The sequence below is a fragment of the Eschscholzia californica genome, unplaced genomic scaffold, assembly GCF_041429995.1.
Source record: "Eschscholzia californica isolate CP2 unplaced genomic scaffold, dmEscCali1.0.p SCAF_4, whole genome shotgun sequence".
NCBI lineage: Eukaryota > Viridiplantae > Streptophyta > Magnoliopsida > Ranunculales > Papaveraceae > Eschscholzia > Eschscholzia californica.
In genome coordinates this window covers 32,856,119-33,000,297 of record NW_028238461.1, presented here as the reverse complement: position 1 = coordinate 33,000,297, position 144,179 = coordinate 32,856,119, and the positions used below count along the sequence as shown (strand labels likewise).

The 144,179-nt window shown below is 38.5% G+C and overlaps 4 protein-coding genes, 2 long non-coding RNA genes and 2 pseudogenes across 8 annotated transcripts; 6 read left to right on the top strand and 2 right to left on the bottom strand.

Moving 5' to 3' along the window:
* Positions 1 to 5,204: 5,204 nt before the first annotated feature.
* On the top strand, positions 5,205 to 10,133 carry LOC147544191 (alpha/beta-Hydrolases superfamily protein). The gene is made up of 8 exons (XM_086633694.1): positions 5,205 to 6,185; positions 7,164 to 7,598; positions 7,699 to 7,874; positions 8,139 to 8,194; positions 8,378 to 8,498; positions 8,634 to 8,756; positions 8,917 to 9,094; positions 9,525 to 10,133. The coding sequence occupies exons 2-8, from the start codon at positions 7,425 to 7,427 to the stop codon at positions 9,708 to 9,710; spliced, it is 1,014 nt and encodes a 337-aa protein (XP_086489820.1). The 5' UTR covers positions 5,205 to 6,185; positions 7,164 to 7,424; the 3' UTR covers positions 9,711 to 10,133.
* Positions 10,134 to 12,436: 2,303 nt separating this feature from the next.
* On the top strand, positions 12,437 to 36,021 carry LOC147544190 (L-arabinokinase-like). The gene is made up of 29 exons (XM_086633693.1): positions 12,437 to 13,035; positions 14,324 to 14,431; positions 14,982 to 15,050; positions 15,166 to 15,249; positions 15,710 to 15,786; positions 15,993 to 16,059; positions 21,710 to 21,767; positions 21,898 to 21,965; positions 22,051 to 22,113; positions 22,740 to 22,793; positions 22,901 to 23,003; positions 23,076 to 23,185; positions 23,270 to 23,389; positions 24,285 to 24,341; positions 25,282 to 25,451; positions 25,593 to 25,740; positions 26,361 to 26,444; positions 27,770 to 27,895; positions 28,406 to 28,536; positions 31,388 to 31,469; positions 32,291 to 32,378; positions 32,762 to 32,805; positions 32,904 to 32,999; positions 33,080 to 33,156; positions 34,064 to 34,276; positions 34,629 to 34,794; positions 34,877 to 34,948; positions 35,029 to 35,232; positions 35,780 to 36,021. Exons 1-29 carry the CDS (start codon positions 12,931 to 12,933, stop codon positions 35,900 to 35,902), a joined length of 2,967 nt encoding a protein of 988 aa, XP_086489819.1. The 5' UTR covers positions 12,437 to 12,930; the 3' UTR covers positions 35,903 to 36,021.
* A 624-nt stretch (positions 36,022 to 36,645) lies between these two features.
* On the top strand, positions 36,646 to 37,717 carry LOC147544189 (uncharacterized). The gene is made up of 2 exons (XR_015223265.1): positions 36,646 to 36,726; positions 37,450 to 37,717. It is a non-coding gene; the product is annotated as an uncharacterized LOC147544189 (long non-coding RNA).
* Positions 37,718 to 40,882: 3,165 nt separating this feature from the next.
* LOC147544188 (protein FAR-RED IMPAIRED RESPONSE 1-like) lies at positions 40,883 to 44,084 on the top strand (annotated as a pseudogene).
* Positions 44,085 to 65,439: 21,355 nt separating this feature from the next.
* On the top strand, positions 65,440 to 94,841 carry LOC147544187 (2-succinylbenzoate--CoA ligase, chloroplastic/peroxisomal-like; annotated as a pseudogene).
* A 52-nt stretch (positions 94,842 to 94,893) lies between these two features.
* On the bottom strand, positions 94,894 to 102,479 carry LOC147544186 (benzoyl-CoA reductase subunit C, putative (DUF630 and DUF632)). 3 transcript variants are annotated; one of them, XM_086672935.1, is made up of 6 exons: positions 101,944 to 102,479; positions 100,762 to 101,851; positions 99,505 to 99,689; positions 97,377 to 97,600; positions 96,148 to 96,478; positions 94,894 to 95,665 (listed from the first exon to the last, which is right to left on the bottom strand). In XM_086672935.1, exons 2-6 carry the CDS (start codon positions 101,789 to 101,791, stop codon positions 95,225 to 95,227), a joined length of 2,211 nt encoding a protein of 736 aa, XP_086529061.1. In that variant the 5' UTR covers positions 101,792 to 101,851; positions 101,944 to 102,479; the 3' UTR covers positions 94,894 to 95,224. The 3 variants fall into 3 exon arrangements, with proteins under 3 accessions (XP_086529061.1, XP_086529062.1, XP_086529063.1); XM_086672936.1 differs by having other exon boundaries at positions 100,762 to 101,863; positions 101,944 to 102,446; XM_086672937.1 differs by having other exon boundaries at positions 100,762 to 101,574; positions 101,944 to 102,369.
* A 5,000-nt stretch (positions 102,480 to 107,479) lies between these two features.
* LOC147544185 (uncharacterized) lies at positions 107,480 to 112,085 on the bottom strand. The gene is made up of 2 exons (XR_015224005.1): positions 108,813 to 112,085; positions 107,480 to 107,924 (listed from the first exon to the last, which is right to left on the bottom strand). It is a non-coding gene; the product is annotated as an uncharacterized LOC147544185 (long non-coding RNA).
* Positions 112,086 to 136,699: 24,614 nt separating this feature from the next.
* Positions 136,700 to 138,103, top strand: LOC147544184 (uncharacterized). The gene has a single exon (XM_086635647.1). It carries the CDS (start codon positions 136,700 to 136,702, stop codon positions 138,101 to 138,103), a length of 1,404 nt encoding a protein of 467 aa, XP_086491773.1.
* Positions 138,104 to 144,179: the final 6,076 nt, after the last annotated feature.

Below are 144,179 nucleotides of genomic sequence, written 5' to 3'. Positions count from 1 at the left end.
CAGTGTCTTGAATGAAGAAATTAGGAGGCAGTCAAATCATATTTCTTCTAGTTCAGATGTGCTGGTTACTGAGTCGCGGGGGAGAAGTTTACATAGAGAATCAAAGAAGAACAGAAGCAGAAGCAAATCTAATAAATTTGCTAATGTGGAGTGCCATTATTGTCATAAGAGAGGGCACTTAAAGAAGAATTGTTGGTTGTTTCAGAAAGAGAGTAAGCAAGGAAAGAAGCAAGGAGATAGTGAAGAGAGAGTAACCGTTACTGAAGATGAGTTTCTTATACTCTGTGAGAGTGATGTTATTAACGTTGCATGCCATGAATCCAGTTGGGTTAGTGATAGTGGAGCGACTACTCATGCTACATCACAGCGGGATTTGTTCTATTCCTATACTTCGGGTAGTTATGGTTCCGTGAAGATGGGTAATGATGGTTTGGCTCAGGTTGTTGGCATTGGCGATATTTGCTTGGAGAATAGTATTGGTACTAGGTTGTTGCTTAAAGGAGTTAAGCATGTCCCAGAAATTCGATTGAATTTGATTTCTACAGGGAGACTTGATGATGAAGGTTTCTATAGCTTATTCGGAGGAGGTAAGCGGAAACTTTCACGGGGTTCTATGGTGGTGGCTCGAGGTGATAAGTTTTCATCGTTTGACTGGATGAAAGCTAAGGTCTCCATGGATGCTGTTAATGCAGTGGAGAATGATGATGTTATGGAGTTATGGCATAAGAGACTCGGTCACATCAGTGAGAAGGGATTGTCTGTGTTATCCAAGAGGGGTGCCATTATAGGTATTTCTGGTTTGCAATTACAAAAGTGTAAACATTGGTTTGCAGGGAAACAACACAGGGTCTCGTTCAAGTCTTCTGGATCTTCTAGAAAACCCGAGATACTTGATCTGGTGCATTCAGATGTATGTGGTCCAATGAAGACAAAATCTCTTGGTGGTTCTCATATTTTGTCACTTTCATTGACGATCACTCCAGAAAGTTGTGGGTTTATCTTATGAAGTCCAAAGATCAGGTTTTGGGATATTTGAAGCAGTTTGGGGCATCGGTTTAGAGACAGACCGGTAAGAAACTGAAGTGCATTCGCAGTGATAATGGTGGAGAGTATTCTGGACCATTTGATGCTTACTGTAGGGAACAAGGTATCCAGCATCAGAAGACGCCACCCAAGACTCCACAGTTGAATGGGTTGGCTGAGAGGATGAACAGGACGATTGTCGAGAAAGTTAGGTGTTTGACTTCACAGTCAGGCTTGGCGCAGACTTTTTGGGGAGAAGCTTTGAGCTCGGTTGTTCATGTGCTGAACCTGTCACCCAGTGCTCCGTTAGAGCGTGATAGTCCAGAAAGGGTATGGACTGGTAAGGATATTTCTTATGGTCATCTGAAGGTCTTTGGGTGTAAGGCGTTTGTCCACATTCCCAAAGATGAAAGGTCGAAGTTGGAGATGAAATCGCGACAGTGTGTGTTCGTTGGTTATGGTCAGGATGATTTTGGGTATAGATTCTATGACCCAGTGGAGAAGAAGCTCATCAGGAGCAGAGATGTTGTGTTCATGGAAGATCAAACGATTAAGGACATTGACAAGTCTGGAAATCCAGCTCAGGGTTCTGAAGGTTTGATTGATTTGGAGGTTGTTCCTTCTACATCTGTCGATGGTCATGTCGAGGTTGAGGTTCAAGTTGATACACCCGGTGCTGATGTTCCCGCACAAGAAGATGGTACTGGTGGTCATGGTGACGATCATGATGGAACACCAACTACCGAGAACTCCCTACTGTCAGGAGATCTGAGAGAGGTCTGAGACGTTCGACAAGGTATGATCCAAGTGAGTATGTGTTACTTACTGATGGAGGAGAACCTGAAAGCTTTAGCAAAGCTTTGAAAGATGAACATAAACATGAATGGTGGAAGGCCATGAAAGACGAGATGGATCCTCTGGAGGAGAACCATACGTTTGAGCTGGTAAAGTTTCCCTCAAGGTAAGAGGGCATTGCTTAACAGGTGGGTGTATAAAGTTACGTATGAGGAGACCATGTTGCTCCCTCGATACAAGGCTAGGTTGGTTGTGAAAGGATTCAGCCAAAGGAAGGGAAATTTCGATGAAATATTTTCTCCTGTTGTGAAGATGTTATCCATTCGGGTTGCAATTGGATTGGCAGCGAGCCTTCATCTAGAGGTGGAGCTAATGGATGTAAAGACTGTTTTTCTCCATGGTGATTTGGAGGAAGAGATTTACATGATGCAACCGGAAGGCTTTGTGAAGAAGGGCAAAGAGGACTACGTTTTCCGCTTGAAGAAAAGCCTTTAAGGATTGAAACAGGCCCCGAGACAGTGGTATCAGAAGTTTGAGTCAGTCATGGGGGAGCATGGTTATAACAAGACTACTTCAGATCATTGTGTGTTTGTTAAGAGATTTGGTAAGGATGATTTTATCATCTTACGGTTGGACGTAGACGCTATGTTGATTGTGGGGAGGACTTCGAGGAGAATTTTGGAGTTGAAGAAGCAGCTCAGCAAGTTTTTTCGTCATGAAAGATTTGGGTCCAGTGAAGCAGATTCTTGGTATAAGAATTGTTAGAGATAAAGAGAACAAGTTGATTCACTTATCTCAGGAGAAGTACATTGAGAAGGTACTTCAAAGGTTTTGCATGGACAAAATCTAAAGTTGTCCGCACTCCTCTTGCTGGACAGTTTAGGTTGAGCAGTCAACATAGTCCGAGTACAGATTCAGAGCTGGAAGCTATGGAGAGGGTACCATATGCTTCTGTAGTTGGTAGTTTGAGGTATGCTATGGTGTGTACTAGACTTGACATAGCTCATGCGATTGGTACTGTTAGTAGGTTTCTTTCTAATCCAGGGAAGGAACATTGGGCTGCAGTGAAGTGGATTTTGAGATATCTTCGAGGGACTTCTGGTTTGAAGCTCACTTTCAGAGGTGATGGGTCACTACAGGTCAGTTACACTGACGCTGATATGGTTGGGGATGATATCTATAATAGAAATTAAGTCACACGGCTATATGTGGGGGTTGATATCTAGAGTAGAAATTAAGTCTCACGGCTAGAAAATTTACGTGCCAATTAGTTAGTATAAAGAGAAACTAGCATGTTAAATTACCATCAATTATATAATCTTGAAAAAATCAAAAATTACTGCTACTATTTATATACTATTACTAAGATATCTTAAATATCTTATATGGTAAGGATCTTGGAAAATTCAAAAATTACTGCTACCAGAGACGGATCCAGGATTTTCACTTAAGGGGGGGGGGGGGGGGGGGGGGGGGGCGGATTTATATACCTAATTTTTTTTTTTTTTTTGCAGACACAGTTATTAATAAAATACTTATATTCATTAAGTATATTAATACATCGACGATTGCAAACGCAATTGATCTCTACGAGAGTTCATATTTTGAAATGTTCGCATAATCGAGTCATTGTCAATTTCACTAAAAACTTCATATTTAGAATGTCTATCTAATGTTGTTGTAATATGTTGTTGTTGATTCATCAAATTTATACAACTAATCCAAGCATCATAATGTTGATTTTTCATTTTGCCAACATGTTTCATTAACCGGTCAAGTTTTCTCCAACTATTCTAACCTCCATTAAAAAGGGTATCTCGACCAACTTTACCGTTTTCAAAAACATAACAAAACAAACAAAATGCAGCATCTTTTTCAACACTATATTCTAAACACTCTTGATGATCACTAAACCAAGACGGAATGAAACGCCTTTCATTATTGTCTTTAGGAAATTATGGTCTTTTGGTTGAAATGGATCACTTGTAAATAGGGTCTACGAATTTCATCCCTATATTTAGATTCATAACTTGAAATTGGTAGTCTAAGCCCCAAATCAATTGGTAAAGATGATAAATTAAATTCGAGAGGACTTACCAATGTCGTAGTTGGTTCCGGTGTGGGAGTCTGTCCAGGTGTTGGAATGGAAAATAATGTAGGAGTCGAGTTTGGAACTTCTAGTGTTGAATCTAAAGAATTTTTTGTTAAAATATTCCCCTAGTTGCTAGTTGAGCTTGAATACTTGATTAGATGAAGAAGAACTGATGAGAATTGAATTGATTTATGGTAGATGAGTTGAAGTTTATAGGGTTTAGAGTGGATGCATTGAATTTTATAGGATTTATGGTATATGAATTGAAGTTTGAAGGGGTTTACGGCAGATGAATTGTAATTTATAGGGTTTAGAGTTGTTGAATTGAATTTTATAGGAATTTAGGATAGTTGAAATTTTAAAAAATTTATAAATCAAATTGCTTATGACGAGACTTTAACTTAGTACCTCATGCTCCAACTCACACAGAACTTAATGCCTCAACCATTGAGCTAAGTTTTACCTGATGTCATATACGTGACACACTGAAAATGCTTGTATGGAATTTCGAACTCATGACCCTACGATCAAATTGAAATATTAAAAATTTATAAATCAAATTGCTTAAGACGAGACTTACATTCAGTACCTCATGCTCCCACTCACACAGAACTTAACGCCTCAACCATTGAGCTAAGTTTTACTTTATGTCATATACACACACACGATATGGTATATATATAGGTCTAAATACATAAATGTAAAAAAAAACACTGAAAATGCTTGTATGCAATTTCGCACTCAGACCTTATGATCTCAGCACCACTCTAACACACACTCTAACCGTTAAGCCAAAGACTTGTTTGTGACCCTTACATCAGAAAATATATATTTAGATATACCTCTATATGTATTAAAAAAATACTACTATTATATCATTTTTTTCGGGAGGATCCAGGGGGTGCGGCACCCCCATGGATCCGCCCCTGACTGCTACTGTTTATATTTTTTTTTTTTTTGACGAGATTACTCTTTATATACTATTACTAAGATATCTTAAATATCTATCGTTTTCTTTTGAGTTCATTCCTATTTGGCCCCCTACTTTGTGACTAGTTTCCTTCTTGGCCCCCTATTTTTCATAAATTCAAATTTGACTCCCTATTTTCTAGTAAATGTCATAACTACCCTTCCTAAATTCAAAATAAAAATATTAAAAAGAGAGATATTTCCACGTCACCCCCCTCTCTCCACCTCATATCTCTTCTCCGACAAAGGTCGCCGGCCAGAAAATTTTTCCGGCCGGCGACCTTCAAACATTTAAAAAAAAAAAGAAAAACCAACCCAAGTTGAAGTCCTCGTCGGACCAACGATCCAAGTGAAAAGTGGCTCATCAAGGCTCAAGCAACTTCTTTTTCAATCTTTAATGGCAATTTCAAGAGCAATTCTTCTCTCTACTTCAACACGACCACGAATTTCTCTCTTCTTCTTCTTCTTCTTCTTACTTAACTCAATCCTCCAAATTATCAAGTTCTGATTAAAACCCTCAAGACGAAACCCTAATCTCTTCAGTTGTTTCGATTCTTAAAGAACAGCGTTCGAAGAGCCGATGGAATTACATCAAAACTGTCTACCCAAATGGATTCTCTTCAAAACAAGTTTCCGATATCATCATCCAACTCAGAAACAACCCACGTCTTGCTCTCCGTTTCTTCACCTGGTCAGAGAAGAAATCTTTGATTCGATTGGTTGCAAAATTAAGAGGCGCAAATGAAGGATTTGCTATATATGAAGAAATTTTCAGTAGTGATGAAGGTGAAGGTAGGAAGCTAGGGCTAGGGTTTCTCCTAATGTGCAAACATTTAATACATTGATGCTGTGTTTTGATCAAGATGGAAAAACACGGTAGAGGAAATTTGGGCTGAGATGGAAAAATTAGAGATTTCCCCAAATTTGTGCAGTTAATGGCGGCATTTTGTGATGAAGGAAATACATGTAAAGCAGTGAACTTGTGGGAAGAAATGAAAATGGAAGTTCTTTAAAGATGTAATCAAAAGGAAGGATTTTTTTTCCCAAGTGTGAAAAGCTACAAATTTTTGACAAATGGTTTATGTGAAGAGGGGAAGATGGATGAAGCTTTGATTCTTCAAGCTGAGATGATTGGTAAATGGTATGAAACTAGTTCAAAGATTTACAGTGATTTTGTTAATGGGTATAGTCAACTTGGGGATGAGGAAAAAGCAAGAAAATTGAGGAAGGAGATGGTTGAAATGGGTTTGCAGCTAGAGGAAGATTAGATGAACTCTTAATTCTACCTGGGAGCCATATCATTAAGGTATACTCTTTTGGACTCTGATCTTCCCCTTCTGGTATTTAAGGTCCCTCAATTTGAAGAAAGTCATCTTATAACTGCAGTTGTAGAATACCCTGCTGCTAATACCAGTGGTGAAAAAATCTGTATTTATAAGAACTCAGATTGAGTAATAATGGAATTGTAGGATTATAAGGTGTATCTTTATCGATGAAGACTAAAGTGTTGTTTCTTTTTTGTGGTTCAACAGACCTCCGGCGAAGGGAAACCCCTTCGCCGGAGTTTTTAGAGAGAGAGAGAGTGGAGAGATTTTTAAAAAAAAAAAAAATTAGAGAGAGAGAATTTTTTTAGTTTTTTTTAGGTTTGAAGGTCGCCGGCCGTTAAATTTTCCGGCCGGCAACCTTGCCGGAGAAGGGAGAGGTGAGTTGGAGAGAGAGAGGTGAATTGGAGAGAGAGAGAGGGGTGAGTTGTAGAGAGAGAGGGGTGAGGTGGAAATAACTTTTTTTTAAATGTTTTAAATTTAGGATTAAGAAGGGTAGTTGGTAGTAATGATATTTACTTGAAAATAGGGGGTCATATTTGAATTTACGAAAAAAAAAGGGGGCCATAAAGGAAGCTGGTCACAAAGTAGGGGGCCATATAGGAATTAACTCTTTTCTTCTTGTAGTTTTAAACTGGACCAAAATTTCGGCCAAAGGTGAGAGATCTAAAGGTTAATCAATATGATCCAACAGTGACGATTAAATCTGGTCCAAAATAAACATTCTTTATGATTTGGATCGTCCAAATAGAAAGGACTCCATTATAAATAATGAAGAGTCTCTAGCCAATATCTTTTACTAAAAAATGATGTTTGTCTTAGTCAGCATTTTTCTCTTCTGTTTTATTATATAAATTTTGACCTAAACAATAATTATAGTGTAAAACATTTTGTGGTTTTGAATATCATTTTGGGTCAAATATCTAAAACATGGCATTGGAGATTTTTTTTTTTTGATGAAGGAATGGCATTGGAGATTGGTCAGGAAGTATGTAGAGGAAGATATGTGGCTAAGAAAAATAACAAGAATTTAGTTATTTATATAGCAATATCACATTGATAGGTGCATGAGTGGCCTTAGGTACCTTTCTTTTCTAGTTACTATTAGCTCCTTGCTCAAATCTACATTTGTTTCCTCACTTTCATACAAATTAATACTCAATTTCATCTTCTTCTTTGACTAAGTCGAATTTATATACACATAGAGAGAGAGATCTAGAGAGATGGCAGTTCCAAATTACATACAAAGTAGAGTTTCAGTACCACAATTTTCCATTAAACACCAGTACCGAATACATTCATGTGCTTTTCCTGCTGCTGGATCTTCATCGTCGTCAATTCTGGACAGTACTCAACCAGCAGACGTTCTCAACTATCGTCCCGCTATTATCTTACCAGTTGGGTTATCTTTCTGTTATATAATTAACTATATTAATGTTGTTTTCTTTTCCATTTCCCTAACCACATTTTTAACTTAGTAAGGATGTCTTGGTACAGGGTCTAGGTAACAATACAAGTGATTATGACAAGTTAAAAGTAACAATGGAAGAAACATATAGGGTTCCAACAGTGGTAGCCAAGGTGTCTAGGCTAGATTGGTTCCGTAATGCAGCTGGTCTCGTCGACCCTAATTACTGGCGTGGTACTCTCCGGCCTCGCCCTGTTCTTGATTGGTAATTCATTTGTCTTAATTGTACAACTACTGTTCTTCATTACTGGCTAGTTCTGTACACAAATGGGGTGTTCGTTTCTTCTTCTTTTTTCAAATTCGTATTTAAAATCAAACTCGAGATCTAAACGAAGTCATTGACTCGAGTCAGAGTAAGAATATTTGCTTTTTACCGGACTCAGACAACTAAGGTTCCAACAAGTCAGATTCGAAGAAAAAAACATACATAACCTCTTTCCACCTACCTAACTCTTCAATACGTAATCAGGTATTTGATGAGGATTGATGAGGCCGTTCGGGAGGCAATGTTACTTACAACCGAAGGTATTAATTTTCGAATTCTTATCGCTTGTAATGACCATTGTTTATAACTAAGTACACTCTTGACTTATCCGTAAATAATAGGTCGTGCAATGTAGTTTCCTTAATGAGTTTTCACCATTTTCTAGTCATTTCCAATTTGCCATTCTGTCGACAAAAGGAGTCACTAAAGAATTTTAATCGTAGGAGGTGGAGAAAGAGTGTCCTTAATTGGACATTCTGCGGGCGGATGGCTAGGTCGGCTCTACCTGCAAGAATTTGGGACTTCCGATGTTTCTTTACTATTGACTCTTGGATCCCCTCTTTTGTATGACCTTTCTATCCCACTTTTTCTACATACCATACCTTGAGCTTGTTATTGACCCTTATACATACTGACATAGTACATTTTGTTCTTGATCTGATTTGGAGAGAACAAACAATTAATTTTGCTGTATTTCAGGCCTCCTCCAAAGGGTTTGGCTGGAGTTGTTGATCAAACCAGGGGGCTCTTAGACTATGTCCAAGCAAATTGTGCACCAGCAGTATATACCCCGGACTTGAAATATGTATGTATTGCGGGGAGGTAAAGTTATAAAATCTCATCTATATCTTCCTTCGCACGAAACATATATTATCTTCTTTGTGTTCAATAATTGTTTAAGTTTTTCGGGTAATTTGTTTCTACATTTCTAGAATGCCATCTTTCTAGTTGGTTCTTATCTAATCACAATACAACCCTACAGGTATATTGAAGGGCTTCGTTTCTTTGCAAACTCAAATGTCGATTCAACTTTAAGAGTTCCTCTTGATGGTAGTCAACAACCTGTATCTGAAGTAGTTGTTACCGACAATATGAAAAAGTCAACAACCTCGACCGCTGGCACTTTACGTTCCCGCATTATTGGTCAAGGATACAAGCAGGTAGTGGTGACTCAAACACGTTCTTTCTCTTCTTGTACCTAATTTTATACTTTGGTGGTGTTTGTTATGTTATTTTGTGAGTTTGATCCGATCGCGTTAGTTTGACTTGTGTTAATCTGAGTAGTTAGACTTGTTACGTTGAGGTGCACAACAGTCGTTTCAAGTTACTGCAGCCAATGAGTTGTTAATCCGGACATGCACGTCAAGTTAAAAACACCCATTCTAAATTGGCTCGCGAGTCAATTCTGATCTTAACTTAGAACTCAAATCTGAAATTGAGGAATAAAAAAAAACACCACCTTACTCTTACTATGAACTTCTTCAATCTAATATTGTTTTATATTCTTTATAATCTTCTAGAATTATGTGAAATCAGAGGAGTTGAGGATAAAAGCTGAGGTTAAAAAATGTTCAATAACTCTGGTTGCAGGTATGTGGGCAGGCAGATGTTTGGGGTGATGGGGTGGTGCCTCAAGTATCGGCGCATTTGGAGGGTGCACTCAATATTACACTTGATGGAGTCTATCACTCACCAGTTGGCTCAGACGACTCGGTCAATCCCTGGTATGGTTCACCCGCTGTCTTAGAGAAATGGATACATCATCTGCTCAGCTAACAATAGCTACTTTCGTACACTCGAAAACACAAGTATGATCAACTATACCGTAGAAGCTCAGGCGTCAAGTGTATTGTGTAGAAGCACAGATGCATTTCCTAGTACCAGATGAGTCGGAACATGCTGAAAATCCCCTGTGGTTGTCTAGAGAAGTTAAAGAAAAATGTTAAAATGCCCGCAACTCAGAACAAAAATTATTTGATTAACTTTTCCTTTCTCCAAAATAGAACACAAAATATAGTGTTAGAGAGTGTCTCAAGTGATATGCAGGGTGTAATTTTTGTCATTTATCATTTGTAGAATGACAAGCGGATATATCCAGCGGTGCCAGTGTAATACATAGAAGAGAGCATTCACTTATCAGAATGTGATCGCTTGATTCGTGTAGTATGTTCTTTAATTGAGAATGAGTGGTATCCCAAATGAGTATTGTATGGCCATATAGATTGATGGCCATTAATTGATGATATCTATCATGTGAGCCAAATGGGAGAATGTTAGACATGTCTCTTTGTTTAAGACTAAGGGTGGCCTACATTCATTTATTCCCTCCTGGAGGCAGATTGATCAACTACCAATTTGAATGTGGTAGATTGCTTATTTTGGTGATGGTTACCTTATATTAAGGGAATGAAACTTGAGGGATATGTTGGTTACAATAACCAACTCACTACATGCTTCTTCGATGAAAAAAAAGTGGGAGTAGTTATATTAATTGAAGGTCCCTAACCCCTCCTGTTTTTTAATGCTTGTGTCTCTCCATCATTAAGAGTTAAGACAACAATTTACGGAGAGGGTTGGGGCTGGAAAATTTTCATTATCCGGTATCTTTTACTGTTCAAGTTTATCGCTTAATCAACAATGGTTGAAGTTAGGTAATTTAGCATATTTGGTTGTATTTTTTAACAAATGAATCTTGCTTGAAAGATAATAAAAAGTTAATACCTACAGAATCTCCAATGCAAAACTCAAAAAAATATTTATTCATCCTATGTGTCAAGTTCGACTTGAACTCTCACCTCTAAGTATCGAAAATAGAGATCTTCAATTTTTTGTATCTCCAATGTAAAACTCTAAATTTATCTTATTTACTTACCTGGCATAGTTATCTTTGTAAATAAATCATTAGTATTTAGAAAATAGAGAAGACTCGATTTCTATTGGTAGAAAATCAAATATGGATGAGTTGACAATTAGAGATATCTCAAGAGGACACTCTAGAAATAGAGTGCTCTCTTGAGATATCTCTATTCCACCCCTGACACGTCATCTTAGAGATCTAAATAGAATGTTGCATTGGAGAGAGTTTTTAAGAAAAAAATACTAAAAATCATATGTGGCAGTCAGAGTTTCCAAGATTGAGTATTGCATTGGAGATGCTCTTAATATACAAAATTTTGTCAAACTTAGTAACAAAATAATATAATGTGGTAAATCAGGGGGAATATAAAACCAGTTAATCATTTTGTCTTTCTAGAAAGATTCCAATCGGGGAATCTAGTAATTGAAAATGACGGATTGAGGCATTCTATAAAGTCTTTACGACGTCCAAAATTGAGTGAAAAATTCGTGGGTGCCCCCACCATTTTCTTTTTCATGGCGATACACTTCCATTGTCGGGACCCTTCAAAATTTCTTTTTAATATTCTTCTTGAACTCCAACTAGTGGTGCTCAAAAGGCCGGGCCGGGCCGGCCCGACCTTTTCTAGAACGGTCCAGGCCGGGTTGCGGGCCGGGCCCAAGCAACCCGGGCTGGAATAGCCCCGGGCCGGGCCGGTCCCGGGTTGGCTAAACCTATGGCCCAGCCCGTGCCTTGAACAGGCTAGGCCTATCCGGGCCGGACCGGGCCAAACCCGGGTTTGACCAGGCTAATCTGTTTTTTTTTTTTTTTTTCTTGTTTTTTAATATGAAACTCAATTAAAACTTAACTAATCCTAAAATTAAATTAAAAAGTAATATTACAAATATAAAACTATTTGTAATAGAACTTACTTAAAAGAAAATAAAACTTATCACGTAGTATTAAAGTAATGACCTATTTAACTAAACAAATCGAACTTACCTAAAGTAAATGAAAACAAAATGGAACTTACTTAAAAAATTTATAGTATTTACTAAAAATTTCTTCTCTTACTCGAAAAGAAAAGATTTTCTAAAACTTACACAAAAATGGTTTAATGAAACTTACTTATATTCTTTTTATATTCTCTAACTTAAAAAGGAAAAGATTTTCTAAACTTACATAAGGATATGAATCCTTAACATAAATATAAATATTTCTTTCTAACTCAACAACTTACCTAAATTTATTTTTAGATAAGATTTTTTAAAGCTTACCCAAAATTTCTTCTCCAACTTAAGTTTGCTATATTTTCTAAATAGGATATAAATGATTAGGAGGAATAGAAATATTTAAAGAAAGAAAGAAAAAGGAAAAAAAAAAAAAAAAGTTGCCGGGCTCAATCCAGGCTTTTCCGGGCCGGGCCGGGCCTAGCCCGTCGGGCCCAAAATAGAGGCCCAGCCCGGGCCCGGGACAGAACCCGGGTTGACCTGGCCCGTTTTCCGTACGGGCCAGGCCGGTCCGGGCCTGTACGGAACGGGCCGGTCCCGGGCCCAACCCGGGCCGGCCCGGCCTTTTGAGCACCTCTAACTCCAACCACCACCTCTGACTACCACTCTGTCTCCGACCACTACCGCGCATTTTCTCTCTGTCTCTTCCTCACACTGTTTCCGCTAAGGGAAGGGGGAAAGAACAAAAAGTCAAAGAGAAAGGGAAAGAAAGAGAAGAAAAACTAAAAAAAAGAGAAACGAAAGAGTAAGAGGTGATAGCCGTAAGAAATAATTTTTTTTTTTTTTTTCAAATGATCGCTAACAATGACAATCCACGTACGACTCTTGCTGGCATGAACGAAGAGGGAGTAGCGAAGTAGAATAAAAAAAGTTTCCACCCATAATTTTTGGATGCCCCAAAAGCCACTGCCTAAAAAACGGATCACTCGTGACGTTGTAGAGATTTAAGTGGTAGGTTGATACTGTCTAGGTGGAAAAGAAAGAAGAATCCATGTTTTAACTCACCTAAATTTTCGCGGCATTGCCCGATACCCCTTTTTCTCATTTGTTACATGAGAAAATGTTCATAACAACAAAATTCATTCTCCAATAATTAATCTGTGACAAACATCGATCTCATATTTTCTTCTTCTTCTTCTTCCTCGCTGCAATGGCGATCGATGATGAAGATCCGATTCCTTCCATCACAAAACCTCTAGTTTTTGCTTATTATATTACCGGCCATGGATTCGGCCATGCAACTCGTGTCGTTGAGGTACTCATTTCTTCCTTGTTCGATATTACTGATCGATTTATTTCAATTTTGGCATAATGTGTGAGATTTAAAGTTCTTTTTCTTCTGTCTCTCGGCATTAGCGATCTTGTAATCATTTTAGGAGCTTATCGACAATTAGGTCGAGTTTAACTGTTAATTTTGAATGTTGGTAGTGTCGATTTGTTTCTAATTTGCAATAGCTCGTGTTTCAAGTTACTGTATCTGGATCTTCAATTTTTGAATCTTTAAGCTGTTTCTGTTGGATTTAGAAGAGGAATTTTGTCCGGACTCATCTTTCTTGCTTTTGGGAATTTATTGATAAACTTCCAGAGTTCCAATTCTTCTAATTTCACTGTTTAAATTTTATTATCAATATTATTGCTACATGATTTTGTTGTTATTTGTTTATTCGAGAAATGCTCACAATCATGATGATATGATAAAATCAAAGAGTACTATCAATTTCGTTTCCGATGAGTTTATTGCTCAAGTCATTTTCCTAAATATGTGATACAAATAGGACGAATAGAGATTTTTTTGAGTTTTGCTCAAATAGGAGAGATTTTAATTTCTTTTTTTAACCCTTAAAATTTATTGGGAGATTTTATAGGGCCCCCTCATTTTTGTTAAAAGCCTCCCCTCAGTGATAATTTAGCAAGTAAAATGGTTCATGGGGAGGCCTTTTAACAAAATTGGAGAGGCCTTATAAAACTTCCCAAATTTATTTTGTTTCTTTTTTCGTAAATTAGTTATTTTATTTCTAAGAAGGAAATGATTATTGTTTTTTAAATAGGTAACTTTATTTCTATGAACGACTGTATTATAAATTTTGAGAAGGGCTTCTAGACAATATCCTATATTAAAAAATGATGTTTGTCCCAGTTATCGTTTTCCCTTCTGTTTTATTATATATATTTTATTGAGAGGAGAGATTTTTATTAGTTATTATTTTTTTGTATTACATTTTTGTTTATTTTCTCTTAAATTAGTTATTATTTTATTGAGAGAGAGATTATAATTTCTTTTTTTAACCCTTGAAATTTATTTTGTTTCTTTTTTCTTAAATTAAAATTTTTATTTCTAAGAAGGAAACGATTATTATTTTTTAAATAGGTAACTTTATTTCTACGAAGGACTATATTTTAAATTTTGAGAAGGGCTTCTAGACAATATTTTTTATTAAAAAAGGATGTTTGTCCCAGTTATAGTTTTCCCTTCTGTTTTATATAATAGATGTTCAAGATACTCTTGCTACTATATACTAATGTTTTCTGGCTGCATTCTGTAGGTCACTCGACATCTTATTTCAGCTGGACATGATGTGCATGTTGTTACTGCTGCACCAGAATTTGTTTTTACGTCCGAGATACAATCTTCGAGACTCTTCATTCGCAAGGTAGTTTCATGGGTGGTTATCTGTCTATCTCGTAGTTTGCAGTGATTGTGTTGACATAAATGATGATTCATGATTGATGAAAATTGTCTATGTTTTCTGCTCCTCTACCTGAATAGGGGCATTTTCTCTGTTATTCTAGATATCATTTTTCACTTCAGCTCCGTAGGCAAATATATGCAAACCATGCAAATTGATCAAACGTGTAAAACTATGTGAGAGCTTGTGCAAACCTTACACTGTGCAAATTGCAAACCTTACTTAGGGAGGTAAAGCCTAAAGAAGAATTTGTGGATCCTTTTTCCAGAAAGAACGTTCTGCCCCCGGAATTTTGACCATTTTCCCCTCAGAATTATGTGCTTTCTTTTTTATCCTTTTCTCTTTTTTCTTTTCTTCTGGAGTAGGAGGCAAGAAGATTAGTATTTCCCTCAATTGAGAAGTGAACTCAATAATAGACTAGCAATAACTCTCTAGACCTTATAATGGAAAGCTGCATCTATGACAATATGCAGCTTGATACCACATCTGTCATTTTGGCTATTGTGTTTAATAGGTTGTGTTGGACTGCGGGGTGGTTCAGTCAGATGCTTTGACGGTGGATCCCCTAGCCTCACTACAAAAGGTAAGTCCAAAATGGAATGAAGGATAAAGGTTTAGATAGAGAATCTGTTGGTTAATGTGAATTTTACTTGGAGTACCTTGTTAACTAGTTTTCTTCTCATTTTTTTGGTTCATAGTATTCAGAGATCGCTGTCATACCTCGAGCTTCAATTTTGGCTACAGAAATAGAGTGGTTGACATCAATCAAGGCTGATCTAGTGGTAACTGGTTGCTTCTTCATTTGTTTTAGAATTCTTATTTGCCAGCAATGGTTCACTAGATCTTTTAATGCAATCAATGAATATCATGTCCTAAAAAACTGCCATGTTGGACAGTGTGTGATAGGAAGCAGCTTCTTAATGAATCCATAACTTGTTAAGTGTGTTCCTCTATTTTACTTACTATGGTTTGTAAAGTTCTTGTGTTCAATTATATATATATATACACATTTTCACAAATTACAAACTATAGTATCATAAAAGTTAATAAAGATGGAAGCATTCTGGCAGGTTTCTGTAGGTAAAGTGGTAAATTGTTTTGAAACCTTGAAAAACACTGAGTCACTAAAAACACTTCCCACTGTCCTTTTCAATAAACCCACAGTGATATGAATCATTCTATGATGCAAAGCATTTATGGGCTATCTATGCCGGTGTTATACTTTTGCTCTTTTGGAAGCAGGTGTCAGATGCTGTTCCCATTGCATGTCGAGCAGCAGCAGATGCGGGGATTCGTTCTGTTTGTGTTACCAATTTCAGGTTACTTATTACAGTGGTGTTTAGTTGACCTATCTTCAGATAAATTCCAGCGAATTATGAACTTCTCGTTCTACCTATTTAGACCTTATTTTACTTTTTTGTCGCTGCATTTGTCTAGGCAATTACTCAACCGTTAGTCTTCTGATAGTAACTTAATTCTTAGAAATTATTTCATTTTTAACTATCTTTTTGTCCTCCTTTTGCAGTTGGGACTTCATATATGCTGAATATGTGATGGCCGCTGGATATCACCATCGCTCGATAGTTTGGCAGGTGCTTCAATATTATTTTAGTGTTATTGTGTTAGTTATCTCGACTCTCTCTGGTTTTCATGTAGACAACTCTTATACTCACTAGCTCTCAGAATTACCAACTTACTATTATTGTAAACTCAACGCTGATATGGGAATCATGAATATACATTGATTAAATGCACACAAAGAAGAAATGTCATCAGGAGCGGAGTCACCACTGGATCTTTCACTAGCCTTTCATATATTATGCAACCTAAAATGGAAACTGTTTTAATTCTCAAAAAGAGAAGAAGATGAGCATGGATTAAGAAATAGAATAAACTGAGCCCTATGATCTGGTGTTTAGTTAGATGAGTATCAAGATGACATCCATTTCATTTTAATTTCATGAGAGCTGAAGTAATCACTCTATCTCTTCATCATATGCCTTCTGTGTTAAAACTTAAAAGCAATATTAGAATTCTATCACAATGACACTATGTTTTGGGTTTTTAGTGGACTTCTAATCTCAGTCCAATTATTATGAATTATTTCCAGGTATAGAAAATAGGAATCTGCATTCACGAACACTATCCAGTCAATTTGTTCTCACTTTATATATTTAGTAGTCATAAGACAAATTTTCATTGCTTAGATGTGAGCTAGATTTTCATATTCAGTTAGAATTTGATTTACGTTTAAAAGCTCTTTCATTAATCTTTATACGAATAACCTATGTCCTCTCTTTGATCTCCATTTATTTGGAAAAATACTACTTCTAAGGGTGTGGGTACCTAGGGCTGACGAACCCCTTCATCCCTGGTGTTTGTAACTCAAAATTTTGTTATTCTGAAGTTGTTGTTCTCACTATACTTCTTCCATTGCCAAGCACTGGTTATTTCATCGAACCTGGTCAACTACATAAAATTTGTACAATAAAGTTGCATCTGCTTCGTGTTTGCACTATTTGAAAATTAAGTAGCCGATTTGGTCAATGTTCTTGAGTGTTACTTCTCCTAGGTATCACTATTAACCCATTTTATACATATTATTGTGACTACTTGTGAAACGATAAATACCTTTGTGTGTATAACTCGAATTAAGTCGAGTTATGGAGGAGATGATCGGGTGAAAACCGAGAGGGATGAGGTAACTTAGATAGCTCTCGGTTGAACCCGAGGAAGATGATGATAAGTGACTCTCGGCTATAACCGAGGTTGGCAGCTTGAGACTCTCGGGTATGACCGAGAGTTGATGATAGCACTTCTCGGTTATAACCGAGTGTAGTGGTGGAGATACTCGGGTAAACCGAGAGAACAAGATGATGGTGAAGGGTTGATCGTGAGAGAGAGAGAGATAGGTAAATACCTTGTTTATTCACACTTACAACTTGTATATTACATTGTGTATGGATCTCTTTATATAGGTTTACATGATAGAGTTTGAAAATAACAAAACTAATCTAAACTAATCCTAATATCTAAGGAATCCTAGTTGTAGTAGGATTCCTATTTGGACCAAGTCCACTCGGTTTGGCCGAGTGGAGTGGACCTTCCAACACTCCCCCTCAAGTTAGAGCGGGAATGGAAGTAAAGCCTAACTTGCCAATTATGTTCTTGAACGGTTCTGCCCCAAGTGGCTTTGTGAAGATATCCGCTAACTGATTTTCTGTACTGGTGAAGCGTGTGGCAATGACGTTGTCTTTAATCTTTTCACGAACGATGTGGCAATCTATCTCAATGTGTTTTGTACGTTCGTGGAAGACGGGATTATCAGCAATGTGAAGAGCGGCCCGATTGTCACAGTAAACTGTCATCGGGTCAGAGTGGTCGATTCCAAAATCAAGTAGTAAATACTTGAGCCATTGTAATTCGCATGTGAGGATGGCTAAAGCTCGATATTCTGCTTCTGCCGAAGATTTGACAACTGTGGGTTGCTTTTTTGATTTCCAGGAGAGAGGGCTGGATCCCAACATTGTGAAGTATCCAGTAGTGGATCTACGGGTGGAAGGGCAGCCAGCCCAATCTGAATCACAGTATCCTGTAATATGGAGAGAGCTGTCTGCGGATAAGAAAACTCCTTTATCAAGAGTACCCTTCAAGTATCGTAGAACGCGGTGAGCTGCGTCTAAGTGTACTTGGCTAGGTGTTTGCATGAATTGACTGAGGTTGTTTACAGCGAAGGTGATGTCCGGCCGTGTAACCGTTAGGTAAAGTAATCTTCCTATGAGACGACGGTAAACTGACGGATCTGGTAAAGGTGTACCGTCGGTGGGACTGAGACGGAGTTTTTGTTCCATGGGAAACTCAGAAGGACGTGCAGCGGTGAGTCCAGAATCTTTCAAAATATCAAGAGCATATTTCCTTTGACATAGAAAAATGCCTTGTGATGAGCGAGATACTTCGATACCAAGGAAGTACTGTAGACGGCCCAGATCTTTTAGTGAAAAAGCTTTATTTAGAAATATTTTTAACTGGGAGATAGCATGATCATTATTTCCCGTGATAATTATATCGTCGACATAGACAAGGACATAAATTTGAGTGGAGTGAGATCTAAAGGTGAAAAGAGAATAGTCACTTTTAGACTGAGAAAAGCCACGTTCGATGAGAACGGAGGAAAATTTTGAAAACCATTGTCGGGAGGCCTGTTTGAGACCATAAAGAGATTTATGGAGACGACATACTTTAGACTCCCCCTGAGATGAAAAACCGGGGGGTAATTTCATGTAAACTTCTTCATCAAGATCGCCTTGGAGAAAGGCGTTATGTCCAACCTTTAATGGCGGCAAGTGAAAGAAGAACACGAACGGTTACTAATTTAGCAACTGGAGCAAAAGTGTCATTATAATCTAACCCTTCGATTTGGGTGTAGCCTTTTGCTACCAAGCGGGCTTTATACCGTTCTATGGATCCATCGGATTTGAATTTAATTTTATACACCCATTTGCAACCGATGGGCTTTTTGCCGGGTGGTAAACCAGTGATTGTCCAGGTTTTATTTTCTTCCAAGGCTGAGATTTCCTTGGCCATGGCTTCTTTCCAATGAGGGGACTTCATTGCTTGAGTGAAAGAGGTTGGTTCGGTTGTTGTCAAAACCGAAGAGAGGAATTGTTGATGGGAAGTGGAAAACGAGTTAATAGAGAAATAATTTTCAAGTGGATACTTGATTATACTCGTATTGGAACATATATAGTCCGCAAGGTGGGCTGGTGGCCGGCGAGCCCTCTTGGGTCGGCCGGAGTTCTCGTCGTCGGAATCCGAAGTGGGAGCGACGGTTGGTGATGGGGACGACGAGGAGGCGTCGGTGGGTAAGGAAGCGACTGATGTTGAGGGCGCTCCTGGAGCGGGGAGCTCATCAGTGGAATCTGCAGGCACCCCCGAAGGGGAGGTGGTCTGTAGAGAACCCGAAGCAGGTCCAGCAGGGGTGTCTGTAGGCACCCCTGTTTCGGTAACCTGTCCAGAACCGACAGGGACAGCAGCTTCGTCCGAGCTGCTGTTCGTCGTCTGGACAGTGTGCTTAGGGACGTTTGCCGGAAAGTCAAACGTACCATTGTCATCAATGGACAGATGTGGCGTCGGACAAGGAGAGGACGTTGCTGCCGGAGGAGAAGATGACATTGGAAACCGAGTCTCGACAAACGTTACATCTCTTGAAATAAAAATTCGTTTTGTCGAGATGTCGTAAATACGGTATCCTTTCTGTCCACTAGGATAACCAAGAAATATTCCGGCGGAAGAGCGGGCATCCATCTTTGTTTTGACCAAAGGAATTCGGGCAAAACAAAGGCAACCAAACACACGGCCAAAATACCTTGATATTGCTCATTAGTAAAAGATGTTGCTGCAGGCACCCCCAAACCGTTAGGGTTCATGGCCGAACCATTGTTGTCTAAAACCCAGGCAGCCACGGTATCTTGTCGTGTTCGGTTCCTACTACGTTGACCATAATTGGGTGGATACCCATGTAATTTGTAGCATGAGGAAACATCGTGTCCATGAATTTTGCAACTTTCGCAAAAGGGTCGAGGACGTTTAGTACGTTGTCTATCGGAACCATTGAATCGGTTATGTGAGTAATCGTTGGAACCAACGGCAAGAGCAGCAGTATTGGAGTCAACATTCATGGGAGTAACGAGATTTTGTTGAACCTCTTCTTGCTTGATAAGCGAATGGATTCGAAGAATCGAAGGGAAGGGTTCAATTAACAAGATTTGACTCCGAATTGAGGAGAACCGGTCATTAAGACCTTGAAGAAATTCCATGGCTCTATCTTGGTTGGTTCTTTCAATCAAAGAGCGACCATGTCCACAAATACAAGGCTCGGTGATTAGCAAGTAATTGAGTTCATCTTGAAGAGCCTTGAGATGTGTAAAATACGTTGAAACGTCTAAATTCTCTTGTTTGAGACAAGAAATAGCTCTCTTTAATTGAAAAATTTTAGGAGCATTGGTTTGATGGAATCGATCAAAGAGATTCTTCCATATATCGGAGGCCGTCTCATCATATAAGATAGATGATCGAAGAGGAGGGTCTACCGAATTAATAAGCCAACTAGAAACGAGATCGTTGCATCGTCCCCATTGTTCTAATTCATTAGGATCGGTGGGTTTATCGATGCTCCCATCTACGAATCCTAGTTTGCCTTTGGCTCTTAAAGCCTTTGACATTCCTCGAGACCATGAGGAGTAATTATCACCGGTGAGAAGTGGTGTGATGAGAATAGTAGTAGGAGAATCCGAATGGTGAACATCAAACGGCCCACTATTGACATTAGTGTGAACTTGAGAAGTTTCCGAAGTTTCCGGAGTAGTCATGATTCAAGAAGAAAAAAAATATAGGCTCTGATACCATGTGAAACGATAAATACCTTTGTGTGTATAACTCGAATTAAGTCGAGTTATGGAGGAGATGATCGGGTGAAAACCGAGAGGGATGAAGTAACTTAGATAGCTCTCGGTTGAACCCGAGGAAGATGATGATAAGTGACTCTCGGCTATAACCGAGGTTGGCAGCTTGAGACTCTCGGGTATGACCGAGAGTTGATGATAGCACTTCTCGGTTATAACCGAGTGTAGTGGTGGAGATACTCGGGTAAACCGAGAGAACAAGATGATGGTGAAGGGTTGATCGTGAGAGAGAGAGATAGGTAAATACCTTGTTTATTCACACTTACAACTTGTATATTACATTGTGTATGGATCTCTTTATATAGGTTTACATGATAGAGTTTGAAAATAACAAAACTAATCTAAACTAATCCTAATATCTAAGGAATCCTAGTTGTAGTAGGATTCCTATTTGGACCAAGTCCACTCGGTTTGGCCGAGTGGAGTGGACCTTCCAACACTACTTTAACTGTTCGAACTTTCAGAACAAATGCTGTTAGTTGTTAAAATAGTTTCAGAGATAAAACTCTCCAGAGGGGCATGGATTCATATTCAGGGTAGCTCTAGGGCAAGTTGTTATGTGGGTCTTTATTCCCGCCGTAACCTTCGTATCCATGTTTTACCTATAGTACTTATAAACTATAATTTCCTATTAACAGCTTAAACCTTTAAAGTAAATGTTCGCTACCCATTAATACACATTCGCCATCCTCTCACGGTTATGAAATTATCCTTTGATCTGACTAAAGTAACAAGTAAACAAACTAACATCAGTTCATTTCACTTGACCATCATCATACAGGTAGCAGAAGATTATTCTCATTGTGAGTTTGTAATCCGCCTTCCAGGGTACTGCCCAAGTATGTTCATTCATCTACATCCCATGTCAATGATTTTCGTGGAATATTTCTTTCCATATCTCAATATCTGAATGCTGATGCAAGCAAAACTTACTCTTTTTTTTTTTCTAAAACCGTGTTGATTTTGCAGTGCCTGCTTTTCGTGATGTGATTGATGCGCCTCTTGTCGTTAGGCGGTTGCACAGATCCAGAAGTGAGGTGTGAACCATGCAAATGCATATTGTCTTCCATTTCATGAATGCACCCGCATGTGGTGCCTCACGATAATACTACTTAATTGCAGGTTAGGAGGGATCTGGGAGTTGAGGAGGATGTCAAGTTAGTTATTTTAAATTTTGGTGGACAGGTGAGGAAATTATATGCAGTTTTACATGTAATTATCCGGTTTCTTCATAATAGATTTTAGTCTCCAAACGTTACTGATGTCATCTTTACTACATTACTTCTACGGTTCTACCGCGTTTCTTAGGTTCTTAGGTTGCATCATGTGGCTGCAAAACCTCTAGCTGCCGGCTTGTAGGGTTTGACCCTTAAATCTGTCACCCCCCTTAGATGGAAATATCGAAACCTAACCCATAGCTATGGTTTCTCTTATACCTTTGATGCCCCTTCCATGCTTCTTCAGGCGTTGGAGACCCCTAGGCTTTCTGCAGTATATGTAATCAATTTAAACTCGTTGGTGAAAGTTATTGTGGAGGTTTTCTCTTGACTATTTTACAACACTTATTATAGTAACATATTTTGAGGAAAAATCATTATAACGTACGTGTCCGTTATAACCTTAGTATCCGTGTACAGTTACAAATTCGTTTTGCCATTATTTGAACATTGATTATGGTTACTATCTAATTTTTCATTTGCGCTAGCATTTTTAAGCTACTAAATTTAGTTCCTAAATCACTAAAACTCAGCCAATTATTGCCTTTTGAGTCCTAGTGACACCTTTTCGTCTCTGATTTTCGTCATTTTCAGCTGGCACACTGGAAGTTAAAAGAAGACTATCTACCTTCTGGTTGGTTGTGCTTGGTACGTTACGTACTCTGATTCAACCTAACTCTTCTTGATTTTCGTCAGATTAGTAATCCTTTCGTCCTGAATGTTAGTAATACTTGTATAACGATTTTTTGATGTAGGTCTGTGGTGCACCGGACGACCAAGAACTTCCTTCGAATTTTATAAGGCTTGAAAAAGATGTTTACTCGCCAGATGTGATGGGAGCATCTGACTGCATGATTGGTATTGTATCTCTAATCTCTCTAAGTTTTGCTTCATTCAGATAACTGGCATACTCAGATATATCTATTTCAGGAAAGCTTGGGTACGGAACAGTCAGTGAAGCTCTAGCGTACAAGTTGCCTTTCATATTTGTTCGCAAAGACTATTTTAATGAAGAACCATTTCTCCGACATATGATTGAGGTACAGCTGTTTGCTATTTCTTTGGTTCCTTCGTCGTCTCTTTAATTGTTAGCACCAAACAACAAACAAGTATTTATTTAACAGTATTATCAAAGTGGCGTTGAGATGATAAGGAGGGATTTTCTCACTGGACAATGGGCACCTTACCTCCTACGTGCAATTAGCCTCAAACCGAGTTATGACGGAGACACTGATGGTGGGAAGGTATCCTTTTTTTTTTGCTTTTTTTGTTCAACATTTTTGAGCTTGAAAGCATAACTTCACAGAGAGGAAAAACTTCTTTATGATTAGAATCAAGGAATGAAATTTCGGTTTCGGTGGAAATTTTGGTGGGTCCAAAAGTGGAAACGTTTCTTAGAAACGTGACGATCAGTGTGGAAATCTTAAAAATCTACAGAAATGATAGGAATATGATGCAATTATGTATAACAAGATTATTAAACCATAATGAAGCATACAAATGATGTGTCTAACAGATTGATATTATCTATTAGTTTGTGGGAGTATTAACAATTACGCAGTTATGTCCGAGGGTAAATTTGATAACTTTTTGGCTATAACATGCAAAAGGGAACATTCTTATTGATAATAATTAATAGTTAACAAACTATGTTAGTTTCAGAAGGTATTGTCAATTACATAGTTATATCAAGGGTGTTACTAAGACAAAATCAATTTAGGCAGTTAAGTCAGGGCGTAAACCATTCAAATAGATTTAGAAAACACTAAAAACATAACATAAAAATAAAGAGATATCTTTGAGAAATGAAGATGAAGGAAGAGATATGTTTCTAGACTTCTAGTATTAGTTTCTTTGGGTTTTTTGCTAGAATTTTATTATGTCGGTCGAAATTTCCATCCTGTCGTTGGAAATTTTGAAATTTCCAACAATTTCGATGGAAATTTCGATCATGTCGGTGGAAATTATGCAGGAAATAGTTGTAAGTGTTATTTCGTGTCGCTAATTGATTAGAATACAACGAATATAACAGTCCTTAATATATCGTGAATTTCTTGCCGCACGCCATTCAATGTGGCGATATAAGTTATCTTCATCTTTTCAATTGTTATATTTTATTGGTTGATTGATGATTTTCAGGTGGCTGCTTGCATACTTCAAGATACAGCTATTGGAAAAAGTAATGCTTCACGTAAGGTAAATTCAATGCCAATGTCTTATTTTATCAGTCTTGCAGAAATATGTATTATTGTTTTGTTTTGCATCAAAAGTTTTGACCATTAAACCTTATAGAGTTATTTTAGAAAAATATTAAACATTCAGTTTCCAGTGAGGGGATCTCTGAATACAGACTTGAGTGGTTGGGTAAAACTTTATATAGTAAGCCTTCCTGCAATTAGAAACAATACTCTTTCTGACTAGAAAAAAATGGAATATGGAGTGCAACGAAAAACCTTCCGCACCCAGAAATGGAAAACATGCTTTTTCTCTGGTTGGAAATGATTAGTTACTTGGACTATTACTCACACTCTAAACCCTTCAGTAATAGAAGTCACATCTCAATCTCTGATAACATAGCTTAAGTACATACTTGCACTTTGTGGTCCCAAATGGGACAATTGGCCGTGGCTTGGCGGGTCAGCCTACCCCACCCTTTAGCTGGTATCTGTTGGGCTATAAATGTTGACCCAGCCTTTAGCTGACATAAGGTTTGGGTTTTGGGGCCATTTATAGCCCCAAACCAGAAACCTAGACTGCAAAAGGTGCAGTATGGGAGTCTGGGACTAAAGTTACAAAAGAGAAGAGAAACTCTTCAATTCTGTTCCTTTTGAGTGGGCGCTGTGGCGTGCAGGCCCCTTTCCGACACGGGCTGAGCCCAATGGGGTGGAGGGGCTAGAAGTCCGGTGCATCATGGCCAATTTGGCTCTGCCGGTCCGTTCTGGGCAATAAGCCATTTACATCTAAGATAAGTGAAAATCTCTATATAAGTTACAAATTAAGTCTAATGAGGCTCTCTTTTTCACATACTACTGAGGTTTATCTTCCTACGTTTTATATGTCTATGATGAAAATGCAGATCGATTCCCATTCATTGTAACAGCTGTGACTTATTCCTATTTCTGTTTGGAAAATGTAGTTTAGTGGAGCAAACAGATTGCGTGACGCCATCGTCCTTGGTTATCAATTGCAAAGAGCCTCTGGTCGAGATGATATTCCAGAGTGGTATTCTATTGCTGAAACTGAACTCGGTCTTCACACTACATTTCCAAATGTTGAAATGAATGGGAAGAGCTGTCCTGCAAAGTTGTGAGTGGATCTCTATCTTCTATACCTATTAGATCTGTCTCGTTTCAATCTTTATGCCCATGGAGCTGTTTTTCGCTGATAATAGTTTTGCTTTTTTGTTTTTTTGATTGGTAAACTTAATACTGTTTATTATTGTACTAGTACTGAAGATTTTGAGATCCTTCACGGAGATCTGCGAGGTCTTCCAGATACCATGAGTTTCTTAAGAAGCTTGGCTGAACTAGATGATGAAACTGAGAAGCTGAGAACTCGGGAAATCATTGCTGCTGCAGGAATCTTTAACTGGGAGGTATTGATCACTTATGTTATTTCGTTTTCTCTTGTTAATGGTTTGTTATCCTTGTCGTCAATTCCATTTGGGGCTTTATCTTAGCTTCAACACCCCCAGTCCCCTCCCCCACCCACACTTTAATCAGTATACTTCACGGTCTTCTAGATACAATGACTTTGTTGTGGAACTTGGCACGCGTATATATGAAAAGTCGCTTAAAAATAGTACTGAGAAATGCCGTAGTGTATCGTTACTGCTGCAACCATATTATTGCTTTGTGATTACCTCTTTGGCCCTTTGGATTAGTTCATCCATGTGACTGGGAGGTCTAACTCATTATTTGTATATTTACGTGTTTTTCTATTCTAAATTAGGTTAGTTACTAGGATTCTCCCATATTTTTTTTCGCAATTATCCCGTTGGCACTTCAAATCTCTGGTAATGCATAGTTCGTTGTAATGAAGAAGGATGAAAAAAATTTGAGTGTATGTTGTTTTCATTGTTGGAGTCTTGAGCATGAGAAAGCTACGAGTTGTTCTCAAAATGAAGTTTTTTGTCTAGAGGTAACCTAATTAGTGAGATTATATTACAACTTTAAAAGCTTATCACTATGGACCTATACCTTGTCCTGCGTGCAGGATGAGATCTTTGTAGCAAGAGCGCCTGGTAGGTTGGATGTCATGGGAGGGATTGCAGACTATTCAGGGAGTCTTGTTTTGCAGGTCAGATACTCCATTCTTGCTTCATATTTTTGTTGCAGATCTTCTTAATAGTGATAAGATTTTTGATTAAATCTTTGAAATGGTGAAATGTTATTGTAGGTTTGCATATGGAAAAACTTTTCACTATTTCACTACTTAAGCATGATTTCACTTATTCCTTTTCTTATTTCAGTGCTTAAGCATGATTTCACTTACATTAAAGACTAAATTCAAAATAGAGAAAGGGACAAGACAAAAAACCATTTTCACAAAAGCAGTGTACTTTTTTTTTTTTGAGAAATATGGGTATTAATGACTGTCACTTTAGATAAATAATTTTCTTGAAATCAATTTGCGCTTCAGGCAGGCTACGGATGTCTTATCTATTTTATGGTTACTGGAGTAATTTTACTTAGCCAAAATGTAGCTTGTCAGCAGTGGCGGATTCAGAAATTACTTGCTTGCAAGGGAGGCTAAAATTAAAGAGATTCTTTTCGACGAAATTTAGTTTTGTGTAAAGTAAAATTTTACAAAAATAATCAAAACTAAAATCACATATAAATAGTAAACTAACATCTTACTTTTTCTTTTTGTTGAAAACTAACATCTTACCCGACTCAAAAGAGTTGAATTACCAAAAATTATAGGTGAAGTATTTTAAAAAAGTTATAAATAAATCACATGTAATTTAAGTCTAATTTATTTTAAATTGTATAAATTCGAACTAAATAAATTACTTAACACTGTAGGTACATTAGACATAACAATATACAGTAATAAAGACTCACAATTTCACCCTAAATAAGAAGTCCGAAATGCGGCAACAATTAGAACAAAGATGTTATTTTTGGGAAGAAGCGAATAAATATTGAAATGAACTTATTTTCGTTAAGTACCATTAGTTTTATGCAAGAAAATAAAAGTAAGTTCAAAAATATTAATCTAATAAACAATTTTAGATTTATATTGTCATTAATTTAAGTTAAAAGATATTAATTTTTGTTGAAAAAAGATTGATTTTTAACAATAAGACAAACATTAAAAAAAAGGATGTGGGCATTTGGAGCTGCCGGATTCAAACCTGTGCCAACAGTATGGCGACCATAGCATCCAACCGTTGGGCCAAACTCCCCTTCAACTGTAAATCTTGGTTGTATCGGATATTATACAGTAGAAACTGTTTAGTTGTCTTGAATTTCTTATTATTTAGGGTCTTGCATGGAGGTGAGGGGAGGCTATAGCCTACCCTCGCCCCTATGTGGATTTACCACTGCTTGTCAGTTGTCAGTTTCTTTCTGAATAACTACTTATAGAAACGTAATGGCTAAGACATGTATTCTTTGCAGATGCCCATTAGAGAAGCCTGTCATGTTGCTGTCCAAAGAACTCATCCAAGCAAGCAGAAACTGTGGAAACATGCCCAAGCTCGCAAACTTGCAAAAGCACAACAATTCTCCCCGGTGCTCGAAATTGTATGTCACTAGATTGGCCGAATCAACTCTGCCTGTGTTATATCTGTTATGTGATTCTGCTAAAGAATTCTCATTTATTTTTTCTTGAGAATGCTTTTCAATCAAGCTTTCCTTTTAACCATTTACTTTATGTAAATATTTCTTAGTCTAGAAGCATCTTTTCACCCTTAAGCGACAAATATGAATTCCAGAAATATGGTAGAAAGTGTAGTAGAAGGATGAAGAATTGTCGAAGGTGGTGGATAATAAAATTCACGTCAGTTGCAAACTTGCAATGGTTCTTTTGGTGAAACTGCTAGTATATTTGTTAACAGTTCTATATAAGGAGTGAGGACAGTGATGGAGACAAGTGAGGATTATGAAACCTAATGCAGAAAATTAAAGTAAAGCAGAAACTATCAGCCTTTAATAGGATATTCTGGAAGTTCCAGATTTTTTTTGCATTTACCAAATTGGTTGTGTATCTGTGAAACACTATAAGTTCGTTAATTCAAAATTGAACAAATTCAGGTATCCTACGGCTCAGAATTGAGTAACCGTGGACCAACATTTGATATGGATTTGGCTGATTTCATGGATGGCGAGCAGCTTATGTCATATGAGGAAGCCAACCGGTTCTTCGCAAAAGATCCATCCCAGAAGTAGGTGATTTTCTCTCTTTTGTGTTTCTTCAGTTTTCATAACATATGATTCTTCTACTTCAAACACTTAATTTATAGCGCCCCAAATCCTGAATCTCAAGTTAGTTGCGTTGAAATCAAAGATTTGAGGCCTTCAAACTGGATCCACGAGCAACGCCTACCGTTGCTACATGACCAACACCTGAAAAACAAAATAAGTCGGGTGAAAACCCAGCTGTAGTAGATTCGACAACCCTACGACAGCGGTAGGTAAACCAAAACCTCCATCAAATGAGATATAATATGAAAAACGGTACCAGGCTTGTATGTAAATCATCTTAAATATGGACAAAAAAGACCTTCATAATTGTGTTACTGAACAATTAAATATGTTATAGGCAATGTCTGCCAATAATGATCAGTATGGGCACTGACAACTTACAAAATAAGGTTTCTCACATTATTGGCATGAAATGAGTAAGATTCAGAAGGTTAAATTAAAATCTAGGTACTCTCAAGTACCAATAGTGTCTAATCAGAATAACGCACCTTTGCTCATACAACATTTAAGGTGTATCAAAAACTTTGGGTTGATTAACCCATATGAAACTAAGGGACTTGCATTAGGAAAGTACCGTAGAACACTACTTCAACAACTAAGTCAAGCTACATCAACAAGGAATTAAATACCCACATAAACTCAATTTTAACTTATTACGTCACATGAGGTAGACCAACGCTATTACACTGAAAATACATCAATTACCGTATGGCAACAGATGTAGTTAATAATAAGGGTTAATTCCATTTTGGCCCCCATAAGTGTCCGGTAGTTCGATTTGGCCCTGAAGGGCCAAAATAATTTCAAGTTTTTCCGGAACAACCTTGGGGGCCAAAATGGAATTAATTCCAAAAAAATTAACGCGACCTCATCTCACCATCTCTCTTCCATTTCATCACCTCTCCTCCACTTCATCTTTCTCGCCACCTCATCGTCTTCACGGGTAAAGGTCGTCGGCCGGCCATTTTTCCAGCGACCTTCAAACTTCATAAAAAAAAAAAAAATTATTTTTTCTTCTCCCCACTTCCTCTCTATTTTTTCCCTTTTTCTTCTTTCTCTCAAGAAAAAGAAAAAAAAAAGAGGAAGAAGAAGAAATAAATAATAATTTGTGAAGTTTGAAGCTCGCCAGAAAAATGGCCGGTCGGCGACCTTCACCGATGAAGACGATCAGGTGGTGAGAAAGATGAAGTGGAGAGAGGTGATGAAATGGAAGAGAGATGAGGTGGCGTATATGTTTTTGGAATTGATTCCATTTTGACCCCCAAGTGTAGTTGTGGAAAAAACTTGAAAGTTTTTTGGCCCTTGGGGGCCAAATCGAACTGTCGGACACTTATGTGGGCCAAAATGATGAGTTGGTCACAAATTGGGGGCCCGAACGGAATTAACCCTCATATTAACTACCATTGAAAGATACAAAATTGGTTAGTGAGTTCAGAGTCTAAACTCAATGCACACATTGTAAGACACAAGCCAATTACTACATGAAGGAAAAGGTTCAACCTCGGACTCGAGGATCTATAACTTCTACCCAGTTAGAGTGGATAGACATCCAGTTACCAACCAATAAATAATTCATGGACAGGTTTGGAGTATAATTTATACCTTGTTAAGCCACCATCGCCGTACCCAGATCATCTCTACCTAAATTATATACAAATGTTCAGTCCACCAATTAGATACTAAAATACCCAAATAATAATATGTACAAGTGGTTTATTGAATAAACTGTTGATCGACCTAACCGTTCATTCGAACCCTTATTTTGGTCTCAGTAGTTTAGCACAGTGAAGTATTGGATCAAGTCTTATAATCATCAGAATTTGATGCACGGTTGAACTATAAACAAACTTTTAGCTCAACCATAAACACGCCAATCACCTCTACTACAATTACATACTCAAGAGACTTAATTTTAGAACTACAAAAGTGATTAGGAAAGAGGAACCTGCATAAGATAAGTAGAGAAGTCTCTGCAAACCCTTGATGCTATTCGACGAAGACCTAGCTTCCTTTAATCTCTTCTCTATATTTTCTCTTAATCTAACTTCTTCACTAACAAGAATCAATCTTTAGCTTTGTTTCTCTAAAATTGTTGCTCAACCCCATTTCCTTCTTTTTGCTTTTATCTCTAAAACCAGCAATTATATCATTTTCCTTGCTCCACCCTCATCTATAGTCCCCTTTTCTTCTCTCATTATAAGTCCCGACTAGGTTTATATGAGAGAGTTTTAGTATATAAAGGGGTTGACCAAGGAATTAAATTTCGAAATATTTCGGTGGAAATGACCGAAATATTTGAATTTCCATGGCTACCAAAATTTCCATCGAAACCAAAATTTAACTAAGTTTAACTCGGAGGACGAGGTTAAAGGGATGTTATATCATTGGAGCAGGAAACTTAAATCAATGGTGTTAGTGTTGTTTATGATTTTGTGTTTAACTGGGAGAACAGTTGTAACATAAACTTTAGGATACTATTATCAGCCGTGGTTTAACCATTCTCATATTAATATTAATTCAAATGATTAAAAAAAACTAATTTTCTCTTAACAATGCGTTGTCAAGGAAATAATTTTCGAAATGTTTCAGTTGAAATGACCGAAATATTTCCAATTCTATGTCTACCGAAACCGAAATTTTGTTCCTTGGGATTGACCCAGATCTAACTTTGTGTAGGGGCTAACTAAGGTTCTTTATGAATACACCCCACAAAAGATAGGAAATCACTAAATGAGTCCTTGTTCTTTACACCCAAGTATTAGTTTCAAAATAAGGGGTATTACATAATTCAATTTACGAGTTGTGTTGTAGGTGGGCAGCATATGTTGCAGGGACCATTCTCGTTTTGATGACTGAGTTGGGTGTGCGCTTTGAGGATGGTATAAGTATACTGGTAAATCACACTCCATACATACTTATTCCCTTTTTTGTCACTAATATAATTATTCAGCTTACACATGAGCTACATACGACCATAATTAGAACTCTTTCATGTAGATGTTTGTCCATTTATGGACGGTTTCCATACCTAAAGTTTATCTACATTCTACATGTTACTTGTGTTCTTGGTCCTTACTTATATTTCCTTTTAAATCTTATCCCGAGAGGCCAGTCAAAATGTAGAAGAGACGAGAAATGTATCTAATACACGGATGCTAGCCAAATCAAACTAGTTACTGTCCTGAAGTCAGTTAATAGTTGGTTATAATTATTATTTTGTGTGATAATAATTCTCTGCAAAATTATGTGAATCTGGCCCACCAAAATTTGATGGATACACCAACCATTTATAGTACATTATGCCACCTGCCTCAGGTATCAGCAAATTGGTTACTTAAGTTCTTTTCATTTTGTACTACAAGTTCTATTTCAGTTTGGCAAATCACTTTGCAAAATAATTGGTTTCATGTTCCTTTAAGTTAAAGTTTTTCTGGAAACGAATATGTTTAATACGGTTTTATCTTTAAAATTTGAAACCTATTCTTAACTGTGCAATCGAATGTAACTTTTGAGAATTCCGTGCTTCAAACTCTAGAATAGAGAATAATGATGCATTGCACCACAAACATCCATTTATATCTTGTTTCTTTCTATTTTTGCTTTGAACTCAGATCCACTACGATAGATTTTAACTAATACCAATTTATGCTTGAATTCGATAATATATTTGCTTTAATTATTTGAACTTTTAAGTTTACAAGAGTGACATTGCAGGTTTCTTCTGCAGTTCCAGAAGGCAAAGGAGTATCTTCTTCTGCTGCAGTGGAGGTTGCTACAATGTCGGCGGTAGCTGCTGCTCACGGTCACTGTTTTCGACTTTTCTTCTTTAGACAATAACTTTGATATTTGTTTTTTTTTCTGGTATACCAAGATCTTTCTAGAATAGTTTCTTTCAGAAAGTTTTAACTTCACAATTTTTATATAACCAATATAATTCCATTAAAAAGCTATATCTCTCATGGACTTGGAGTCAATCCTCACCATTAACCTTTGGAAATGTAAAGAAATTGACTTAAATATAAATAGTAGGAAGATTGTGCACCTAGACGAAGTTCAGTTTAGAGAAAACACAACCCAAAATCTTGGAAATATTAGTTTTTGTCAGAAAATTATAATTTTTGGTTAAGAAAGACATAAAATGTATTTCAGAAATATTCAACTCAATGGCTAACTTGTTCTCTGCAGGGATACACATCATGCCAAGAGACCTTGCTTTGCTTTGTCAAAAGGCATGATCCATTTGCACAACATTTGTTCAGGATTTTTATTTTCTCATATTATTTAGTTTTAAAGCATATTAAGCTAACTATCAGCAAATATGTGACAGGTGGAGAATTGCATAGTCGGAGCGCCTTGTGGAATAATGGATCAAATGGCATCAGCATGTGGTGAAGCTAATAAACTTCTTGCGATGGTGTGCCAGGTACTAGTTTGACTTTAAACTGAAGTTGGTTCTAATAGTTTTGCTGTTTAAACATTTCGATAATATTTCTATTCATGTAGCCAGCTGAAGTGATCGGGCTTGTGAATATTCCTACTCATATACGGTTCTGGGGTATCGATTCAGGAATTAGACATAGGTATGTCTGTTTCTGTTTTGCATTTCCGTAGTTCCGTTCAATACTAATTTCTTGTCACATGATTGAGTTGAAATTACCCAGAAGTACCTATTCGTCCATAGACATTAAATGAACTTACCCGTCATAAAAGTCCCTTTCATCACTTCAGGGTACTTGATTGGAGTAGATCTTTGGAGATATACTCTATATAAGAACTCCATTTTATATGTAGTTTACCTTTAATCACCTTTAACTGTGTTTGCTCTATTCTACTTACATTTTTTGATACATCTATTTCCATTTGATTCTTCCTAACAAATCAAGCGAGCACTTAGATGTGGTCACTGTAGGCCACTATTAGGCTTAAGTCCTTAAATGAAACCAGTTTTTTGGTGCATGCAGACGTACTATACAAGGAATTTTTCCTCTTTATGTTCATACTGCATTATGAACAACTATCCTGCACCAAATACTCAGATACTGGTGTGTGACGGTTGGATACTCTTGTCAGGCAAAGACAACCACTTCATTGGGTATACACATAAGATTGTGTCCGTGCATCTTGTGTGCACTAGGTATTACACACAATCGTGCAAAGACTAAAGACCGTAAAACACCATTCTAGGGAAAAAGATATCGTGATTAAAGTCTGTAAAGTGTAAAGCACTTAATAGGTAATAACTGAGACAAAAATGTTCGCATAAAGATGTTACCTTCGTCTCCTTTGTTTATTCATCACCGATGGGACCTTAGTGTTTCAGATACTGATACCTGTATATGTCAATAGGAACTTTTATTGTCTAGAATAGTAGATTCCGTATACCATCGTTATTTTACTAATTCTGGTATATTTCGGTTTAAGAACTTAATCATGGTGGATCCATAGTTGCACTCTCTTATTCCAGCGTTTAATTGGCATTAATTTCAGCATTGGTGGGGCTGACTACGGATCAGTGAGAATAGGTGCCTATATGGGTAGGAAGATCATAAAGTGTACTGCATCTAAATTATCGTCTTCTTCATTGTCTGTTGCCAATCCACAGCAAATGGACGAGAAAATATCTGATGAATCTGAAGGTGAAATCGAAATACTCAAAGCTGAAGCTTCCCTCGATTACTTGTGTAATATCTTGCCTCATAGGTAAGGTCCTTCGCTCTCTTCTTTAATAAGTTCTTCTGAGTATTAAAATGAGGTCATTTAAAGAGAACAGACAGTAATTTGTTAAAATGATTCCTCAAAGTTCAATAATATTTCATCGAATGTGTAGAGTTATTACTATAGGTATTTTTAGTTTAGATGATTACTCCTTATGGTAAATTCAGCTTTTTGTAACTCCTGATACGAAAATATAATAGCTAAATGAATGGTGGACTAGAATAAATCTCTAAAGAGGTTTGAGTGTTAAACAAACGCTTCAAATATTCTAACTGATCATCTTTATCCTTAAGAAGTTCGTAAAGTTTTTTCTGCTCTCTTATCTTTTACTGGACAGATATGAAGCTGAGTATGCAAAGAGACTTCCCGACTCGATCTTTGGGGAGACATTTCTGAAGATCTACCATGATCACGACGACCCGGTGACAACTATTGACAAAAATCGCACATATGTAATCAAGGCACCAGCTAGTCATCCAATTTACGAAAACTACCGTGTCAAGGTTATTCGCTAAATAAATTTGCATCTAGGTTTCTTACCTGGAGTTAGGTAATCACATTAATACTTCATTATTTGATTCACAGGCTTTTAAATCACTACTATCAGCAGAGTCCTCGCATGAACAACTTACTTCTCTTGGAGAACTCATGTATCAGGTACCCACTTTTGGAAAGTTTATCAATCTTAACATATAAAATGAACATTATAAATATTTACAGAGTTCGATATATTTCAGTGCCATCATAGTTATGGTGCTTGTGGACTTGGGTCTGACGGAACAGACAGGCTAGTAAAGCTGGTGCAGGAAATGCAGCACATTAAATTCTCTAAATCTGAAAATGGAACACTATTTGGAGCTAAAATTACTGGTGGAGGCTCTGGTGGTTCAGTTTGTGTTATGGGAAGAAATTGTCTTCGAAGCAGCGAGCAAATTCTAGAGGTAAACTTTCAACATATAAATTTGAACCTAAGACGAAAATTTGTCGATCCGTTTTATATGATTCCAACTAACTGGAAGCATGTTTGGCAAGGCTTGTGTATGTTCTTGATCCTTTGGTAAATAGCCTCGTTTTTGTATTCAAAACATCTTCATTTTTACTCATCCAACTAAACTTTGGGCCACTTTCAACAACAAAAAAAGTAGACTAAAGTTTAGGTGGCTATGTCCTCTTAAATTTTAATCCTGAAATGTATGACATAATATAAATTATAGTGGATTAGGTGTGGTTTAGATTCTTTTTAAGGAGGGTTGCTTTCAGCTAATATGTCAATGACATAATGATTTGGCACTCAGCTAAACGATTAAACCACATATTCAATGCTCACTTAACTTCTCCATATTGGATCTCCATTATTTGAACCTGTGGTTTTCAGAGGGCCTCTTCATTAAGTAACTATTACTCTGTGAGAGAGCAGCGTTTTCGCTTTTTTTTTTTTTTTATATTTTGTTAAATGATGTATCTTTCTCGGTAATTTGTAACCTGCAGATTCAGCAGAAATACAAAGCTGCAACAGGATATTTACCATTTCTTTTCGAGGGATCGTCTCCAGGTGCTGCAGAATTTGGTTATCTGAAAATTCGGCGTCGATGTCCAAGCACCCTAAGCTAATCTTCCCTTCTCTCTTGTGATAACGAAGCTATTAGAGTAGTTGTATTCCGAGTGAGCTAAACAAAATTATTGTTATTTACCATTCACAATTTACATTTTATTTATATCATCATTACCTGTGACTCTTGTGAAGCATCAGCTCCATATAGGGTGCGTCTATAGGCGCCCCTCCCTTTTTTACTCTTGCTCTACCCCTCTTAGCACCCCTATTGGGCCTTGGACTGAGTAGTCTGAGGCCCAGGGATACGCAGTCTGAGGGCTCTCGGACTGTCCTGTGTCTGTGCTGTTCAAGCTCAGTCTGAGTGCCCTGGGACTGCCAAGTCCATGGGTCGCTAAGAGGTAGGGGGGCCAGAGTTAAAAAGGAGAGGCGCCTATACACACACCCCTCTGTATATTATTTTGCAGGCCTTTCAAAAAGATAAATACAAATTGTTCCAGAAATCAGTACAACAGCAGAAAAGGAATTATTTGTCTTTCATGTAGAATGTAGTTATTATAGCCTTTGCATTTCCTCTCGAGAAGCAAACATGGATTATTATTTAGTTGGGAAATTTGGTCAAAACTCTCTAAAAAATTATGACTTTGGTTAAAAAAGATTCATCGAACTTTTTTAGGCTTCACCTCCCTGGTGGCAATTAGGTAATTTTCTATGATACTGAAAAGACCAATCTAACCTTATAAAATTAGAAACTCCCTCTTTCCCTATCCCATCTTTCTCTCTCTAATTAGAAAAATTGGAAACTCAAAATCTGTCTTTCTCTTTCGTTTCTTCAGCTCGTTAGGGTTTTCTGAGGCATTCTCTCTTCTCAATCTTCAAGAACAATGTACGACTTAATCACTCTCAATCTTCTTTATTTCCATTGTAGTTTGTTTCCGATTCATTTATTTCTCTAAACCTAGATATTCACTTTATTTCTGACTTGTTATTACATAATTCCAAATTGTTAAACTTCTTTGCTAGGTATTAAGATCAGTATTGAGTTCTTAGTTTCTTACCCAATTGTAATCGGTGTAGAGCCATGGCAGATTAGAGCATTGATTGGTTTAGGGTTTTGGAATTTTTGTTCGTGTGTGCATATATGGGTTGATTCCTTATGCAGTTCTAGGGGTTTGGGTAAAGTACACACAGCTTGACTTGGACGGTTAGATTCTTTCTAGTTCAAAGTATTGGGCAATATTAACTAGGAGATTGAATAAATCTTGTTTGGGGCTCTCTAATGATGCATCCCTAGGTTGTTTAAAAGATGCATAAGAGTTGCTCGACGAAATGCTTCAATGACCTTGCAAACACTTTGCACTACCTTCCAACACTTTGCGCTGCTTTGCAAACACATTGCACTTCCTTGCAAACACATTGCACTGCCTTGCAAAGCCTTGCAGACACCTTGCACTGCCTTCCAAACACCTTGCACTGCCTTGCAAACACCTTGCAGAGCCTTGCAAGAACCTTGTTAAGTTTAATTTATGTTCTATAATTAGACAATCCTATAACATCTTTGTAAGGTTTATAATTTCTTGACTAACCATAAAATTCTTTTGATGGACAGTATTGCTAAAGCAGGAACAAACAAAAAACGAAAGAGATCAAATCCTTAAGCGATCGTAGAAAGAAAATTATCAATTCGGTCGAGCTTAAATGGATTATGCAACTTGGAGAAAAGTTAGGTGTTGATATAATTTCTTATGAGAAATATTGTTGGTAAAAAAAATCAGAATTATCCCTTGGATATGAATATTTTGATGAATGAATGAGTACATTTGTTAATAGTTTGTTGATTAGTTGTGATATTAAATGTATTTTCATGTTTGTTAAAACTCCTTACAGTGCCTTGCAAAGTGACTGCAGTGCCTTGCAATGGCTTGCAAAGTACTTCAGCGTCTTACAAAATTACATATTCTAAAGTTACATATTTTTGTATTAATTTCTCCAAAAACTAGGGGGTCCGCCCCGAACTCCCGTAAAACGAAGGTTACCAACATTTACAATATATTTATACTATTAATTTCTTGGAAAATTTCTTCAAAAAAATAGGGCTCTGCCCCGTAACCCCCGTAGAAAGAAGACGAACATGATGTGCATAGAGTTCATGGTTATTTCAAGTGATTTTGATCAATCCTAAAAAATGTTAACAAAGCTTTGCTAAAGCTTGATAGGCTTTTGTAAACACTTTGCAGAGCCTTGCAAACACATTGCAAACACTTTGCAGAGTATTGCAAACACTTTGCAGAGTATTGCAAACACCTTGCATAGTCTTGCAAACACCTTGTAAACACCTTGAATGCCTTGTAAAGTATATATTTTAAAGTTACATATTTTTTGTATCAATTTCTTGCAAATTTTCTTAAAAAAACGGGGCCTCCGCCCCGAACCCCAGTAAGAAGAAGGTCAACGACAAATATAAAGTTACATATTTTATTCTATTAATTTCTTGAAAATTTTCTTCAAATAAACGGGGGCTCCGCCCTCGAACCCTCGTAAAAAGAAGACGACCATGATGCGCATAGAGTTCATGGTTATTTCAAGTGATTTTGAGCAATCCTGAAAAAGGTTCCAAATCTTTGTTAGAGTTTGGAAGGCTTCTGCAAACACCTTGCAGAGCTTTGCAAACACTTTGCATAACTTTGCAAGCACCTTGCAGAGCCTTGCAAACACCTTTCATAGCCTTGCAAACGCTTACTGTGGTGCATTGCAAACACCTTGCAGTGCCTTGCAAATATCTTGTAGTGCCTTGTAAACACCTTTCAGTGCCTTGCAAACACCTTGCAGAGCATTGCAATGAGCTTGCAGTGCCTTGCAAGCAAGTTGTTGAACCTTGCAAACACCTTGCAAATGGTTTGCAAATTAGTTTTTGAATTGATTTAACATGAAATTTGTTACAAATTACTATATTAATAGAATCTTTTACCAAAAAACTAGCTAAATACCTAAAAATTCATAATTGTCATTTTATCAACTCTAGCACCATCCTTTTACATTTCTTCGAAAAACTTCCATGAAATTCTTAATTTGAACATAAGCACCTATCATGATTATCTAAGAGGAAGCATTTCTCAAAGGCATTTCATCAAACAACTTTAGAGCTATTTCAACCAACCGAAATCTTGTATAGCCAACTAACATTGCATTCCCAACAACAACATTTTTTTCAAGCATTTTATCAAACACATTTCTTGCATTAACTATACTTCCATAAATTTCATATAAATTCAACAAATAGGTTTGAACATAAACATCAAAACTAACATAGCAAAAAATTTACTTAAACCCTAAAGATTCGAAACTTGGAAATTGTAACTTTCTCTCTCTAGAATTTTTCACCAAAACTAACTCAAACCCTCAAAATCATCTTCTAACAACAAGTAAAGAGATTCATTCACAAAAACCTAAATAGATTGATGATCAAAACACAAGGAGATCGACTCTATAGATTCAGCTTGGCGAAATTCACCAATTTTCCACTTTCGATTTTTTTATCGGTAGAAAAAACTTCCTAGTTTATTAAAAAATTGATTTTTTTGGTATTTTTCATCACACAAAGGGTATTTTTTACCCTGAAAATGTGAGTGCTTACAAAATTGTCCCCCAATAATATTTTGAAAAGTTATTTGGGGCTTAGCTCTTTAAAAAGATGAGATGTCTTTTTAACAAAAAAAATAGGCCCAATTTCCTGTATTTAGTTTAAAGCGGAAAAGGAATTATTAGTGTGAAGTAGAATAGTTTGTTGTTGACTTCAATTTCAGCCTGACTTTGTCTTTGCTGTCGGTTGGGACTCTTTGTTCGGCCAGTTACAAAGTGGGGTTCATTGTGCATGGTCGCATGGGACAGTGTCCTTTAATTGAAAGTACTGTCCCTGCAGACCAATGGTGGAGCAAAATTTCGTTTCGGACTCAACAGCCTCACGGAAGAACTAAACTGAAAGAAGTAAAAGGGGCCAATTTGTTTATTTCTATAGAAAAATTATGAACACTGATAAGTAGTCTACTTCAACTTTCAACAAATAAAAAAAGTAGTGCAGTTTAGATCACTTGATGGAAAGCATGTTAGAGAGACCGAATGACTCAAATTCATTCCCAATCTACATTGTTTTCTTGAATAGTACTTTCTTATCTTACTCCGATTGGCATTACTTATGTAACATCTCGTGTTTTGAAGGTTACTAGAAGGACTATTTTACATTTGGGGCAAGTCAAGATAAGGGCTAATCTGCAGCTGGTTCTGATTTCAGGGGCTATTTTGCAGTCCGGCCAAATCGATGGACTTGCATATGAACTGTATGTAAATGAAGGACTTAAAAAAGAAACCAACCTACTTTCTTCCTTGGACCGTGCATGTAGGTCGGACGTGTTGGATTGGGGAAATAGTTTTATATACAAAAAGCCTAGACAGACCGTTTTTAGGGACTGCCCCTTGGATCGTCCCATCCAGTTAGACAAGAAACCAAGGGACTTCCCCCATGGGTTGTCAGCTAAATCAAAAAGTCTCCAACGTGGACAACCAAATTATATGGAAGTTTTTCCATCTCCTTCTCTCTAACGGTGACTCCGTTAAAAAATTTACTTTCAATCTCGGCCTTTAATTTTTAAGGGCCGAGATTGAAACCCTAAAAATAAATTAAATCCTTTCGTCTTTGATCAGTCATTCTTCTCAACTCTAAAGAACACAAACCCTAACTTAGTAGTTCATCATTTCTCATCACCATCTTCCTTCAAATCGATCTCGTTTTTGAAGTCGTTGTTGGTTCTATACTCATCTCCTTCTTCAAAAGTAAGGTAATTTTAGGGATTTATTTTCATCACCATTTTAGCTTAGTGTGCATTGATAACATAGTTTAAAGTGATTTCACATTTCTCTCCAACTTTCACTAGACTTTAGATCACAACTTATTATTTTTTCAGTACATTTATATTTACTTTTAATGTCCCACTATTGTTCTTGATACATAGATTTTTTTATTTCTCATTGTTTTATTCAAGGCATATATGGAAGGAGGAATACCTATGGAATATAATGTAGATTTTGAGGAAGATATAGATAATGAGAATATTGGGACAAAAGATGGTTGTGGATCCGAGGATGATTGTAAACCCGCGGATGATTGTGTCGATAGTGAAAAGAAAGTTGATTGTTCGAAATATAGTAAATTAGAACTATTGGATTTACTAAAGATTGAAACGATACAAGATAATCCTGAGTTTGTGTTTGAACTTTTTAAGAAATATACGTTTTTGTCAGGATTTCCTTCAAAGAAAAGAACTAGTAAAAAAGATTGTAGTGGTTTACTTCGATTGGTTACTTTTTCGTGTCGTAGAGAAGGGAAACCTAAAAGTACTTCAAATTGCTTAAACCCGAAACCTTCTTCCAAGATAGGTTGTTTAGTTAAGATTAGAATACCCTTGAAGGAGACGAGAGATGGAAAATCACGTCTTCCTATCTCGATCACAACCATCCATTAAGTCCTAGCAAGTCTCGATTTTATAAATGCAACAGAAATTTCAAGCCATCGGTAAAAAGGGCTTTAGAATTGCATGATAGAGCAGGAATTCGAGTATGTAAGAATTTTGGGACGATTGTTGAAGATGCACATGGTTTTGAAAACTTGACTGTAAACAAAAAAGATTGTCAGAATTACGTAGCAAAAGTTAGGCGATTGCGTCTTGGTGAAGGTGATGTGGTTGCAGTTCAACGTTATTTCTTGAAGATGCAATCGCAAAATAAAGATTTTTTCTATTGTATGGACCACGATGAAGAAGGTAGACTGAAAAATATATTTTGGACCGATGGAAAGAGTAGAAAATCTTATAAAGAATTTGGCGATGTGGTTGCATTTGATACAACTTACTTGACTAACAAATACGAATTGCCATTTGCCCCGTTTGTCGGAGTAAATCATCATGCTCATACAATTTTACTCGGGTGTGGTCTCATTTCAAATGAAGACACATGTACATTTATTTGGTTGTTTCAAGCATGGCTCGCTTGCATGGATAATTGTCATCCTTAAGGAATAATTACAGACCAATGTAAGGCAATGCAGAATGCCATTGAGATAGTCTTTCCTAACACTAGACATAGATGGTGTTTATGGCATATTCTAAAGAAGTTTCCTGTAAAGTTTGGTAGCAATAAACAAAAAGATCAGATCAGTTCGACATTGAACCATTTAATATATGATTCACAAGACCCAGAGAGTTTGAAGAAGGTTGGTTAAACATGCTTAACAAATATGGTTTACATCAACATAAATGGTTAACTAAACTATACGTGGATAGGTATCGTTGGATTCCAATTTACCTTAACAATAATTTTTGGGCTGGCATGTCAAGTACACAGCGAAGTGAAAGTGTGAATGCTTTTTTTGATGGTTATGATCATTCTAAAACAACTCTAAAACAATTTGTTGAACAATATGGTGGCGCATTGAGAGATAAGCCCAAAAGGAGGCGGAGGCGGACTTTAGGTCATATACACACAAGATACTATGTGTAACGAGATTTGCAATGGAGAAACAAACTCAACAAGTGTACACTATAGAGAAATTTAAAGAATTTCAAACTGAGTTGATTGAATTGTTATATTGCAAAGAAACAAATAGGTACCGAGATGACATGTTAACTGTACATGACATACGGGCAGATATTTTGATTGGAGATGGAATGAAGAAAAGAATGGTATATAAAATTTATTGCAATCATACGAGTAGTAGTATACATTGTAGTTGTCTGATGTTTGAGTCTAAGGGCTTATTGTGTAGGCATTCTATATTGGTGTTGCTTGATTTTGGTATTGACTTTATTCCGGAGAAATACATTCTTCGTAGGTGGAGAAATGATGTTACGAGAGCACACACAAAGTTGTCAATTGGATATGATGATTGGACATCAAGTGAAAATCTTCGTACCTATGATCGATTATGCCGTGCATTTACTGAACTCGCAGACTTGTCGTGCGATGATGATCGCCATTGTGAACGATATATTGAGTCGGTTGAGAATGAGAAAAAAACTATACCTTTGTTTAAACAAAGTGTTAATCCAGCTCCAATCTCAAGAACTAATGTAGGTATTAGTTCCAGCGGTAATGATAATGAAGAAATCTTGCTTGATCCATGTTGTGTGAGGCGTAAGGGGCGACCTCGTACAAAAAAGTTAGAGTCTACACTTTTCACCAAATCGAAGAAAAAAGATGTGTCAAGTAACAAGAGAAACAAGGTTAGTTATTATGCATATAGTTTTTTTTTGCTTAAATATTTTTTAAGAAATACAAGTATAATGAAGTATTTTAGTTTTGGCCAGCGCTTTGGGGAAAGCTAAATAGTTTCCGGGGTGTGAAATTTTAAAGGGAATATGTAGAATTTTAGAAATTTTCCGGGGAAATAAATTTTAAGGAGAAATAAAAAAAAACACTCCACCTCACCTCACACTCTCTCCACCTCACCTCTCTCTCTTCTCCGACAAGGTCGCCGGCCGAAAAATTTTCCGGCCGGCGACCACTAAAAAAAAAAAATTTCACTCTCTTTCCCTTCTCTCTCTCTCTAAAACAAATCTAGAGAGAGGATCTGTTGAAGGTCCCGAACAGGACCTTCAACAGATCTGTTGAAGATCCCGAACGGACCTTCAACGGATCTGTTGAAGGTCCTGTTTGGGACCTTCAACAAATCTGATGAAGGTCCCAAACAAGACCTTCAACGGATCTGTTGAAGGTCCTGTTCGGGACCTTCAACAGATCCTCTCTCTAGATTTGTTCTAGAGAGAGAGAGAAGAAAAAAAACGTTTTTTAGAGAGAGAGAGAGGAGGGAGAGAGAGTGAAATATATTTTTTTTTTTTAATGGTCGCCGGCCGGAAAATTTTCCGGTCGGAGAAGAGAGAGAGTGGTGGGGATAGAGAAGATGAGGTGGAGAGAGAGAGAGCTGAGGTGGAGAAGCTATTTTGCTTTCCCCCTAAATAAAATTAACCAATTTTTGACCAAGTATTCACACCTCGGAAACTATTTTGCTTTCCCCAAAACGCTGGCCTTATTTTTTAAGAAGATGATGATCTACAAGATATGGGATTCAATGCTACTCAAGAAAGTCATTATTGTGATCCACAATATGCAACATTCAATGCCACTCAAGGGATGAGTCTCCTACATCTATGATTATCTTTACATGAATGTGTGTATTTTATTCATTTTTAGTTTTAATCTTGTGAGTAATTTGTCATGGTATTAATACATGGAGTTTTTTGTTTGAGACACATGGAGTTTTTTTTGTTGCAAGAGATACATGGAGATATTAAACTAAAAACACCGTGATAGGAAATACTCATTTTTCTATCTAATTTTTTTGTTGAAGTTTAATATATCTGTCTCAAAATAAATTGCTTTTGTTTTTTACTTCCTTATACCTGTGTATCTCTTGCATGATAGTTCATCAATACATAATGAAGAATCTTGATGCAAAGAACTAACTCCAACACTATTGCAGGAAAGTTTGGAATGACTTTTAAGCGGTAAAGAACTAGTTGTCTCTTTTAGGTTCCAAAGAGTACAAAACTTACTTCATAATCGTGAACATAACATCAATTAGCTTCTTAAAAATAACCACGTATAGACACAATGAGTTTCCAATAGAAATTAACGGATTCATGACAAAAATAAAAGACGCAATACGTAAAAGGTCCTAGTACATTCGAATATCTTCCGTATACACACTAAGCTAAAATGGTGATGAAAACAAATCCCTAATTTACCTTACTTTCGAATAAAGAACCAACAACAATTTCAAAAACGAGATCAATTTGAAGGAAGATGGTGATGAGAAATGATGAACTTCTAAGTTAGGGTGTGTGTTCTTTAGAGTTGAGAAGAATGACTGATCCAAGAAGAAAGGAATTAATTTACTTTTAGAGTTTCAATCTCGGCCTGTAAAAAATTAAAGGCCGAGATTGAAAGTAAATTTTTTAACGGAGCCACTGTTAGAGAGAGAAGGAGATGGAAAGACTTCCATTTAATTTATAAGTCTCCATTTAATTTAGTGGCCAAAACTATTTACGGAGCTACTTTGGCTATTTACAAAGGTCAAAAGTTGGAATCTTTTCACTTTCTCTGTAAATAAGACTTTGCTATTTACAGAGCACATAAGGACTAAATCAAATTTTAATAAGAATCAGACAAAAAAAAAATATTAATTATTGGAAGATATTTTATTTCCTTCATTCGTAAATCCCACCACCAACACCTTCCACCACCCAACAATCACCACCACAACTATGAACAATCAACTTACAATCACCTACTAGAAACATTAGTAATGGAAGAACCTAACAATGAGGAAGGTACATTAATGAAGGAGCTTGGTGGTCAAGAGACTTCATTAATGGAAGAGTTTGATATTGAAGAACTCAATTACAACTCTTCATTGGACTCATATAACAACATTCTAAGTGAAGACATAACTTTAGAGATAAGATAAACAAATTTGTGGTGGTTATTCTAAAAAAGAACTCAACATTCTAAGTGAACAACCCAAATTTTCGGTGAAATAATGCTTAGAACGATGAACGTTTTCGGTCAATTTGATTTTTAATTTTTCAACATTTTCGGTCAATTTGATGTTTAATTTCCCAACATTTTCGATCAGTTTTCATGTTTAATTTTTCAGCATTTTCGGTGGGGGGACCTATCTCTAAAATAGGGGTTTTATTCTAAATAACTAATAAGTTGTGATAAAGTCAAAAGATTTGTAAATAGTAAAAAGTAGATCTGTAAATAGCCGGACCTGTAAATAGCACTTAATAGCTCTGTAACTAGCACCCGCCAATTTAGTTGTCCACGTTGGAGAGAGAAACAATTTTTTCTCTCTCCAACTTTTTGATTTAGCTGACAACCCATGTGGGAAGTCCCTTGGCTTCTTGTCCAATTGGACGGGACGGTCCAAGGGGCAGTCCCTAAAAACGCTCTGTCTAGGGTTTTAGTTTTATATATGTGTGGACCCCGCTTATGTTTAAATTGAAAACCCAAGGGGAATCATGTGCCATACATGCAAAGGAGCTTTTTAATTCTTCCACGTCCCCACCCTCTTACCCCACTTAAACTCATTTTCTTTATTCCACTTTCAAACCCATTAAACTAGAGAAGAAAAAGGATAAAGAGAGATTTTAGTCGTGGGAAGTGAATGAATTCAAGGTTTAACGATCATGAAATTCTTTCGTCGATTTCGTCGCGGTGGTTCGTCAGAATTTAGTGAAACTTCTTCCAAGTAATCCCATTCAACTTGTTCTACATATTTAGCGGTTCAGAATTTTCAATTTCGTCCGAATTTGGTGGTTTTATGATAGCTATTTCGTATGCGATACAGTTGGGTAAGATTTTCATTTGGGTTCAAAATTTGGAGCTATTTAGATGATTATTATTCAATGTCTTCAAATGATCTGTGTTCAGAAACACATTTAGGAGATTGTAGACTATTTCGTGGTGTCCAAATATAGACGGGGTGCTGCCGAATTATTTTAGTGCTCGAAAATCATAATTTGACTAGTTTTGGGAATGAATTGGAATGGAGATGGTTACCCGAATTATGACATATTTCATATGAATGGACAATTTTAGTTATAGATTATACTGTGGGGTTTATGATATGACTTGTCAGCTTATGAAGACTCTGAAATGTAAAATAGAGTTTATGGGAAGTTGGTTAGTTAGTTTGTATGTTCGGGTATTCAGTGGACATGGCTATGAAAGTTAGAGAGCAAATCGATTATTCGAAGTCTTCCAGCGGCATTGATTGTTTTTATGTTTTAAGTTTTCATTGTTTTCTCTTTAATATTGTCTTTATTGTATGAAGGTTCTTAGTATAAGAACCTAATGTTTCTATTCGGTTATGGTTATTCTTCCTTATCCTATAGTATGCGAGTGAGGAGGGATTAGGTCGTCTGGTAGGCGGGAGGTCTTTGGTGATACAAGGACTGAGGTAGGGATTCTGAATCCTTTATCTAATATGGTTTTATAGATAATGAATATGCTAGATTCTACAGTTATATATGCGTCATTATAACTAGAGTTTAGGTAGCATGAAACTCGATTTATGTGATGAACTAAAATATGGTTGAATGGTTTTACTGCAATATGAGAAATGCTTTCGAATTGCTTTTACTGTGATTGCGAACTACTTGGGATTTTCTTGTATGTACCCGACTGCAGATTATGTCAACCTACGGGCACGTAGACATTGAGGTTAGGATGACATGTGAACACGGGTGTGACCCGCGTGAGACCGGTGAGGTGGGCGACACTAGCCATGAGAGCTCTGGGAGTAGAGTGCTTCACTTGCTGGCCATTGGTGCTCGTGTCTCCAGTTTGAGGCTCAGGGACGTACACCTGACTGCTCGCCTGGGAGGTGACACTGATTGGGAATCCCTCTGCTTTGTGGCGATATGACTCTTGGTTGTTTCACTTCCGTATTTGATAAGATAATGAATCGAATGAGAATATTGGTTTTGATATACGAATGAAACTGATTTGAATCGAATATGAGAGTATGGTTTTGATATATGAATGAAACTGATTTTGAAAGATTGCATTAGATGCATGACATGGTACCGAAGAGAATGAGGTTCAGGTCCTTCCATGGTAATTGGGGGACGGCTCTCTTATTCGAACTTGGTGATCAAAAATGTATTTAGATACTTAAGGTATATATGTATCATGAGGTAAACTCTTCAATGATTGCGGACTCCCTTAGTGGGAGAGAGGCTTACCGGCTAGAGGTAAGTCTCTTTCTCGAGGAGACGTTAGTGCATTAGCTAGTACCTAAGTAGGCTAGTACTATATAACGCACTCTAGGCTCTCCTGAGTAACTCTCCTCTTAATTGGGAGCGCACCATGGCTGGGCAGCTAATCACTGCTATTGCTTGCTAGATTAAAGAAAAAAATTATTTTGTATATAGTATACATAGTAACTGGTTTGATAACTCGTTTTGTCATGATGTTTACAACTTATTGAATGAACTTTTGAAAACGTGATGGGTTTTGGATTGGTCTTCTACCAGAATAACTCGTGTCGGTGAGTATTCTGACCCCCTACTAGTTGTCAGTGTGCAGGTGCTTGTAGTAGCCTCGAGGCGGAGTGTGTATTCCAGCTGGTGATCTTGTCTGACGAGGCTCGCAGAGTTACGTCGTTTTCTTTTGTTTTCGTTTATTGGATTTTTGCTATTTCCAAGTTATGTAGCTATTGTAGAAACCAAACTCTAATATGTATATACGTAACACTTAGAGTTGTTTATAAGTTGTATCAATGTTTATGAGGTTTTTATACTTTTTTTGTGGTTCGGATTTCGACCCGAAACTGAGTTGAGTTTGTTTAGCTTCCGCTCCATAGTTTATTTTTGGTGTATGCAAATGTATGGTTTGCATGACAGGTTTACAGGTGCGACCGGTTCGATTTACAGAGGAGACTCTGTCGGATTTTTGGTCTCGTCTGTGAGTTGTCGGGGCGTGGTCACGTCCATTTTGGGACACGGGGCGTCACAACTTAGGTGTTGTTTGACAACGAAAAATAACTAATTCCAAATATGATACTTTAACAAAAAAAAAAACTGAAAAGGAAAAACTCCAAATATTCTAGTGTGGCGACGCAAATACTTTTTTGCTTCATTTAAGTTTTGCTGATGTCTAAAATTGGCTCCCCGTTAAATCAGCATGAAAAAGGGAGTTGATGCATGACAGCCTCCGTTATGATAGAATATTCGGTTTGGAGAGATTCGTCTGTTCAGCTCTGCTTCTCTTCTCCCTGCTTCTTGCTCCAGCTCCTGACTCCTAGCTCCAGCTCTTGATTCCTTGCTCCTGTTCGTCTGCTCCCAAAGGGGGGAAAACCTGCAAAGGGTTCAAAAACCGCTCCGACGCTCAAGACAGTCAGGTTGCTCTTTGCAGTAAGAGAATGAATATTGATTGATCCTTTTGGGGGGCGAGTTATGAGAACTCTGAGTTTTGGATGATCTTTTTGGGTGAAGAGATCATGTCCTGTGAAGGACGAAGTGGGGGGGACTTTTATAGGCGATGTTAGGCCGACTATGATTAGTGGCGGTGGTGAGGCGGTTGCCGTCAAACCAATATAGAACTTACCTCTTCTGCATATCTAGGGTTTCTCTTCGAGTTTATCCCGGATCTTTGATAAGTGAAAGTTCCTAAGTTCAAGGATACTTCGTTGATATCTTGCCAGAGTGATAGATGATGAGTTCGATAGAACTCAATTTTATGTCGACAATTTACTTTTGTTAGTCGTTATATTTGATAAAATTAATAAAGTTAATTTAGTTTTACAGGAATAGCAAAAAAAAGGTGAAACAACCAATATTTTACGAAAGTCATGTGCAAGGGGTATCCAAGAAGCTTAATTTTGTTCAACTCAACTTAGTTCAGGGATGATTTGCAACAAGGTATCTTTTCAGGGGCATTATATAATTGGCTGTAAACCTAGGATTGGAAAGGTAATTCATTTGTTACCCAAATTCCTTAAAGTTACAGGAAGGAATTAAATCACCACATGGAGGCTTTCAAATTGGATTTCATTTAGGGTCCCACCAGTGATTTCAAATTAGATTTCATTGACATGCTTCCAAGTTCCAACTTCTCCACTTAATTTGGAATTTCCAATTAACTTTCCAATCTGATACCAATTTGGAATTCAAATTGGAAAGTCTATTATACCCTACCCATGAAGCCGTGAGTTATATTTTACAGAGATCACATAGAAGGAAAGAAATCGCTAAAGAAGGAGATTAATTTTGAGTTGTATATTGGCTAAATGAATGATGAGAGGGAGACGGTCCACTGAATATTTTAGTGAGAGAGAGTTTGGCTGAAAATGGTAGGAAAGATATGTGATTGAAGAGGGATAGCAGGAGATCTTGGTCAACATGAGAGAGAGATATTCTCTCGGAAAAATGACTGGTTGCAGCTTATAAAAAAGACAGAGAAGGAGACGTGAAGGGATACTTTTGAGACGGCAACAGTGAGGGGGGTTGAGCTCCATTTTTGAACTGAACTTGTCTCTCTGTTCTTCTTCTTCTCTGAGCCATAACGAAATATTAGAGAGAGAAGGAGAAGAACAAGAGCATCTCGGATTGAAACAAAAGAATTTAGGAGACATCCTTGAAGAAAAACAGAGAATAACTTATCTCCATTATTTTCTTATCTTTGTGAGAGAGAGAAGAGGATATTTGTAGAGTGAGAGAAAGAGATTAAACAGTGTAATATCAAGGAGTCAATATTATTTTCTTCACATTCTTTATCAAAGGTTCTTTATTTTTCTAATAGTTTTGAGGGAGAGAGAGAGAGAGAGATAGAGAGATTGAAGAAGAACAAATCAGTAGAGAGAGAGGAATTTTCTGTTGGAGAAGAAGACCTTGTTTGGTTTGGGTTCACAGAAGGAAAATAATTTTCTCCAGGGGAGTGTTTGGTTCACAGAAGGAAAATAATTTTCCCGCGAGAAAAAGTTTTGTTGTTCTTCCCTTTTCCTCTCTTATTTGTCATATTTGTTTTAATCTCGTATTATGATTAGCTAATCTCTCTAGTTTAGGGTTTTGCTGAAGTTTTGATCATGTTTAATGTATATCCCTTTTTCATCATAATATCGTTGATTAAACTCTTATCGTAGTTTTAGTGATCTTCTTTCATTGTTTATACTTCTAACTTGATCCATCATGATTAGATTAGGTTCTTTTATGATTGATGCTTGATGAGTTGATATGCAATAGTTAGAAATCCGTGATTTGATAAATGAGTTCACTTTTGTCGATGATATAATTTTCATTAGTTATGCCTCCTATTTGATCTATCATTATTAGGTTAAATTCTTTTATGGTTGATACTTATCAGGTGTAACTCAATAGTTGATTTATCCTCATTCGAGAAAATCGGTTACATAAAGCCATTGATGATTAGGTTGGTATTTGACCATGATTAGGCGGATTCGAAACTCTAGGTCTTTCCCCCATTGACCCGTTTACTGTTATTATTTGTCTTTATTATTTTAAAATCTATCACCAAAAACAATTTTGAAAAGAAAACATTTTAGTTCTAGGTTTAGAATAGGTTTCACTTAGTCCCTGCGGATCGACCCGGTCTTACCGGAATTATCACTTGACGCCCGTATACTTGCGGGTGGTGATCTTTTAGGGTAACCTTCTAGGCCCATCAATAGACTCTAAAGGAGAAGTTTCCTCTTTTAGATACGTGGAGTCCAACCGGGCTTAAACACTTCCAGATGTGTAACCTGTTGGGTTTTACACCCTTCTACTAGTGTTTATAGCGGAATTAAGACATCTAATGTCTACACTAGTATTCCCAGGATCACATGCATAAACCTATGATAATCATTAATTAAAACTAGAAAGATAAATACCTTGTTCGCTAGTTTTCCCTCGAACCTTTCCAATTGCTTATGAGAAGACCAAGAGCTTCAAGTGTAGCTCCTCTACTTGGGACACGAGCAAAAAATTTGATCTCCCACCTTGTTGTATAGCTAGCACACCAATGGTGGTTGGAAGAAGAACTCCTTTCTTCTTGACTAGATAGATAGTTAATGGGAATTAGCTCACTTTCTCCTCTCTACTTGATGTGGTAGAGTAAGAAAGCTTAGAGAGAAATTCCACACCTTATTCTCTGCCCTAAGAGTGTTTATATAGAACCCTAATAAGAATCCACCTCCTTTTAGGTTTCCTAAAACACCCTTTAGAATAAGATTTAGGGAAATAGTCGAAAATAGCAACTATTGGTATTTTCTCAATTCCCTAAGGTGGAGGTGCCCAAACACCACGAAAATTGGCAGATATAATGTTTATTATATCAGCAACTAACCCTCCAAAATTCAGCCCAATCCGAGTCCTAGAAGTACCCGAACCGGTCTAGGCCCAAAAACCCTGTTTTTGGCCCTTTTGTACTATCTTTGCCTAATTCCTTTTTAGGCCTATGAGATATGTTTATGGGACACTCCCATGATTATATCTCACTCCCACTAGTCATATCCTAGATCAATTTGTCACTCTTATGTGTAACCCGTTGTAGGATCCGATCGAAGTTAGCCGCGAATTACTCCGTAATTCGACGATCGTAGTTGGTCTCTAGCTACAACTCTACGATCCCTAAATCAATCGGACTTGATGATCTTCCACATCAATTGTCCTATCCGACAAATTGTTCGCATTGTCACCTTGGTCGAAGGACATCTCCTTCAACTCCTTCAGACTCCCACTTGGACTTAGAACAAGTACAATGCTCGATTCCCATGTCACTTAGTATCCCATCTGATACGTCACGTCATTCAGACTTTCTTGATCTCGAGTACAACTGTCAAAACAAATGATTAACTTTTAATCCATTTGAGCACAGCCATGCATTTTCAGTTGTTGCTCGTCAAGTGGCCCGAGGACACTGTACCCTAACATGGTTAGGAGGACATAATCCATTCTTGCGCTCCCACTCAACTTCATGTCTATCCTGTCCTTCCCAGTATCCGCCTTTATAACCTCCTTTTACGGCGCGGCGTTTAACGGAACCAAAGTCAGACATTCCTTACATAAGATGAGCTGAGCACTCATGTTTTGAGGAATCTCTTCAATCTTGTCTTTGTGAGAAGTTTGACGATTTCATCATTCTTTGGATGAACTTCTCACGTTGAGGGTTATTCCAGCGTATAATCCCTATTATGCACTCACGTAGTCGAATCGAATACACTATTCCTGTAGCCCATGAAACTGCGCTATCCCATCGACTCCCGTACTAGTCTTCGTGAGTCATTGTTGTCCATGCAATGACCTGGACTAGGGAATTGATAATGAATCACTCCAAGTTCACTTAGTAGGGTTTCATTCATCAGATCACGTATCTGACAAGCCTACTCGGAGCGTTTTCTTTATCGTGTGGACTGTCTCTTAAAATACCAAACCAAATTTTAAGGACAAAATAAAATTTCTTTTATTTTATTTATCGAATGTAAGTAATTAGGCACATAAACTCTATTATGAATCCAAATTACATTTGTTAACATTCCCCAATGCGCTTTATGCCAATGTCCCTCATGTGTGAATCATGTTTGGGCTGAGGTAACGGTTTGGTTAACGGATCTGCAACGTTATCATCCGTATGAACCTTGCAAATTACCACATCTTTTCTTTCTATGATTTCTCTAATCAAGTGGTACTTCCTTTGGATATGTTTGGATTTTTGGTGCGCTCTTGGTTCCTTGGCTTGGGCTATAGCTCCGTTGTTGTCACAAAAGAGAGTCACGCCCTCTTCCATGCCAGGTACGACACCAAGTTCTATCAGGAACTTCTTGATCCAAACTCCTTCCTTTGCAGCTTCCGAGGCCGCTAGGTATTCTGCTTCAGTGGTAGAGTCTGCAACTGTGCTCTGCTTGGAACTTTTCCAACATACCGCTCCTCCATTCAGACAGTAGACGAACCCAGATTGTGATTTGAAGTCGTCTCTATCCGTTTGAAAGCTTGCATCCACATGGCCTACAACTTTTAGTGTATCTTCCCCGCCATATACCAGGAAATGATCCTTAGTCCTTTTCAGGTACTTTAGGATATTCTTGGCGGCGTGCCAGTGCGCTTGGCCTGGATTTGATTGGTAACGGCTACACATGCTCAAAGCATATGAGACGTCTGGGCGAGTGCAGATCATGGCGTACATGATTGATCCTATTGCCGAAGCATAGGGTACTTTCATCATGTGTGCTAGCTCATCAGGACTCTTAGGACACTGATCTTTGCTAAGCACCATACCATGTGACATGGGAAGGAATCCTCTTTTGGAGTTTGTCATCTCGAACCGTTGAAGAATCTTATCTATATAAGTTTCTTGACTAAGTCCGATCATCCTCCTTGATCTATCTCTATAGATCTTGATTCCCAATATGTATTCTGCTTCCCCTAAGTCCTTCATAGAGAAGCATTTCCGAAGCCAGTCTTTAACTGATTCCAACATCAGAATATTGTTTCCTATGATTAATATGTCATCGACATAAAGGACTAAGAAAACTAGGTCACTCCCACTAACCTTCTTGTAAACACAAGATTCTTCTGCATTCTTGAGAAATCCAAATTCTTTGATTTTCTCTTCGAATCGAAGATTCCAACTCCGGCTTGCTTGCTTGAGTCCATAAATGGATTTCTTAAGCTTGCAAACTTTTCCAGCATTTTTGGAATCTACAAAACCTTCGGGTTGTGTCATGTACACATCCTCTTCCAAGTGTCCGTTCAGGAAGGCGGTTTTGACATCCATTTTCCAAATCTCATAATCATAATGAGCTGCAATTGCTAGAATGATCCGAATGGATTTAAGCATTGCGACAGGTGAAAAGCTTCATCATAGTCTATGCCATGAATCTGTTTGTATCCTTTTGCCACGAGTCTAGCTTTAAAAACGCTAACGTTTCCATCCTTGTCAGTTTTTACTTTGAAAACCCATTTGCATCTGATTGGTTTTGCTCCATCGGGCAAATCGATCAAGTTCCATACTTGATTTTCTGACATGGAATCCATTTCCGATCTCATGGCTTTTAGCCATTTTTCGGAGTCGGGGCTCGTCATAGCTTGGTTGTAGGTACTCGGCTCATTATCTTCTAACAGTAGGATATCTGTTTTCTAAGATAATTCCTGGAGCCTTTGAGATCTACGAGGGGCCTGAGCAACTTTTGGAGTGTTCTCAACTAGTTGAGATGTCTCCTGCGAATTTGATTCGACTTGAGCGGGAGGTACTCTCTCGACCTCATTCTCCTCTTCCATACTTTGTGTATAGATAGGAGCCGCTAAACCTCTTGATATTTCTATATCTGTGTTTATTTGTTGCTCATATCGAATTTCATCGATATCTACATTTCTCCCACTTGTCTGTTTGGAAAGGAATTCCTTTTCAAGGAAGACACCATCTCGAGCAACAAACACTTTGTTCTCAGATTCGTGGTAGAAGTAGTAACCCCTTGTCTCTTTTGGATAGCCCACAAAGAGACATTTGTCTGATTTAGGTGCGAGTTTGTCTCCTTGTAAGCGTTTTACATAAACTTCGCATCCCCAGACTTTGAGAAAAGACAGCTTTGGAATCTTTCCAAACCATAACTCATATGGCGTCTTTTTTACAGCTTTTGACGGAGCTCGGTTAAGTGTGAAAGCAGCCGTTTCTAGAGCATACCCCCAGAACGTGTTTGGAAGATTTGCTAAACTCATCATAGATCGAACCATGTCTAACAAGGTGCGGTTTCTCCTTTCAGAAACACCATTCATCTGGGGTGTTCCTGGCGGAGTGAGTTGAGATATTATACCACAACTCCTAAGATGATCGTCAAATTCTTGACTCAAATATTCACCACCTCGATCGGATCGAATGGCTTTTATTTTCTTGCCAAGTTGATTCTCTACTTCGTTCTGAAATTGTTTGAACATGTCAAACGATTCGGACTTATGCCTCATCAAGTATATGTAACCATAACGAGTGAAGTCATCCGTGAACGTGATGAAGTAGCCATATTTACCTCTCGCCGGAGTACTCATTGGTCCGCATACATCCGTATGTATGAGTTCCAAGGGTTCTTTGGCTCGGTCTCCTTTTCCTTTAAAAGAAGACCTCGTCATTTTACCCATTAAACATGATTCGCATGTGTCATATGATTCTAAATTATACGAACCTAGAAGTCCATGTTCATGGAGCTTCTTCATGCGTGTCATGTTAATGTGACCCAAACGACAATGCCAAAGGTAACTTGGATTTGAATCATCTGACCGTAGCCTATTGGTTTCTATGTTGAAGACTTCGTTCTCAACATTCGTAATATAGAGACCGTTGTATAGCTTAGCACTGGTATAAAACATTTCACCTTTGTATAAAGAACAACGCTGGTTTTTTATTAATAGGTGATATCCCTCTTTGTCTAATTCTGAGACAGAGATAATGTTTCTAGAAATAGAGGGTACATAATAGCAATTATGAAGTTCTAAAACTAGACCAGTTTCTAGAGGTAGACTGAAAGTTCCTACAGCTTTCGCAGCAACCGTTGCTCTATTTGCTACTCGTAGGACAAGCTCCCTTCCAGATAAATACTTGATTCCCTTAAGGCCCTGCACATCATAAATGATATGAGCACCACATCCGGTATCGAATACCCAGGATTGAGAATCAAATGTATTTGCTAAGTTAACTTCGATAACATAGATACCTTGGTCGGAATTGTGAGTTCCTTCCTTTTTCCTTTTGTTCTTCTGAATCAGTTGAAGTTCTTTCTTTGATTCAGACATTCCAATGCCTCTCCGGATTGCCTTAGAAGTTCCGTACTTCCTCAACCGTGATTTGTTTCGGGACATGTCCCTTAATCGACGGATGATTGTATGCGCATCCATTTTCCTGAATCTCTTTTGAAGATTAGGCTCCATGGTTGCCAACATAAGGCAAGTTACTGAAATTGATTTCATCCGGATACTTTTGGCCTGCTTTTGTTCCTCAATCTTTGAGTTCGCAGTTATTTTTGGAATAGGTGTATCCAGTACGCTTTCTTTGTTTGTAGATTTGAGAACACTTCTCAATCTCTTTTCCCAATCAAGGAAGTTATCCATGTTCAATTTGTCCTCATCAAGGATTGAACATAGGTTGAAAAGATTGATTTTTGCCATAGTAAAACTACATGAAACAGAAAAAGGATTTTGCTAAGTATTACATTCGATAATTTTTGCAAAAAGTCCTAAGTTTTTGCCACATTATTCAAGATAAAACGTGTCCCTAGATGAATAATGCGATTCCAAGATCCCATCTCTCAAGGATTAAGCGGACTAGGGCCCTGCCCTTAATTCCCATTGATTTAGGTGAGTGAATACTTTCACTGATCATACTATATGATTCTCGGTTGATGGATTACATGTTTAGTGTAAAATCCATCCTTTTGCCTCGAGTATCCAAGACTCTCTTGCTGATCTCGTTGAGTAGAACCATTAGCCTAACTAACATCCACGACATAAAGCGTAAATAAGTAAGTAAATAAGTAAGTAAATAAGTAAGTAAATGCGCGCGAGATGGAGTGTCTTAATTTGGATAGGCACTGTACTCAAAATTACTTTTAGGGACTTTTACGCTAGTCTGGCGTTCGTTTTAGTGAACTAATTAGCCTAACTAACATCCACGACATAAAGCGTAAATAAGTAAGTAAATGCGCGCGAGAAAGTAAATCAAGCACATATGGATCCTAGTATGGCCCCTAACCTAGAAGATCTAATCTCCTTTGGTTTGCTTCTTGTTTCGCCTTTTAGTTCGTCTAGATCTCCGTCTTTGAACCTCCATTGATTTCTCCCACTCGCCTTTGGATTTCTTCCTTGAGTTTCATCAATGGACTCATAAACCCTAAACTCTAATTACAAGACTCAAACGATTCGCAGATCGTGTAAACTTGAAATTAAAATTATTACAAAATATGCACCCATCCGTGCTCAAAACAAGAACAAGAAATAAATTCTATGGCCATACTAGTTTCCGCATTCACATCACATGCAATCATATAATATATTTCAAGGCTATCAATTATATATGCATGTATATCCGGGAGATACTTTTGTCGACATCCGTATGTCATGTACGCACCTTAAGTCTACATCAAAAGATTAGACTAATGGTGTGTCTTGGTTTGATTTTAAAATTTGATTTTAAAGAGAAATTCCGTTTGGGCCTTGAATGGCCCGGGTTAATTTCGGAAATATTTGGATTGGAATTTTGGGAGAAAATTTGGATAAAACTCCCACTCGAATAGTGGTCCCTTTTCGTGGTCCGAAAAGCCTTGAAAAGACCCGGGACAAGTCCTAGACAAGTCCCGGCCCAAGCCCACAAAAGGGCTTGGACAAGGTCCGGATATGGCACGGCCCATAGGGCCGGCATGTCCGAGCCGAGGCCAATAGGCCTGATCTCGTCCTGGCCGGAGCCAGGACGCTAGTCCAAGCACCAGACGCGTCCCAGACGCATCTGGTGCTGGACCGGACCAGCACTAGGTGTCTCGGACTTAGTCCGAGACACCCAGGACCCCAGACGCGTCTCCAAGACGCGTCTGGTAGTAGCTACTGGACGCGTCTGGAAGACGCGTCTGGAAGACGCGTCCTGGTTAAGCTACTGGTCGCGTCTGGAAGACGCGTCCTGGTTAAGCTACTGGTCGCGTCTGGAAGACGCGACCTGGAGCAGCTGGACGCGTCCTCAGACGCGTCCATCAGTAATCTGGGACGCGTCTACCAAACGCGTCCTCCAGGCTACTGGTCCGGCCAGGAAGCTTCCTGGCCGGACCTATTGAGTTTCTAAAAAACTCAATAGTCTCCCCTTTTTTTTTTTTTTTTTTTTTGTGTTGCAATTTTAAATTGCTTTTTCCAAAATTTGAAACACTTCTAAATATTTCAAATTCTTTTTAGAACAATTCTAAGTTTCCAAATTTTGTTTTTCACAAGTTTCCAAAAACTTAAAACAACTCTTTTAATCAAACCAATTTGGATCAAAATTTAGGTTTTGAAACTCTTTTCAAGAACAAATTTTGAAATCTTTTGACACAATAATCTATCTAGGAAAGCATGGAATTGGTCCAAAACTTAGATAAGATAGGCTAATTGCAAGAGGCTCTGACGCCACTGTTGGGTTTTACACCCTTCTACTAGTGTTTATAGTGGAATTAAGACATCTAATGTCTACACTAGTATTCCCAGGATCACATGCACCTATGATAATCATTAATTAAAACTAGAAAGATAAATACCTTGTTCGCTAGTTTTCCCTCGAACCTTTCCAATTGCTTATGAGAAGACCAAGAGCTTCAAGTGTAGCTCCTCTACTTGGGACACGAGCAAACAATTTGATCTCCCACCTTGTTGTATAGCTAGCACACCAATGGTGGTTGGAAGAAGAACTCCTTTCTTCTTGACTAGATAGATAGTTAATGGGAATTAGCTCACTTTCTCCTCTCTACTTGATGTGGTAGAGTAAGAAAGCTTAGAGAGAAATTCCACACCTTATTCTCTGCCCTAAGAGTGTTTATATAGAACCCTAATAAGAATCCACCTCCTTTTAGGTTTCCTAAAACACCCTTTAGAATAAGATTTAGGGAAATAGTCGAAAATAGCAACTATTGGTATTTTCTCAATTCCCTAAGTAGGAGGTGCCCAAACACCACGAAAATTGGCAGATATAATGTTTATTATATCAGCAACTAACCCTCCAAAATTCAGCCCAATCCGAGTCCTAGAAGTACCCGAACCGGTCTAGGCCCAAAAACCCTGTTTTTGGCCCTTTTGTACTATCTTTGCCTAATTCCTTTTTAGGCCTATGAGATATGTTTATGGGACACTCCCATGATTATATCTCACTCCCACTAGTCATATCCTAGATCAATTTGTCACTCTTATGTGTAACCCGTTGTAGGATCCGATCGAAGTTAGCCGCGAATTACTCCGTAATTCGACGATCGTAGTTGGTCTCTAGCTACAACTCTACGATCCCTAAATCAATCGGACTTGATGATCTTCCACATCAATTGTCCTATCCGACAAATTGTTCGCATTGTCACCTTGGTCGAAGGACATCTCCTTCAACTCCTTCATAACCGACTGAGATCTTTCTGGAAAGTCCGGGATTAAGTCATTAGGTCGCGCAACGCTGATATCTCCCAGTTCTGGGCGTAAGATATGGGCCGAACCTGTGGAGACCTCCCTTATTCCTTTAGAGACCCCAGGGCTGATCTGTCCATGCCGAGGGCATTGCAGAGCTGGTTTCTTCTGGCCGACCTCCCTGTTGTGGGAATGTGTGGTAGACCATCAGGGGTTTTAGCTATCCTGTTGCCTTAAGCCGAGTTGTTCCGAGAGACTTCTGGTCTGATCTTTGACTCTTCAGACGTTAGTCAACGTCTGGACATTTTATGTATCATCAAGTTCAAATTTTGATTTTCTTTTAACGTTGGGTTATTTCCCAAATGGCCCCCAACTTTGTGACCAGCTTTCTGCCTGGCCCCCTATTTTAGCAATAATTCCCGTATGACCCCCTTTTTTCGTTATCTTTAACTTTCCGTTACTCTCTCTCCTCCATCTCATTTTCTCTCTCTGCCAAGTCACTTATCACGCCACATCATCATCTTCTCCGGCCGGCGACCTTCAATTTTTTTTTATTCTCTCTCTCTCTAAAAAAAATATAAAATTTTATTTCCTCTCACCTCTCTCTCTCTCTCTCAGGTAATCCAGAACTGAGTAATAAAGCATTCATCATCTCTTTCAGAGTTCGATTCTTTCGTTCTGCTACACAATTTTGTTGAGGTGTATAAGGAGCAGTAGTCTGATGAATGATGCCACTTTCGGCACAAATTTCAGCGAAAGGGGATTCATACTCTCCGCCTCTATCGCTTCTCAAAATCTTAATTTTTCTATTTAGTTGATTCTCAACTTCATTCTTATAGATTTTGAATTTCTCTACTGCTTCATCTTTACTTCTTAGCAAGTAAACGTGACAGTATCTTGTACTATCGTCTATGAAGGTGATAAAATACATTTTACCTCCTCTAGTCTGAACCATTTTTAAATCACATATGTCACTGTGAATTAACTCTAATGGTTCTGTATTTCTTTCCACAGAATGAAAAGGAGTCTTAGCCAGTTTAGACTCTACACACGTTTTGACATTTTTCCGAAGAATTAATATCAAACTTTGGGATTAAGTCCATGTGCATTAACTTTCTCAAAGAGTTATAATGAACGGGACCTAATAATATTTGGAGTTACAGTTGTAACATTCAATTTAAAGAGCCCCCCACATAAGTACCCTTTTCCCACATACATTCAATTTTTGGATAAAACAAAATTATCGGAAACAAATACAAGTTTGAATCCGTTCTTGCTAAGGAGTGATCCAGACACAAGATTCTTTCGAATGGCTGGTGCATGCAGGACGTCATTTAAGGTTACTTCTTTTCTTGAAGTGAACTTCAGGATCACTTTCCCTTTTCCCTGAACTTGAGTTGTAGCGGCGTTTCCCATAAACAGTGTCTCGCCTTCTTCAAGTTTCGTATAACTGGAGAACATGGCTCTATCTGCACAAACGTGCCTCGTGGCCCCAGTGTCGATCCACCATTCTTTCGGATTTCCAACTAGGTTGACTTCAGAAATAACCGCACAGAGGTTCATATTCTGAAACTTTTCAGCCACGTCTTCGATTCCAGTAACCATTGCATACAGGTTCTGGATATCTTCATCTTCAACAAGAGAAGCCTGATGCTTAGCTTTCTTTCTCTTGTTGATCTTGTCATTTTTAGAACTACAATCTTTGGCAAGATGCCCCTTCTTGCCACAGTTAATGCAGTTGTCGTTGAAATTCTTCTTCGTCGGCTTTCCTGAGCCCACTTCACGGCTTGAGCGTTTCCGCTTTAGTTTTGGTCCCCCTTCGATGATGTTTACTTTTGGAGCATTTGAAGACTTCTCTGTCTTCTTCTCTGCAGTACGACTATCCTCTTCTATTCGAAGTTTGAGGATAAGTTCTTCTAGGCTCATGTCTTTATTTTTATGACGAAGGTAATTCTTGAAGTCTTTCCAACCCGGAGGCAATTTTTCAATCATTGCTCGGACTTGAAAGGCTTCATTTGTTACCAATGATTCGACCTTTAATTCCTGAAGAATTATTTGGAATTCTTGAACTTAGGTTATGACTGGTTTAGAGTCAACCATTTTAAAGTCCAGAAACCTTCCAACGATAAATTTCTTCACTCCTGCAGTTTCGGCTTTATATTTATCGTGTAGTGTGTTCCACAATTCTTTTGCACTATCAATCACACAATACACATTATAAAGGCCATCATCCAACGAATTCAAAATATAATTTTTACATAAAAAATTACTATGCTTCCAGGCTTCTACGGCCGAAGTATGTTGGATATCTCCATCTTCTCGAGGGACCGGTTGGTTTTCAGTGAGATATTTTTCTAACCCTAGAGTGGTTAGATAAAACATCATCTTCTGCGCCCATCGCTTAAAATCGTTGCCCTTAAACTTTTCTGGTTTTTCGGCAAAGGCAGGACCAACACTTTTCATTGTGGCTTCAGCAGTTGTTGCCATCTCTATTTCTGTCTCACACAGAAACTTAATTCAGTACACCGAAGTAAAATCAATTTTCTTAAGATTGTTGGTTTCGGTGTACCGATTCAACGATTTGACTCAACGAGTCTCTAACCGAATTACTGGAGAAACTGGTTACTACTTTGATTTTATTTGTAAATCCATCAAAAACACATTCCTTCCAAATTAATGGAGAAAAACTAAGGAAGAGAACAACTCAGTATCTTTCGTATTTCTAACCGATAATGTCTGTTATCCAGAACAGATGATTCGTAGTCGAATCTCACTATCGATTTAAGATTGGACAGAGGAATTGTATTCCTTCTCTGATTGCTGATTTATTACTTTAAAATCAACACACTTCTAATTTGTAAAAATCAGAATGTCTTTGATTAAGAAATCAGCTAGACTAAAAAGAAAAAGAAAAATCGGAGGATAAGAAGAAGATTTTAATCGAGGCGAGGTGATGGGCCTAAAAGGTTACCCTAAATAGGTCTACACCCGCAAGTGCACGGGTGTCAAGTTATAATAAATTCCGGTAAGATTGATTCGTTCCTCAGAGACTAGTTAAGCTTATTCTAAAACTAGGAAGTAATAAGATTTTTCGAATGTTTTGATTTTGGTTTTAAAATAAAATATTAAAACGAATAAAAAGATGAACTCAAATGGGGAGATGATCTAAGGCTTCAAAATCTATCCACGGAACAACTCTAAAGGTGAACTTATGAGTCAACAAGTTATTTTTATTACTCGGGCTTTAAACACATGAATGGTCTAAAGTCCGGAAGATGTCTTCATTAAAACCAATAAAAACTTAAAATATATAATTATTCGATCTAGGAATTTGTTGACTCACATACAAAACATACCGATATCATAGTTATCATGGAATTCAAGATTGAATCAATGAAAATAAAGTAATAGATAAAGAGGGAAGAAAACATAACTATTTTCTCTTCCTGGAAATGGTTTCCTTCTGATTTTTCCATCTGGCAGCCAAACGCGCCTTAAGGGAACGCGATTTTCTCGGAAATAATTGCTCTGTGGGAAAATTATTTTCCCACAGATTTTCTCATCTTCTCCATTGTTTTCTCTCTCTCTCTCTCTACTGTTTCTCTCTTTTCTTTTCTCTCCTATTCTGACTCTCTGCTTCTTCACTCCCTCTCACAAACAGTAAAGAAACAAACAGAAGAAGAAGAAGAAAAATAGATGATAAAGATAATGAGTTATATTCTATGTTTGTATCTCTCTCTCTACAAATTATGAAACACAAAACTCAAGAAGAAAGAAGAAGAAACACAACTATTCTCTTTCTCTGATTTTTTATGTTTGGGTTGAGCTAAAGAGAAGTTGTCTCCCCCAAAACCGAGATGTCCATACCTGTCTGTTCTTGGCTGCTTTATAAGAGAACAAAGGAGAAGAAAATATTAGTTGCAGCTCTCATCTCCTCATTCTTTCCTTCTTTGTCATGTAGCAGAAGAAGAAATAAAATCAGTCCCTTAACCGAATTCTTTATCTCTCAGTGATTCTCATCAATCCAATCCTCTCTCTTCTCTGCCTCCTTTCGGTTGTTTTAGATTTCCTTCCTTTTATGGTTTCTCATGTATCCCTGTTTAGAAAGCTCGATCAATATCCTCTCTCTCTCTCTTTGTTCTTCACGGTTTATTAAATCTCCTCAATCTCTCTCTCGGTTTCTCTCTCTAGAATCCCTCTCAATCTTCCGATTAAACTCTTTGAAAACCTTTCTATATGAATCACTTGAACTTCCCAAAACTGAGAGTTATCTATATTCTCTGTTTCCATGTTGAGAAAATAAAAATCTCTTTTCTATCTTCTATTGTTATCGAAAGAAGATCAGTTAGAGATGGGATAAAGGAAAGAAAACAGGAGAATCGGCCAACCAAAAGTTGTTTTGTTGGCCAAAGGAAGATGATAAGCTGCATCGCGGGACAAAGAACAAAAGTGGGACGCGCAATCACAAGTGGAGTCATGTGCTCGGAAATTATAATGACCGTTCGATCTGACTAGATAAACTCCTGGACACTGTCACGTCTTGCGCTCGGATGTACCAGATCTCGTGATCTTAGAGAGTCCCGTGATCCACATTACTGACGGAATGTATCCCACAACTGATCTGGACCATCTGATTTACTTCCCTCCTGCTTGCCATGTGTCACTTACCCACTTGGTCAACTAATTGTGACTCAAGCTTTGATCTAACGTATCTTGCTCGTCTGGACTCCAATCGGATTTTCGTTTTCGCCAGTTGGTTCGTCTTGGACTCTACCGCTCAATCGAGCACCACTGTTGACCAAAATTACCATAATCAAGAAATGACCAAAATACCCCTAGCACGTCTTTCTCTCGATTTTTATCCGTTTTCACACTAAACTCCGTAAAAGACACCTGGACAAAAGAAACAAGTAATTCGTGAGAGTAACTGCTCGAAATGGACTAACTAGTCCGAGTTAAGAGATTCAGATGGGACATTTTCATGTCTCATCAAACACCCAAAACTTAGATTTTGCTAGTCCTCGAGCAAAACAGAAAGCAGTCAAACTTGAAAATATACTAACCTCTGACTTAATGCAAATGGATCAAACTTCTTGCTTATGAAACTCCTTGAAAACTCTCCTAAATCTTTATCTTAGACACTCTAATATGATCTTCTAACAATGCTTGATACTCTGGAAAAAACGGATGAAATTTGGAGTTCATTTGGGTCCTATAAATATGTTTCGAATAGACACATTCATTAGAGACACTTCTGTTGGGTTTAGGGACGCATCTGTTGAGTAAGTAAAGTGACGGGTCACTTATTTAGCAACAGACATGTCGGCTGGGATTAGAGCCGTCAGATCGCGCTCAAAATCTCGGGAGGAACGCCCTCCGTTAGATCTAGGGACTTCACTACAAAAATGGGGACTTTTGGCGACGGTTTTTTGAAAAGCGTCGGTACAAGTTGCTAATTACTAGGGGTACATTTATTAAGGGGCTAGGTGTTTCAAAATCTAAAAACATGGGTTGTCTTTTTCGTTTGCTCTAGTTTCTCGTCTGCGTAGTTCGAGAGGAGAGAGAGAAATCTAGAGATAAGAAAGAGAGAAATACGCAGAGGGAGAGAGAGATGAAGCTACTGAAGTGTAAACCCTAGAAAAGTTTAAAAGAAGCTGTTGATGTCGAGGTTTGTTCTCACTCTAGATTCTTCGTTCTTCCTCTGTTAATTCTAGGGTTTTCTTTCAGTTCTTGATTACCATTTTTTGTATTCTAATGTTCTGAAATACATCTCACTAAAACCAAACTAATCGCTAAATTTGTTTTTATTGTCGAGTTGTTCCTTCTTGAGAATTTCGATGGAGCTGATTTCATGATTGATTTCTCAATTTTTTTTCTTTCCCATAGGAGCTTATGAAAACGAACCAAATCACGTTAGAGAAATCCGATTTCAGTGGAACCCTAATATGGAAAGTGGTATTCATAATTTAGTTGATAAATTATCAGGAATAGGAGTTCACGATTCTTCTGAAGAAGATTATAATCTTATTCAGGTTAGTAAAGCAGTTGAAGATGCTGAGAGGACAATCTTGCTACAGGTTAGGTTTAAACTTTCTAAAAGATTATCTTTTTATGTAGTGTTTAAAATTTGAACAAGTCTAATCATAAGTTTATCTTACTTAATGGTACTTATTTGACTAGATAATTAAGTCCGAACCTTGTCCTAATAATCATGCTTAATGTTTATTGAGTTAGGTTTCTTTTTTATGCAATTTATCAATGATTTGGCTTTAAAATTTGTAATTTTATTTCTTACACTTAAGTTGGGTATCTCTCTGTGGTGGTTTTTTATACAAAATCTAGTTGGGATACTTCTAAGTATGGATACATGATAAATCTAGTTAGGATACCTTGTGATCTGATAATGACCTCTAGTTGAACTATAAATGCTCGATGTCGGCGGTGTCATTAGTGTGTGTGCAAGGAAAAGAAATGAGTTACTTTTTGAAAGCAATCGATAAGAAAACAACCAAAGAACTGCGAGGCTCGATATTTGTTATTAATAGGCAGTTGTTGCAATTAGCTCCCGGGTTAATGTAACCTTCAATTTTTTGGTGGAGTTTATATCAACCCATCTTAGTCTCACCATTTTTTTGGAGAGTTTCCGCAAAATTACATGCCTTTCCTAGCTACGTATTAGTTTCCTGAACTTCAATACGTTGTAAATCTTCATTTTTACGTGGAAGTAGTTTAAATTTGATTAATTAAGAGATGAACCTTATTTAAGCACCGATGTGCTGATGGCACAGGCTTTCAGGAGTGATCTTTAGGAAGCTGGATGGAAAGTTGGAAGATCGCCTTTGCACCAAGTTGTCACGGCAGCTGATGGCACTATTAAGGTGTGTTGACTATTTTACTTTCAGTTCATTTTTGCTTATTTAGGTCATTAATAGAATATAATTTAGTTGGGTAAGTAGGATTCAAGTTCTCAGAATTTATGCAATGATGAGGTTTTTGTGGTAAACTGTTTGGTTTCAATGCTTGCAAACTGAGAAAGTGATGAACTTTCTCGAGTTAGACTTTCGTTTGAATAAGATAAGTTAAAAGTTTTATCTCTTAACTAGTTTTTATGGCCAAGGCTAGGGGTGGCTTTAATAGCTTGTATGTAATGACTTTTGCAAATTAAATTCTTTAAACTTGTATTTTCATTTTGCCGTTCTTTAAACTTGTATTTTCATTTTACCAGTTCAAGATGATAAAGGTTCTTGTCGTCTTACTGCCTGTGTCTGATCACAGGTAGGACTTTCTCTCAAATTCTAGTCCCCTCAATTTAAACACTATCTATATAGAGAATCTGCAAATACTTCTCCAACCTTGTACCTTGAAAGATGTTAAATGGCTTCACTGATACAGTTTCTTATTGTAATACATTTGACCCCATATCCATTTTGTTACTGTGACCAGGTGGGTTGTCCATTGTGCTGCTCATTTTGTGCTACTGGGAAAGGAGGGTACTTGAGGAACCTTCAGCGACATGAAATTGTTGAGCAGGCATGAACTTCCATCCTGTTTTATAACCATAACTTCATGACAATTGCTGTCGCTTTAAGTAAAACATGTTGATTTTCATTTTCTTATGCAGGTATTAGCTATAGAGGATCTCTTCAAGCAAAGGGTTTCAAATGTTGTCTTTATGGGGATGGGTGAGCCGATGTTGAACCTAAAGGCAGTTTTGGAAGCACACCGGTGCTTAAATAAGGTTCATCTCTTAATCAATCAAAAACTTAAACTACTGTACGTGAACTTCAATATGTAGACTCCACTACGTCTAGGTACATCGATAAGTGATCAACCTTGTTTCCCTTCAGAAAAATCAGGATCCGCCTAGCCTAACCGATAAAAGTGAAAATTACGTACCATAAGTTGATCATTTTTATCAAGTGTTAAAAGTAGTCTAAATAAATCATGAGCAAATGAGAGAGAAAGTGACATACCATTTGTAAGAACCAACCATGAAAACATCAGCATAATGTTTCTTAGCGGTTAACAACCTAGAAAACTTTTCAATAGTCCAGCTGAATCTTGAAGATGGAGGATCCTCAGCTGGCTGGTTTCCCACTGTACTAACAGCTTCTGCTTGTTCAACTGCAACAAAAATCGAAAGAAACTAAGACTGCCTTCTGCTTTGACCAATGGTCTTCTTTTTCATTTTGGCAGCAATCGTGCAGCTGCATTTATGCAGCTGGTTAAGCTGAACAAAGCTCTTGCTGATGCAGAGATGACGATCACCATTTCTATTATTTAAAAGGTACCAGAAGCTCCTTATCGGATCAAATCGACGAAGAAGCTCAACGGATGTTGAGGAAAGCAAGGAGGAGAAAGAGAAAACACTGCAATACTATAATTTTAATTAAACTGAAGGTACTAAATCTACATCTCATCTGATAAATGCAGTAGCTCTTTTCGGGTTTATTTTTCAGTAAATGCATCCAAGGAAAACACAAAATAAATGTTTAAAAGCTACCGATATTAGTCAATAACTGTTGTATATAACTTCAATATGCCAATTGCCAGGATCCATGTAAACCTAAATAACATACATGAATTGTTAAACTCGCTTAGAAGGCTCATATGAAGATTCATATGTTTACATGTAGCGAATCTGGAACTATTAGTCATTACGATCCTAAATTTATATTCGTTATGTCAACCTGATCATGAGATACACTAAACCAATAATCTTGACGTTTTTGTTTTCTTTTATTGGTTTACTGCAGGAACAAGAGGTTTAATGCAAGCTGTCAACACTGTCTAGTTCAGTTGGTTCCTTCCACTTTAGAATTGACGACAACTATTGCAATTGACGATTTTAGGAGGGAGGTTGAAGAGCTATGACAGGGCGTAGGAACCTAGTATAATACGAAGACAGATTTTCTATTAGAATTGTTTCTCCTAGGGATGATATATGAAATACTTCACATGTCAGACTTCATAATTTTGATTAAAATCGATATATGAATGATATTATAGTATTTTGACAGATTCGTAAATGTTTTGAATAGGTATTCCAAATAGGAGGGCCAATTTAGTGTTTTGAAATACAATTTTTTTTTTTTAGAAAATCAAAACATATCACCGACGGTTTTCTGTCGTCGCCTACAACGCAGTCGCGACGGTTTTTATTTAAAAAACCGTAACTAGTAATTACTATTAGCGGCGGATTTAAAAATCGTCGCTACAACTGTCGCAAAAAGTATCCCCAATGGTGGTTTCCACGACGGATGGTCATCCGTCGCTAAATAGTTTCTGCGACGGATTTTTTACATTACCGACGATTTTAAACGGTTTTATACCGAAACTAGCCAACAATCTAAAGGAGATGAGCCGTTCGATTGAGGTTCGGGAGATGTCCCACTCCGTGCCCGATAAGGGTTTAACCAGATCCGTTGGATCTTGCGCAATTGCGCGGAGCGAACGCCCGCCATCAGATCTGTCCGTGTTCGCTTTGCGTAAATGGTCCCCAAACCAACTTTTTCTTATTGCGACTTAGTTCCTAAATCAACCAAACATCGATCAAACTTCAGACTTGAATATCTCATTCATCCGGAATCGGATTTGAGTGATTCTTGGCTCTAAACTTAAGATCTCGACGAGACGAACGCAATAGTGTGCTTCGTTTCTGAGTTTGACGACTTGAACTGATCCGAAATTGGCTTCGATTCCAACATCTTTTACACAAATACGAACGGCAGTTTGTTTTTACCATACTCTAGTTTATCTCAAAGGGTTATTTAGACATTGACCCCACCCAGCTAATTACCGATATTAAGACTACACCCCTAAGATGAAAATATGTATGGCGTTGACCTCATTCTTGATTTTTCTATTAAATATCAGCTTAGTGGTTCATGTGCCAACCACATGCGTGACTTATGACCAAAATAACCTTCACTGGATATTTAGATTTACTTAGAAATTGAACCAAATCTTATTAAATGTTTAACTAAAACGAAAATGAACCAAATCAGAACTGAACGAAATCAATGAAGACCCAACACCAACATTAGGTAAAAAGCACGAACGGACAAAAACAAAAATAAACATATCATAAAAATAGATGACAAAACTCAATAAACAAGAGAAATCGAAAAAAATCAATATCAAACTACGGCTGAAACTTCGTTAAATTTGTGCAACAAAAATATTTGGCTAATCCACACCATTGATGTTGCAATGAACTAATCGATGATTCACACTATATGAAATCGATTTGTTGCAAATAGGATTTTGCTCCCTCGGTCGGTCGACGGAAAAGTGCCATCCTTCACAAAGAAAACGGCTTCAGCGATGGGAATTCCCCTTTTAGAGAGAAAAAATGGGGAGGAGAGAGAGAGCGAAAGATGGAGAAAATATAGAGGGTTGTGGTCAGTTGTGTTTGTGATGGTTGGAAGCGGTGAGGGTGAAGATGAAAATTAAAGAGTAAAAAATGAACAAGTTAATTTGGACTCAAACAAGGTTGTCTTTGAAGTCAATTAGAGTCAAATATGATTGACTAAAGTCTTTTTGCTCTTGCAACCATTTTGGATGCGCCAAAGAAGCAATTAATGAAAATTTAAGTTAATAATTTCGGTCTTTTATATAGTGGAGAAGTATATATGCAATTATGAGAAAAATACTTTGTTCGCCCAGGTGGGGACAAAATTTTTGGGTCAAACTATCATTAAGTCAAATTACTTTGGACGAAACTACCATTTGATCGTGATCAGAATGACCATATTAATATTCTAGTATTGCATTAAATTAATTTAGAAAAAAATAGACCAAACTTAACTGGTTGAAGTCCTGACAATTTGGACTGTGATTGAGAAGAAATACTACTAGACAAGAGACTCATGCTCAGCCCTAGTGATAATTTAACATTTTGATTATTGATTTTTGTACTCAGTGATTTATACTTGGAATGGATGCTAGCTATTTCATTTGTTGGAGGTGTCATCGCTCCCCTTAACTATCGATGGGTAAGTAGTTGTTTTTGTCCAATCACTTGTAGAAGCGAGTGTACATTACTACCAATTTAATTTTCCCTAATATTTGGTCTAATAGTTCGAGTGACGTTCAAATTCTAATTACGACCTAGAATTTTTGAAGTTTTCAAGAAAAATGTATGATGCAAAAGTTAAATTAAGTCATAAAATTATGCGGCATCATTTAATTTAGGGAGAAATGTTAGAAGGGTTGTAAATCAATTCTACATCAGTAGCGAGACAGAGAGCGGTGCTTCGCTAAAGAGGTTAAACACCCTTTCCTAGTGAGCTTAAAACCGTGAGGTCCAGGTCTGCCAAAGCGGATAGTATCACTAGCAGTCCAATACGTTGATTCACACCATCCTATAACATGTTATCAACACGATTCGCTCTACTGTGATGTGGTCTTGGGAGGGTGTGTTGTAAAGCAATCCCACATCGGTGGTGAGACGGAATGTCGTGCTCCTCTTAAGAGGTTAAACAATAAACACTCTTCTCTAATGAGACTTTTTAAAATCGTGAGACCCAGATGTGCTAACACGGACAATATTACTAGCAGTCTAGAAGGTTGGGCTGCACCATCCTCCAGTCTAAAGCTTCTTTTTTGGTGTGAAGTTAGAATGAAATAGAAAAAGTAGCAGGGGTTAAGAACATAATGGATTTTTGTAAACTTGGTTTTCCAGAATTATGAAGAGGCAAGATTAGCATTGGAGAGTGTTTGACCGGTGATGCTGGTGGTTGACGAGAGTTGTCAAACGTGGTGCTTCCAGCTGCAACTTAATAAGTTGACTTCTATTAAGTGGAGTGTTTTGGTTGGCCATCATCCTTCAACCCCACTCAGCACCAGCACTAGTGGTACGTTATCTAACTAGAGTACAACATTATATTTATAGCGTAACCAATGGGACCAGCACTAGTGGTCAGGGCCGTGCCTGAGAATTCAGAGGCCCTGTGCGAAATTTGAATGTGGGCCCTTCGTGCCATAAAGATTATGAAAAAAGAACAAAATGTAAGCTAATTTATCATCGGTATATGAAACCATAAATGAACCCAATAATATTTTGCAAAAAGTAGTCATAGGAATAAAAATCATTATTTTTATTGAAAATCTAGTGTAAGAATTCACAATCACCAGTAAGCAAAAAGATTTATTTATTCTATCTTAAGAATTTGAATATAAGTTTATAACTATAAATGACATTGAAATTTTAAACTCCAATAGAACGTGTGGATCTTAATGTTATATCATATTAAATATGTAGTTTGTCATTTATCAAACAGACGAGGGGCGGAACAAAGACTTTAAACAACAAAATATTTATACTAATAAGCTCATAGAGGAGACTAAAAACTCTCACCCAAAATTTAAACGGATTATCATGAAAACTCTTAAAGTCAAATATGCGTCTACTTCGGAGAAGTACTTAGGTGTGCAGTTATTTATAGGTCCGAAGAAAACTCAGGTGTTTAATTCTATCTTAGAACAAATAGATAATAAATTATCCAAATGGAATCACACTTTTCTCTCTCAGGCAGGGCGCACGGTAGTTGTTTCGGCCGTGGCTGCAGCCGTTCCCCGATATCAGATGCAATGCTTTGCTCTTCCAAAGAGTATAAGCAAACGCATAGCGACTTCTCAGAAGTCCTTCTGGTGGGGAAAATCAAAAGGTATATGTACCAAAGCTTGGTCATATATTTGTCAACCAAAAAAGTTAGGAGGTTTAGGCATTCATCATCCGTACCTGGACAATCAAGCCCTCCTAAGCAAGCTGGCTTGGCGTCTCAAAACTGACTCAGATGCGATGTGGGTCAAATTCCTCAAAGCCAAATATTTCCATCAATCTAATGAACCAGGTCCGGCAAAAGCTAATCACTCCTGGATATGGAAAAATCTGAGGAAACAGTATGATCTCATAAATAATCACATTATATGGGAAGTCCACACTGGAGAACACATAGACATCTGGAAAGATAAATGGATTCCCGGAGAAGTCCACAATCTTCAAAACTTGAATAATGTTGGAGTTAACAAAGTATCTGATCTTATTACCAACAACAGATGGGATGATGGAATCCTGAGACAATCTTTCCCGGAGAACATATGCAACCTCATCAAAGCCATTCCAATCCAGCAAGAAGGAACAGATAAAAGGATATGGAATCTTACAAAATCTGGCAATTTCACTGTTAAATCTATGTATAGACATCTAAGCTCCTTAGATCAAGCTCACCCGCCCGAGAACATGAACTGGAACTTTATTTGGTCTCTACCCACGATTCCTAGAATTAAACTATTCATATGGAAAATCTGTGCCAATGCTTTACCGGTTAGGCAACGCATTGGCAAATACATCGGAAATATAATTAACTGTCACATTTGTACAGAAATAGAGACGATAGAACACGCGCTTCTTTACTGCCCCTTAGCTAAGAGAATATGGTTTCACTTTAATATCATTTCTGAGAACATTCCGTCAGTTGCAGAATGGATCATGTCTTGGCAGAATCAGGAATATACGGACGGTATAATTAGCAACTCTTACTTAGCTACTATCTTATGGTTCATTTGGAAAATGAGATGTGATAACTGCTTCCAACAAACGTCATACGATGTAAACAAGGTAATAGAATCGATAAAATCATTTCCAAAAATCATTGAAAATAAAGTAAATTCTGGAAACATAATAAGTTTGAAATGGCAACCCCCAAAGCAACCCTATGTGAAAATCAACGTTGATGCATCTTTTACTAATGTGGCTCAAAATATAGGCACGAGCTTGATTGTTCATGATTTCAGGTCCAAATTTATTGGTGCAAGCACAAACTCAGAAAGGGCGAGAAACAGTGAAGAAGGAGAAGCTTTAGCAATTCTAAATGGCATGTACTGGGCTAAAGAAAACAACTACAGGCAGATCATTATTGAAAGCGATAACATAAACTTAATCAAGCATTTAAATAATCCTAAACATCAGGTTCAGTGGCAATCTCTAGTGCACTTGAGACAGATCAAAAATATAAAGAAGGAAATGCAGCAGGTTAAATTCCAATACATCAAGAGGGAGTTGAATATCCAAGCAGATAAGCTAGCCAAGTGGGCTCGGAGAAGGAATAGATATAAAAAATGGAACTGTATTCCGTACTTTCTTATTAATATGTATTGTAATGGATCTCTGACTTAGTTATCAATATATTATCCTTTAACAAAAAAAAATAAGCTCATAGAGGAGACAAAACCATCAGAAATTCCAAAATCGGAGAATAATGTCAACACTTAGTTGCCTAAGTAGTTGAAAGTGTTAGGATAAACTCCAAAACCTTAGAGATCACATCGCAAAAGAGATAAAATTCATAGTTGTTGAATTTGAGTCATTAAAGGTGTAAATACAAATAATTTTTTCCTACTTAGGCTACTTTAGGTTCTATGTTGTTGTGGTTTTAGTGTTTATCACATGACGATAATTTTTTGGCCTTTTAGGCGCCCAATAACACACCCAAAAAGCGCCAAACACAATATCTAGGGGTGTCTATAGATCCCGCCCAAAAAATAAATTTATCATGCAGGCCGGAGGAGTCGAACCCGCGTCACCCGCAGGGCATTCCTGGCTGCTTACCAACTAAGCTACTGGCTTGGTTTGTAATAATAACTGGGTATCTGCTTTATATAATAGTTTAGGGCATTATGAAAAGTAGGCCCCTTGTGTTTTGGGGGCCCAGTGCGGGCGCTGTAACACCCCAAATCCAGATTTCCACGTCGGCCGCCATGAAAACCTAAACTTAAAGCATTTCTCCGCAGAACAGTAAACATATACGATATACTCATCAAGGAGACAAATAGTATCGAACATGAAGCTCAAAAAGTAACAATAAATCATCTAATAAAATTTTACCAAGTTTCACAAAACTCACAGGATGTCTCTAAATCATCGACACAAATGTCGGACAAGATAAAACATAAATAACACCAAATGTTTAGGAGATACAACTCCAAATAACTACCTAAAGAAAGACCGAAAACCACTAAAGAAACTCCTCCAAGGCTAACTACGACTCAAGCAGGTGGCACTTCCCGATTTCCTTGTCCTGAAAAATAAAAAGTTGGGTCAGACCCCAACAAGTAGATTTCGAAACCTCTAAAGCCTCAATAGACAGTTTCAAGAGCTACCAAAACAAATAGACAACCACTTATCATGAGAAGATGTCCAAGTATAGTATCCGAGTTGTGACCATTAGAAATAAAATGTACCACATATGTAACAAACAACAAAAAGCGACATGACGAGTTGGTGTCCACCTTATGTAAGAGTGTGGCCCACAAGGTCATCCATTGTGTTAGCGCCGATCCCATACGCTCCATACCTATATCACATCCGGTAGAGAGGGTCGAACCAACCACAATACTCTTACAACCCTTCACCAACTCCATCACGCCACACATACATAATATCACACCATTTGTAATAAACAACCAAAAGCAATATGACAAGTTGGTATCCACGTTGTATGAGAGTGTGGTCCACAAGGTCATCCATTGTGTTAGCGCCGACCCCATACGCTCCATACCTATATCACATCCGGTAGAGAGGGTCGAACTAACCACAAAACTCTCACAACTCTCCACCAACTCCATCACATCATACACATATAATAGCATCACACCACAACATACATAAATCAAAATCATATTCGATAGCATATTACGACATACGAGTTCCATATTTGTAATTTTGCAAGTAATGAATCAATGATGATAATAGCCTAAAATTCACATATCATGTTGAGTTCTAGGGCATGTTCATGTATCTATATAAAGAGTATTGTCCAATAGTGAGAGACATATAATTATAAGAGCTATATACTAAAATCATGGCAAATAGAGAGGTTTAGCCCTAAATATCATTGTAATACATGAATCTAGCATGGAAATGTAAATGAAGGTTGTATGGTTCATCAAGTATGTCATTATAGCAAATATCCTCAAAATCTAACACATAGATGAGATTCAAAGTGACCAAAAAAATGAGTTTGTACAAATATAGATCTACTACTTCTAGCATATATATTTATGTCAAGAACCCTAATCTATGTTCAAGTAATACTAAAATCTAGGGTTATAGTGGTATCTAATTTGTCTAGGTTTTCTATAAAAATGGCTATTCAAGCCCTAGAGAGATAGAAATCTACCTTAGATCCCAAGCTAATCAAGCCCCAAGTGAAGAACAACAAAGAAAAAAATCACCAAGCTCTAAACTCCAAGCCCTACTTCTTCTCCTTCCTTCTTAGCCTTTCTCTCTCTAGAACCCTTAAACTCTCATTCCCTCTCTATACTCATGGTTGCTGCTTGAGAAGAAAGAAAAAGATAAGTGGCAAAGTGGGGCGTAGGGTTTAGGGAATTAAAGAGGGTCCTATAAAGACCAATGCTATTCACACCCACTATTTAGGTGGGGGCACTACAATCTCCCCTCCTAAAAGAAATTTCGTCCTCGAAATTGAACGTACCTGATGAGAGGAAAAGATGGGGATAACGAAGTTGCATATCATCCTCGCGCTCCCAAGTAACTTCTTTATCATTGTGATGATTCCACTGAACTTTGACCATGGGAATAGTCTTTCGGCGAAGCACATGCTCTCTACGGTCAACGATGTGAGCGGGTCCCTCCTCATATGCTGCATCTGGTTGGAATTCTAAGTCATCGTAGCCAATAACTGAATGTTGCTCTTCATCTCTCACATGCTTCCGAAGCATCAATATATGGAATACGTTGTGCACTCCTGCCAAGCTTGCAGGCAAGTCAAGACGATAAGCTACTTTGCCTACCTTCTCCACTATTCTGAATGGTCCAATGTATCTGGGAGCCAATTTTCCCTTCTTACCAAACCGCAAAACACCCTTCATAGGTGACACCTTCAATAGCACCTCTTCTCCAACGATAAACTCCAAATCCCTACGTCGTTTGTCAGCATAACTCTTCTGACGACTTTGAGCTGCTTTGAGCCTACTCCGAATTAATGCAATCTTTTCAGAAGTATCCCGAATCACCTCTGGTCCTTCTAGTTTAGCATCTCCTGCCTCTGTCCAACATAATGGTGATCGACAAGGCCTCCCATATAATGCCTCGAAAGGAGCCATGCCAATGCTAGATTGGTAACTATTATTATATGCGAACTCTACCAAGGGTAAGTGATCTTGCCAACTACCACCAAGATCTAGTATCGAGCACCGTAACATATCCTCGAGTACTTTGTTGACTCTCTCTGTCTGCCCATCGGTCTGAGGGTGAAAGGTTGTACTGAAGTGTAATGATGTTTCCATAGAAGCTTGGAAGCTCTTCCAGAACCGAGAAGTAAAGGATGAATCTCTATCTGACACAATAGACACTGGAACTCCATGCAACCTGACAATCTCCTTAATGTAAAATTGTGTCAGTCGATCTCCACTATCTGTCGTCTTCACTGGTCAGAAGTGAGCCGACTTAGTCAGCCTATCAACTATCACCCAAATGGCATCAAAGCCTCGACTCGAACGCGGTAAACCTGTGATGAAGTCCATCGATATGTTCTCCCATTTCCACTCTGGAATAGGCAGCGGTTCTAGAAGTCCCAACGGATGTCAATTTTCTGCTTTCACCATCTGACACACCTCACACTTCCTTACATGTTCAACAACATCTTTCTTCATTCCGGACCACCAATATTGCCTCTTCAAGTCTTTGTACATCTTGTTACCACCAGGATGAACAGTGTACTTACTCCGATGTGCCTCGTCTAATATATCCCGTCTCAAGACCGGATCTGCCGGTACAAATAACCTCCCTCGGAACCTCAATCCTCCGTCCTGTCCTGTACTGAACTCTGTTTCAGTTTCTTGCATTAACGAAACCTGTTTCTGGCACCACTCATCGTTAACTTGTGCATCCACAATACGATTTAGTAAGGATGGTCTAACAACCATACTACCCAGAAATAAGGAGCCAACTCCTGACCCAACCATATCAATGTCATATGTTGCCACATCGTCCAACATCTTCCACTGATTCATCATCAATGCGGCTATGATACCCCTCGGTTGTCGACTTAATGCATCAGCTACTACATTAGCCTTACCCGGGTGGTATTGTAGCGAGAAGTCATAGTCTTTCATCAACTCTAACCATCGGCGTTGGCGCATGTTCAACTCCTTTTGCGAGAATAGATACTTGAGGCTTTTATGGTCGGTAAAGAGATCAAACTTTTCTCCGTACAAATAATGTCTCCAAATTTTCAAAGCAAACACTATAGCTGCCAACTCTAAGTCATGAGTTGGATAATTCCGCTCATGCGGTCTCAACTGCCTCGAAGCATAGGCAACCACCTTATCACTCTGCATAAGAACACAACCCAAACCCTGAATTGAAGCATCAGTGTAAATCACTAACCGAACACCACCCTCAGGAATGGTCAAAACTGGTGCAGTAGTCAATCTCGTCTTTAGTTCTTGAAATGCCAAGTCACACTCTGTAGACCATCGAAACGGAACTTCCTTCTTAGTTAGGTTCGTCAAAGGACCTGCAATACTCGAGAACCCCTTGATAAACCGCCTGTAATATCCAGCCAATCCCAGAAAACTACGAACCTCCGTCACAGATGTGGGTTGCTTCCAATTAAGCACTGCCTCGACCTTAGAAGGGTCGACTGATACTCCGATGCTAGAAATAACATGACCCAAGAACTTTACTTCTTCTTGCCAAAATTCACACTTCTCGAACTTAGCATACAACTGATGTTCCATCAATCTCTCTAGTACTTGTCACAAGTGATCCTCATGATCTTCCTTAGTTCTGGAGTAGATAAGGATATCATCAATAAATACGATGACAAACTTATCTAAGAAATCTCGAAATACCCGATTCATCAAATCCATGAAAACTGCTGGAGCATTAGTCAAACCAAAAGGCATAACCAAAAACTCATAAGAACCATAACGTGTCAGAAATGCAGTCTTAGGAATGTCTTCTTCTCTAACCCGTAACTGATGATACCCTGATCTCAAGTCAATCTTCGAAAACCACTTGGATCCTCTCAGTTGATCGAATAAGTCATCGATCCTCGGTAAAGGATACTTATTCCTCACAGTAACCTTATTCAACTCCCTATAATCAATACACAACCTCATCGACCCGTCTTTCTTTTTAACAAAAAGAACAGGCGCACCCCACGGGGAGCTACTCTGGCGTATGAAACCCAAGTCAAGTAACTGTTGAATCTGGTCCTTGAGCTCACGTAGTTCAACTGGAGCCATTCGGTAATGAGTTTTAGCTATCGGTGCAGTACCCGGTTCCAACTCTATGCAGAAGTCAACCTCTCTGCGTGGTGGCAACCCTGGTATATCGCTGAACACCCCATGGTACTCACATACCACATCAATCATCTCTAGCGTCTTACCCATCACCGGATACTCCATCAGTTCCACGTTACCCAAGTGCATCTCCCTCATCTGTCTCGTAAGTCCAGACACAACCAACACCTCTTCACTCGGAAGAGAAAATGTGACCGTCTTGGCAAAACAGTCCACAAGTGCATGATATGAAGCAAGCCAATCCATGCCTAGGATGACATCATAGTAAACTAACTGAAGTACAAAGAGGTCTGAAGCAAACTCTCGTTCACCTAACTTAATAATGCACCCCCGACAAATGTGGTCTATCACTATAGACCCACCCCAAGGTGACGATACAACAAAAGGGCTCACACATCGATCTAACACAATAGGCAAAGTGCGTACAAAAGAAGTAGAAATAAATGTACCCATGGCACCAGGATCAAATAATACTCTTCCCAGATTACTATGAATAAGAAATGTACCTTCAACCACCTCAGCAGGTGCTCCAACATCCCTAGGAACTACGGCATTCAGCTGCAGCTGCTGACCCCGTCCCTGCAACCTCGCTTGTTGATTATGATCATGTTGTCGTCCTTGATTACCAATTCGAGTGTCATTCTTCTTAGGACAATCAATTGCTCTATGACCCTGCCCATGACAAGTGTAACAAATTCCCTGGAAAGCTCTCTGTCTTCCCCAGTTGCCATTCAGTGGTTCTGGTTGTCCACTAGTTGCTACCACTGCTCTATCATCCCGATCTGTACGAGGCCTCTTGCCATCACGCTGTCCATGATAGCGGTCACTTCGATTCTTACCACCGTTCTTGTTGTTATTACCACTCCATTTCTGGTTATGTCCCATCTCTCCCTTGCCACTCCTCTACTTCCTCATCTCTTGAATGTAGTCATCTTGTGCCTTAGCACATGTCACCACTTTCTGATAAGTGTCAAAACTAGGTTGCCCGATGATTTGTCTCGCAATGTTAGGTAACAACCCATTCAAAAACCTCTCAATCTTATACTGTTCAGTAGGGATCAAGTGAGTTGCAAACAATGACAGTCGATGAAACTCCTGCTCATACTCTAAGACTGTCTGATTCTCTCCCTGCTTCAAATTTTGAAATTCTCTTGATACTTTCTGTTGTGTTGAATATGGAAAGTAATTTTCCTTGAATACATCCTTAAACTGTGTCCATGTCATAGCCATAGGATCTACTAACCGAGCCCCTGTATCCCACCAAGAAGCGGCATTTCCTTCCAACTGAAACACTGCCATTCTCTGCTTATACACATCTGAGCACTCGAGATTCTGCAAAATCTTATCCATCTTCTGGCACCATGCATGTGCTCCTAAAGGTCCCGCGGTTCCATCAAATACAGGTGGCCCCATCTTCGTGAAATGGTGATAATGTTGCACCCAACTCATCTCAGTCGGTGGTCTCTGATTCACCACCGGTACCACAAGACCTCCTGTTTCCCGTGTTGGAACCTGAACCCGATCTCGCTCCTGTATTTTAGCCTCCGCTGCAATGTTGATCAAATCTTGCAATGCAGTTGCGTCAATGGTCACCGTTGCCCCTCTATTCGGATTTTGAACTGGAGTTGCACTGCTCTCAGCCTGCGCCGTTGTACCCACAGTTCCTGTTGATCCTCTTTCCTCGACAAGGACTCCTCGACCTATCGCCTTGCCTTCACCTCGGCCTGTCCCCCTGGCTACACCTCGGCCCGTACCTCGGCCTGTACCTCGGCCTCGGATGCGAGCACTACGACGTCCCCTACTAATAACTCCATCTCCGTCCATGAATCTAATCAAGAGTAGAATAAGGACATAAACTAAATTAATGTCACGCACAAAAACCAAGGAAAGAATAAAGTGCCACTACTGCTTCTAACTGTCTAATAGCGCTAGACACAATCCCTAGGATTTATGAACCTAGAGCTCTGATACCACTTTGTAACACCCCAAATCCAGATTTCCACGTCGGCAGCCATGAAAACCTAAACTTAAAGCATTTCTCCGCAGAACAGTAAACATATACGATATACTCATCAAGGAGACAAATAGTATCGAACATGAAGCTCAAAAAGTAACAATAAATCATCTAATAAAATTTTACCAAGTTTCACAAAACTCACAGGATGTCTCTAAATCATCGACACAAATGTCGGACAAAATAAAACATAAATAACACCAAATGTTTAGGAGATACAACTCCAAATAACTACCTAAAGAAAGACCGAAAACCACTAAAGAAACTCCTCCAAGGCTAACTACGACTCAAGCAGGTGGCACTTCCTGATTTCCTTGTCCTGAAAAATAAAAGGTTGGGTCAGACCCCAACAAGTAGATTTCGAAACCTCTAAAGCCTCAATAGACAGTTTCAAGAGCTACCAAAACAAATAGACAACCACTTATCATGAGAAGATGTCCAAGTATAGTATCCGAGTTGTGACCATTAGAAATAAAATGTACCACATATGTAACAAACAACAAAAAGCGACATGACGAGTTGGTGTCCACCTTATGTAAGGGTGTGGCCCACAAGGTCATCCATTGTGTTAGCGCCGACCCCATACGCTCCATACCTATATCACATCCGGTAGAGAGGGTCGAACCAACCACAATACTCTTACAACCCTTCACCAACTCCATCACGTCACACATACATAATATCACACCATTTGTAATAAACAACCAAAAGCAATATGACAAGTTGGTATCCACGTTGTATGAGAGTGTGGTCCACAAGGTCATCTATTGTGTTAGCGCCGACCCCATACGCTCCATACCTATATCACATCCGGTAGAGAGGGTCGAACTAACCACAAAACTCTCACAACTCTCCACCAACTCCATCACATCACACACATATAATAGCATCACACCACAACATACATAAATCAAAATCATATTCGATAGCATATTACGACATACGAGTTCCATATTTGTAATTTTGCAAGTAATGAATCAATGATGATAATAGCCTAAAATTCTCATATCATGTTGAGTTCTAGGGCATGTTCATGTATCTATATAAAGAGTATTGTCCAATAGTGAGAGACATATAATTATAAGAGCTATATACTAAAATCATGGCAAATAGAGAGGTTTAGCCCTAAATATCATTGTAATACATGAATCTAGCATGGAAATGTAAATGAAGGTTGTATGGTTCATCAAGTATGTCATTATAGCAAATATCCTCAAAATCTAACACATAGATGAGATTCAAAGTGACCAAAAAAATGAGTTTGTACAAATATAGATCTACTACTTCTAGCATATATATTTATGTCAAGAACCCTAATCTATGTTCAAGTAATACTAAAATCTAGGGTTATAGTGTTATCTAATTTGTCTAGGTTTTCTATAAAAATGGCTATTCAAGCCCTAGAGAGATAGAAATCTACCTCAGATCCCAAGCTAATCAAGCCCCAAGTGAAGAACAACAAAGAAAAAAATCACCAAGCTCTAAACTCCAAGCCCTACTTCTTCTCCTTCCTTCTTAGCCTTTCTCTCTTTAGAACCCTTAAACTCTCATTCCCTCTCTATACTCATGGCTGCTGCTTGAGAAGAAAGAAAAAGATAAGTGGCAAAGTGGGGCGTAGGGTTTAGGGAATTAAAGAGGGTCTTATAAAGACCAATGCTATTCACACCCACTATTTAGGTGGGGGCACTACAGGCGCCCTGCCCGCACTCCCCCAAACACGGCCCTGCTAGTGGTACGTTATCTAACTAGAGTACAACATTATATTTATAGCGTAACCAATGGGATACTCCATCTCTAAAGTTTGAAGTGTCACACCGTATGTTTGGAACTTTGAAAGAAAAATAATGTTCGGCGTTTTGGTGAAATAAGAAAAAATTTCAAGGTATAATATTTTAAAGGAAAATGTAAATTTTAATAAATTTTTTGGGGCGCAAAATTTCAGAAGGAAACAATGTTTCATCTTCTTATTTCTACAACCAACTCCGACCACCGCCAAAACTGGTCTGGATTGACAAAAATTCCCAAAACCAGACTCGGTAGTGGTTGGGGACTTGGGGGAAATCCAACAAGTAAGTACTGCAATGCAATGAAGCTCTTCATAGTAATGTTTTTTGGGCCTATTCTACCCTTCTTTTATCTCATAAGATTAACACAGCATTCTCTTTTTCAGTATTAACCACAGAAGCCATTAAGAGATCTATACATATATACACATCATTTGATTATTGTTGGGCTCCTCGTGGCATTGCTCTTATATGCTTTACTTCAGGTATTTTATATTCTATTTACCTAATCAACCCTTTCAAAATTTGGTTTCTCAATTATATCAAAGGTGGTGATTCTTTTTCTCCTAGTCTGAATTTTACATGTTTGAATCTGGAATTGTCTGACTAAATTATTCTAAAATCAAACAATATCATGCATTCAGACAACCAGACATCAAGGGTGGAATAACAAGTATTTTAAAACCCGGTTCGAATCAATTTTTTTATCAAGTCAAGTTTTGTATTTGACCTAGAGTCTTTACAAACACACCTAAGTTTTACCATGGTTCCCCAAAAATTAACTAAGTTACATTTGAAGTTAAGGTAAGGTATGAAAGTGTTTTATTTAGAAAGAAATATTCATTTCATTAATGATGGAGTAAAATCTAAACGTTTTAAATGGTTTTGATTACATCATGTGGGTACAAAGATAAATAACATCATGATGGTTTGAGAGATCACTTTTAATGTCATAATTACAGATACTTGGACCTTTAAAGGTCATATCAAAACCCTAAAAGCTATACTTTATCAGTAATGAAGACTACCCTTATGAATCGAATCCATGATCTTTTTAGAGTACTGCACATCTAACATAGCAAATAGTGGAGAAGTCGGAGAATTGATGAGGCTGTGGATTGAGGTTGTTGATCGGAGATGAGATTTTCTTCTTAATATCAACTATGCTATGAGTCTTCTTGATGTCGAATTTGAGCGAAAGAATCGTCATTACACACTAACAAACTGCAGTATCTCTTTGTTTATGATAAAACAACTTCATCCTCCCTCTAATCTTCGACCTTTGTTACTCCAAATGTAAGGAAAGAAATAAAAACTAAAAACTAAAACAAACAACATCCCCTTCGAAAAGGAGATGCCGTCAAAGGGAATCCTCTCTTTACCGGAAAAATTTAGATCTGCCTTAGGATTTCTAGGAGACAGTTATAGATAGAGAGAGAAAGATGGAGACGGTTTTTAAATAGAACATATGAAAGTGTTATATCTTTGAATTGTCAACAAAAATCTTCAACAACAAAAAAAAAACAAAAAAAAACAAAAAAAAGCAAAAAAAGTATTTATTGCTCTACAAAAAATAAAAATAAAAAGAATTAGGCAAGCTTTATGTCCAATATGTCATTTATTTAAAAGGTGTTATTCTTATTCCCAAGTTATCTATACAAACGAACTTAAAGATTAGAAACTTATATCCACAATTCTTTATAACTCGATTAAGAAAGATACAGCCTACCGTTTTTTGTTCAATCTTGACGGAAGAAATGCACTGCTACGTGGTGTTCGTTGTTTCAATTAATGGATCCCACTTCTTTTTTTGGTTGAAAATATACCAAGTTATATGGTTTGATTCCAACAAAAAGAGATTTTTTTTTACTCAAACTGTTTTATTTATTCATATCAAAAGGGAGCTTAACTCCGTTACAGTTTTGCCAAGAAAGGGGCATCATAGTTTGCCAAACTCGAGACTGACCTAATCGTCTAGAAGACTTGGCTAGAGTATCAGCGGTAACATTGGCTGATATATACACAAATCTAAATGAAATACTTTCAAAAGAAGCGCATTGATATAGGATTTTGTTAATGGCATGTTTAGATGTCCAATGTGCTTTGGACTGCTTCTTGTTAAGTTGATCTATCACTCTCTGTGAATCGCCTTCCACTATATAATCCTTCGTATTCCATTAGCTTTGGCCCAAAGAAGTGCAGTAAGAGCTGCCAAAGCCTCTCCTTCATCTACGGATCGAGTGAAGGGTAAAATTGATTTGCCTGCAATGCATTCACCTGTATTGTCATGAACTACAAAGGCTAAAACAGATTCCTCTGTAACTGTCTTAAAAGAGACATCAAAATTTATCTTCAAAAACATAGGAGGAGGTCTTTCCCAAGTATGCTGAACTTGGTCAATAGGAGTAGATGAAATATAAAGATTTTGTGTAAGTAATCGGATTAACTGAATGATGCTATCTCCGAGCCTATGAATATCTACATCCTGATTCCGGAAAACCTTGTCACTTAAAGAGACTTGAGCCTTACTAATTTATGGTGTTTGCTTTTATCAAATTCAAATTTAAAACCTGACTCATAATCTGAATTTGCTCAAGTGACATATTAGAACGTTTTCTCCAACCTCGTGTCTTTGACTCGTCTGGCTGAGTCAGACTATTATTGATTTTGTTTGAGTAAAGAACAAAACAGATATGAACAAAAACAATTCTCCAAAATAACCTAAAAATACTATTGTAACTGTTAAGGTATATCACCAGGCCCAAGAATACACAAGCCCACCAACATCATGGGATGACCGGCCGACTAGCAAGAGGAAGCCCAACCGGCTATAATTAGGGTTTCCTAATTATTAATAGTTTCCTAATTATTAATTGTTATTTTATGTAATAACTTGTTAAAGGAAGTTTCCATGTTTCCTAGATTTACTTCTATATGTAACCTACATGTAAACCTATAAATACTCATGTAAACTAGATGAATAAACACACAGAGAATTCTTTCTCCCATCTCTCTCTCTCTCTCTCTCTCTCTCTCTCTCTCTCTCTCTCTCTCTCTCTGTGTTCAGTTAATTATAATCTTCTATTATCAAGAGGTGATTTACCTCTTTACATGGTATAAGAGCCAATTTTTTTTTAAAAATCAATATCTTCTATCATGACTACTACTGATATCGATTCTGGAGACTATACTCCAAACTCTCCACCTAATCCGGTGTTTGATGTTCATCACTCTGATTCACCAACTACTATTCTCATCACTCCATTATTAGCCGGAGATAATTATGCCTCTTGGTCAAGAGCCATGAAGATGGCTCTTCGAGCTAAAGATAAATTCGGGTTTGTAGATGGTTCTATTCCCAAACCCACTTCTCCAACTCAATTACACTCATGGGGAAGGTGTAATGATCTCGTTAGTAGTTGGATTATCAACTCTATTGCTCCGGATATTCGTTCTTCTGTTTTATATGATGAAAGTGCCGCCGATATTTGGCGTAATCTTTATGAAAGGTTCTTCCAAACCAATGCTCCAAAATCTATCAATTAAAACGGGCAATTTCTTCCTTCAAACAAGAAGGACATGATGTATCTTCCTATTTTACTAAACTCAAAACTCTCCAAGATGAGTTACAATCTCTCATGGTGGTCGATCCATGTATTTGTGGTCAAGGAAAATCATTACTTGATCGTACCAATCAAGAACGCGCCATGGAATTCCTTCAAGGACTACATGATAGATTTTCGGCTATTCGAAGTCAAGTTTTGTTAATGGATCCTTTTCCTTCGATCTTGAAAATTCATTCTCTTGTTAAGCAAGAAGAGATCCAACAAAACATCATGGCCGCCACTTCAACTCCACCTGAAGCCGCCGCTCTTGCCACCTACAATGACCAACGACTAGCTCGCATAGACAAATCAACCGGTCAACGTCCTAAGCGACCACGTCCGTTTTGCGATTATTGTCAACAACACGGTCATGTACGGGCTACCTGCTTCCAACTCCATGGATACCCGAACCGACAAGGCCAGCAACCTCGCCCACGGTAAAACCGACCAGCCGGTTCGGTGGCAGCCACCGTGACTCCCCCTGCCGATGTCGAGCTGAACACGGGTGTGCCTCTAGCCACCAGCCTCACCAATGAACAGTATCGTGGGCTGCTGTCCATGCTCGATCAGCACCAGAATTCTGCAGGCACCCACCGATCAGCACCTAGTCAAACCGAACCTGGAATTCATCTCACGGGTTCGGACATTAATCTCTCAGGTATTTCTTTTTCATCCTCCCCTTGGGTTATCGATTCCGGCGCTGCCAAACATATTTGTTGTCACTTATCTCGCTTCTCCTATTATACTAATGCCCCATCTAATTACTTTGTCCGTCTTCCGGATGGTTCACGCATTAAAGTTCATCATATTGGAACGATTGTTTTCAATAAACAATTTTTGATTCATAATGTTTTACACATTCCAGAATTTAAAATCAATTTAATTTCTGTTTCTCAAATCACTACTTCTCTTCGATGTTTGGTAACATTCGATTCTGGTTCTTGTGTCTTTCAGGACAAATTGACGAAGGCGACGATTGGACTTGGTGATCTCCATGATGACCTTTATTTTCTTCGCACGGACCTTAAGATTTGTTCGTTTTCAGTTCCTAATACTAATATCAATAAAGATGTTTCCGATATATGGCATTGACGCCTAGGACATCCCTCTTTTACTTCTTTTAAGTATTTAGTTTCCAAAACTCCATGTATGAAGTTAATTTCTTTTAATAAAATTCCGTGCGAAATATGTCCTTTGTCCAAATTTACACGTTTACCTTTTCCTTTAAGTCATACATCGACTTCTCGTTCTTTTGAACTCGTTCATGCCGATTTATGGGGACCATTCTCTGTCCCCTCTCATTCCGGCTGTCGTTATTTTCTCACTTTAGTAGACAACTTTACTCGTTGTACTTGGATATTTTTAATGTCCCACAAATCCGACACCTTTAGACTAATCAAGAATTTTTCCAATTATATATCTACTCAATTCAATTCGTCCATCTCTCAATTCAAATCCGGACAAGAAACGATCCCAGTTCCCAAAATTCAAACCATTCGCTCAGACAATGGTACCGAATTTATGAACAATGACATCCAATCATGGTTCCGCAAAAAGGGAATTCTCCATCAGACTAGTTGTCCTCATACTCCACAACAAAATGGAATCGTCGAGAGAAAACATCGACACATTCTAGAGGTGGCACGTTCTCTTCGCCTTCAGGCTCATCTTCCACTTTCCTTTTGGGGTGAGTGTGTTCTCACGGCAGTTTACCTCATTAATAAATTGCCTACACCCACTTTAAAAGGTCTTTCTCCTCATGAAAAGTTATTGGGATCTCCTCCCACATTTGATCATCTTCGGGTTTTCGGTTAACTATGTTTTACTAGACGACCATTGGTCAAAACCAAATTCGATTCCCGTGCTTCTCCGGGTATTTTCGTTGGTTACCCCAACAGTCAAAAAGGTTATCGCGTTTTTTATCTCAATTCTCGAAAAATCATCACTTCTCGTGATGTTGTCTTCCATGAAAACAAATTTCCCATGATCACTACCGGTCGGGTCCCTCCTTTGGTTCACACACATCCGATGATCTCCATTCCGGATGATGGCTCATTCATCTTTCCTCCTTCTTCTCCTTCGGACTCAACCGGTCTACCTATAGGCACACCAACTAGGATCAATGATTCAGCTCATGCCCTTTCCGGCACTCCCGATCCGCCCTCTCCTTCTCGCCCTACGAGCACTCCCGGGCCTCCTCGGTCTCGGTCATCAAGCCCACCATCTTTCGATGACCGGCCGGTCCCTCTAGAGGCACCATCGTCCCTACCTCTAGAGGCACCGTCATCTCCACCTCATTCCCTTCGGCCTTCACGCCTCCGTCGTCCCCCGGCGCACCTAGACGATTATGTTTGTCACTCCTATCCTTCTTCTACTGTTACTTATCCACTCACTAACTATCTTCACTTTAATCAATTTTCAGCCTCTCACCAGGTTTTCCTTAACTCTGTAATCTCTACAGTTGAGCCTACTTCATTCTCTCAGGCGGTCAAATCCCCTCACTGGCGTGAGGCAATGGAAAAAGAAATTGCAGCCTTAGAGGCTAATCAAACATGGACCATTACAGACCTCCCTTCCGGAAAAAGGGCAATTGGTTGTAAATGGGTTTACAAAATCAAATTCAAAGCTGATGGCTCTATTGAACGTTACAAAGCTCGTCTTGTCGCAAAGGGATATACTCAAATAGAGGGCCTTGGTTTCCATGACACCTTTGCTCCTGTCGCCAAATTAGTTACAGTTCGCGTCCTGCTATCCATTGCAGCTGTTAAAAAATGGTCCCTACATCAATTAGATGTCAACAATGCCTTTCTCCAAGGCTACCTCGATGAAGAGGTCTTCATGAAACTACCTCCCGGTTTTTCTAAACAGGGGGAGTCTAAAGTTTGTCGTTTACAAAAGTCTCTATATGGCCTAAAACAGGCCTCCCGTCAATGGTTCTCTAAATTTTCTTCAGTCCTTATCAAAAAGGGCTTCACACAGTCCCTTTCCGACTATTCGTTATTTTCTCTCTGCACAGAATCTGTCCATCTCTACGTATTAGTTTATGTAGATGACATCGTTATTACTGGAAATGACGAAATCGCCATCTCTCAACTAAAATCTTTTCTTCACACCACCTTTTCACTCAAAGATTTAGGTCCTCTTAAATACTTTCTAGGAATCGAGGTCTCTCGCTCCTCTCAAGGCATCTTCTTGTGTCAGCGCAAATATGCCCTTGACATTATTACAGATTCAGGTCTTTCTGCCTGTCGTCCCTCTCCATTTCCAATGGAACAGAAACTTCGTCTAAGTCCTTCTGATGGTGACCCTCTTCCGGATCCCACCATCTACAGACGACTGATTGGTCGCCTCCTCTATCTCACTGTCACCCGACCTGACATCAGTTATGCAGTGAATAATCTTAATCAATTTCTTCAAAAACCTAGCACCACTCATCTCGATGCTGCTCATCGTGTTCTACGATATCTCAAAGGATCTATTGGTCATGGTCTACTCCTATCTTCCACCTGTTCTTTACACATATCTGGATATTGTGACTCGGACTGGGCTAGCTGTCCGTCCACCCGTCGTTCTACAACGGGATATTTCACTATGTTGGGTTCTAGCCCACTCTCCTAGAAATCTAAAAAGCAACCTACCATTGCTAAGTCTTCTGCTGAAGCAGAATATCGTGCCCTAACACATTTAACTAGTGAACTTCAATGGTTGAAATATCTACTTCGCGATCTTGGTATCGACCACTCTTCTCCTATGTCAGTTTACTGTGATAATAAAGCAGCACTCCACATAGCTGATAACCCAGTTTTTCATGAACGTACAAAGCATATTGAGATTGATTGTCACTTCGTTCGGGAAAAGATTAAAGCCAACGTCATTGCTCCCCGTTTTACACCTACTTCTGAGCAACTAGCGGATATTTTCACGAAGCCACTTGGTGCAGATGCGTTCAAACATATTATTGGCAAGTTGGGCATCACATCCCTTTCTGCTCCAACTTGAGGGGGAGTGTTAAGGTATATCACCAGGCCCAAGAATACACAAGCCCACCAACATCATGGGATGACCGGCCGACTAGCAAGAGGAAGCCCAACCGGCTATAATTAGGGTTTCCTAATTATTAATAGTTTCCTAACTATTAATTGTTATTTTATGTAATAACTTGTTAAAGGAAGTTTCCATGTTTCCTAGATTTACTTCTATATGTAACCTACATGTAAACCTATAAATACTCATGTAAACTAGATGAATAAACACACAGAGAATTCTCTCTCTCTCTCTCTCTCTCTCTCTCTCTCTCTCTCTCTCTCTCTCTCTCTCTCTCTCTCTCTCTCTCTCTCTCTCTCTCTCTCTCTCTCTCTGTGTTCAGTTAATTATAATCTTCTATTATCAAGAGGTGATTTACCTCTTCACAGTAACCCTAACGAAAAGGAGTCAAACATGGATGGTTCAGACGAATCAGGTTCATGCGAGTTAGATTAAAAAATCTAAGTGAATATATATGTATTTTTTTATCAGGGACCACCGGGAGCCCAAAGGAAGTTGCAATAAGCCACACATCTCTGATCATCCAATCTCTCGCTAAAATCGCAATAGTTGGTTATGATGAAGATGATGTAAGTTAAACTAATACTTTCAAAAAATGGTAAAATAATGATTTAACAACCATGATTACAGTTATAATAAAATAACACATAATTTAATGGTGTTTTCATCGAAACAAAATACTGTATATTTCTTTTGAAAGGTTGACTACGATTCTTAGAAGTCATTACAAAGACATTGATACATCATCCGTCAAGATGTGATAAGCACGATAACCGCATGAAATTAAACATCCTACACAACCGGGTCTAAAGCCCATGTAAACTAATGGCCGAAAAGCCCATCAAATCACTTTATTTATATCTGAAATAACAAAATATTTTATGTCAACACTATCAATCACTTGACCAAGACCAACCAAGTGTTGACTCATAAACAAAATAGTATGGAACATAATTTCTTTGTTATTTGGTTCGAAGACCTCAATTGATAGATATCCTCAATAGGGACAGACAAAAAAAAAATAGGATGGGTGAAGAAAAATCCATCCCCTTCTCAAGATCGAGAAGAAGTGTTCTTTTAATTTACTTCCTCTTCTTCTTAGGTTCTTGTTCAACGAGTACGTCTGTATAAGAAAATGAGAAATTTGGAGATGAAAAAAAGTGAAATCAACTTGAATTTGGATGGAATCATTGAAAGAGGGAAGAAACTAGAAATTCGACATACTAAGAAGAGGAAGAGACTATTGGTCGTACTATATATATATATATATATATATATATATATATATATAGTATAGGAGGCCAAACCAGAACTAATGTGATAATTAATTTCACCTATCTATCGCGAAGTGGGTTCATTCTAATTTGTGACCAACTAGAAAATCTTGCTCGTGTATTTGTAAAGCGTTTAGAGCATCTCCAATGGGACACTCAATCTTTAACACTTAGAGTGCTACATATGATTCTTTTTGAGTTTTTGTTAAAAAACATCTCCAATGGAACACTTTGTTAGACACTCTATTATGAGGTGGACACATTTATTATAGACTGTCTAGAGAGAGAAACCTTAAAACTAGAGTGTCTATTTGAGACTCTCTAAGTGTCACTTTAAAATTTAAACCAGTAGAAATCTTTTCTTTTCAACTACTTTTTTCATATTCAATTTAAGAGTAACATGTGTATTAAGTAGAGATATTTTAGATATCTCGATCGGAGACCAAAAAAATTTAGAGTGTCTCTATATTGACACTCACGAAAGATAATCTTTATTTGACACTTGACAACTAGACTTGAGAGTTTTTGTTAGAGTGTCCCATTGAAGATGCTCTTAGTATGATCCCCGCCTCTCTTTTTTATCAACTTTAATAGTTGATTACGTCTTTCTTCTTACTTTTTCTTCCAAATGTATTTCTCTCCCTATCCCACAATTGTCCGCCACCAAATAGACAGAGATATACATTTCAGTAAAAAGGGAAAGAGAACCTACAATTAAAGTCAGACTTACAAAAAAAATAATGTAAAATAAAAAAAAAAAAAAAATATATATATATATATATATATATATATTTACATATATAGGAAGCCATTTTAGAATGCTAGACAATTACGCCAGAGAGATTTTTCACCTGACCGTAAATTGGAGTTTACCCTTTCGAAATTCACAGTAGAGCACCAATCACATAATCTCACGAAATTTTGTCGAAAAGAAATCGTGAAGCGCAGGTGTATTTTGCAGGTTTATCTACATACAGCTCCTTTGTGCCATATTGGTGGGATATCTTCAGCCGTTGCCATGCTCATGATTGGTGCTTCTCATGTTTTCCTGCCCAGATTTGATCCCCCTTCTTCTCTCCAAGCAATCCAAACACATCATGTCTCATCTCTGATCACTGTCCCCACCATGATGCGGGATCTCCTCTCTTTTATCAGGTATGGTATAAACTAGCGGTGTTTAAAAGGCCGGCCCGGGTTGAGCCCGTTCCGTAAGGCCCAGCCCGGCCTTGCCCGTCTGGAGAACGGGCCAGGTCAACCCGGGTCTTATCCCGGGCCCGGGATTTTTTTAACAACACAAGTATAAACTGTGAACCCACACGATTCAATTTTATACTCTGCCCCACTACTTGAAATTCCGGTGGGAATACGCGGACGATCAAGATATAAAGAGAGGGTACATCCTGCCCGTCGACGTAGTTGGGCGAGATTCTGTCTGGAGTAGGGTCCCGGAGGGGATCGTGAATCATTCAATATTTTTTGTGTATGCGGCCTCTTTTAGAAAAATAGGTGAAGTCTAAAATTCTAATATCATTGCTTACACACTAATGTAACTTGAGTGTAAGAATTGAGAGGGTGAACTATTGTGTTTGGTTATGTTCAGAAGGGGTGGAGAAAGATGGAGAGGTGGGGAATCAATGAAGAAGATACTAAATGGAGGTGAAGGACTCTCACTTGATCTTATGTGCCGTTTGTTTTTCTGTAAGTCTGAATCTGAAATCTGAAATGATTGTATATGTAATTTTAGTTATTTAGCAAGCTTTTATATTATAATCTTGAATCAAGTCTTTATATCCAACGCATATTTTTTCAACTCTCAAAACAAGTCCGAATTGGAGAAGACCTGTTTAAGATCTGAATTTATTAGAGAAGTAAACACATGCTAAATACTCAAATTATACGTTATTTATTTCAGATTCTGATTTGGAAAGAAAAATAAGCAACACCTAAGCCAAAGTCCTTTCTACTTCTAACTCTTTTCTTTTGCGTGTTACAAAATAGGAATGACAGAGACATGTTCTTCACTTACTTTAATGACACTTTCCGATCCACGACATAGCAAACCAACTCATAGACTTGAATCCGAATCAACTCACGGAGTAGGAGTCCGAGTAGGAAAACCAGCTCCACATGTTGAATTGCAGATTATTAGTGAAGGGTCTTCTCCCATTGGTCAGATTTTTACTAGAGGTCCACATGTAATGGTCAAGTACTGACCAGATCATAATCCGGCATCAGACCAAGGTTGGATTGACACAGAAGACATCGGTTGGATCGACCATTATGGTGAATTATGGCTTGTCGGACGAACAAAGGATCGTATAAAAACTGGAGGAGAAGATGTCTACCCTGAAGAGGTAAACTAAATTGCTGCGTAGTTTCTGTGTATAAGACCAAACTTTCACATTTCTTAACTAATTCGACATTGATAAGAAAAGAATTTATACCTAAGAGTAGAAGTATGTTGATCTTGGTGGGGCTGTTCATTCAGGTGGAAGCTGTGCTTTCTAAGCACCCAGGCATTTCCAGCATTGTTGTGTTGGGAATTCCAAATGTGAGACTCTCGGAAATGGTGATAGGCTGTGTAAGATTGAGGGAAAATTGGAGATGGAGGGATGACAATTCCGATCCGTTACCCCAAGGAGAGAAAACACCGACTTTATCGAGTGAGATCCTCCAAGAATACTGCCATAAGATTAATTTAACCAGGTATCCTTGAAGTATGATTTGGAAAACCAGGTAACTACCAAATTAGTCCTGTCAAATGGATTGGACAATCCCAGTCCTAGCGTAGAATCATAGACACAGTCAGTCAAGAGGAGGCTGGCATAGAAAGGGAGAACTGGCCATCCCACCCTTGCCTAGCTATACTGAGCTCAAGCTAGCCGCTAAGCCCAGCCTAGTGGCCCACTTTGGGTTAGGTTGGTCGACAGTCAAAAGCAACTGCCAAAAGGATAGAGCCAAAAGGAACAAGATTCAAAAGGCGCTGTGGGCCCTTAGGGTGGCGAGCCAGCCTGCCCCAGCCTATCCATTAGTCTGAGGGCAGGGCCCGAGCCAGGCCGATCGGCCTGGCCAGTCCCAATGAAACCACTACAACTCACAAGAGCCAACCTACCCCAAGAGAACCATATTTACCTTTTTCTTTCTTGCAGGTTTAAGATCCCAAAGTTGTTTATTCTATCGAATAAACCGTCCCCGGTGACAACCACAGGAAAATTGAGAAGGAATGAAGTTAGAGAGGAAGCTATTTCTCAATTACAATTAACCTTGCCCAGCCATCTCTGATTACAAACTGAGACATGGAAAGAACAAGGATGGATTTTGAGATACACAAACAGAATACAAATTGATCAAATTCAAATGCATAATATGACCATGTGCAAAAGCTCAAATCATTTAACCAATATAAGAGCCCTCAATTCAATCTTTATACAAGTGTTTTACGATTATCTTTGTTCTGACTGGTACAATTGATCCGTGGTAATCCTGAACATTTTTTCTGTTGTAGTTATAATTATTATAAGCACAATTTTGACTGGAGATACGGAGTTCTCGAACTGCAGTTAGAACACAAGAACATGGTAGAAGATTTACCCCCCAGCGTTATACCGTATCTTGATATCAAAAGCTCTTACTCAAATATCCCCGATCTAATTGAGATCAACATTCATCCACTCTTAAGTTACAAGATCAACATCGTCAGGAATTTCTGATTGAGTGTGGCCATGGATGGCCTCCAATGTATGTAAACAAACATTTGAGAATCCTGCCAATGCTTGGAACACATTTGGAAGACTAGTTTGTAAGTTGTTAAGGGTCATTGCCCGACTCACCGTAACAGAATGCAAATACTTAGCTTTCTCTTCATCAACTTTTCTCTTGAATGCCTCAATTCTCGCACGTTTGACTACTAATGGATGATTAGGACTCAAGCTAGAACCCATCTCTGCTGTTGAGTTGCAATCGAATTTTTTCTCCATTTCGGTTAAGGTGTTTAATTCCTTCTCCAACCTTCTATTGAGCCGGTCCGACTTCTTCTGCAGAATACGTTCTTCGGTTTGTTGCAAGACTATGGAGTGAATAACAGACATAAATGTTTTGATAGCTTCAGCAGCTACCTGTGAACAAGATTTATAAACACCACATCTAACCGTGAGTATTTCCAGGCAAAAGACAACCAACAGGAATAAATCGGCTACATTCAAGACGAATCAAAAAAATATTTCGGCTTTATACTGGGCGAAGATCCCAACTCCCACGAGTCATTGAAAATTTTCCTCTTCTTCTTGGTATTGATGTTGAAATTTCCTCATCATATCTCATAAAATGCTAAAAGCCTCTTTCCCTGTAAGAGGCTAAGGTATGGATTCAATGTCTTTGAATATTTCCATACATAGATGTGTAAATGACAAGATGCAACATAAATAAATACTAAGAAAAACAAAGAAGATGAGCTAATGTGGGGACGATTATTTCAGGCAGTGGCAAGTCCCCTTCACTGCATACTAAATGTTGAAATCCAGCTCATCTAATAGGCGAGGACGCGATACTAAAGAAATTGTTACAACAGAAAACAAAAGGAGTTGTGGCTGAAAATTACCTTTTCTGGTAACTTATCAAGAGAAATCTGCCATTCTTCACAAAGGATTCGGAGGGTAGATGTGCAGTTAATTTGTGGCTGATCCTCGCCAAGGTATTCGGCAAGTTGGACCCACCGGCTCAGAACACACACATAAGCACGCTGAGATTTTATTAAGTTACAAAAGTTATTGTGCCAGGCATTTACTTCGGTTTCTAGTTGGATTGTGTATTTCTGATGGTAGTCGGTGGTTGGTTCTGTGCTTGGATAATTGCTGATACGGTTGACTTGCTCGGCAATATTGTTCTGAACTTGATGACACTCATACATTGTTCTCCACATACGCGTCAACCTGCAATAGGAACCAGTATATTAAACTGTAAGCAGGATAAAGAGATGACCCTCTCATTTTCAAGATATTTACTAAATAATTTCATTATGAATTTTAGATTAATCACAAGATTTACAACAAGATTGACTGGATTACTGGAAACCCTCCAAGGGTTCAGTTTTACAGCGACACTACCAATTGGAAAGCTGAGCTGTTTAAAAATCGAGCCGGAGCAAGCGACCCTTATAAATCCTAATTCCGTTCGGATAATATTTTTATACCATTCTCATTCCTTTTTATACCATTCTCATTCCATTTATTAAACAGGACACTCAACCATCCCGCTAAGAGTGGGGCAGGAAAGGACAACGGGTTGACCCAAAATATCACTGTTAATAAGCATAGTTTTATTTATGAAAGGAACCATTTTTGCACTTACAGGCTTCCTATATCATGTCAAACATGATAGTTGATTGTTGAGTTTTGCAATGTCTATGCATCAGCTCTGATTATCATACAAGTATTCACTTCGAGGCTTTGAGATAAAAATGTATTTATAGGACTCATAAGAGTGCCAATAACTATGGATAGCAAATCAAAGAAGCTACTTGAATTTTATAAAAACAAGTAACACAAGAAATAAGCTAGACTCCATAAAGAAGCCAAGATCGATCGTGAGACACACGTCCCAACAAAGTTGCTAGCAACAAGTAGGACAACACAAGAGATGTGTAGCTCGACCAAATAAGTCAAATACTTTTATGGAAAAATAGATGTATTAAACATAGAAGTATGCAGAAATAATGATCTCTCTACAGTCAAGAAGGCCTAGAATCCAAGATGGCAAGATAATTAATAACACGAACAAAGAGAAGCTGAACGTAAAGTAATTAGCATAAACACCCATGTGTTAAGTTACCTCAAGGACAGCTCGAGCAGTTGAGGGTGTAACTCTTCATCTCTTAGCTTCAATATCGACACGCATGTTTTACCTATTGAGTGCTGCAAGTAACTTAAGTTAGATTCCAAGCTCTCAATACTTGATCGAATCTCCTCAGTCCTAAGTAAATCATGATCTCCAACTTCTTGTTTTTGCAGCAACAAGGTTTTCCTCTCGTACTCTAATTTGGTGATTTCTTCCTCCTGCATTACAATACTCATGACAAATAAATAAGCAACGGATACTTTTCAGATGCAACTAAGAAAGCAACATACTGGCAACCGCTATTTGGTGGTATTGGCATATATTAGACCTGGACTTTTATGCAATAGTAACTCATTATAACTCCTTTTAGCATGTTAAGCGATAAGCAATCCTAGGCCAAATTAACCTAGTCGGAACATGGAAGTGTTTCTATCACATCCAGATATTGCAACATCTAATACAAGTGGTGTCGCTACCTAAAATAATTCATGTAAAACAAAGCTTGAGTGGTTATGAAAACTGACGCTTAAAGACACTAGTCTAGAGCTATCTAACTGGCAAATCCTTACTACACCTCTACTTGTCAGCAAGATTGATGTGAAGCAGAATATGGCAGCACAGGCCAAGTCGAGAGAGGGCCCAAGCCAAGCTCACCAACTATCTACCAAGCAGACAACCAATTGCAAATTCCTTTCTTTGTGTGTGTGGGTCTCTTGTATTTGCTGCTAGATTTTATGCAGGGCAAAGGCATATAGGGATTTGTGGAGGCACGTGTCCCCACAAACCCCCATGATACATGCAGTAAAGTGTAGAATATGCCTGTATACACACATGTAACAAATGGATGTAGACATATTTAAATATATATATAACAAATAGTGTGAATATATATGTAGTACATGCATATATTTGTTTTTTATTTGATTTAATTAGGTACATATATCGTACACGTTGGTATGTATTCATGAGAAGTAGGCCGGATATTAATATATGTGGATACAATTTCATCTGCAGATCATCTTCATACAAAATGGCACTATTATAAAAATTTCATCTGCTTTAGTTGAAATGCTTTTCCAATTTACAGGATTCTATTTTAGGATTAGATTTGACTTCCTTTCGTTTATGGATTTGTTGAGCTAAGTTTCCTTTTCATTTAATTTACAAGTTCTACAAGTATTAGGAGTTAGAATGAGAAAAGGTAACAAAATCTCCTTTAAGCACATATCTAGCCAAATTGGGTAAGTGGGGCCAAGACAAGCAAAGTTTGAATTTATTTATTTTCTTTGTTCTCCTCTATTTCGTTTTCAGCAATGCTTCAAAATGATGAGGCCTAGCTCAAATTTTTTAACTTTTATAAGACCGTAAGACTACTTGAATCTAGTTGAGGTTCCAACTTTTTTTCAAGTTCATACAAGTTATTTCACGGTTTATTACGACTTATTCAGGTACTTTTTTGGGAAAATTTGATTTTCACGAAACCCACATTGAAGCTTCTGCCAACATGTTCACATCAAAGAAGAAGAAATGGGATATCTGATTCTGTTAGTTTGGTGCTTGCATGAAATTCGAAGATGAAATTAAAAGTTGAAAGTCTTTACATGGCATGTCTCTAATCTGTACAGTTATTTTAGATTTCAGTTACTTACCAGGAGGCAGGCATTTAACTTTTAGTTCAGTATTCTATTTAAATACCAGTTTTTGAAACATAAATAATATATGAATTATGAAATATAAAACTTTACTCGTTTTCCCCAAATTCTGTTTGAAACATATTGTTTCATAGAAATATTTCATTACTTCAACGAAAATATAAATCCAAAAGGAAGCTTCTTGAATTTCCAGATGTTTGAGTGCAAAAGATTAACGGGATATTCATTTGAGTGGAAGTATGTCAAAAGCACAATGGAAACTTCAAGTGAAGCTAAACTGCCTAGCAACCACAGTCAAAGCACAACCAGAACCACAAAAGTAACAGATCAGTACACTATGGTGCTCCGTCTACCACATATTTATTAAAGAATGAGAAGGAATGAAGGATAGCCACAGTAACACAGTCAAACAGTAACTATTTATCTAGTCTGTGTTCTTGAACTATTTAGTTAGGTGTTAGATCAGGTACCTTAATTTCCTTGTAGAGCCTCTCCTCCTCGGCACTAAGTTTTTCTAAAGTGGTGCAATGAGCCCCGGGTCCACAAGGTTCATTAGAGTCGTCTGACTCAACAGCATCCCTGCTCGACTGAAGTGACTTTGATGACCAACTCCAAGATAGTGCACTAAAGACCTTTGCAGACTTGAAGCTCTTTCCTGCAAAATGAGTTACATAATCCCTGTAAACTCGACAACAAGACAGATATATATATATATAATGGAAAATCAAAAATATCTGGTCCATCAGGACATCTACCAAAGCATACTCATACCAGTACAAAAGATCCATATGAAGGAACCCCACAGACATATGCCAAAGATGGTAGCACTGCGAAAAATCATGTGGTTATGACCAACCTGCCACACCCAGTCGCTCAAGTAAAAAAGGAAAAACTAAAATTGAACGAAGTCGACCAAGAAGCAGTCTTTGCTTCGGTTATAATAGATCTAGACTCTAGATGGAAAACATAAAAAGTGAATATGTTTGCCCTGGCATCTGCACACACATGGTGCACTATGATCCCTAAATATGCTATGATTCATGTTGTTTAACATTTTATCATCTAAAATTACTAACATTTTCAGCCAGTTAAACATCCACGTATAATGTAATGTTCAAGTGGTTTAGTAACGAAAAACAACACCGCTATGAAAGTTGCCAAGAGAACAATACAAGGTAGCACAACAAAGAATATAGCTTAATCATCAACATCAGGTTATAGATGATCCAACAAACTGTGAAAAGAAAATGATCTAACCAACAATTTGGACAAAACACCACACATTTTTTATGTAACTTAACGATTAACCTCATTATCTAATGTGATTACCCTCCAACCATAACAAAGACTTTGCAATGATCCGTTTAACCCGCACCCAACATCCAACAAATGTTGTTTCTTCAAACACCACTACATAATAATCTAACAGAGAAAAGAAACCACACTTCTCGAAGACGACAATATCATATCAATATGATCCAAAGGTTTCAAACATGAAACTACCCCAAAACAAAAATATCATCACCATTATCCCAAAATGAAATTAGCGGTCCTATGTAAGCCTCCCTTTCATCCAAAAATGTGATCTACCAGCTCCCGGAGACTGAGAGCAAGTTAATGAATCATATAGCTTTTATACGGAATTATAGCTAGCAATCAACAGGTTAACACTAAAAGTCAAGAAATAATATCAAAGATAGATTTAGAAAGTTAGAAATGATAATTACTTTGGCTTTCCTCTAAATCATGGTGAAGAGAATCGCCTCTTTTAATTTCTAGAAGAACAGCTACTTCCCTCCCTGAATCATAGGCTTTAAGGAAATAATCATCTATCTCCCTAACGATTCCGAGCAATGTAAAACTTCTTCTTCGACTTACTAATGCCTCATCCACAGTGTCTCTTGTGTTCCCACTCGTCACAGAAGAATTATCATCAGTTAATTCTACCACCAAATGCTTTTCAGGTAGAGAATTCAAAACAAAATCATCTTCGACTTCCTCATCTTTCTGTTCACTAACTTCTCCCTTTCCCTCTTCTTCTTCCTCAAATTCTGTTTTGGCCTCCTCCCAATCTTCATCCTCGACCTTCTGAATAACAGATCCATTCTTCTTTCGTCTAACAGGAGAACCCGAAGAAGAAGAAGAAGAAGAAGATATAGGAGCGACGAACGGATCCCAAGATTCCCAAGAAGAGCCAGGTGGCGGTGGTGGTGGTGGTAGTGAATATTTACTTATCACAGATTTGCCTTTTGATCGCTCATCGGACACTTGACCTACTTGCTCCTCATCATCATCATCGCTACTGTTTTCTTCTTCTTCTTCTTCATCCGTCATTTCAAGTTCAGCTCCTCTTCTATGCTCCTGCATCACTTGAACTAGTCTTTCCTTGTTAGCATAAACCCGTATAAAGGACTCATCGGAAACTTCCCTGCGATCTTCTCTTCGATCGGGACTAAAAGGAGGAGGAGGTGGAGGAGGAAGGAGAGGCGGCGGTGGTGGTGATGGTGGAGGTAGAGAAGACGAAGGTGATGATGGTACTACTACATCAAAAGAAGAAGAAACATCAAGCTCTTTAGATTCAGCTTCTGCAAATTGACGCAGTGTTGCTCCTGTATTCTTAAGTGATTTCAAATAAGCAATTTGAGCAGAAGCAAATTCACCACGAAGAATCACTAATTGTTTAATTAATCTCTTTCTCTCTCTACATCTCTGTACTCTTTCTTCATTATCGATCTTCTTTGAAGCAACACAACCCATTAAAAATCCAAGAAATTCTTACTCCTTTTAACAAAGAAGATCAATAATCTTCATGCATCACTGAAAATTTTACTAGTTTCAATAAACAAATCATGTATTTGTTCTTATCTGTTTCAGAAAAGAAAAATGAAAGAAAAGAAGGATTCTGATACCTGATTCTGACAATTGAGTTACTTAAATACTGCAAAAAAAAATAAAGAACTGGAAATTTGCACTTGTTTTGTACTGATGATTCTTCTTCTTGTTCTTCCTTGTCTCTTTTTAGTGGTAGAGAGAGAAAGATAAAGAGAAGAGGGGAAAGGGAAACACAGTAGTCAAGTTTGTGCCCTAGAAAGGATTGAAACAAAAAGGGGAGAGAAATAATGTATGAGCTCGAATATCAAGATAGTGGTAAGTGGAATTTGTGTAGGAGTAGTATATTACTAGGCTATGAAATTATGAATAATGATAAAAGAAGTGAAAACAGCGACCAACTAACTATCAATTTTTTTCAACAAAAAAAAAACCAACTATCAATTTCTTTATTTCTCTCTCTCTCGCTCAAACTTCATGTTTCCACTTTTAAAAAATGAATTCACAAGAGATTTCTAACATCAGACGAGATAAAGCGAAGTTTGGACCTTGGACGACATCAACAGTTATGACCCACCAATTCACTCATTTTTGTCTGGGTAACCCATGTTACTGTACGATTTCAAGGCCAAATGTGTTTTTTTTCTAAGCGAACCTATCATTGATTTACACAAAAAAAGAAGGCCAGCGCTTTGGGGAAAGCTAAATAGTTTCCGGGGGGGTGAAGACTTGGTAAAAAATTGGTCAATTTTGTTTGACAATTTTATTTAGGGGGAAAGCAAAATAGCTTCTCCACCTCAGCTCTCTCTCTCCACCTCACTTCTCTCCCTCCACCTCACTTCTCTCCCTCCACCTCATCTTCTCTCTCCACCTCATCTTCTCTCTCTTCTCCGATAGGTCGTCGGCCGAAAAAATTTCTGGCCGGCGAATTTTTTTTTCTCTCACATCTCTCTCTCTCTAAACTCCGGCGAAGGGGGTTTCCCTTCGCCGGAGTTCCGGTCTGTTGAAGAACAGACCAGTCCGGTCTGTTGATCTGGTCTGTTCTTCAACAGACCGGAACTCCGGCGAAGGGAAACCCCCTTCGCCGGAGTTTAGAGAGAGAGAGATGTGAGAGAAAAATAAAATAAAAAAAAAAAAATTCATGGTCGCCGGAGAGAGAAGATGAGGTGGAGAGAGGTGAGGTGAGGTGGAGGGAGGTGAGGGGGAGAGTTTTTTATTTTGAACCATATTCCCCATAAAATATGCTTCCCCGGAAATTTTTCAAATTTTTGCATATTCCCTTTAAAATTTCACACCCCGGAAACTATTTAGCTTTCCCCAAAGCGCTGGCCAAAAAGAATGAATTTGTTACACATTGATGAAATTTATGGGACTTTAGAAATGACTCACATAATTCTATGTATTAAAACAGGTCAGTCGGTTATATAAAGTATAAGTCGTTCATTTTTTTTGGGAGTTTGATAGAGATCGCATCTGATGGTCGATAGAAAATCCTCTTTTTATAATTCGAATCAAGTGATGTAGAGGAATTGGTCGAGAAATACATGGATAAATAGAAGCAGACAAATACAAAGGTGACAGATAAAAACGGCCAAAATCGAAGATACGGGTGTCGAAATTAGACGAAATTTTGAGGGATGGTGCGAAATAGCGTTCCGGTCATTCGTTGTCGCCTTGCCACAACGGAGCCACTTTGAGGGGCAAGTTCCATCGTTTAGGGCCTCAAAACGGAATTTTACTAGTTTTTTTCTATTTTTGGAATTGTTATCAGTTTAGGATTACTACTATTCTAGTATTTTATATTATAAGGAGTTGCTATTGGAGTTTGACCAAGATTAGGAAACCCTAGGTCTATATAAAGAGGGTTTAGAAGTTGTTTCAGTCATTCATTCAATCAATAAAATTCAGTATTTTAGTATTCTTGTTATCAATTTCGGTTCTATAGTCTTAAACGGAGTTCTAAGGCTTTTATCAGTTTTTTCGCTGCGTCATCAAGACCGAAGAATATTAGCGTCAATAATTAAGTTCTAACTTCTTGAAACTACCATTAGACTTATACCGTCATTTGTATTAGATATTATCAGATATGTCAGCTTCTAACAAATTAACCGCAAGGCTATTGTTGGTCTTTACTAGATACCTAACAATTATGGGAGGAGATCGTGGCAGGAAGAGAAAATCAGTTGCAATCTAAACTACGGAAATCACTTCCCCTCACCCGAACACATATTTTTCTCCACTAAATATGGTTTTATTTCTCTCTCCTTCTCTCCTCTTCTCTGCAACTTGCTCTATTAATTTAGAATTTGATGTATGAAGATTACTAATATAATTGAAGTTGATAAGAATTTCAGAATGTTACGATGTTAACCAAGGTCTTGGCACAGAAACGCCCCATGACAACGACCCAGCCGTTTCCGTGGCGGTCCCAGTCGTTGTTGTGCCGGGTCATGGCTAACGGGTCAGCTGTTGCCAAACGTAACAAAAGAAAGCACTAAATAATTTTCAAGTCAAACGTTGTGATTTTTGTTTAAACTTTAGAATCTATGTTTATTTTATTAGTTAATAATTTTATTAACTATTAATTTTATCAATTAACAACTACTTTCAACAAAATAACAATAATGTTTTGTAGATTAAGTACCCGTTTCTAACGGGTTAAAGTGTCGTGGCGTGGCGTGGTTGACGGGTCTGGGAGCTTAAAATCCCAGACCTGCCACGCCCCGCTTGATCCGTGACAGGTCGACACGACACGACATGCGACGTTCCGTGCCCTGTCGTGTTGCCTTATAAACGGGTTGTGCCGGTGCGTTTCCGTGCCAACACGACCCGTTGGCCACCACTACTTTTAGATAGATGTTTCTTCGCTTACTGTAATTATATAGGTGTGGATGTTATTTTCGGAAGTCTTGAGTCATTGCTCGTTTTTTCTTTATTCTTGAAAATGTATGACAATTTTAAACGAAAAAAAAATTTGAGATCGAGTTTCCAACAGATGAGTCTTAAAATTGCATGGCATGTACATAAAGATACAAATAGAGGCCTTGTGGTCGAGGTCATCCATATTTGCATGATTATTGTATATTAATACGGTGTGAAAAATCTACGCTATATCATGATGGAGAATCCTAATTATGGACTTCTTTGATTTCTGATGATGTTTTAGCACATTCCTCATGCACGTAGCGGATACTGATAAGAACTGCACATTTTTTTCAATACGAAATTGGCTATTTCATGATTAAAAAAGGCCTCGGCTTTGGGGAATAAAGAAAAATCTACGGGGAATAAATTCTCCAGGGAATCCATGTTTTTTTGTGAAATCTCTAGGGAATATTTTTTTATGGGGACCACAATTTTTTTTATACCTTACACCTCTTTCTTCTTCCCCTCTTCTTTCTTCTTCTCCGGAAAAAAAAAACTTATTCATCTCATCTTTTTTCCTTCTCTATCACTTCTCTTACTTATCTTCCCCAAATCTCAAATACATACTAACCTTATTTCTCTAAAATCAACAACAAAGTTAGAGAGATAAAGAGGAAAAAAATATTCTAAACCCTAGAAATCATCAAACAAAATATTTTGAAGTTCTTAATACATCTTCCATGGGATGTCCAAAGCAAGTTTCTTCCTCCGTTAATACTCCCCAAGATAAACACATTATAAACCCTAAAAATCAATTAATTTTGAAACCCTAAAACATATTCACTTCTAAACATATTAGGTTGTTCTCCTATGTTTTTAGGGTTTAGTAATTAGAAGAAAACAAAGCTTTGAAAAATAAGATGAAGAAATTTGGAAAGAGTTTAGGGTTTAGAACCCTAGAAAGATTTTGCTTAAATTTATAAAAGTTATTTCTAAATTCGTTTATAGGATCTTCTAAAACTTTAGTTTTGTTTAACTCTAAAATTGGGAGCCTTATAACAACAAATAGATTGAAAAAAGTCAATCTTGGTTGACCAATTTTGTAGAGAATTTTTATTCCCCCGAGATTTTTTTTTATTCCCCAAAGCCGCGACCTTAAAAAATGTTGAAAGTTGCTTTTCCACCACTAATTGGTATGTATATGCTAACAAAATATTATTCTTTTCTTAACAGGAAACTGGATGTACAGCTGAAATTTTCGGACCTTCCCATGTTTAGTTGCGACCTAAAATCAGGGAATTCTAAACGGTTAGCATTCATATTGAATGACAATGTTTCTTCTGTTAATCTTTTGCTTTTACCGACTTCGTAGTTTCATCAGTTGGAATAAGTAAACAAACCCATCCACACAAACTTTCGAGGCTTGTGAAATAACAAGCGTCTTTTTCGAGGGAAATTATTAATTGAATTATAATTCAGTCTGGACTGTTCCCTTCTTAAGCCCTAGAAAGGATTGAAATAGGAGGTGAGAGAAATAACGGGTATTTAGCGATACCCCCTGATCCCTAATGTCCAATTAGGGATACTCCTTTTTTAATTGGATATTAGGGATACCCCGTTTTTTGGACTTGAAAGTACATAACTACCCTTGTTCTTATTGTTTTTTTATCTCTTATACCTCTTCGATGTTATGCTTATCAACTTATTTTCGTTTCTCATAGTTTTTTTTTTGTTAACCATTTTTTTAATTTACCAACAACATTTATCGAAAATTTAAAATTGATAAATCATAACAAATGGAAATTGAGATTATGAATCGAAGAAAAAATAAAAAAGTTCAAATGAAATTACTCAATGAACTTGCAAATGAGATAGCAAAATTCTTAAAACGAGCGAAATTAGAGTGTCATGTTAGTCTTGAATTTATAAACTAGATAGAAAAATTCACGAGAATACTAAAGTTAGGGTGTTATGTCGGTCGTAGTGATATGAAAGGGAAGAAAAGAAAATACAATATGTCGGTCGTTGTGATTTATCAATTTTAAATTTTCGATAAATGTTGTTGGAATTAAAAAAAGATAGATAAGAGAAAAAAAAATTATGAGAAACGAAAATAAGTTGATAAGCATAACATCGAAGAGGTATAAGATATCAAAGAAGAAGAAAAAGAAACAATAATAATAAGAGTAGATTTGTACTTTTAAGTACAAAAAAGGGGGTATTCCTAATATCCAATTAAAAAAGGAGGTATCCCTAATTGGACATTAGGGATGAGGGGGTATCGCTAAATACCCCGAGAAATAATGAATGAGCTCAAATATCAAGATAATGGTAAGTAGAATTTGTGTAGTAGTGCTGTAGTAGTGTTTTACTATACTATGAAATTATGAATAGTGATAAAAGAAGTGAAAACAGCGACCAACTAAATATCAATTTCTTTATCTCTCTCCTCTCTCGCTTAAACTTCATGTTTTGATCTTTACAAAAATGACTTTATCCAAGACTTCTAACATCCGACGAGATAAAGCAAGCTTGGACACCTTGGACGACAACAACAGTTATGACCCCACCAATTCACTCATTTTTGTCTTTTTATTTTGTTAAGAAAACTCAATTTTGTCTTGGTAAGGCATGTTTTTTTTTTTTTGAATAAAGCTTTCAATAAATAGGAGAATAAGGTTTCTTACAAAGAAATAGTCCAACGGACCAAAAAATAAAGAAAAGGAAGAAACCAAATGACACCATAAGTTAGCTGAAAGGACGGAAGTTACCACTTCCATCTATAGGCGTTGAATTGCTAATTGCGCCAGTTTATGTGCCACAACGTTAGATTGACGAGGGCAAAACTGTAATTCCACCTGAGATTGAGTAACCCTAATACGTAAGGGTCGGTCTCTCCCACCAAACGCCAAGGGATTTCGTGAGAGCCATCCGATAAGAGTTCAACCATTGTCTTGGAATCTCCTTCAAGGATATAAATACCCACACCGAAGTCTTCCATTAAGTCTAACCCTAACTCAAAGCTTCGCATCTCACTATGGAGAGCTGAGATCGCCGGAAATCTAGTGAATTTAGTCCCTAAACATACTCCTTCACTGTCTCTAGCAATGGCTCCTGCCGCCGCCGATGGAGGATTAAAAGCTCCATCAACATTTATCTTGATCTTTGCTTGTGGAGGTGGTAACCAAAAGTTATCCTGCATGTTAGGTAAAACAGAAGATGAAGGAAGAGAAGGGAAACTAGAACAAACCTCTTGATTCACCATCCACCAGCATTTCATTAAGTCAGGAGGTTTGTTGAAGATCATGTCGTTTCTTGCTTTCCACCAGATCCAAATCAGATGAGTATATAATATCCATTCTAATGATCTACTACCTTCGTTATTTAGTATCTTTTTAAGGTTTGAAATAGGATCATCAGTAAGAGATAAACGCATGTTGTTGTTAGTCATCATGATGAAACCTTTAAACTTAGGGCACGAACCGAATATATGCATGATAGTTTCGACATTATTAGTAGTACAGAGCTTAAATAAAGGAATAATTGATTGATTATACTTACTAATGTTGCCTAATGTAGCTATCCTATTGTGAATAAGTTTCCAAAGAAACTGTTGGATTCTAGGGTTCATGTTAGGATTCTTCCAAAACTTAGACCAAGGAAAATCAATAATATGATTTGGTAAAATAGGTCTAACTCTGATTTGTTGATAACAAGATTTACTTGTGCAACGACCATGTTCAGTAGCAGTCCAGATAAGTTTATCATGAGAAACATTTGGATCTGGTTTTATAGTTAGTATTAACAGAGTTAGGATCAAAGTATGTTTGGAGTTTATTGTAGTCCCAATCTGAGTTATCTAGATTTCTTAGGTGTCTGACCTTAGAGATCTCACTAGGGAGATCTTGAATAAGCACTGGTTTTTTATGAGGTAAGTCTAAAAGCCAAGGGTCAGATACAATGTCAACAGTACTGCCATCTCCTATAGACCAAATAATGTTTTTCGAGATTAAATCTCTAGAATGGAGGATGGCTTTCCAAAAAAGGGTGGAATGATTAGGAATATCAATGGACCAAAATGTACCTGACTTTATGTATTTAGAATTGAGTAGTTGTACCCATTTTGATGTTGGTTCTGATAGAAACCTCCATGTCATCTTAGCAATTAGAGAATCGTTGACCTCTGAAAGGGATCGAATCCCTAGACCACCATTCTTCTTGGCTGAGCATATAATATTCCAATTAATAAAGTGTCGAATGACCCCACCAGAAGCATCTTTCCACTTGTTCCAATTGTTGAATAGTTGTCTTGGGTAATTTTTGATGACTGAAAGTATATGTACCATAAGCTCCCAAAATTGACTTAATTAATACCGTTTTTCCTGCCTGAGATGTAAGCTTGTTCTTCCAATCTGATAGAGTATTTTGAAATTTTTCTGTTAACCAGGAGTAACAGGTGAATTCTATTACCAGGCTTAAGAAGGAAGGAACCCAAATATTTCGCTTGATTGGTCATTACAGGAGCTAGAAGGGAACTGGTGAATTGGGATCGAACTGTGGAAGGAACTCTTTTCCCAAAGTAAATGGAGGATGTTTCAAAATTAACCCTCTGACCAGAGAAGTTAGAGTAGGTATCGAGAATCTCCATGATGATGTTTAGTTGAGTAGAATTTGCTCTCCCAAGTAGAATTAGATCGTCCGCAAAAAGTAAGTGGGAGATAGTAGGACTATTTTTGTTTATCTTGTAACCACTACAAACTATTTGCTTCATAATAAGAAATGAGAAGAGTGAGCGACTGAGAGACTAGAAGGAACAGGTAGGGGGATGAAGGACATCCCTGCCTGATACCCCTAGAAGCAATAATACTCCCATGAAGCGAACCATTTAGTTGAATGGTGAACTGAGGAGTGGAAATACATGACATAATCTGATGGAGAATAGTACCTGAGAAACCAATGAATTGGAGGACTTGTTTTAAGAAGTCCCAATGCACCCTATCATAGGCCTTGGCCATATCTATCTTTAGCGAAAACCCTCCATTTCTTGCCTTCGAATTGTGCATCGAGTGGATGATTTCTTGTGTCATGACAATATTATCCATTATTTGTCTGGATGGGACAAAGGCATTCTGAGTCCACCTAATACATTGATCCAAATAGGGGATAATTCTGTTCGCCAAGATTTTCGTGATGAATTTATAGATTGAGTTGCACAATGAGATTGGCCTGAAATCCGTGGTCATACTCGGTTGTCTGATTTTAGGAATTAGGGCTATGGTAGTGTTGTTTATGGCTGGGTCTATCTGTCCTGAGGTAAAGACGGCTTGGATATAAGAAACATGATCTGACCCGATAACATCCAACAATGTTGATAGAAATGAACAGGTAAACCATCTGGTCCCAGGCTTTTGATAGCACCCATCTTCATAACTACTCCCTTAATTTCTTCATAATCTGGCACCCGAGAGATGTAGCCCATTTCAGTGTCCGAAATCACATGGTATGCATTTAGAATCTCAATCGGAGTTGGGGTCACTGACTCTGCTGTGAATAAATTCTGAAAAAAATGAAACCAATTCATTAGTTATTTCTTGTTCATTAGTAGAAACAATACCATTCGATAATTGTAATTGGGTGATTTTATTTTTCTGACGACGATTTGACATCGACCTATGAAAGGCCTTAGTATTACGGTCTCCATTATGAGTCCAGTTTTGTTTCGTTCTCTGTTCAAGCTTAGTACGATGAACTTCCTCCAAATAAAGGAGTTGTTCTTGGATCTCACTTTCAATGACAAGAGATTCATCCGTCGGGGGGAAGGACTGGATATCTAGTAATCGCTTCCTGAGTATTTTGAGTCGATTAGAAAGAACTCCAAAAGCCTTTTTACTCCAAAAAGAAAGAGTATTTTTGACTTGACAGACTCTGTCATGGAAAGGGCCTGTACTCTGATGCACCCGAAAAGGTTGCACACCCAAGCGGAGGTATCAAGTAGTAACCGGTAAAACCATAGTCGATCCAAGGATAGGTTGGTAGTCCGGTTATCGGGAAAGTTTAGCCCACCGGTCTACGAGTCACTCTCTATCTTAGACTGAAAAGAAAAGGTGTCAATTTGGGTTTTTGATTGGTTTATAAGAAATAAAGAAACGTAAAGTAATACTAAACTATCTAAGTGAGAGATGTGATAGAAAAGTCGGGCAACAACAAGAAGTCGGGAGGCAAACAAATGAGAGAAATGTCGAGAATCCGTTGTGATTTCCCTACAACTATGTGCGGTCCAATCGAATGGATTGATGTAAACCTAGTCTCGATTCCTAAGGTGGATGTTCATAAGCACTACGTATGTCCGGAGATAATACTTAGTCAAACAAACTTCCTAAACAATTAAAACCGAATCATCGAAAATGTTGCCTAATCGATTAACTATGCGAAGTACTTGATAAGACACATGAAAAACGATTGAAACAAGTAATCGAAATAAGAGAGTTCGATTCATTATCAAAATTATTAAATCATAACACGTACACAATCACAATTTCATCACAATTTCATCATAGACTTCAACACAAGACCTAAGCATTCATGGTTATAATTAATATACGAAAGGAAATAGAATTAGTCATGGAGTTGGTTTAGGAATCCCCCTTTTCAATGTAAGTTTGAGGCTAGAGTTGATGGTGTAATTTGGTACTTAAGTGCAGTTTTGATATCCTCTGAGCAGAAAGTGAGAGTCCCCTTAACAGTGTGATTTTTAGCTCCCCTTAGCACAATTTGACTTCCCCACAACAGAATATCATCTTCTTTATCTTAAACTAAAACCACCATGGAAGCTTGAACTAAGCTTTCTCTCACTAGAAATCAACAACCAAACATCTAAGAAACCACAAGGAGTTCAAGACAAAGGACTGCCGACCAATAACCCTAGGTTTCCGGCAAAAGAAATGGCCGGAAAAACTAGAACCAAGTCCGGCCAAGTAAGCTGAAAATTCCGACCAAAGGTGGAGTTGCTGCTGTCTCGTGATACTAAGCTACTACCCGTGAAGACCCGAGCTATTTGCAGTTGTCCCGAGCCTTTGAGAAGAAATCCCGAGCTGCTTTGCAGCTTTCACGAGCAACCCTTGGTGAAATCCGAGCTGCTTCTTCTCGGTTCTAGCTTATGAAGTACCGAGTTGTTTTTGCTCGTGTAACCTGAGGTGAGGAGTTGCTGTTCCGGCGAGCTTATCCTTCCCGAACTTCTGTTCCTTCTTGTGCCAGCCAAAGCTTTGGCCGGTCTACCTTTCCCGGCCAAGCTTTGGCCAGAATACTCACCCTCTCTGTTTCTCTCTCTACCCCAAGTCTCCTCAACCAAAAACCCCCAGGTTAGATCATTTCTTTTCTTTATTTCAACTACTAAACCTAAGTCATAAGGGTTGCCTCTAAAGTTCTTGTTGGCATTCTTCTTTTGGACTCTTCAGTTTTGGTGGGCTTTGAGTCTTCACTTGGAAAATAAGGGGTGCTTTCATCTCCTTCTCAAAGACTTCTCTTTCTTTTGTTGCGGTGCCCAAACCCAAAATACTAAAGCTCACAAAACAGGAGTGCTTGTAAAATCTCCAACTAATAATCTTTATTCAAGGGGGCTCATAGAATTCCTCTTGTTTCCTTTCTCTTCTTTGGGTTTCTTCTTGGACTTGGGCTTGGATCTTGGCTTCATTTAAAATCCAAGGGGGTGCCTTCAGTTTCTTTGCCAATCTAATTTCAAGACAAAACCTCGGCTTCTTTCATTCATATCTTGTCCGTCCGAACTCCAAATTGACTTCCGTTTTCACCACCGGACTCGCCATTGGTCCCACTTGTCATTAAACACTGATTTTTACAAATGACCAAAGTACCCCTCATACATAAAGACCAAAATATTCTTGATCTATCGATTTCAGCCGCGTGAGATGAAAAGTGATAATTTGCTCCTTTTATTCCTAATCAAACGCCATGCTCCAAATAAAGTACCTAACAATAAAAACACATAAATAATTAGAAATAAAACTGAAAAGGAACCAACTCATTAAAGTTAAGTGACCTAAATGTGGCATTTTCACGCCACATCATACTCTCCTCCCATCCTTTTTGTAAAGTGTCAAAGAAATGATCATGCTTAGACCAAAAAGTCTCATATCTAGAGATAGTATTCATGACTTGCCCTTCTACATGTAATTTTTATAAAATAGGTGCGTGGTCACTATTATATTTGGGGAGATGAAAGAGGCCGGAATAAGGATGGTCCATCAACCAAGAGTAGGAACAAAGGGTCCTGTCCAAACGTTCCCGGGTTAAATGAATGGACGATCTGTTATTAGTCCAAGTAAAAGCCGGGCCGTTAAAGCCTATATCAATGAGACCAGACTGGGAAATGAAGGCATTGAAATGCTGGGTAAAAGGAGTATAAGAACTCCCTCCCTATTTTTCTGTGGGGGAAGCAATATTGTTCAGATCCCCAATACAACAGACAGGGTTATTATTATTAGTAATACGAGCCAAAAGATCATTCCAGAAAGTGAGACGGTCGCTCACCCGGGGGGGACCGTAGATACAGAACATATCCCAAGTAGGGTTATTATTGAAACCAGAAATAGTTATATGAATTAAATTACGAGAAGCAAAGTTAATATTAATAGACATATCATCAGTCCAATATAAGACAAGGCCACCACTACGACCTTGAGAAAATACAGGAAAATAATTATTTAAACCGAAATGAGCAAGAAGAGGAATATTGTTGTTAGAGGAAATACGAGTCTCGGATAAGAAAACCAAAGAGGGTTTAATAGACCCTAGGAACTGATTCAAGGTAGTCCTTGTCGGGGTGTTCCCTAATCCCCGACAATTCCAAGCTAGGCAACTCATGGTGCTTTCGGCATTACGAGTGTTGTTGCCCTTTCAGTAGAGGAATCAGAAATACTTAATCTGAAAGTTCTTTTGAAACTTCGTCAATTACGATCCTGCGAGATCAGATTCGAAATGTCAGCATTGTCATTAGAAGTGCTGTTAATTTCCATTAAAATGCTTGGTAAGGCATGTTACTATCTGATTTTACGGCCCAAATATGTTTTTCCTTTAATTTTGGAAGGGAACGACGTATCATCAATTTCCACAAAAAAAAATGAAGAATCTATTCACTGCCGGAGCATCCTTGTGGCCAGGTTTTTTTAGGAGAGAGAAGCTCTGCAATGACGTCAGCAGCCCCTCCCCTTTTCACCTTCAGAAACCACGCATAGGTTCTCAAACCCTAATAGATGCCGCCGTCAACACATTCAACTCCAAATTCTTGCTTTTACTGATCATCTTTGTCATCAACCGAGCCTCCACGACCCCTTTATCTCAAATAATCCACCAACCACCTCACCAATACTCAGCTTTCTAGCTTTGTTTCATCATTAAGATCGACAACACCTCAACATGCGCGTCAAAGCTCTCCTAGAAGGCAACTCGAACATTGGTCATTAATCATCTCAAAGGTAATTCACTCTGGATCTTCGCATTGTCCCGAGAAGTGCAGTGGACACGCAATCAGATCTTCAGCAGTTAAGTCTCTTCCACTTCTCTCTTTTCTCCTTTTTATCTTTTAATTTTGTCTTTTTTCAGTTCTCCTCTTTTCTCTCTCTGGTTTTTCTTGGTTTTCTTCTTCTCGTTTGGTCTTCTCTCTCTCTCTAGTATGTCAACAGTCATTTCCGGTGAGTAGACATTTCTGGTGGGTGACACTCTCACCAATCCCTTTGCATGCATGGAGTTCATTTTATTTTGTTTCATCTTCTCCTCTCTTATTCACCAGGCCTTTATATATTACCACAACACTTCTCCACTGTCTATACGCATATCCTTTCATCAACCCCCTTCTAATCCTCTCATGGCTACTCACTTTGCCATATCCTCTTGAAGGAGTTGAAGGAGATGTCCTTCGACCAAGGTGACAATGCGAACAATTTGTCGAATAGGATAATTGATGTGGAAGATCATCAAGTCCGATTGATTTAGGGATCGTAGAGTTGTAGCTAGAGACCAACTACGATCGTCGAATTACGAAGTAATTCGCGGCTAACTTCGATCGGATCCTACAACGGGTTACACATAAGAGTGTCAAATTGATCTAGGATATGACTAGTGGGAGTGAGATATAATCATGGGAGTATCCCATAAACATATCTCATAGGCCTAAAAAGGAATTAGGCAAAGATAGTACAAAAAGGCCAAAAACAGGGTTTTTGGGCCTTAGCCGATTCGGGCACTTTTAGGGCTCAGATTGGGCTGATTTTTGGAGGGACGTTTCCTTATGTTATGAAAATTAAATCTGCCAATTTTTGCTGGGTTTGGACGTCATCTCCTTAGGTAATTGAGAAAATACCAATAGTTGCTATTTTCGACTATTTCCCTAAATCTTATTCTAAAGGGTGTTTTGGGAAACCTAAAAGGAGGTGGATTCTTATTAGGGTTCTATATAAACACTCTTAGGGCAGAGAATAAGGTGTGGAATTTCTCTCTAAGCTTTCTTACTCTACCACATCAAGTAGAGAGGAGAAAGTGAGCTGATTCCCATTCACTATCTATCTAGTCAAAGAAGAAGGTGTTCTTCTATCCAACCACCATTGGTGTGCTAGCTATACAACAAGGTGGGAGATCAAATTGATTGCTCGTGTCCCAAGTAGAGGAGCTACACTTGAAGCTCTTGGTCTTCTTCAATCAATTCAACTAGTTCGAGGGGAAAGCGATTAAGGTAATCTACTATCTCCGTTAGTTTAATTACTAGTTTTGCATGTGATCCTGGGAATACTAGTGTAGACATTAGATGTCTTATTTCCGCTATAAACACTAGTAGAAGGGTGTAAATCCCAACAGTGGTATCAGAGCCTCTTGCAATGAACTAGTTTTTGCTAAGAATCGAACTAGTTCATATTAGATATGATTAATAGTTTGATAAATTGAATTTATAAAAGTATTTTAAAAGTGTTTTAAAATTATTTAAACTCGCAATTTGATATTATTGAATGGGACTCAATGAATTTCAAATTGAGAATCAAATTGATGATTAAAAGTCTCAATTTGATTGAATTTCAAACTAATCCATGCTTGATTAAGTTGATAGTTATATTTAAAAAGGTTTTAAACATAAAATTTGATTAATTTTGAATTGGATTCAAAGATTTTTCAAATTGATTTCAAAATTGTTCTTTGGAAAATTTCAAAAACCTAGATTTTGATCCAAAATTGGTTTGATTAAGAGTTGTTTTTAAGTTTTGGAAACTTTTGAAAAACAAAATTTGGAATTTAGAAGTGTTCTAAAAGAAGTGTTTTGAGTTTTAGGAAACTCTCAAAACAAAATTTGGAAAATTTTAAAAGTTTCTACAAGTTTTGTAAAATTTTAGAAGTGTTCTAAAAGATTTCAAAATTTAGAAAGAGTTTTAAAATTGGAAGTTAGCAAATAAGATTTGCACAAAAAAAAAAAATTTTTTTTTGGAAACTAGGGTTTTAGAAACCCTAGTGTCCGGCCAGGAAGCTTCCTGGCCGGACAGAAGCTGCTGGTCGCGTCCAGAGCAGTTGCTGAGACACATCCAGGAGACGCGTCCAGCAGCTGCAACCAGATTGCCACTGGTCGCGTCTAGGACGCGTCCAGAGCAGCTGGGACGCGTCTTGGAGACGCGTCCAGGTCGAGTCTAGGACTCGACCACCAGCTGTAATGGAAGCATCTGGACGCGTCTTGGAGACGCGTCCAGAGCAGCTCGGAAGCGTCTAGGACGCGACCAGAAGCTGCACTGGTAGCTTCCTGGACGCGTCTGAGACGCGTCCAGAGCTCTCGACCAGACGCGTCTGGGAGGTTCTGGGTGTCTCGGACTAGTCCGAGACACCTAGTGCTGGTCCGGTCCAGCACCAGACACGTCTAGGACGCGTCTGGTACATGGACTAGCGTCCTGGCTCCTGCCAGGACGAGACCAGGCCTTGATAGGCCTCGGCCAGAACATGCCGGCCCTATGGGCCGTGCTATGTCCGGACCTTGTCCGAGCCCTTTTGTGGGCTTGGGCCGGGACTTGTCTAGGACTTGTCCCGGGCTTTTTCGAGGCTTTTCGGACCACAAAAAGGGACCATCATTCGAGTGGGAGTTTTTGCCAAAATTTCTTCCGATTCCAACCAAATAATTCCAAAATCAATCCGGGCCATCCAAGGGCCCAAAACGGATTTCTCTTTAAATTTATTTATGAAATCATTAAGAATCGAACCAATATTTTTTCCGAAATTGACCCGGGCTTTCTCGAGCCCAAAACGGAGTTTTTCTTAAAAGTTGATTTTAGAAATCATAAAAGATAAAATCTGAACGCACCATTAGTTGAATTCTTCGAATTTAGACTTAAGGTCCGTAATGTGACGTGTGATGTCAACAAAAGTATCTCCCAAGATAATCATACATATATAATTCTTAGCCTTGATATATTATATGATTGCATGTGATGAGAATGCGGGAAACTAGTATGGCCATAGATTTATTTCTTTATTCTTGTTTTAAGCACGGATGGGTGCATGCTTTGTAATTAATTTTAACTTCAAGTTTATACGATCTGCGAATCGTTAGAGTCTTGTAATTAGAGTTTAAGGGTCTATAAGTCCATTGAAGAAACTCGAGGATGAAATTCAAAGTCGAGTGGGAGAAATCAATGGAGGTTCAAAGATGGCGATCTAAGACGAACCAAAAGGCGAAACAAGAAGAAAACCAAAGGAGATTATATCTTCTAGGTTAGGGGCCATACTAGGATCCATATCTGCTTGATTTACTTTCTCGCGCGCATTTACTTACCTTTTACGCTTTATGTCGTGGGTGTTAGTTAGGCTAAATAGTTCACTATAACAAACGCCAGACTAGCGTAAAAGTCCCCAAAACGTAATCTTGAGTAATCGCCTATCCAGATTAAGACACTCGTTGCGCCCTTGTTCGAGGAAGGTGGGTCGGCCTTCGCAGAGTACCTCCTCTACCTTGGGACAATGCGGGTAGGTCTATAGAAGAGGCCTACACGTCTAAATGGTTCTACTCAACGAGATCAGCAAGAGAGTCTTGGATACTCGAGGCAAAAGGATAGATTAGTCATTCATTAATGAAATCTATCAACCAAGAGTCATAAGGTATGATCAGTGAAGTAGTTCACTCACCCGGAACGACGGAGTCAAAGGGTAGGGCCTTCGTCCGCTTTACTCCGAAGAACTGGGGTCTTGGAATCACTTATTCAATCGGGGACGATTTTTATTGAATAATGTGGGAAAACTAAGTTTTTCAAAAACGATAACGAGTTTTAAAACTTTGCCATTTCTTTATGTAGAATTAAGATGACACATGAAAACAGTTTCAACATTGAATCACACCTAAGGGAGGTGCTGATCAACTTCCTAGAATGAAAAAATCAGAGAATAGTTCTCAGATTCAAAAAGGAAAACGTCTAGAATACCCAGTCCCAATGTTGACTCATACTAGATAAGGTCAAAAGCCATTTGCAAGCAATCATATAACATTCTCTTTGGAAGAGTAATGGATGCTAGCACGACCATTGAGACAAACTGAGGAAATAGTTCCTACAGAAGTCATAAATGGAGAGGCACGAGACCTCCATGGCAATCTGAAAGTCATCCTAATGGAAGACAACAGAATACATCTATCACCCAATTCAATATTGATTGAACAAAGATTGATAAAGACCTTAGATGAGTCACTCAGGTTGTTACAAACAAACTGAGCAGAACATACGGGAATATCCAGTCTAAGAAAGGTTCTTGAGATTTGGTACAAAGAATCTAAGAAAGAGATCTTGAGATTCAAAAGGGCAAAAGGATCAGTCAAGTGAGACAAACATTTGATCAAAGAAAAGCAGTTGCCGAGTACATGATCAAGAGTATTCCTCATTACTGTGAATGTTTCTAAAACAATGGCTAGACCATTTAAAAGGAAACTACCTTTAGCACCTGGAGGACAAAAGGAATGGAATTATGAATTCCGGTTCCGTATCCTTGCTAACAAAGTTAAAAACAAGTATCGTAAAATTCTTTCATCAGGTATTTAAGACCAGATGAGCGGCTCAGTGGGAGCTTAAGGGAATTACATACTTGACTAAAAGAAGTAAAGATCCAAGAGGGAGCAGAAGCAGTAATGCTAGGGATGCTGAAAGGGATCAAAGTCTTCTTTTAGACACTGATCTAGCTTAGAACTTAATAGTGATTATTTTGTTTTTCTAGAAACATACGATGTTTTAAACCAGTGGTAAAATTAACTGAAGGTTAACATTGATAATGGCTAAAATCAAGAGATTCAAACTCATTAAACTTCAGCATTGTCAATTAGGTCTTAAGGACTAAATTGACAAAGTCACCCTTTTCAAAAGGCATAGAGACTGGTAATCTATTAGGACTCATACAGTGTTATGCAGACCTATAAGTTTACTTGCAGAAGCTAACGAGAGAAACTTCAAATACGTACTCTGACAACTTCATGAAGTATGGAAACGTACAAATCATAAAGTATAAGTCGGAATGTTTGAAAGGTTCAAACAAAGTACAAACCGAAGTAAAAGAATCATTTTGACAAGAGAGTTTAAGTCATCCGAGTAGATTGGAGTGATAAAAACTTGAGTCAAATACTAAATAACCATCAAAGGAGTTGAGAAAACGTTTCCCAACTCGCTCCATGGAACACATCTGAGGGATGGTGGATTCAGTGGGAGTAATCGAACATTGCTATGCATAATTCGATCAAAGATGGGTTTAAGCCAGTCTTCCGAATATTTTGGGACATATTCTATAAACGATTGTTTTCACACTTACCAAAGTCCGTCTAACAGCTAAGCTTGTAAAAGCATTACAAAATTAGCTAATATCTGACGCAATTTCTTTTTGAAAGAAATTTGGGCTTCTTCCATAACCAATCAAGAGAACAAAGTGTTTGTTGCTCATGATAGTATTCTTCTAATAATTAGCACACCTAGTAGTCTGGGAGAAAACACTAATTATTACAAGAATAAGTGGGAGAAAAGTACAAGTCGATTTAATTCGATCATGAGAAAAATCATGGAGGGTCATGAAGAACAATCATGAAACTTGTACAAGACGATTAAATTCGACCAAGAGCAACAAACTGCGACTCCTTGGAAAAGGAAAGGTTAAAGATATGATCTTGTAAACCCACCGCACAAAAGCGAATGTCATTCGCAGGAGAACTCTCAAAGCGAGTGAAAGTGTCTCTAAAGGTATATCTCAAAGTAGTTGAGATAAACTCCAAGTTGTTGTTCAAAAGCCCTGAAAGGTCAAAATAAAATCTCAAAGACACAGAAAATAAAGGTTATTTCTGAAGAGATAAAAGACCTGCGCAGAAACGGAAACTGACTCTAGATTTTGTCTAGAAGCCAAAATCATCGTGGAATCCATATCTCGTCAAGACATGAAGCTTGATAATTTAAGTCAACAGAAGACCTAAATTGGTTTTCCAAAATAGAAAACTGAGAAGGATGGAAACATTCATGTTTCCCGAAACGAGACAATAAGAATAAAGATTCTTCCAATCAAGTTATGTCCACAAGCATGCTTCAGAAATCTATCGACGGATTAAAAGCACGCAAGAGTTAGAATCTTCGATTCAAAAGGCAATCAAAGAAGTTTGATTCCTGAGGAATGAAGAAAATCTTGAATCACGAAATTTCAAGAAGGTAAGTGGGAGTAAACAAACCTTCCGGGTCCGTATGCAGAGTACATACAAAAGATTGAGTACGACATAAGGTGTTGTATAACAGTAACGAACTGACTCAATAAAGGACCACACACAAAAGGATAAAATGCCATTTTGGGCATCTGAAGATCTATAAGCATAGATCAAAAGGATGATAGGATTAGAGAGACTCAGTACGCTGAGATGCTTGAGATCCGAAACAGAAAATCTAAGACTCGGAAAGTCTAAAAGATTTCGACCCAAAAACTCATGACAGAGGGCGTTGCAAAACTCGGAGTCTGAAAAGACACCGATGAGCTAGCACGCATGAGAGAGACATTTATGTTCGAAAACATAAAGTCAATCATGTTGGACATGATTAGCATTTAAACATACGAATTCGGATTGGAAAACCGAAACACTACTTAGTACATCCTAGAAGGCTAAAGGATGAAGTAGTAAAAAAATTGAACATGTCATCGTAGCAAACTTTCAGACATGGAAGGAAAGTAGGCTAAAAGTGTTTAAGCCGGAAACTGTTGCAAATACTACACAAAGAATTAAAAGCCTTAACTCTAGTAAAAGTTACTAGACATTATCAAGGTTGAAGTTAGCAATCTTCAAATTAATTGATAATAAGCAAAGTTTAAAACCGACTACCACGGTAGTCAAACTAAACTGTCACCTAAGACATAGTATGAGATTCATACACAGTCTAAGGCATGAGGTATAATTTTAAACCTCGACAAGTAAAATTGAGTGGGTAAAAGGAGTTTTACGGAAGAGGCTCAGATTTACAACTCTCGTTATCAGAAATAATAAGAGTTATTTCACCAGTCGTCTAAATTTGGTTTAGTATTTAAACGACAGTCCATCGATAATAAAACGTTCCGAATAGGTTTGTCAGATACGTGATCTGATGAATGAAACCCTATTAAGTGAACTTGGAATATTTATTATCAAAAACCCTGGTCCAGGTCATTGCATGGACAACAATGACTCACGAAGACTAGCACGGGAGTCGATGGGATAGCGCAGTTTCATGGGCTATTGGAATAGTATATTCTATTCGACTACGTGGGTGTGTAAAAGGTTTATACACTGGATAACCCTCAAATGAGAAGTACATCACTCGTGATGAACGTCAATACTTCTCATAAAGACAATTGGAGAGATTCCTCAAAACATGAGTGCTCCACTCATCTTATGAAAGGAATGTCCGACTTTGGTTCCGTCAAACGACGCACCGTAAAAGGAGGTTAAAAAGACGGATACTGGGAAGGATAGGATAGACATGAAGTTAAGTGGGAGCGCAAGAATGGATTGTGTCACCCTAATCACACTAGGTACAAAGTGTCTCAAGGCCACTTGATGAGTAGCAACTGAAAATGCGTGGCCGCGCTCAAACGGATTAAAAGTTAATCGTTTGTCTTTTACAGTTGTACTCGGATATCAAGAAAGTCTGAATGACGTGACGTATCAGATGGGATACTAAATTGACACGGGAATCGAGGCATTGCACTTATTCTAAGTCCAAGTGGGAGTCTGAAGGAGTTGAAGGAGATGTCCTTCGACCAAGGTGACAATGCGAACAATTTGTCGGATAGGATAATTGATGTGGAAGATCATCAAGTCCGATTGATTTAGGGATCGTAGAGTTGTAGCTAGAGACCAACTACGATCGTCGAATTACGAAGTAATTCGCGGCTAACTTCGATCGGATCCTACAACGGGTTACACATAAGAGTGTCAAATTGATCTAGGATATGACTAGTGGGAGTGAGATATAATCATGGGAGTGTCCCATAAACATATCTCATAGGCCTAAAAAGGAATTAGGCAAAGATAGTACAAAAAGGCCAAAAATAGGGTTTTTGGGCCTTAGCCGATTCGGGCACTTTTAGGGCTCGGACGTCATCTCCTTAGGGAATTGAGAAAATACCAATAGTTGCTATTTTCGACTATTTCCCTAAATCTTATTCTAAAGGGTGTTTTGGGAAACCTAAAAGGAGGTGGATTCTTATTAGGGTTCTATATAAACACTCTTAGGGCAGAGAATAAGGTGTGGAATTTCTCTCTAAGCTTTCTTACTCTACCACATCAAGTAGAGAGGAGAAAGTGAGCTAATTCCCATTCACTATCTATCTAGTCAAAGAAGAAGGTGTTCTTCTATCCAACCACCATTGGTGTGCTAGCTATACAACAAGGTGGGAGATCAAATTGATTGCTCGTGTGCCAAGTAGAGGAGCTACACTTGAAGCTCTTGGTCTTCTTCAATCAATTCAACTAGTTCGAGGGAAAAGCGATTAAGGTAATCTACTATCTCCGTTAGTTTAATTACTAGTTTTGCATGTGATCCTGGGAATACTAGTGTAGACATTAGATGTCTTATTTCCGCTATAAACACTAGTAGAAGGGTGTAAATACCAACACCTCTCGTGGTCGACTGTCCCTAAAATACCAAAATCCCTCAACTAACCAGGATCTCCAAAACATCAATCAAGGTTTTGTTGCTAGATGGTGTTGTCCTCAAGAAGCCAGACTAGCACAAATCAAACGTATGCTCTTCCCTCAATCCATCTTTTTTCGAGATTGCAACTACTATCCAGTAGAAGGACCCATCAACACTTTTCTCATCAAACCCAAAAGTCTGTTCATATTAAATGCCCTTAAGTTTGGTAGGCCCTGGATTATGAGGGGCATGCTTCTTGTTCTTAAAAAAGTGGATTTCCCTCTCTCGGAAGGAGTTGATGACTTGTTTTTCGAACCTATGTGGTGCAACCTCTATAATCTTCCCATGGCAATACAGAACAAGGAAGATCTCGACGCCAGGATGGGTAAGATTATCCAGATTAGACCTAGGAATCTGGGTTTTGTTAACAACAAGATGATCAGAGTTCATTTCCTCTACGATGTTAGATTACCCCTCTTGGCAGTCATCAACACTATTTTTGTGGACAAGGAACTTGATATCAACATTAGCTACCAAAAATTTCCAGGTGTCATCTGCCAAACTTGTAGAATAGTGGAACATCCTTTAAGACATTGACCTAACCCTGACTTGGAGGATCCCTCAGAAGATGAAGACGACCCTATGGAAACTAATGTCATTACCTCCCAAATCCGCAGTCCGGATGAACCACTCCTCATTGCTCCCTCACCAGCCCCAGTGTATCATAACAACCCCCCGTCTCCTCTTTACCCCCTCGGGAAAGAGAACTAGAGCAAGCCCTTCCCATCATTCTATCAGTTCTGATGATCAGTCTAATGACTCTACTGACTTTCAATCGATGCTCATTGAAAACCAAGAGGCAAAGAGACTATTAGATGAAGAAAGGATGGTCACCCTTAATGTCATTGCAAAACAAGATAGTGGGAGTGTCGTAACTCCACCAGAATGATCTACACTCAGTTTTCTGTTATTTGGATTTTAGTATATTTCCTGTTAGTTTGCTGTTTCTTTTAGTTGCTTTCTGTTTAGTGGGCTACGAGTAGGTACAGTTGCAAGAGTGTTAATCCTTCAGGCTATTCTGTTGGCTTGGAGTTGATCGTGTGGGGGTGTCATCCACCCTTTCCTTTTGTGCTCGCTTGCAAACTGTACCCATTTGGTTCTTTGTTAGTTTATTTTCCTTATGTCTTTGTATTTCTCCTTGATTTCCTGTTTTAGTGGTTTAGTTTTTCTCACATGTCTCTGTTTTCTCTCTGTTCCGGGCCTGCCTTTAGACTTCCCCCTTTCTGGTTGGTAGGCGCGCTTTTAACCTTTATTGGTTTTGGCTTTGTTTTTACCTCTTACCCTGGTGTGCCCCTAGACCTGCCTTAGGTGGTCTTCGACGTGGAAGTCTCTTTTCCTTTTTTGAGGCTTCTCTATGGACCAACCCAACAATGACCTCTCTATCCTTGCATGAAATATGAGAGGTTGTGGTAACTTTCTGAACAAAAAACACCTCTGGGCTCTTATCCGAGCCCATAAACCGGATATTGTCTTCGTATCGGAAACGAAATGTTTGAACACGAAAATTGGTCAACTCCTCAACCTTCATACTAATTACAGACAATTCACTGTCGAGCCCGTTAATAAAGCCGAGGGGCTCGCAGTCTTCTGGACGCATAATATGGAGCTCGAGACTCTCTGTGCTGACAACAACATTATCCATCTTAAGCGCAACCAAGTTAACAACAATTCCCATTTCTTTATTTCTTGCTTTTATGGGTGCCCTTATAGCTCTAACCGTATGAAACCTTCGACCCAACTCACTAATCTGGTTCCTGACCCTAACACCCCTTGGCTGGTTATTGGCGACCTTAACTCTATCATGCACACGGAGGATAAGATTGGGGGCAAAAAGGATTTTTCCCCCTCACGCACGTAAAATCCGAAAGCATGTTAACCTTCTTAGTCTCCATGATCTGGGCTTCAACGGCGACCCCTACACTTGGTCTAATAGACAATTCTCGAGCAATCTTATCAGAGAACGGCTTGATAGAGCTTTATCCAACCAAAAATGGCTTACTGACTATCCAGTCTCCACTCTCCACCATCTCCCAGGGGTAGGCTCCGACCACATTCCTATCTTACTCACTACCATCAGTAAAAACCTAAATGGTCGGAAACCCTTCAAATTTATCCGCACCTGGATGTCCCATCCTGACTGTAGCAGTTTCATCAGTAATAATTGGATCACTTCCTTTAATACGATCCAGAATAAACTCAACTCTCTGGCCATCAATCTCTCTCAGTGGAACAAAATGGTCTTCGACCACCTCGAAACCAAAATTAAACATCTTACCCGGTCTCTGCAATCAGTTAGTAACAATGATACACTCTACAATCTTAACCAGTAACTTGAAGAAGCTTACAACCAACAGGAAAGCCTCTGGAAAGAAAAATCCAGAGTAACTCATATACATCTTGGCGATCGTAACACGAAGTTCTTCCATGCCAAAGCGATTCAGCGTAATCGGAAAAAATCAAATCTCTTCCATCAAAAGGACCGACAACTCCTGGACCAACGATTTCTCGGAAATCGCTAATATCTTCTCCTCTCATATTCTCTCTATATCCTCCTCCGCAGGCACGACCATTATAGAGGATTCAATCCACCTTTTTTCTCCTCAGATTTCAGATTCCCAAAACAACAAACTCATCAATATTCCTATATAGGGGAAATCCGCTCGGCTATTTTTCTCTCTTAAACCTGATGCAACCCTCGGCCCGGATGGCTACCCCCCTTTCTTTTACCATACTAATTGGGATACTGTGAAGATGGATGTCATTAACATGGTCACTAATTTCTTCTCCCACTCTTACCTCCCCCCTTCTTCCAATCATACCCATATCTGTTTGATTCCTAAAACCAAGTCTCCTCAGACCACGTCCGACTATAGACCCATCAGCTTCCTAAACACCACCTACAAAACCATTACGAAGATCCTAGCCAACCGACTTAAAAATACCCTTCCTGATATTATTTCCCCTTTTTCAGGCAGCATATGTCCCTGGTCGCCAGATTACAGATAACATTATCATCAGCCAAGAGTTGTCTCACTACTTCAAAACTAAACGGGGGGGGGGGGGGGGGGGGGGGTAAGAGCTACTTTGGATTGAAACTTGATATGTCCAAGGCTTTCAATCGAGTGGAATGGTCGTTCTTAGATAGGATTATGGCTTAGTTGGGTTTTGCGGATCACTGGATAAATATGATACATACTTGTATTTCCACTTCTTCTATGGCAGTCTTGATAAATGGCTGTCCCGACCCCAATTTCAATGTCTCCAGAGGAATCAAGCAAGGGGACCCTCTGTCCCCTGTCCTCTTTCCTTTGGCTATGGAGGGGCTTAGTCAGCTGCTAGACTCTCAAAGCAACCCTTACCAATTCGTCGGGTTCAAAATTCCTAACTTTGATCTTACTACCAATCACCTGCTCTTCGCAGACGAATATCTTATTTTTGGTCTCAACTCTCTCGAGAATATTAGCAACCTTAAGAGGATTTTTGACATTTTCAGCGTTGCTTCGGGTCAAATGATAAACTATTCTAAATCGACTATTTTCTTCTCCAAGAACACCCACCCGAAATTCAAGCGTATGATTACTTGAAATCTTAAAGTCCACCAATCTTCTTCCTTGGACAAATATCTTATACACACCTCTTCATCGGTGCCAATAAAAAGCAAGCATTTTCCACCCTCCTTGATCAAATCCAAAACAAACTCTCTAAGTGGCACACTAATCTCCTATCCCAAGCTGGCCGTTCAGTTGTAATTTTTATAATTGCAGCGACCGTTCCCCGATACCAAATGCAGTGCTTTTCCATCCCGAAAGACATCAGTAATCGCAGTGAGACCATTCAAAGGTCTTTCTGGTGGGGAAAATCGAAATCCATCCACACCATCAACTGGTCCTACATTTGTAGGCCTCGTAATCTTAGAGGCCTCGGCTTCAGCCTCCCCTCTATTGATAACGAATCTTTTCTCAGCAAACTCATTTGGCGCATTCTCAAGAACCCAGATGCCCCTTAGGCCAAGATTCTTAAAGCCAAATACTATCCTAAGGATACCAAACCAGCGACAGCTAAATCTAATCACTTATGGCTCTGGAAATCTTTAGCGAAACGTCATAACCAAGCTAACGACCTCATTTTCTGGGATGTGAATAAAGGCACAAACATAAATATTTGGGAGGATTACTAGATTCCGAATCATAAACCCCCTATCGCTAACGAAAACAATTGCAATTTGAATAGAGTGGCTCAATTGATCACAAATAATCATTGGAACATGGACTTGTTAACTCGTTATTTCAATAACGATTTATGCAGGGCTATCAACAGTATCAATCTGCAAAATCATAAGGACTACTCCATGAAATGGACATTGACCAAATCAGGTAACTTTACCATAAAATCAATGTACTATCACTGAAGAACTAAGAATTTTGATTACGAAACTCCAGAATGGAACTTTATATGGTATATTCCAACGATCCCAAGAATTAAACTATTCATGTGGAAGTGTTGCACTAATAACCTACCTGTGCGTGGGAAAATTGGCAACTATATCGGTAACCTCTATAATTGTGTGTTTTGTGATACTGTTGAAACTACATCTCATATACTGCTACATTGCGATTTTACCCGATCTATATGGTTTCACTTTAATGTTATGTCAGATAACGTAACCAATATACATGAATGGATCCTGGAGTGGCTAAACTTCGAATCAGAGTTGCTGTCTCTATACGCCAAAATTATATGGTTCGTCTGGAAAGCAAGGTGTGAACAATGTTTTTCTTCGATTAAGCAAACCCCTAACAGGTGATCACCAACATTCAAGGTTCAGTCACTACCCCAGATCGAGGTCAAAAGGAAAAAACAACATCATCCCCCTCAATTGGTCTCCTCTAGAACCACATTTTCTTAAGTGCAATGTGGACGCCTCTTTCACGACATTCTTAGATCCCGCTGGCTATGGTTGTATAATACATGATGACAAGGCAGGATTTATAATTGCAATGGCAGACTCGATTAGAGGTCAAACGGCGGAAGAATGAGAATATCAGGCGATTTTACGGGCAATGGAATGGGCGACACAACTTCAAATTCCTCATCTGCGTATGGAAAGTGACAACCAAAACATAATTAGATACCTAAACGACGACAACAAGTCAATCGATTGGCAGTCAGAGAACTTCATGGATAACATTCAAAAGCTCAAGAGTCAATTCCTCTCCATCAAATTCACCCATATCTCTAGGGATCACAACAGATGGGCAGACAAACTCGCAAAGTGGGACAAGAAAAATGTTTGTAATCGGATATGGAACTCTCTCCATGAGCTTCACGATGTTTTAGATGCTTAATTTATTTATTTTTGAACAAAAAAAAAGAAATTGTTATAGAAATATTGATGGAAATTATGGAAATTAAAAGTGACCCACATAATATACTTAAGAGTAAATAGCTGCCAATATAAGTTTGATTAGGGAATAAGATAGAGAGGATAAGAAATAACATGAGGTAGTACTGAGTCATTAACATGTAAGCATGAGGTGCCTCAAACAATAAGACATTACCCTCTTAGGGCTCCACGTTGCTTACATCTCTTGCTATAAATACACTTTCGATCTCTTAATTATATACTGGGTTTTCGTCGCGTCTTACGGACGCGACAGATCCCTCTTGGCTAACGCCGATAGATCACACTTTTTGAAATCTATATTTCAAAAAAGGAAAACTGAACTTGATTAGTAATTTTCTTTCGGATGAAGAAAAATGATAAATTATATTGAGAAAGAGAAAAAAGTGTAACCGATTTTGGGAGATCGTGAGAGAAAAGTAAAGGGATAAAATACGTGGAGAGTAGTTTATATAGTTTGAACACAGAGATATTTTAGGGAGATTGTAACTGATTTTGGGTTTTAAACTAATTATTGACACTAATATCATTTTTTTTATTTGAATTACAGAAAGAGGATTTTATATCTAACAAATTCTTAACAAAAATGAACGGTCAGACTTATACCTCACATAACCGACTAACCTATTTTAATATATAGGATATTAGAAGTTGGGAAAAGGTTACTCATACATTTATGAGATAATAAAGATTGGTCTTTATATCAAGTAATTTTACTATTTAATTTCTTTCTTTCTTGTATACAATTACAATACGTCATAAACACGACTGTCTTTAGTTATAGACGGGATCTCGCTCAACTAAAAAAGACTATCAATAATTTACTAGTAACACGTTGTCGATTTTACAACCTTCGATTTGTCGGGGAAAAACTATATCACTTAGAAGCTCATCTAGAGGCAAAATAACTAGAGAAAACAACTTACGAGGAGAATAATGAACCTCTTTACAAACGTTTAGCGGCGTTGATTGTGACCCGACATAGTCATATAGGATAATTGATGAAGAATATCATCAAGTCCGGACAATTTAGGTATCATACTGTTTAGCTAGAAATTAACTACGATCGTCGAATCACGGGGTGATTCGCGGCTAACTTCGACCGGATCCTACATCGGGTCACACCAAAGAATGTCGATTTGATCGGATGATATGACTAAAGGGATGAGACATGTGATCATGGGTGAGACCATAAATAAGTCCAGAAGGCCTAAAAGAATTTTGGCCAAAGATAGTACAAAATACCTGAATAAAGGGAATTTGGTGAAGGAGATGTCCTTCGACCAAAGATGCAATGCGAGCAATTTGTCGGATTGGATAATTGATGAAGAAGATCATCAAGTCCGGACGATTTAGGTATCGTAGTGTTTAGCTAGAAACCAACTACGATCGTCCAATTATTAAGTAATTTGCGGCTAACTTCGATCGGATCCTACATCGGGTTACACCAAAGAATGACGATTTGATCGGATGATATGACTAGAGGGATGAGACATATAATTATGAGAGAGTCCCATAAATATGTCCCAAAGTCCTAAAAGAAGTTTAGGCAAAGATAATACAAATGACCCAAAAGAAGGGTATTTGGGTTGGGCACCAAAATCGGTGTTTTGGGGCCCAAAAGATGCGGCCAAGCTTGGGCCTGTTCCCCTAGTAGGGTCGGCCAGATCTGCCCAATTGGGCATGGTTTGGGTGGCCACAAGTTAGGGAAAGAGAAAAATAGAAACTAGTTTTTATTTTTGACTATTTCCTTAATCTTATTAAAAAGGGTCTTTTAGAAAACCCAATTAGGGTTGGACTCTAACTTAGAATTCTATATAATGTCTCTTAGGACGTGAATAAGGTGTCGAAGAAGTCTCAAAGAGCTTTCTTCTCTACAACATCAAGTAGATAAAGAAAGAGAAACAATTCCCAGCTATCTATCTAGTCAAAAGAAGAAGGAGTTCTTCATCAAACCACTATTGGTGTTTTAGCTAGCAACAAGGTGGGAGATCAAGTTGATCATTCAGTTGTCTTGAGTAGAGGAGCGACAATTGGAGTTCTCGATCTCCACATTCGATTGGAAAGGTTCGAGGGAAAAATTAGAGACTAAGGTAATCTCTAACTCTTAATTAATTATTAGCTTATGCATGAGATCTTGAGGATACTAGTGTTAGACATACTAGATGTCTGAGATTCCGCTACCAACACTAGGAGACACCATAACCCTTCAATGGTGTCAGAGCCTCTTGCACGTAGCTAATTTTTGCTAAGTTTCGGACTAATCCATGATTCATTAGATAGAAGGTTATGTCTAAAAGTGTTTTAGAATTAAATTTGTTTATTTTGAATGTGGTTTAAAGTTATTCAAATTGTTTTTCAAAGTTGATGATTGAAAAGAGTCTCAAAAGATTCGGTTTTGATTGATTTCGATTTTGAAAAGTGTTTTCAAACATGTGGATTTTCATTGATTTTAGAAATTGTTAATCAAGATTTGAAAACATGTTTTAGAAGTTAATTTCCTAAAGCTGCTGGTCAGGACGCGTGCTGGACGCATCTCGGTCAGCAGACCGAGACTGTCTCGGGTTCAAAGGCGCGTCTAGGACGCGCCCCAGGTGACCCAATGCATCTCAGACGGTCCGAGATGCATGGAAGTTTCCCAGACGCGTCTGGAGTGCTCTAGGCATCTCGGTCTGAAACCGAGATGGCCTAGTGATAGGCCTAAAATAGGTCTATTCCCGCAAGTATACAGGGTCAAGTTATAGTAAGTTAGTAAATTCGTGAATCGTCCCAAGGAATAGGTAGGTAACTTCGGATATTGAATGCGGGTTTAACCCAATAATCAAGATGTCAATAGCTAACTTAGACTAAAACACACACCCACCCTACTCATAAATTTGATAATTGATTTGCAAGAATTAAGAAAATAAATAAAACTAACTAAACTATCTAAGTGAGAGGTAAGAAGATATCTAAGGTTATAAAATCCACCGCATAATTTCACTTTATAAAACAAGCACTTAATTATTTAAATCTCTTTTGTATTTACTCGGGATCCAATATAATGAACTATTTGGATTCCGGATGATGTTCTAGATAAAACAATTTTATAATTACTAATTCTAATTGTCTTCCTTATAGAGATTCAGATCGCTTAACTATTATTCATCATCTAAAAAGCATACTCCATCTAACAACTTAACGAAAGTATGAAATATCTAATTATGAGGCATGAGTAATGGGAAGAAAATCCAATCCATATAGATAAATAATCAATAGACATTTAAGCACATCAAGGGATTTTAATTAATCAAGAACAAGTGTTACAAACATCCAAATGGGTTTCATTCACAACCTTAGATTATTAAGTTAACTATACATGAAATCTAGAGTAACATTCATTGACATTGTAAAATAAATGAAAATACTAAGAAAGTAATGGAAAGAAATCATCAAGAATGTTCAAAATCCGTATTCCCATGTATCTCCATTTTATCCAAGATTTTCTCCAATTGTGCTCAAGAATTTTACTCCAAGAAATCCAAGTAATAGCTATTTTATTGCCACCCAAATACGAAAAAGAAGGAAAAGGAAGAAATTAGATGTAGAAAGAAGTTAGAAAGAAGAGATGAAGGGGGATAAAAATGACAGAAGAATATGAAAGAAAGAAGGAGATGACTATTAATGGAAGAATAGTAGAGAGGAAGTAGTAGTAGTAGTAGAGAAAGATGGATTTAGTAGTAGAGAAGAGAGAATAGGTTGGAGAAAGAAATAGGTAAGAGGGGATTGAGAGGGTTTTCAAGTCTAGGTTTTAATGGAGGAGAAAGGTGTGCCATATAGGGTCAGGGTTTTGGTTGGGTTAAATGGTAAAAAGAATAAAAAGACAGGGTCACATTTGGAAAATGGGAGGGTCTAAAGGATAAAACCCAGGCGGCACTTGTTCTGTCGAGTATACCTCTGCAGACCTCCTTGTTCTGTCTCTCTTGTCAGAGTAGGGCTTAGGTGATAGGGCTGACATAAATCCAAGGCTAGAGCAGATTCTTGGTGCGTACGATACTCATGTCGACTTCACAACAATCTCTCCGGCTAGAGTTGGACTTAAGTGGTAAAATTATTTAGGATTTATTTGGATCCACCCCCTAGGATGGCTCTACTAAGGGTTTTGGTCGCGTACGTATGAGGCTTTGGCACGTGTGACCTAAGACAATTCTTGACTTCGTCAAAACTGACCAGTATCTGGTTCAGTACGAGTATCCCGCTAACAAAATTTGATAGGTCCTAACCCGCCCATGGGTTCTCTTAAAACAACAAACTGAATGGGAATAAAAACTGGGCATTTTGCTCAAATGCCCCGATTTGTGGGCATTTGAGCAATTTTGCCCCACTCAAAGAAATATTTGGAAAAATGCCCCTTTTCCACTTTTTCAATTTTTTGTTTCCCACCTTACCTTCCTATAAATAACATATCTAGAATTTCTAGATATGTTTAGTTTATCCCCAAATCAAAGAAGAAACCAAGTTCTTCCTTTCTCTCTCTTGAATCTAAAACCAAACTCGAATTAACTCAATCTAACGTGCAAATTTGTTGCTCGAATCAATCGATGAACTCGAACTAACACGATTTATCTCCATTTCATGTCTTCAAGATACCCAAAGTTTGATCCATAAGCTTGAGAAGCTCCCACTCTCTCTGGCCCGAAATCTATAAAGACTCTTCTCTATCAATTTAAAACAGGTATTTGAACTCTAAATCTGCATAATGTCTTCTTCTCGTTTCTCCATTTTAGGTTCAAACCTCTCGACTCTTCATGAACATCTTCTTCTCGTTTTTGCTTTTCATGCCCAGGGGATTGGTTGAACACCAGAGCGCTTTGCACCTCCATGATTTCTTTTATCACCTCCATGATTTCTTTTCTCACTTTTCTTTTTAGGGTTTGAGGGCTCGCGTGATTATTTATATGTGTTATAGTATTATGGTTGCCTATAAATATATGGTTGCGTGGAGACTTAATTACCTAATGTGCCCATGTGCTTATAGAGTTACTATTGCCTCGTCAAACTACCAATCACATCCTATGTATGGGAGGTCCAATGAGGTTTCCTGGCTTGGGGAAGAAGAGTCATTTTAGGCGGTTTAGGAAGGGGAGAATTACCCGACTCATTGCACCTCCACAACCCACCTCCTCACCTTCCACTTCTTTTGCTATATATACCCTCTTGTTATATGGTTTTAAGATACTTTTAAGTTGTACCTTTTCCCTCTTCTCTAGCTAATATAGCTTATGGTCTTTCACTTTGAGAAATTAAACCTTATTTGATTATAAACCTGGATCATGCTCAAAATAATTTCCAGACCACCATATTCCCTAACAGCACCTGCAATTGCGAATTCAACTTCAGGATCCTGTGATTCCTCCCTCTCCTCTTCTAATTCTTTAATCATGGGCTCCGTACCTTCACCATCTGGTCCCTTCATGATCATTTGACAATATTGCATGTGCTTCAGGCACAGGTGCGGACCCAGGTGCGGACTTCAGGTCTGATCATGACTCTTCAGACGTTAGTCAACGTCTGGACATTTTATGCATCATCACCTACATCAGACATGCATGACTGAGACCACGTAGGTTACCATCAATTTGTTTCCTTTAACTTTCTCGAATAAAGCCGTTAAGCAGAAGAAGTAGCGTTACAAGCTACATATTTTACTAATAAACAAAATATTTTAGCACAAAGGCGACACTATAAACGAGGAGTCCTAGTTAAAGTCACTTTGCTTTGGCAAGACAAGTAGCTCTGGTAGCTAAGGCGAGGACCAGAAACCTTAAGGAGCAGTCCTAGTTAAATTGAACTTCACTCGAGTAAAACGTACCCCTCACCAAGGTCCCAGGGAGGAGTCCTAGTTAAACTGACCATGCTCAAGCCGACAAAATTAGGCAGCTCTGGTAGCTAAGGCAACGACCAGAAACCTTACAAGGAGCAGTCCTAGTTAAACAAAGACTTTACTCGAGTGAAACGCGATCCCGCAATGAGTCCGGGGGTACAACCCTAGTTAACCTACAACCCTGACAAAGGTGACCTACAACCCTGACAAAGGAGAAGTCCTAGTTAACCTACAACCCTGACAAAGGTGACCGGGGGTACAAGGAGAAGTCCTTGTGAAACTAGTCATGCAAAAGTAGACAAAACGACCCTGATAGCCCAAGCTACGACCAGGGGTACGGGAGGAGTCCCTGCAAAAACTAGTTGTGCTCAAGCCGACAAAACCAGCCCTGGTAGCGAAAGCAACGACCAAGGGTTCAAGGAGAAGTCCTAGCTAAACTAGTTGTGGTCAAGCCAATGAAACCAGCTCTAGTAGCCCATGCTACGACCAGAGGTCCAAGGAGAAGTCCTAGCTAAACTAGTTGTGCTCAAGTCAATGAAACCATCCCTGGTAGCGAAAGTAATGACCAGGGGTCCAAGGAGAAGTTCTAGCTAAACTAGTTGTGCTCAAGCCAACAAAGCCAGCTCTGGTAGCCCATGCTACGACCAGAGGTCTAAGGAGAAGTCCTAGATAAACTAGTTGTGCTCAAGCCAACGAAACCAGCCCTGGTAGCGAAAGCAACGACTAGGGGTCCAAGGAGAAGTCCGAGCTAAACTAGTTAAGGCCAAATAGATAAAAGACAATCCTCGGAGCGATAGCCATGATCAGGGGTAAAAACCAGACTCGAAAATCATTATGATTTACGGAGCTACGCTAATTGGGGTTTTGTTTTGCAGAAGGAAATAGTAAGATTATGGCATGATAGAATAAGTCCAACTCTCTTTAGTTTTGCAAAAGCGATCATACGGAGCATGCGTAGTAAGTTAGGGATATTGCATTAGTAAGACTAGGGTTTTAACAAGTAACTATTCCATATTTAAGTATGTGTAGATAAAAACAGAACCAAAAAGGGACGTCATGGGAAATACATCATCAACCATCAACATATTAGACGAAGAAGAAGAAGCAGGAGAATGAGAAGACAAGGAAATTACATCAGAAGGGACTAGTTCTATAGAGGTCCGTATAATCACTGCCATAAGACCGCCGTCTAGTAAGCAAACTGATGGGCCTAAAAGGTCTTCCTAAAAGGTCTGTACCTACAAGTGCACGTGCGTCAAGTAGTAAAACCCGGTAAGACCGGGTCGATCCGCAGAGACTAGTCAAACCTATTCTAAAACCTAGAATTAGTACGGTTTTGTTTTTGAAAATGATTTTGGTTTTGGTGATAAAATAATAAAATACTAAAACAAATGATAAAGATGAACTCAAATGGGGGGAGATTGATGATGCACAAAATGTCCAGACTTGACTAACGTTTGAAGAGTCAAGATCAGACCTAAAATGTCCTGGATCGACTCGGCTTAAGGCAGCATGACAGCTAAATACCTAATGGTCCACCACATTTTCATTCCCCTAACTGGGAGGTCGGCTGGAAGAAACCAGCTCTGCAAAAAACGCCTTTGACCTAGATAGATAAGCCCTGGGGTCCCAGAAGGAAAGAGGGGGGTCTCCACAGGTTCGGCCCATACCTTTCGTCCAGAACTGGGGAGATATCAGTGCTACGCGACCTAGAGACTTAATCCTGAACTTTCTGAAAAGATCTCAGTCGGCCACATATCTTGAAGTGTTTAAGCCTGATCGAACTCCACGTATCTAAAGGAGGAAACTTCTCCTTTAGAGTCTATCACTTCGGCAAGATATGTACAGAGTATCATTGAACTTAGGAACTTTCACTTATCAAAGATTCGGGATAGACTCAAAGAGAAACCCTAGATACGCTAAAGAGGAAACTTCTCTTACGGTTGGACTGCAACCGCCTCACCACCGCCACTAATTGCAGTCGGCATAACATCGCCTATAGAAGGCCCCCTACATCGTCCTTCTCAGGACACGATCTCTTCACCCCGAAAAGATCACCCAATACTCAGAGTTCCCATAACTCGCCCCCAAAAGGATCGATCAATATTCATTCTTTTACTGCAAAGAGCACCCTGACTGTCTTGAGCGTCGGAGCGACTTTCGAACCCTTTGCAGGTTTTCCCCCCCTCGGGAACAGGCGAACAGGAGCAAGGAGCTGGAGCGAGGAGCAAGGAGCTGGAACAGAGAAGCAGAGCAGAGAAGCAGGGCTGAACAGAGGAATCTCTCCTCTCAAAACAGAATATACCATCATAACGGAGGCTGTCATGCATCAACTCCCTTTTTCATGTTGATTTCACGGGAGGCCAATTTTTGACATCAACATTTGGCACTAGAAGGAGGGGCGATCTCTCCAGCAAATCATCAGATTCAGTAAATCGAACTTCGTTAAATACCTTTTTTAGAACTAACCACTTCCGACGATTTCTCAGGAAAGAACGATGTCAGAACTCGAAGCGGTCGCTGACCCAGCGGCAGAATCGCCTCCTCTGAAAGAACAGGCACCCGGAGCCGAAGCAGTGGCGGAAAAAAGAATCAAGGAGGAAGAAGAAAGAACATCGGACTTGACGGTGTCCGTGAAGATCGGGGAAAAGGCCAACGAGGTAACGTACGTTAGAAACACCCTGAACCAAATCGATAAGGCAGAACTGGCCACCTTTCTAAGGGCACATGGCCACATCTTTGCCTTCGGAACCGATGAGGTACCCGGGATAGATCCCGGGATCATCGCTCACAAGCTAAACATCAAAGAAGGCAGCAAGCTCGTGAAGCAAAAGAAAAGGAACTTTTCAGCGGACAAGCAAACCGAGATAGCCAAGCAAGTCGAGAAACTCCTAGCATCAGAGGTGATAAGGGAGGCTCGATACCCGGAATGGTTGGCCAACGTGGTGCTGGTAAAAAAGAAGAACGATACTTGGAGAATGTGTATAGACTTCACCGACCTAAACGAAGCCTGCCCAAAGGACAGCTTCCCGCTGCCGTCCATAGATCAGCTGGTAGACTCCACGGCTGGCCACGAACTGTTAAGCTTGATGGACGCCTTTGCAGGATACCATCAGATCGCCATGCACTGGGCAGATCAGGAGAACACCGCGTTCCTAACAGATCGAGGGCTATACTGCTATCAACAGATGCCCTTCGGTCTCAAAAACGCCGGAGCCACATACCAGCGTTTAGTCAACGGAATATTTGGAGATCAGCTCGAGAAGATGGTTGAATGCTACGTAGACGATATGATCATGAAAAGCAGTATTGGACCAGAACAGATCTATACTCTTTTCGTAGACGGAGCTTCAAGCGAGGCCACGAAAGGAGCAGGAACATTGCTGATCATCCATGAGGAGGAAAAGACCTTCCAGACTACCTTATTTAGGTTCGCGGGAACGAATAACGAAGCCGAGTACGAAGCTCTACTGGCGGGGCTCAAGCTGGCTCTAAAAGCCAGGGCAGTCGACATTCGAGTGTATAGCGATTCCCAGCTGGTAGTCAACCACGTCAACGACAACTATGAAGCAAAAGGAACCGACATGATTAAGTATTTAAAAAAGGTAAGAGAACTGATCAGGCACTTTGGAAAGTTCACTATCACCAGGATACCCCGAGAAGAGAATACCCTGGCCGACGCAATATCAAAAATGATCAATGGTCAAACCACGATCCCCGTGGTAATATTTCACACAATGGAGGAGAGAAGCATTGATGGAGCACGGGAAGTTATGGCGATCAGAATAACCCAAGGGGATACATGGATGAAGTCATACGTCGAATATCTACTGACTCAGAAACTACCTAAAAACGTCAGCGAAGCCAGAAAAATACGCAGGAACGCCGCAAGGTATACCTGAAGGATATATTCCCTCGGTCAGAAGGAATGGTATCCTTCCGAAGGAATGTCCTTCGACCAAGGTTGCAATGCGTACGATTTGGCGAATAGGATCTTAATGACCTTACTCAGAAATCAGTCCGGTCCAATTAGGGGTCGTAATGCTTAGCTAAGCCAAATACGATCGTCGGATAACTTCGGTAATCCGCGGCTAACATAGACCGGATCCTACAAGGGTTACACATAAGAATAATCATTTGAACGGAGAGAATTGACTAGAAAGAGAATGGCTAATAAGTGGATTGGATCCATTATTGGTAAGTCCAATTAGTTCGGAGAAGTCCGAAGAGAGATAAACATGTCCGGGCCTGAAAGGGAGGCCCGGAAAGGCTTTAGATGGGCCGGCCATGTGATGGCCGACCAAGTCAAGGGGCCGGCCATTACATGGCCGGTTAGGCCCAAAGTGGGCCGGCCAAGGAAGCCCATAAACGGCTATGTTGGCCGGCCACTCAAGGGAACCTTAAAAGGGTAATTTTGGAAGTTATCCTATAATTAGGTTTTAGGAATCCTAGTTTGGGTCTAATACCTTTTCTAGGGATTTCTATATATACCTAATTAGACAACCTAAAGAAACAGAATTCTCAAGAGGAGAAATTCACAACACAATTCAGTGTGCGAACAGTCAACTGAAAGAGTTCAGAATATACATCTCAGAGAGAGAGAGAATGAGTTTTCTCAACTATCTAGTCAAGAAGAAGGAGTTCTTCATCTCAACCTTCAAGAAGGTCCTAGCTATCTGAAAGGAGGGAGTTCAAGATATATACTCGGTGTCTCAAGTAGAGGAGCTACACTTGGAGCTCTTATCTTCCGAATACTGGTCGGGATTTAGTTCGTGGGAAAGCGATTAAGAGGTAATCTTCTTTCCATTCTAGTTCATTGATATGTTCATGTATAGATCCTGGAAACTAGTGTTAAACATATAGATGTTTGAGATTCCGCTTAGAACACTAGACAATTAGGTGTATTAGATACACTCATAACCCTTCAGTGGCATCACGAGCCGTTTGCATGAACTATCTTTGACTAGACGAATTAGATTCAAACTTGAACGACTAGATAATAGTGTTAATAGTGTTTGAATGGAGATTCAAGCATATTTTGATTAGATCAATTAGGGTTTTGAATATGATTCAATGACCTAAAACACTAAAAACATAGTTTTATGGAAAGGGTTTTCACAAACAAGCTTTAGGTTTTAAGTTTTTTGATAAAAATCAGCAAAACCCTGAAGTTTGGTTGATGAATTTGTCAAAAACAGTACCTAACAGCAGCTGGAACAGTGAAAAACATAAAAGAAATCAGTTGCAACACTAGACCAGCACGTCTCGGACAACTAGGCCGAGACCGAGTGGGACACAGACTGGAAATCCCAGTTCGTGAAGGACCGAGATTCCTAGTTCGGACTGGACTAGGAGTCCGAGACTCTCGGGTCTCGAACATCCCAGAGCGTTTAGGACGCGTCTGGGATATCCCAGCCCAACACGGACTAGAAGTCCGAGACTCTCGGGTCTCGGACGTCCCAGCGTGTGAAAGACGCATCTGGGATATCCCAGTCCGAGACGGAATAAGAGTCCGAGACAGATGCGTCTCAGACGTCCCTCACGCGTCTAGGACGCGCTCATGGGAATCCTATTAAGTCTCGGTCTAGGACCGGGACACAGGACAGAGGACCGGACACATCCAGAATGCGTCTGAAGCGACCAAACGCATCTAGAATGCGACTGGAAGCTTCCAGACGCGCCTGGGATGCGACCGGAGCATTCAGAAGCGTCTAGGACGCGTTTAAAGCAACCAGAAGCATCTAGGACGCATCTGGTGTAGGGGAATAACCTAGTGTATCTCATACACCTAATTGTCTAGTGTTGGTAGCGGAATCTCAAACATCATATGTTTAACACTAGTTTCCAGGATCTATACATGAACATACCAATGAACTAGATTGGAAAGATGATTACCTCTTAATCGCTTTCCCACGAACTAAATTCCGACCAGTATTCGGAAGATAAGAGCTCCAAGTGTAGCTCCTCTACTTGAGACACCGAGTAATGACTTGAACTCCCTCCTTTCAGTCAGTTAGGACCTTCTTGAAGGTTGAGATGAAGAACTCCTTCTTCTTGACTAGATACTTGAGAAAACTCCTTTTCTCTCTCTCTCTGAGATGTATATTCTGAAACTCTTTCAGACACTCACAATTCTATCTCTGAATTGCCTCTCAGTTATCCTCCTTTTTAGGTTGTATAATTAGGTATATATAGAAATCCCTAGAAGAGGTATTAGACTCAGACTAGGATTCCATAAACCTAATTATTAGGCAACACCCAAAATACCCTCCATTGGGTCACTTAAGTTGGCCGGCCAACATAGCCCTTTATGGGCTTCCTTGGCCGGCCCACTTAGGGCCTAGCCGGCCATCACATGGCCGGCCCTATTGCCTGGGCCGGCCATCACATGGCCGGCCTCCCTAAAGCCATTCCGGGCCTCCCTTTTGGGCCCGGACATGTTTATCTCTTCGGACTTCTCCGAATCTTTCAGGACTTACCAATAATGGATCCAATCCACTTATTTGCCATTATCCATCTAGTCAATTCTCTCCGTTCAATTCATTACTCTGTTGTGTAACCCTTGTAGGATCCGGTCTATGTTAGCCGCGAATCAACTCTTGATTCGACGATCGTAGTTGGCTTCTAGCTAAGCATTACGACCCCTAATTGGACCGGACTAATGATCTTCCGAGTAAGGTCATTAAGATCCTATTAGCCAAATTGCACGCATTGCATCCTTGGTCGAAGGACACTCCTTCGGAAGGATACCATTCCTTCAGACTTTAGGCATCATATCCTTCATCTGGACGCGTCTAGGACGCATCTGGATGCGTCCAGAAGGCATCCCGTGCAGGATGCCCGTGCCGTCCATGCACAGAAGCGTCTGGGACGCGACTGTGATGCACAAGTGCATCTCGGACCAAGCATCCGAGATGGCCTATAAGCTGTCCCTACCCAAGACACGTATGGGACGCGTCTAAATGTTCAAACACCTCTCAGACTGAGCATCCGATAGGACATATACTAGACCCGATGGTCTGGACGCGTCTAGGCCGGGTCCAGGACGCATCCTAGACATCTCATCCGAGATGCCTATGGTCTGTCCTAGGCCAGAAGCGTCTAGCTAGGCTAGGACGCGTCTGCTCGAGAGACTAAGCACTACAGGAACGTGCTGTCTCATGGTCCGGACCTTGACTAGGTTAAGTCAAGGGTTGACCCGAGACCAGTCAAAGGACCTTGACCAGGGTTGACTTAGGTCTTTTTGAGTTTGACTCGAGGGCTTTTTGGGCCTTGACCTTAGTGGGAGTTTTTCAGACCTTTTTCTCCCGGTTCCAAGCATATTTTTTCGGACATTGACCCGGGTTATAGGAGAGCCCGAACAGAGTTTTTCCTTATAATTGACTTAGGAACTAATTAAGGAAGAAACATAATGTGCTTCTAGTTTGAGTATTATGAAAACAAACTTTAGAGCCCATTAGACATAGAGATGTCACAATTTCCTACAATAGCTATACGAGACATAGCAAACCTAGAAACGAATCTAGGATACATACTTTGTTTATTATGAATGTTATATTATTGTATGTATGAATGTATGTGATTGCGTAGAATAGTATACCTTTAGATAAGATCATCGTTTCTTGTTTCTAAGCACAAGTAGTTGTGCCCGAATAATACTTAGAGTATAGGGTCTTAGAATCTATTGAAAAACAGAACAATGAGATCATTGTTCAAGTGGTCAATAGAGGTTTTTGGATACGAATCCAAACAAACCATAGGCGAACAAGAAATAAACTTAAAAGATGAGATCTTTTAAGAGGTAATACTAGGACTGTTACGCAAACCTACATAAAATTTTACGTAATAAATCATGAATGGTTATGCTAGAGTTCACAGTAACGCAACTTGATAAATTACGTAATAAGTCCCAAAAAGAATTTTGAGTAAAGCCTTCCCAGATTAAGACACATGTTGAGCCCTTGTTTATCGATGGTGGGTCATGCCAAAGCAGGGTGCCATCTTTTACCTCGGGACGATACGGGTAGATCTATGAAGAGGTCCACATGTCTAAATGGTTATTCTCAACGAGTCAGCAAAAGGGTTTTTGATTTCGGGGCTAAAGGACGATTTGACGTTTAAATGTTAAATTCGTTAACCAAGAATCATAAGAGTATGATCAGTAAGATGTTACTCACCCAGGACGACGAATTAAGGGCAGTGCCAAAGTACGCTTAATTTCGAAGGAATGGGATGTTGGAATTATATTATTCTTAGGGGACAACAAACATAGAATAATATAGGCAAATCAAGAAAATTGCCAGGATAACAAGTTTAATCACTTTCGCATTTCTTTCATGCAGTTTAATTATGGCGACGAAAGACTCCATCAGCATACGTTGGCTTCTGGAGAAAGAAAAGTTGAATGGTGACAACTTTATGGTTTGGGAACGGAATTTGGGACTTGTCCCAAGATCCGAACATAAGGCAAACGTCTTCGATACACCTATTCCGGTTCTCAATGAAGATTCTACTGATCAAGAAAAGGAGCAAGAAAGAAATATTCGGAAAAAGTCCGAACACATAACATGCCTCATGTTGGCAACCATGGAACCTAATCTTCAAGATAAGTTCATAAAAATGGATGCCTATACCATGATACGACAACTTAGGAATTTGTTCCAAAAGAAGTCAAGAATGGAGAGGTATGAGACTTCAAGGACGATATTGGATATGCGTTTTGAAAAGGGAAAGCCTGTAGGGCCACATGTTTTCAAAATGATTTGTCTTTTTGAAAAACTACATCGACTGGGAGTCGAAAATGGCCAAGATTTTGCCACTAATATTATCCTGCATTCACTTCATAATGGATTCAGTCAATTCAAAATGCACTACAATATGAATGGATGGGATAAATCTTTAGAAGAACTACACACTAAGCTCCAGACAGCCGAAGAGAACATCGCAATAGTTGAACCTAAGAAAGAAGTTCTGATGGTTCATAAAGAAAAGGGATTTAAGAAGGATGGGAAGCAGAAATTCAAAAAGAAGAAAATGGGCAAAGTGAAAGGCAAACAAGTTGCCATGAACAAAGGTACCCATTCTGATTCCAAGTGTTTCTATTGCGATGGCACAGACCATTGGAAAAGAAACTGTCCGAAATTCCTTGAAGACAAAAGGAACGGAACAGGAAGTTCCGGACAAGGTAATAATTATTAAAAGTTGATTCAATTAAATACTATTTCCTCAAGGTATGTGATACTTAAAAGACTCTTATCATTGTAAATGACAGGAGCAAGTGAGAACTGAGTATTTATTGAAGAGAATATGAACCTGTCAAAAGCTAAGAAGGCAAAGGTTGCTGAAAAAGCTCAAGAAGGATCATAGACTCAATAGGCATTACTTTAAATCAGTTTTAGTATTCTTTTTCTTTTAGAACATTGACTCTGTAATGAGATTATGGAAGTGAGTAAAATATTTGGTATTTTATGATGTTCTTAAAAGAGCCTATTTAACTTTTACAGAATTATACCAAACGATCCGACTTAGTCATTCTAATCTAGTCAAATAAACTTGAAAGAACATGAATGAAACGAAAGTTGTTTGGTCACGTATCTCTCAACAATAGTTAATCATGGTTTGGACAAATAAATGTGACAAGATCTCTTACGACAAAACAGAGCTCAGTTAATCGTAGAAACTCATGTTAGACATAAAAACCTACGATTAATGTGACTAGAATAGACTAAGAACTAGATTTTGGAAAAGTTTTAGAAACAAATCCTAAATTAAGAAAAGGGTCGATGTGACTAAAGATCATGATGAGATCATAAGTTCAAAAGTCATCAACTTCCAAAAGCATAAAAGTCTAATACGAATCTGCCAACCCACTAAAAACTAGAATGAGCTATAGTGAATAATTGAGTCCATACGAATATGGATTATCGAAACACAATGGGATTGTTGCTCTCGATGGTGTCTTAATTGAAAGGAAGGGTC

What these genes read in the sequence shown, in the direction of transcription:
- LOC147544190 (XM_086633693.1), top strand. Translation starts at nt 12,931, where the DNA reads ATGGCGATCGATGATGAAGATCCGATTCCTTCCATCACAAAACCTCTA. An exon ending in ACGAAAACTACCGTGTCAAG is followed by an intron (nt 34,795 to 34,876) that starts GTTATTCGCTAA and finishes TTTGATTCACAG; the next exon opens with GCTTTTAAATCACTACTATC. An exon ending in GCAGCGAGCAAATTCTAGAG is followed by an intron (nt 35,233 to 35,779) that starts GTAAACTTTCAA and finishes TGTAACCTGCAG; the next exon opens with ATTCAGCAGAAATACAAAGC.
- LOC147544186 (XM_086672935.1), bottom strand. Translation starts at nt 101,791, where the DNA reads ATGGGTTGTGTTGCTTCAAAGAAGATCGATAATGAAGAAAGAGTACAG. An exon ending in GGCTCTACAAGGAAATTAAG is followed by an intron (nt 97,601 to 99,504) that starts GTACCTGATCTA and finishes ATTGTAATGCAG; the next exon opens with GAGGAAGAAATCACCAAATT. An exon ending in TTGATAAGTTACCAGAAAAG is followed by an intron (nt 95,666 to 96,147) that starts GTAATTTTCAGC and finishes TCTTGTTCACAG; the next exon opens with GTAGCTGCTGAAGCTATCAA.
- LOC147544184 (XM_086635647.1), top strand. Translation starts at nt 136,700, where the DNA reads ATGTCAGAACTCGAAGCGGTCGCTGACCCAGCGGCAGAATCGCCTCCT.
- LOC147544191 (XM_086633694.1), top strand. Translation starts at nt 7,425, where the DNA reads ATGGCAGTTCCAAATTACATACAAAGTAGAGTTTCAGTACCACAATTT. An exon ending in TATGTATGTATTGCGGGGAG is followed by an intron (nt 8,757 to 8,916) that starts GTAAAGTTATAA and finishes ACAACCCTACAG; the next exon opens with GTATATTGAAGGGCTTCGTT. An exon ending in TTGGTCAAGGATACAAGCAG is followed by an intron (nt 9,095 to 9,524) that starts GTAGTGGTGACT and finishes CTCTGGTTGCAG; the next exon opens with GTATGTGGGCAGGCAGATGT.